The 122,573-nt window shown below is 51.4% G+C and overlaps 3 protein-coding genes across 5 annotated transcripts; 1 reads left to right on the plus strand and 2 right to left on the minus strand.

The window, feature by feature from the left end:
- Window positions 1–18,793: 18,793 nt before the first annotated feature.
- DNAH1 (dynein axonemal heavy chain 1) lies at window positions 18,794–91,111 on the plus strand. The gene is made up of 78 exons (XM_059823373.1): window positions 18,794–19,039; window positions 19,628–19,700; window positions 22,155–22,329; window positions 22,832–22,988; window positions 23,524–23,656; window positions 25,177–25,338; window positions 25,873–26,125; window positions 27,378–27,535; window positions 28,331–28,542; window positions 29,764–30,062; window positions 31,082–31,232; window positions 31,818–32,011; window positions 33,320–33,545; window positions 34,187–34,306; window positions 35,106–35,188; window positions 36,602–36,743; window positions 37,799–37,954; window positions 38,933–39,131; window positions 40,975–41,228; window positions 42,127–42,339; window positions 44,104–44,268; window positions 44,977–45,098; window positions 45,655–45,760; window positions 46,866–47,045; window positions 47,740–47,880; window positions 48,545–48,708; window positions 49,209–49,322; window positions 49,931–50,119; window positions 51,188–51,293; window positions 52,362–52,475; window positions 52,799–52,948; window positions 53,461–53,547; window positions 53,651–53,837; window positions 53,953–54,049; window positions 54,526–54,678; window positions 56,369–56,546; window positions 56,809–57,003; window positions 57,688–57,807; window positions 58,435–58,593; window positions 59,345–59,449; window positions 60,654–60,794; window positions 61,327–61,487; window positions 62,175–62,332; window positions 62,475–62,648; window positions 63,022–63,060; window positions 64,161–64,339; window positions 65,566–65,796; window positions 67,144–67,340; window positions 68,069–68,204; window positions 69,349–69,557; window positions 70,310–70,481; window positions 70,844–71,035; window positions 71,569–71,679; window positions 72,749–72,934; window positions 77,850–78,041; window positions 78,507–78,674; window positions 79,301–79,492; window positions 79,914–80,045; window positions 80,312–80,437; window positions 80,954–81,073; window positions 81,893–82,042; window positions 82,461–82,621; window positions 82,730–82,955; window positions 83,040–83,235; window positions 83,918–84,069; window positions 84,564–84,764; window positions 85,178–85,318; window positions 85,765–85,923; window positions 86,287–86,418; window positions 86,611–86,781; window positions 87,216–87,395; window positions 87,483–87,659; window positions 88,428–88,598; window positions 88,783–88,913; window positions 89,302–89,446; window positions 89,718–89,924; window positions 90,358–90,592; window positions 90,990–91,111. The coding sequence occupies exons 1-78, from the start codon at window positions 18,827–18,829 to the stop codon at window positions 91,109–91,111; spliced, it is 12,678 nt and encodes a 4,225-aa protein (XP_059679356.1). The 5' UTR covers window positions 18,794–18,826.
- Window positions 91,112–91,508: 397 nt separating this feature from the next.
- Window positions 91,509–106,526, minus strand: BAP1 (BRCA1 associated protein 1). 3 transcript variants are annotated; one of them, XM_059823081.1, is made up of 17 exons: window positions 106,462–106,526; window positions 102,180–102,209; window positions 102,025–102,079; window positions 101,183–101,315; window positions 100,668–100,787; window positions 100,096–100,157; window positions 99,872–100,014; window positions 98,931–99,009; window positions 98,077–98,146; window positions 97,629–97,746; window positions 97,043–97,230; window positions 96,606–96,730; window positions 95,219–95,691; window positions 94,932–95,092; window positions 94,091–94,183; window positions 93,456–93,528; window positions 91,509–93,140 (listed from the first exon to the last, which is right to left on the minus strand). In XM_059823081.1, the coding sequence occupies exons 1-17, from the start codon at window positions 106,496–106,498 to the stop codon at window positions 93,007–93,009; spliced, it is 2,094 nt and encodes a 697-aa protein (XP_059679064.1). In that variant the 5' UTR covers window positions 106,499–106,526; the 3' UTR covers window positions 91,509–93,006. The 3 variants fall into 3 exon arrangements, with proteins under 3 accessions (XP_059679064.1, XP_059679063.1, XP_059679062.1); XM_059823080.1 differs by having other exon boundaries at window positions 94,986–95,092; window positions 98,077–98,200; XM_059823079.1 differs by having other exon boundaries at window positions 98,077–98,200.
- A 2,871-nt stretch (window positions 106,527–109,397) lies between these two features.
- Window positions 109,398–121,283, minus strand: SEMA3G (semaphorin 3G). Its single transcript, XM_059823370.1, has 16 exons — window positions 121,190–121,283; window positions 116,883–117,043; window positions 115,768–115,830; window positions 114,021–114,140; window positions 113,234–113,324; window positions 113,008–113,124; window positions 112,614–112,756; window positions 112,420–112,534; window positions 112,245–112,314; window positions 111,891–112,035; window positions 111,376–111,607; window positions 111,165–111,256; window positions 110,854–110,895; window positions 110,444–110,669; window positions 109,994–110,133; window positions 109,398–109,894 (listed from the first exon to the last, which is right to left on the minus strand). The coding sequence occupies exons 1-16, from the start codon at window positions 121,281–121,283 to the stop codon at window positions 109,427–109,429; spliced, it is 2,319 nt and encodes a 772-aa protein (XP_059679353.1). The 3' UTR covers window positions 109,398–109,426.
- Between the last annotated feature and the right edge of the window lie 1,290 nt (window positions 121,284–122,573).

Genomic DNA, 122,573 nt, shown 5'->3' on the forward strand with positions numbered 1-122,573 from the left:
TGCAGCTTGTGTTCAGAAGAGGGAAGGACTGGGAGACGGAGGGAGGGAGGGAGGGAGGGAGGGAGGGAAGGAAGGGTCCGCTCTCATCCGCAGACGGTGAAATTCAGGCCTGCCTTTGGTCTGCTCCTTCCAAACTCTTTTCTGTCCACCTTCCTTCCTTCCCTCACCCCCCCGCTTGACACTGTGGATCAGCATTTTGGGGACTAGGATCTTTTCAGTTCCTGCAACAGATTTAATTCCTGAAACGTGTGTCATGTTCCCCCGCTCCCATGCTGAATCAAGAAAGCATTCACCCAAACAAAAGCCAAATCCCCCTCCTAGGGGCAATCAGGAAAAGGGGTCCCTGCAGTGGTCTCTGGTCTGATGACAAAAGGTGCCTTGGACTATAGACAAGCAGGTTAGTGCCGCCATGGATTATAGAAACAGCTGGGGACAGCACGGATTAGCCACCACCAGTGTGATGAAGGCTGCGTGGCTCCAGTCCCGGGGACAGGAGGACACATGTCAGATGCTTTGTGCTACCTGTCTGCCCAAGCTTGACCCTCGAGGTGTTTTCTTTATTTTCAACTCACCCTCCCAAATGCAAAGTGCCTAGGCTAGGATGAGCCAGACTTGCCTATACCCAGGTTTGGACAATCTCAGTCTTTTTTCATTTGAAATGACCGATACCCTCTGGTTCCAGGCCGTAGGGAATTATTTGGCACCAGTGGGCACGCTAAGGTGGTGCAGTGCCTGGGTACGGTGCTAGCACAGACGCCTCCGCTGCCACCTGGGCACAGAGCTGCTCTTCGTGCAGCAGCTTGCTTAATCAACTCCTTCCACGCTGCTGTGCGCTTCATTTTCCAGGTGTCTGCTGTGGGGCAGCTGGCTTTCAGAGAGACTCCTGTCCTGAAGGGAAGCCGCTACACCTTTCTAAGTGCTCTGTAATGTCCCACCTGAGGTGTGTCCGTGCAGCCACAGCGCAGACCCATCCTCTGGCAAGGTAGTTGCAAAGCTAAAGTCGTTAACAGTTTTGAAACATTCAGCTATTTTAGCGAACTCAATTGGAAAGCTTTTTAGGAGACTAATAATCTTACCTCCCTAGCAGAGTTTGAATAATGCGCAGTAAATCCTGCCTAAGGCTTCATGAACTGAACAACAGAGTGGAAACAAAGTATTACGAGACTTTTTGCTAACCGTGCAATGTTTGTCCTGTGCACGGGATGAACCGGAGTCCTCCGGAAAATAGCTCAACTGTGTAATTAACATTAAAACTAAAAAATCTGTGCAATAAAAAAAATTAAGGTCTGTGCAAATGACTTCGACCTAGCATTTCTCATGCTGCAACCAGATTGGTCTTTGGGCAATTTGCATGTATATATGCATGCATGTTTTGTTCTGTAATAGTCACCTACACAGTCCTTCTTGCCAAAGAGTTTTTGATTTTGACCAAATTTGGGTATATTTCACAGGTATGGCAAGAGCTGGGAAGAACAAGAACTTCTGTTTAAACATTAAACAAAAAACTTTACCATAAGGGTGATCGAACACTGGAACTGGCTGCCCAGAGAGGTTGTGGGGTCTCCATCCTTGGAGATACTTAAAACCTGGTGAGATGCGGTCCCGATCAACCTGCTCGAGCTGATTCTGCTTTGAGCCAGGCGATTGGACTACATGGTCTCCAGAGGTTCCTGCCAATCTCAACTATTCTATGATTAAGTAGCCTGTAGAAGGTGACAGAGTAAATATAAACATATACTTCCCCCAAATTTAAGAAGTAGATGCTCTATAGAGAAAACTCAGTGAAAACAATTAAGTTGGGCAAAATTCAAGCAGCTGAAAAATTGGTCTTATAGTGGGAAATGTTGAGCAGCCCTTACTGATACTTCTGAACCTGCTGACAATGGGGTTGTCTCTCCTGTTTTAATTATCCTCTGCAAACTCTAAGGCTACTTCAGGTGTTTGGAGCCGCTATCTGCTATAATAAGATAAGCACAGCAACAGAAGCTTGAATTTTGACAGGGGATGTGAAGAAACTAGTTTTTCCAATCCTTTTTCAGACTATCTTAATTGGGTTTATTCATCATATCAGGTCAGACTGAAGACTCACCTCCCCTAGCACTGTTCCTCCTGGCAGCCACGGATGAGTGCTTGGAAGAGAGATGGTGTGTGACCCTTCCCTCAGGCTCCAGACAACCAACAGTTTAGGATGTCAGTGGGTTGGGAGATGATGGTTTAGCCTCTAACCTTCAGGACATGAGGTTTGCCACGGGAACTGACCATCCAGATGCAACGGCACTGAGCCTGCGATCCCTTGTGAGCTGGGGGCACGGTGACACCCTGCTACCCACAGAACATGAAAAGCCTCTTCTTTTTGCTTCTTCCATTCAGTCAAGAGAAAAAGACAGTGGTGCTGGCCTGAATTATGGCACTTGTGGCTTTTTCCTGTTGCTGACAATAACGAGGGGCATCATTAGTTTCCAGGCAACTGATTTTGTGGCTTTCCAAGGGCCTCTGGCAGTGGGGTTTCTCACTGAGGACCCTGTTTTCTTCCCTTCCCTTTGTAAGCATTACGCTTGCACCCAAATCACACAGACTCCACTCTCCTGGTTGCAGGTTTTTTGCTGTCCCATGGCTTTGATTTTCAGATCCTCACAGTTCTTTTTTGAAATATCAGCCAGCATGGGTTCTCCTCACGAAAACCCCCAAGGGGGTTAGATCTGCAGGGGCAGCAACACGAAGTGAGGATGGCAGAGATTAAAGAACTGGACTGGTGAGGTTGGCAGAAGATGACAGTGGTAAGGTATAGCCCCACATAAGGGCATGTAAGCTCGGTGTTTCTCATAGTCTGGAGTGATTAGACTAAAGGAGAAAGACAATGAACTGAAGTCAGCACACAGCTTTGAGAGGCCTTCATACCTACAAACCCTACAAAACCACTCAAAAGAGATTTGGCTGAACTCAACCACGTCCTCATCTCGGGTCGTGGTGCTACTGCAGCAGGACCTAAGGAAAGAGACACCCATGATGCTGCTAAACGCCACAGCATATTCCCTGCTAAAATCAGGGCTATCTCACTGCTGAGCCTGCGGCTTCTGAAGAGGAATAAAGCTAAAATACCAGTCTTTACCAGATAAAGCTGAATAAAGCTGGGTATTTCCAGGAACAAGGGAAATAATTAAGTTCTCCAGACTGCATTGTAGAAGTGGTCCCCAATGTTCTCTGGCCCAAAAACACGTAGAAATACAGATATGCTTATTTTAGCCATAGAGACTTGACTTTTTAGAACCAGAATGATGGGCATTTTTTTTCCTGGACCTGTACTTTTTCTCTTTAAAACGTGAAATTCCAGAAGAGAAGGAGAGATTGTGGGTTTCTAGGAACAGCAAGGATCAACTGTTTCCTAATGGAAGGCAAGCCAGGAGCCAAAGGTGACCGCAGTACAGGCATTGCCCTCACCAGTCAGGGCACAGTCCCACAGCATCTGAACCTGGCAGGCAGAGCCCAGTGCTGGTAACAAGGGCCACAGACAGTCCCAGACAAGGTAAAATGATGAACCAGCTCCAGGGCCCATCCACAGAGTCTTGTTAGGAGCGCAAGGGCCAGAGACAGAACTGGAGACAACACTGCAACATGGGTCTAAAGTCCATCCAGAAGGCAGGGACAGAGATGGGACTGGGGATGGATACACCTACACCGTAGCTCAGGCAAGAACTGGGGGTCCAGGTCTGAGCTTAAATGGTGCTCCTGGAGCAGAGTGGGGAGGGGTACACCGTAGGTGATGCTGGTCAGGGCCACTAAAGCCTATTAGTGCCCTCAGGGCCCTGACCAGCCTTGCTGGAAGCAATAGAAGTACCTTAAACCCCTACAAAACCCAAGAGGTAGATCCTACACATGCCTCTGCTAATAACCACTTGAATTTTTCCTGGTGCCCTCTCGTGTATCACTTGCATCTGGGAAAGGAAGGGAACTGGAGTCGGGAATCAAATTGCTCAGATCAACCCCAGGGACACAGCAAACATACCAGACATGCCCAACATGAAATGGGATCTAGCAGGGAAGAAGAGAGGGAGGGTGGAGGGGGATCCATTATTCATGAAGGCAACAGTAGCACAACACAGCCTCCACAGACCCATGCAGTGTCGGATAAGGTTACTGCAGAGACAAGGGTTGGTAATGGCATGCCAAAGCTCTGCTTCCTGGGTGCAGAAAACAGGGAGGCATTGAGCCCAGCCCTTCCCTTCCCTTCCCTTCCCTTCCCTTCCCTTCCCTTCCCTTCCCTTCCCTTCCCTCCCCTCCCCTCCCCTTCCCATAACACTCTCTGGGGGTATACGACAACAGAAATAAGCTTCCTTGGAAAGCTCTACTTGTGGCCCTTTGAGGAAGATTTGGGAAGTTAGAAGCCCACACAGCACAGGAAGAGGGAGAAGCAGTTCCCCACAGAGGCGGCAGACAAGTGAGATCCGGATAGCAGAGAAGCAGAGGAAGCCTGAACGTGAATCAGATGGCCACAGGCTTCTGGTCGGCCAGCCTCAGAGGATGGGGTCCAAGAGCTTTGGTACAGGCTCCTGGATGGATGTATCAGAGCTTCCCATCTCCCTGTGCGTGTTACCTGTCCCCCTTCTCCGCCTCTCACCAAGGCTGACCCTGATTTCCTCGGGAAACCTATCAGGGCTTGGCACTTGCTCAAATTACAGCATGTGTTTGCTGTGGCTCTACCGTCTCACACAAAACCATGATTTCTATTACGTCTCCTAGACCTCCTTCTTTTTTTGCTGTTGGCTGCTTTTTCTCTTTCTTCCCCTTGCAGCCAGAGACGCTGGCTCCCGCTCGGCAGGCCGGCTGCATCCTCTTGCATCCGGGTGGGTGAGCAGGTAGCTGTGTAATGCTGACTGTTACAACACGGAGGATACATCCCAGCAGCTGTCCCAGGGAATTAAACATCCCTGGCTGCTTGGGCAGCAGACGGGGCTCTGCCTTTGCACCACTTGGCTTGGGAGCGTCCTCAGCATATGCCAGCGTATTTGTTACAAAGCGGGGGAGCCACCGGCTCATGGGAAAATGGAGGTTAAAAGAGCTAGATTGATTTGCAGAGAAAGGGCTGTAGCCTTTATAGCTCGTTTCCCCTGGAGTGGTGTCACCTGCGATGGTTTCTTTACCAGGCTACTTAAATTGTGCACGATAAACTAGATCTAGCCCCTCTTTCAGGTTGAAAATGGTGGTTATTATCTGTATCACTGTAACTGGTAGAACTTGATCGGGTCTGTGGTCAAGGAGAGGGATTGCTTCCTGGGCACTTGGTGGTATGTGTGTCTGTATATATAACACAGATGTTGGGTAGGACAAATATTGAGGCGTTTTGCTCAAACTGGTATGTTCCTGCTCACCTTTTGGGTCTGTTTGGTGTGTAGGGGAGAGGATTATCTATTAAAAATACAATCAGATGTTGAATGTGAATATGGACTATCATCCAGGAGAAAAAATCCACCACTCACAGAATGCTTTTGTTTTGCCTTGAACAGAATCAGACTGAAATCCTGGAGGTGGTAGAAAAAGAAGTATTTCCTACCCTGGGCAGCTCATGCAAGGCAGAAATGTGTGCGGGCATGCAAAGTGACGATGACATCTCAATTTAACAGGTGAGGGGGCAGCAGCAGATGTAAGCTCATGCTAGCAGTGTGGTGGCCCTGGGACTGCAACATATTTTTGGGGGCCACTTTGATGGACTAGGGTGCAGGCTGAATCAGGCCCTTGTGCAAAAAGAGCTCTTACTGAGCTGAGAAAGGCTTTGCAGGATCAGACCCTGTTGATGCTGCAGGAGGTGCTAATACCAAATCAGTGCACGTCATTGTCAGGCTGTGCCTGGAGGGATGTATGGCTTGAGCACGCTGGCTTGCATCATGTCTCAGGTATAGCACTGAGGCTGCCAGGCACTGCAGACAGGAACACTTAGCACTCACCTGGAATGCGTTGCACGATATATTTAGAAACCCTTTTTTTCTTTCATTATTTTTAATTACATTCAGCTTTTCTGATATTCCTGCCGGTGGTCGGCCACATGGTTTTGGAAAAAAAAAAAAGCCACCACCTAGCAGTGTGTGGGCCCCGTGTCTGCCTGTGAGCCAGGTCCCATCTGGCTGTAATTACTAGCTTCACATCAGCAGAAGAGTGTAATATTTAAACACAAATGTTTGATGTTTGCATAGCAAACCTCGGGATGGAAAGCTCTTGATAATCAGCCTGCAGGAGAGGAAGTGGGCCTGCTGCAGGTGAGCACTGAGGTGTATGGGTTGTAGCAAGACTTTGTGGGTTTTCATGGGAATAGAGGGAAGAGCAACACTGAGTCCAGGAGCCCTGGGTGCTTTCATGCCTTGCTCCAGGCAGAAGCTCCACATAGCCTTGCAATCCTCATTTCTTGCTTAGATGAAGAGGAGCTGCAGGCAGAGGAGCTCCAGCCGCAGGCTACAAGCCGTGCAGAGCGGTACAGCATGAGGCAGCTGACCCTGGCAGGGGTCTCCCATCTCCTCCTACTCAATACTTGTGAGATGGTCATCAAGGCTTGCAAGATAGTAGAAGAGCTACTGAAATCAGCAAAGGCTCCTTGCCCAAAGCAGTAGCCATCAGGATGGATAACAATGCCTGGTGGATCTCAGCAGCTCAGTGACCAGCTATCCCCAGAGAGGAGCACAGGCTCTGGCATGTTCCTTGAGTGCCCAAGCTCACAGAAACACAGACAGTATATTGCATTGGCCCTTAAAAAGTAAGACTGAGAGCGCAGCAGGTGTTAGCTACTACAGGGGGGACCTCACCTCCCCCAGAGAAGGTGTCTGCTGGTGAGCCCCAGCCCTTCCAAGGGGCTTTCCCCTACCCAGAGGGGACCCAGTCCGATCTCTCTTGTGTACGAGACTTTGCCTCCCCACCCTTCCCTGATGATCCTTTGGGGAAAGAAAACAACGAGCTAGTAATTCTGCCTGCTCCAAGGGGGACAAGAAGTAAGAAAACAGCTTTATCAATTCCCAGGCACCCCTGGAAGGTGACAGAGACAAGTGTGCTGTCTGTAGCATCCTCCTTTTAGCATGAAGGTCAGAGGACAACCTGGCACACCCAGCCAAATGACAGTCCTGGAGCTGCTGGTCTGCGTGCCACCTCCTGTAGGGTAAATGGCACCCTCGGTTTGCTTTCCTGATGGAGAAGAAAAGGCATGCCTTGAGATGGCTTTCATTCATGATGCCATCATGCAGCTAGTGGCTTGTCCAGCCCGGGCTCAACCTATCGCAACTTGTTATTTTATATCAGCAGGAGGCTAGAGCAGATGTAGGATAACAAAAGCCTCCTCACTGTCTCAGGGGGTTTTGGGGCCTCTTCTCTGCAGCTTGTGCACCCAAGGCGAGCCAGCCTTACTGTCGTCATTGCCTCTGAGAAGCATTGCTCATCTCAGCAAACTTTAAAGCCGCATCCTGACAGACCAAAATAAATCAATCAATAAATAAATCGTCCGTCTCGTCTACTGGATTCTGCAGTTTATTTCCTCAGTGCTGATGAAAAATAGTTGGATGCTTAGTAGCTTCATGAGACTAATTATGATAAACGGCCCCATCGCTGCTAATATCCGGCCATTAATTCCCAGATGGAGCTGCAGAAAATGTCAGGAATGGAAATGTCAGCTCTCTAAAAGGACCTGGCAGGTATTGAAGTGGGGACTGGAGCGTCAGCAGAGGAGGGAGCAGGGGGAGAGCTGGGAATTAGCAGGATGATGATACACATTTGGAAGCTGTAATTCTTCTGACTTGATTGCCCAGTTTCTCCCAGCTACGTCTCTCTCAAGCAATGCCATGACCATGGCTTCCTTTGGATTTTGCCTACTCTGAGCTCTGCTCCCGGCACTGAAGCAAAAGATTTGGCACTCACTAGTGGGTGATACTTCCTTGGGGCAGAAGCAGCTCAACCTTCAGCTTCAGGAATTCCCTCCCCATTGAGATACCCTAAAAAGCTGCCCTGCTCTGCAGGATGGACACACCAGTAATTCCCTTTACACCAAGTGTGGGGCAGGCAGGATGATTTGCAATAAAAAGTCACGCCCAAGCTCAGCTTCCATTCTCCTCTGGGTTTCATATTTATATTCACATTCATATTCACATTGCTACAATAATCAGTTGCATACACAAATCGGACAGAAAACAGCAAAAAACACTTGGGTTTTTTTGCTTTCCACCAGTAGTTTTTAATAGTCTCTCTGTGTTAGAGAGAGCTCTTTGTGGGAATATTCACTGCTAAGTGAGAACGTACTTCAAGAGTAGATGGACCAGCCAGATAAATGATATGAATGCCCAGATATTGACAGCGCTGTGTTACTGATGGCAAGAAGTCAGGCTGGCACCTGGTGCAATAAATCAGCTGATGAACAAGTGTCAAGAAGGTATGTTTTGAAGCCATTCTAAATCCAAAAATGTTGGGTTGTCCTCTCGTGTAGACAGATGCCACTCTGACACATTCGCATGCCTGAACCTCTGCTTCTGATGACGTTACACTTCTTCTAAGGCCTGGTGCAAAGAAATGCATAAATTTTGTTGCTCTGTTCAGCCCACTGGCTCAGGTGCTGCTCTGTACCATGTCTGAAATGGTGTTGTTCAGGTGAGGATCTATCCCAGCTTTTGGCACATGCTTTCAAGTGGAAAAAATCTGAACACGTTGGGGATTCCTCGATCAAATGCCAGTTGGTTGAAAGAAAGGCTTTTTGCAGGAATCCTTTACTGTTTGCCAGCAAAGGATGGAATTTTTGCTCAAAACCAGATGATTTCAATGCTTACCTGCTGAGAGGAGATACAACATTGAGCCTGATGGGTCTGGTCCAGACCACAGATTTGAACCAGAGCTCCCCACACCACCTCCAGCAAGTGCCCTTACGGTAGGGAGCCAAGATGTCTCCGTCTCTCTCATGAAAAGCTTGATGTTCCTCTGGAAGCTTCAGGGAAAATTTCCAGCCTTTTTAAAAGCAAGCAAGTCATTTCTCCTGCTCCTAAAAAAAAAAAAAAAAAGTTGTCGCCCTGAACTCTATTGAGCATTCAAAATTATTTGGCTGAGGACCTCAGTCCCTGTATGTTGTCTGGGAACGCCTGAGTTGTAAGACTGCTAGTAGCTCTTCAGAAATGGCTTGCAGTTCTTTTAGGATTGTTTTCACCGGGGGCGGGTGATAAATTTCCTAGAAGAGAGCAGGCTCTATCTATAGCCTCCCAAGTGCTGTGTTTTGCATGCTTGAAGAGTGTTTATATGAGAATCTCTGAAACTTCTGAAGAGTGCCAGGAAATGTCACCTCTCAGGCTACATCCTCCCCAGTACAGACTGGGCATATTGGCTTCCTCCTGAGGCAGACCCTGGTATTCTTACCTGGGATGACTCGTGTCCCAGCTGTCAACAGCCCTTTCTCGGCAAGAGCAAGGCTACAGCCACCTACCTTTAAGCTTCTGGGTGCCAGTGGTTAGACTGACGGCTCCATTTTGATGCTTTTTCCTAGGAAGATGGGGAAGTGCCTGCACCATATTTGCTGGGGAAGCTGCATAGCTCCAAGCCCCCTGTGCATGTCCTGATAAATGACCTGCCTGCATGTTATCTCAGGCTGCATGAAATCTGGCCGTTTATCTAAGAAATTTAAGGGTCTAACCTCAAGGCATTTGGAAGCCAGAGGGTGGGATCTTCAGGAGCATCTCTGCCACTAACCCTCTCTGAAATCAAGGTCCTTATAAAGTATACATAGGCTCTTCTTGGAAAAATCTCCCATCTCACTGGTGGCTGACAGGTTCTTTCTACCTGCAGCCCTGTGGAGAAGATGGCAGTGTTGCATTAGAGACAGTTCTGGCCGATTCAGCTGAGCCTGAACCAGTTGTGTAAAAAATACCTACTGCAAGCTGCTCTGCCCACCGCTGCTGAGATTTCATCATTGAGGCTTGCTTAGCTTCATCACCACGACTCCCTGCCTGCTCAGGCTTGGCCTTGGCAATCTTCATTGCCATCTTCCTACTTCTGGCCAGGCTCACACTTTCTGTGCACCTTCACCAGAGAAGCAACCTCTGCCTGCAAATTCCTTTGGGAAGCCTTCTGGTTGGGTTGATGGTGTGATCCTGAATGTGAAAGAACGCACCTTGGGGAGATGATTTGCTGTGGCACGGTGGTGGAGATGCGGGAGAAAGCTAACCAACAAAAATGTCACTCTATTGAGGTCAAAGTCTCATTCATTTTTTGAGGCTGCAGTGAAAACTGTGGTTGGAAAGCACAGAATTGGCAGCTGGCTGCTATGAACTGCTCCTCCAGTCCCAGCCTGCCTGAATTCAAGGTAACAGCCTTGCACTGAGAGAGCTGTTGAAAGTAGCAGGAATATAAGGTGAATCTGGCTTGATATCGCTTTCCCAGAATCAAACTGCCTTTTCAGGAGAAGGGCGCAGGCAACATGAAGCCAGACCTTGTCCTGACTCTCCCTGCTTTATGACTTTCTCGTGGGTTTGCGTTTTGGGGTTCGATCTAAGGAGTTTATGTCAAATGTACTGTTAGCATTGTCAACATGTGATGTTTTACTCTAGATTAATGCTGTATCTTGTGTGTGGGAACATACGTAGGTGTGGAGACAGAGAAATCTAGGCCTTATTCTCCAGTGGCCTTTTGCTTTGAGGATCATTTACACTTTCAGCAAAATGTGGGGGGGTGGGTATGGAAACACTGCTAAATCTGAAGGGGCCAGCCACCCACGTCGGGTAGGTGCAAGTGATGAAACAAAACAACCAGCGTATCATCTCTGAAGTCCACAGAAGTTGGGCTTTTGGATAGCTTATTATTCCTCCCATAACTAGAGGAAGGCCGTTCTCTGTAGAAGCAAGCTTTGGTGTGATATGCTGTCCTGGCAATAGTGTCTTCTGAGCTATCCATTTCGGATAGATGCATGAGAGCCAAAGGGGTGAGAGCGGAGGGGAGGAAAGGTGGCTCCAACAGCTCGTGGACAATGCAAGAGAGAAGCTGGGCCCTTCAGACAAAAAAGAGCCTCAGAGACAGAATAAACTATTAGCACTTTTCACGTATTTCCCCTTCCCAGTCCTAGCTCACATCCTAACACCTGTTGAAACTGGTTTCACGCTCATGTCTGGTAACTGGGTGAGATGAGACCTCTCTCCTTCACTGTGGGTACAGACTCTGCTAACCCCTGTTCATGCTTTCACCACGCCAGTGGTCTGGCTGGTTGGATGGGGAAAACAGTGTTTTCCTCCTCCCAAAATAGCCTTGCACTAGGGAAAATCCTGGGTAAGTCACTGATCAGCCTGTTTCAGCAGGGACTCAGGAACCTCTTCTTGAAGAACAGTTTTCTTGGGAACTCAGCATCACCTGTAAGTACAGGTGGATCTGTGGCCTTCAAAGAGCCCACGGCAGAAAAGGAGCAGATAAAAGAACTGTTGGAAGACAGACAGCACTAAACCGTTTGTGCCGAGCCAGCTGGTGACAGCATCTCAGCCCAGACCGATATGAGGAGAAAGCACAGAGACGCTCAGCTGCGCCAACTGCCACCACCGCCACTTTGAACCTGCCTTTTGCAAGTGATCAGGTCTCACGGTCCCCTGTGTGGCCATCCTGGGCTAACAGAGCACCCATGGAAGCAGGACATGGTGTCTGTGCACCCTGCTGCAACCCCTGGGAGCAAGTCTCTGGGGAACCAGAAGGCCCTTCTGAAGGCAGGTCAGGAAATGAATCAGTCATGGCAGCACGTGGATGGAGAGCAGGGTGGCTCACACACCTGTCTGCTTTCTGTTCTGGCCTGGTGGGTTTGTGAAGGCCCAGCCAGTCGAAACAGCTTGGCTTTCATCTCCTGACTCACTGAAGCATTTTGTGTCGAACTTTGAAAGCCTGGTCAAAAATGAAGCACAGCTAACCGCAGAGACAGCAAGACCTGCTGTGAATCCCAACCCACTGCAGGGGAGGCAAAGCTGGTGTGAAACAGACGGGTATTTTTCCCATGCAAAGAGTGAAGGGGCTCCACCATCACTTCTTCCTGGCCAGAGGAACTATCTGGAATGCGACTCCAGGGAACTCCAGCAAGAGCTGTAATTATATCAAATCTAACTGAGGCAAGCCAGCACACAGTCCTTTCCTAAGTGAAGCGATGAGGCCAGCGGTATGACAGAGAACCTCCACCTGGGAGTTTCTCCAGCAGCCGCTGCTTTGAGCAGGGCCAGGGGCAGTCCAGCGTGGGGTGCGAATTCACACAGAGACCTCCCTGCTGTGCAGGGCTGGTCCGAAGAACACCTTGGCAGGAGATGAGCATTGCTGGGAGGGAGCTTTCTTATCAGAAGTTTGTGTTTCTTCCCTGAGGCTCTGCCTGCCACAGCCTCCCCCTCCCTCTGCCCAAACCTCACATCCCCTTGCTTGCAAATTTTTGGATGGCGCAAGTGTCTCTTCCACTCTTGACTCCCAGGCCCTTTGCACCCAGTGCCAACCTGGCTGCTGGAGCCGGTGCTAGGGCAGGTGCCCAGGCAGGGAGAGGAGCCGGTGTTCATCGCCTGGGCTCTGCTGCCTCCCCGTGGCATGCCCCCCCCATCCTGGTGCCACCCTGCCTGACCCTCTGCCCCCATGCAAGGCCACGCAGGTGTCCCTCCAGCCTGCCGGCCGGGTGTTTTGTCCTCAGGAAGCCCTGCAGAGCTCTGCGCCTCCGGTCTTGCTTTCTAGGACTTGTACCTCTCCCGGATGCAGAGCTGTGCAGCAGCAGGACTCGCTCTCAGCTCCCTGCCCGCCTGGACGGGGCCGGCAGGTGTGAGGGAGCGAAGGGGCTACGGAGCAGCCCCTGCCCATCCACCTGCCCACGGCTCCCCTCCTGCAGGAGCCTCCACTCTGCTCTCCTGCTTCATCCTTTCCTCCTCCTCCTCTGCCCTTTGCCCTCCCTCACACTAGATCTACTTTTATGGCTTTTTTTCCTCTTTAAATCCTTTCCTCTCTGCTTCTTCCACCTCCTCCCTCTCACCCAAAATAATCCAAACCTGTTCTTCCTCACTCCCCCGCGAGGCTGGCACTGCTTGTCCCTTCCCCACCATCCCCTCCCTGAGGGACCGTCTTGATAAGGCCCTCTCAGCAGGACCCAGCGCCACCTCTCCCTCTGTAGGGCATGACACGTTCTCCAGGGTCGTAGCACATGGTGGTAGTCACCCGTCCCCACCTGACGTGACCCCCTAGAAGTGACCGCTCAAGACTTCCATGGGTACACAAGCTTGGGCGTAGACAGCCATTGTGCAGCTCTACACGCCGCAACCCACCCGCCTACAACAGTTTTGGGGCTGGGATGAATGAAGGAGGGATCTGCTGGACCTTTCCGGACAGCTGCTGGTGGGGTTGGTGGCCAGCTGGCGTGGAAGGTGGCACCGGAGCAGCAGGCACCCGGCCCTGCACCTCCCCGGTGCGGGGACTGGGGGCTGTCCCCAGCGGCACCCGTCGGTGACGGCCGGCTCCTTGGTGGGATGGCCGAGCACCTGCACCCTGGGGTGGGCCGCCCTGGAAGGCAAGGGCTGGTGGTGGCTCTGTGGTGGTGGTGGCTTGGCGGCAGTGGCTCCGCAGCAGCGGCAGTGGCCTCTGGTGGTGTTTCTGTGGTGGCTCTATGGCAGCGGTGCCTCTGCGGTGGCCGTGGGGTGATGGTGGCGGCTCTGAGGCGGCAGTGGGGGCTCTGTGGTGGTGGCTCTGGGGGCTTTGTGGTGTCCCGGTGGTGGCAGCTCTGAGACGGCAGTGGAAGCGCTGTGGTGGCGTCTGTGAGGCAGTGGGGACGCGGCGGCGGCACCGGCCACCGCCACCCCTCCGGCCGAGGGGACGGACCGCTCCCCCCGACCCGGGACGCGCCGCTGCCCCGCCCGCGCCGCCCGGCACCTCCCCCGGACCGGCCCAACCGCCCGCGGGGCGGGGGGAGCCGCCCCCTCCAGCGGATGGTTGCGCCCGCCCCCTCCTCCCGTAGCAACGAGGCCGGCGTCGGGCGCCTGTAGCCGCGGGCCGGCCGGTGCGTACCGCCCGCCGGGAAGGGCCGGGCCGGGGTCCTGCCGCCAGCCCGCCGCCCCCCCCGGCCCGGGCAGGGCCGCCGCGCCCTCGGCCGGGAGTGGGCCCGGGGCTTCGGGGTCTAAGGAGGGGCTTCAGGGGGAAACGGGGCCCCGCCGGGCCGGGCCTAGTGGGGGTGGAGGGAAGGAGGCCCGGGCGGGCAGGGCAATGGCGGCGGGTGGAGGGCCGGGGAGGTGGATGGGCGGGTGCACAGACGGATGGACGGACAGGTGTGGGTGATGAGGGAGTCCCCCTCGTGTTTTTCAAGGCGCTGGAAACGTTGGGCAGGGTTTGGATTCCTCGGACCATTAGAAGTGGGGTGTCCCCCTGCCCCCTGTGCTGGTGCAAAGCGGGGGGCGGGGGGAGCGGCTCCCCCTTCCCTCGTGGGGCCTCGCTCCGTCCCATCTCCACAATTAATTAGTTACTGCCCTTGGGCTCCTTCTCCTGCCCCCCGCTAGCAACGGAGGCTGTTGTGCTTCACAAATGAAACAAGCATTGTTGGAGTCACGGTCTAAATACTGTGTGTGGTGTCTGGTAACACCCGCCACGGCTCTAACCTCAAATCGGGTGGTGTAACCTTGTCGTTAAGGCACTCTGCGTAATGAGCAACGCCGCTCGCTCTCAGTCTTGCTGTTCCCCCCTGTGTCCTCAGGTTCTAGCGGTGGTTGCGCGGTGCTTTCCCATGGAGAAAGGAATGGATTTAAAAACCTGGAGGAAAATCAATTTTAAAACTACGCAAATTGTTGGAGGGAATGGGCTGCTATAAAAGTCGAAATTACTTTAAACTCCCTTGTTAAAGTAGAAGATGCTGAGAAGTAGATGATGTTTAAAACAGTTTGTTGAGAGCGCATCACCTTGTCTGAGCTTATATTACATGGCTTAAATTATAGGAAGAAGGAATTTCCACATGTTAGTGTCTGGATGCTGTAGTAGTTGGGGTTTTGGCTATCCACAGATAAAATGATTTCAGATAAATGACTACTAGATTTAAATCTGTGGTTTTGCTTAGGGGTTAAGTTATTTTAAAAGTACTTTTCTCTATTTCTGTTGCAATTTTTAGCTGTTTTGAACCTTATTTGAAAGAGAAGAGGTCGTTTTGTCAAAGCTTTGGATCAAAGAATTGAAGTAGAGGCAACAGATCAAAAAGCTCATACCAGACATTGAGCAAGACGCGTAGGAGTTTGACTTCTTGGATATGTAAAGCCTGGATTTACCAAGACATTGTAATTATAGTTTTGCCACGATGACACACAGACGCTGTAGCTAATGTTGTGTCAGCAATGCCATTAGAATATGCTCTCATTTTGAATAGTTCAATTTAGCATAGTACAACGTACCTGGTATATCTAGGAAACATGCTTTTCAGGTGTGAGAGCATGACTGAACTGCTGGAAAGACAGGCATTTCGGCAGTCGTGGAAAGAATTTTCAAAGCTTATTATAGGTAAAACTGGGATGGCTTGGAGCCAGGCAGATTCTGCCACTGAAGAGCAGGGAGATGCTCCCAGATGCGCAGGGGCAGCGGGGAGTGAAGGGTTGTTGAGGTGGGCAAATGATCTGCTTTCAGGAAGACATCTCATCTGCTTGCCATGAGCTGAACTTCTTTCCCCCCCGACTTTGAACCTCTCCTTGTCGAAGGGGAGCTCCAGCCCTGAGAATAGTGCTCTGAGTAGGAAGGGATTGAAGGCTGCGAACATGGCATGCAGCCGGCCTCCTGCCCGCAGCCGCAGCAGCCACAGTGTGACACTAACAGGGCTCTGGGCAGTTTCACTGCTTTTCTTCAGGATTCCTCAGGCAACCAAGAAATCCTTGAGTGTGAGCTATTCACACCGTTGGCAGTGGCTCTAGCAGAGCTGCCTGAAAGCTCGGGCTGCTGTTGCGTGCTCACTACAAGATGGAAGGTGTTCCCTTCCCCAAGCAGCGACAGCCTTGGCAATCCACGCCAAGCTCTGCTGCTCAGGGGTGAGGGTCCAGGGTCACCCTTGGGTGGAGGGTGGGGAGGACAGCCCTGGAGTCTGCATGCTGCTTGTCGTTTTGGGGGGAGTGGGAGGGTGGAAGGTGCCTTTGGCAGAGTTGAAAGCTGGGGAAGAGCAAACTGCTCTGCAATAAACCCCTTGGCTCAGTAGCTAAGCTGAATAAAAGAGAGAGGAGCTCTCTTCTCATCTTTTAAACCAACCTGGAGACCATTCCTGAGAGCTGGATGGGAGCACCAAACACCTGCTAGCTGGAGGCTGGCACCGGAGCGAGCTCCCCACCATGCTCTGGGAAATCTCCTTGCTGGAAACCCTGGCCACATCCCAGCTGCTGGGATGTCAGGAGAGTAGGATTCCCTTTGTGCTTAGCAGTTCTCCCATCTCTGTATCAGCTTTAGCATGCTCAGACAAGCTGTTTTACTCATCTGCCTGGGGAATTGCTGGGAAAACTTTGGAGGCCTGGTTTTGTTCTTTATCTTGGGTGGTGTGTGTCAGGTTTTTTTGCAGTTACAAACACCAGACCCTCCCTCTGTGCAGCTGCATCATGACAGATGGTTGTTTTTGAGCTGGACACTGAGTAGGGGTTTGTTTTATTTTGAGATAAGTGCTCAGGAAGGACTTTACAGAGGTGTGAGTGAGTACACAGGGAGCAAAGCAGTGAAGAATTAGGCCTGCTGTGGGCAGGCTTGGTACACACTTTCCCCCATCATGGGAACTCGGCCATTATTGGCAGCAGCCACGTTATTTTGGTTCTAGGCAGAGATTGCCAGTCCTGCTAAATTGGGAGTGGGCTCAATCGCTCACCCTACTAAAGGTTCAGATGAACCCTGCATCCTGGAGTTAGCTTTTTTGAATCGGACGGATTTAGGATTTTGATCTTAAGAGGTAAAAGTACACAGAAAGTCATGTCGCCACCTCCACCCCTGCGCCCAGGCAGAGGATGCTCAGGTGACATATCAGGAGAGCCACCACAGGGTTGTTCCGCCTCACTGCTGTTTTCTGTGCCAGTGCAGCAGGGACGAAAGAGTCCAGCTGTGATTCATCAGAAACCCTTGGATCTTGGCAGATACCAATCAATCCTGCTGGGCTGCTAAAATAGATATGGCCAGAGCATAAAATAGCTAATAAAACCAAAATCCTCCATGGAAAATGCATTCTTCAGGGTATGAGGTTCCAGTTGCCATGCCAAAGAGGAGCTGAGAGGAGAAAGATTTGAGATTTTTCTAGCTTGAAGGAGGGGAGGGGGTATTATTGATCTCATCTCCCAGGTCTATCCAGTCTGTTCGTTTACTCTGTTTCACGTAAAGGATTCGCATCATGGTAACCTTGATTTATTATCTGATTTCTTTTTTGATTCAACCTCTCAAAATTGTGCACTGGCTTGAACCTGCAGTAATAAACCAGCACAGTTACTCCCTCTTATCTCCTGCACGCATGTAATGCTTTCTCTGCTGTGTGTACCTGATTCATTCTAGCAGACAGACAGCAAGGTGAAATTTAGAAAAAATTGCCCTGTCTGATCAAGAGTATAGGTCGAGCAGAGTTTCCACTCCATTCAAGAGCAAAGCAGAGAGGGCATGGCAGGAAGGGACGCTGTGTTGTCATCTCCACATCAGAATGAGACTCCAGACAGGTACCGCTGTGGCCTGCAAGACCAAGCGAGGTCTTTCTAACACTTAGCTGTGGCAAGCTGGAAGACTCCCATGTAGCAGCCTGTTGCAGAGGCTTGGCCTCCAGAAGTAAGCAAGGCAGACGTGTGCGTCCTGGCAAGGGTGCAGGACACAAATCATTAGTCAGGTAGGGCTGGATGAGGAGTCTGGGTCTAGCCCTGAGCAGAAATTGATGAATAAGCCATATTGCACTCGTAGTAGCCTTGAGAGACACCACGGAGAGCTTTGACTCATAATTTATAGGAATAAGCTATGTGGGTATGTGTACATCATTACATCGGTGCATGTGTGTGCAGGCTGGAAGGGCTTGTGTCAGTTTAGCTGTACTAATTAGTTACAGTAGTCATCTCTGTGTTTAGACAAGCCTAAATTCAAGGGTTGCATTATCATCGTGCCAGAAGTCCGAGGGCTGGTCTTAATTAGTATCTCTCAGTATGCGAAGGTTTTTGTAAAATAAAGCCATACTGCTGTGATATTTGCCTGGACTTGCATCTCCCAAGGTGGAAAAGTAGAAATTATTTGTGAGCTGAGATCACCAGCAAAAGTATCCCCTGCAGGAGGAGAGAGAGGGGAGCTTCTGGCTATATTTTAATATTCATTAGGCGATGCTTAAACATCTCTCCTGAATTATTTAAATGAAAAGAGTCAGACTTTACACCTGGGAGTAGCTGTGTTGGTATCTAGGCTGTAGCCTACTCCCACTGGAGTCAAGTATGACAAGGTTTTTAAGGGATTTGGGTACAGCAAAAGTAGCACTTCTGTTGTAGTCCCAGTTTACTCAAATTCTCCTGACAGCCTTTTGAATGCTGCCACAGATCCGGGAAGCCCCTGCTGCTTCAGGAAAGCAGCTTTTCATGGTATACTGCTGGTTTTCCCCCTCCAAAACCCATTTGGAATAATAAAACACTCTCTTTCCCCCGGGTTAGTGAGCCATTGAGTCAGCCACGTGAGCCCAATGGCCCCCAGGTCATGAAGGCAGCGCTTGGTACCGAAGCAGGGGGTTGGACCTACCTTGATACCCACTCATCTTCTTAGCAAGCCAACAATATCCAGCATGGTGGGAGGCTGTGGAGGAGCGCCAAAGATAGAGTGTATAACAGGTTCAATGTCTTTCCACTCTAGCAAGCCCAAGGTTGCATCACAGCATTGGTCTCCTAAGAAGATGGATAAAGCAAAGAAGGATTTGACAAATTGTCTGGGTAGGAGCCCCAGCCCTCCCAACACCAGCAATGAGGCTTCATGCTGGGACTGCAGTCCAGGAACGAGTTTGTTGCTTCCTGATAGCTCCAACCAGAGGCCAAAAGAATACTCGGCCTTCAGACAAAAGATGTTTTATGCTGATGTCCTCACTCCAGGAGCCTCCAACATCTCAGTGGTAAGTGCAAAGAGCAGTTCTTTTTCTACCACTGTCCTTCTAAAATAGAAAGACCTATAGTACACCTGGTATGGAGAAATACAGCTTTCACCCCAGGTCCTAGCCTTTCATTTTGGTCAGAGGCCTTTGTGCAAGACCTTGACCCTTACAAAGTGAAGCCATAAGGCTCTTCCTGATTGTAGTTGTGCTGCCTTCCTCAATGGCCGGTGCTATCACTGTCATCATGTTGCCTGGGTTTAGGATGCCAGCGTGGCAGGGCAGGCATATGGTTGTGACTGCAGATGGTATTTGGAAGTAAAACCCTAACGACTGCCTGCCTAATCAGCCCCCAATCCACATTTTGAGCTGACATCAGGCTGTACTCGGCTGACAAATCCCCTGCCTCTTTGCATTGGGCTCAAGTTTCCAGGTATTTGTGCCTCTCTGAGCCTTTTCTGACCATTACTCACAGTCTCAATTGTCCCTAAAGCTCTGGTAAAGTCAGTCTTATAGCCTCACTTTCTCTCTGGACCTCTATAACCTACCCTCCCACTGTGCTACAACTGTGCTTTGTTATCTCTGACACTTCCCTCACATGCTGCATTTCAGGATGTTTGTGCTGGCCCCCGTACGTACCACGCTTTGCTAAGACAGGCGGACCTCGAGCAGCACACCCCTAAAGGTAAATATGCTGAGAGGAAACGTGACGTGGTAGGAAATGGGGCCATAACTCTTACAGTTGCTTATAGTGAGCGTGCAGGGAACTAGGCTGATGACTCTAGGTTAGTGCTGTGCTTTCATTCTCCTCTCAGTGTCAGGAATGGTGCTAGGCTGCTTGAACGTCCTGTGAAAAGTGAATTTCATTTAGAGGTGGAGCAAAGTGATCTGACTGGATGGTAAAACCATGCTTGCTTTTCTCCTGGATATATCTCCCTAGGGTTCAGGGTAGACTGCATTGCTGCCTATGGGAATTTGGTCCCACAGGCCATATGCCAGGAGAGCACTGAATTTACATGTGTTATCTTTGCATATAGAGCCAGCAATACCCCTTTCCTGTGAAAATGGGACCTGCCTGTGAGAGCTGTATTCAGGATCTAGGTACCCATAGCCAAAATCATGGTCCTCTCTCATTTATTCATTCTGCATCCAGCTGTGCCCCAGAGTGGCTTGCTCTCCCTAGATGCAAGGGGTCTTTGTCTATACAAACCTGCTGGTCCCACCTGCTTACAAGAGCTTTTTGTATCATGGATGCTCAAATATAGGAACAGAGCATGGTTGAAAAGGTTTGCCAGCACTCTCCTGGCCCCTAGAGCACTCCTGGGGATATGGGTCGTAGGCTGGCAGCGGGTGGGGAAAAAGTGCATGTGAGAGGATTTTAGTCTCGGGGAAAGATGGTAACTATATATACACCACCTTCCTGTGCTTAGAAGTGACATTTATTTTCATGAGTGAGGACAAATGACTGCATCCTCAAGTGAATCTTGACAAGCTAGACTCATCCCTAACAAGTGGAGACAGATCTCTATTTATGATCTGCTGCTTCTTCAAGGGGGAAGAAGCTATCAAGCTGGAAATGTAAATGCAAATGAAACACTAAGTATTGACATAAATAGTTGATAGTGCACAAAGTGTCATAATGGATGGTGCCATGGATTTTGCAACAATGAAGTGACAAAATTGGAGCAGCTGTGCTCCCTGACAACAAATATAAGTCAGGGCCATTCTGTAAAGACCCCAAGCAAGAGATATGCATCAGGCTAAAGGAGCTGTAGTAAACCCTCTGCATTTTAGGGATTCCTTGAAATTATTGTAAGCATGCATGTTGGTATGGACAATGGCAATGTTTAGGATCATATTTATTCCAGGATAGGAGTCCTTCCTAAGAGAGGGGAGTAGAGAGAGAGAAGCCAGTTCAGTGGCTATTTCCTTTAGTCCCTAAGCAGACAATGTATAGCTATGGGGGTTGTGTCAGGGACCATTTAAAAAGGGCAAGGGAATGACCTCTTAGAGGACCCTTTCTGTACCTGATCATCCTGAAACGTGTCTGGCTTCAGCATTATTGGCTGCTCTGCACAATTGCTTTGAAATAAAGGGGTCACATCCATGACGCAAGCAGAAGCACATGGAGCAGGGTGAAGGATTGGGTCCAAAGCTTGACTCCAAAATACCCACTTACAAGCCAGAACCTTTAAGTTTCTCCTTAATAAAGTGTGAAAGTTCATCAAATGAAAAGCTCTCACTCCACTAAAATCTATTTTTAGCTCAATGCTTAGCTCTGTCTAGGGAATAGTGCTTTTTAAAGCTTGCATGCAATTACTTAATTTAGGTTAAGCTTCAAATTCCCAGTTTGCTGCTGTTCTATTATTTGCAGCTTGTTTAGCAATATAAACAGTTTAGTTTATTTATGGGGTAAATGGCATGGTTTAATTTCAACCAATTCTTGGAAGTGTATACGTTTTGCTTAGTCCAAATTTCCATTGAAAACATTTGGCCAAATCGTGAGATTATTAGCTGTTTCACTGAATTTTTTCTCACACCACTGCTGATGTGAGTGGGAGGTTCGCTTGAGCAAAATCTGAGGAGAGGTTTGTCCCAAGTAAGGTTTGAATAGGGACTTCAGCACATAAAGATGACCTGAGCAGCCTGTTCTCTCCTGCAGTATTCATAAGCCCTTTATCACCATCTTGACCGAATTCCTCCCAGCTACGACTGACTGGTGGTCTCAGGGCACCCCACAAAGGCAGGTGAATCCCACCCCTTTCTGAGAGTGAGGGAAGCCAAGCACTAGAGACAGTAACTTGCCCACGATCATGTAGAGTCTGTAGCAAAGCTGGGAACAGAACAGAGCTCCTTAGAGCCAGGTCAGTGCCCTACCTCCTAATAAGGTGCATGACAGTAATTCTCAGTGGAGGCTTCTTCTATGCCATCATTTTGATACTGGAAAACCACAATGACATACTGCAGCAGGAAAAAAGGTCTTCCTCTCTGTTTCCCATTTGATGTCTGCTTGATTTCTCTCACAAATCTAGTGAAGTGACTTCTGCAGACAACCCAGGAGACAGCACAGTCCTGCACATATGAATGTAAAGCAGAGTGATGTCAGGTGGCTTCAGACGTGTGTTTCTTTGTTTCCTAGTCACAACCTTCAAGATGCCTAAGGACTTTGGAAGTGTCCTGGATAAGCAAGTGATTGGACCAACCACTGAGAACCTCATCAAGTCAGATTTCCCAGCACAATCATTTAAGCCCAAAGTGCAGATTGCCTTCCAAGGGCTTCCAGGGCAATGCCCTCGGAAGATTGAGGTAGAGAGGTAAGTAACCAGAAAGTGGCTAGACACATCATTACGGAATGGACACAGCAGATTAGGGTTTTGATTTTTGCTTTCAAGACATGACATGTCAAAAATCTTTACGAAAATACTATCCTGTAAGGCAGTGGTCTCCAAAGTGGGGTGTGTGCATCGCAGGGAGCACATAAGACAATTCACTGCAATGCGGGAAGAAAATATTTTTTTAAATAGTATTTATTTCATCTTTTTCTCATCCTTTTATTATTTCTATTTTTGTGTGTGCTCTATAATGTACATAATATATTAGTACAGTAGTATATGTATGTAATTTATAAATTGGACTAGATGATCATTGTAGGTCCCTTCCAACTGAACTATTCTATAGATGAAGAAATATACATGTATGCAGTGTGTGCTCAAAACCTTTTTTACTGATGGGGTGCACAATCAAAAAGTGGAGTTACAGGCATGGGAGCCCTTTTAGGTGCATTAAGTGGTTATTTCCCCATCTGATTCAAAACAGGAGAAGACGGCTATATCTAACCTTCGATATTGCTCAGCTCTTAGCCAGCAAGGGGATAGACTCCAATCAGCTCATTCCACGGCACCACAATCCTGACAATATGGCAACTATTGAGGAGAAGAAAGATCCTGTCTTTCCCATCTACCTCCCATTAAAGGTAAGAGAGAGTGTTTGGCACTTGTTATCTATCTCATTGCTTATACCACAGGATGTTTCTGAGAATTGCAGGACACTTAGCCATTATTGATACAACAAGCAATAAAACAAGGAAATGCTTTAGAGCAGGTTTGGGCCCTGAAGGATCTCTGCAAGATACTGAGCATCTTCTGCAGGGTGCCCACAACTTCCATCAGAACTAATCATCCTTGAGGGTGCTCCTCACTGTCATTTGTGTGTCCAAAGAAAAGTTGTTGTCTCATGTTTCCTTCCAGATGCAGTAGTCAGTAGTATTACTGCATAAGACCTCTCCAGGTGGTGTCTCTGCTCCCTAGGAAAGGGCTAGAGGTACAGATATTGTTGTTTAGGAGAAGATTGTTGATCAAAGTTCAGCACAGCTTTTGCACCTGGATTGTTTTCTCTTTTTGTAGCCCATTTAGGAACTGCATGTTAATTTTCCTCCCATGAAATTTTGTATCAGGTGTTTTCTTCTCTCTGAAGTAAGACTTCATTTCACTCATGTCCCGGCTTTTTAGATATTTGACAATGATGAATATGACTGTCGAACTCCAGAAGAGTGGATCTCGCTGGGACTGGAGCCAGGATCTCACGATAGAAAGCCAGTGCCTGGAAAAGCACTTCTACCTACAGATGACATACTGGGACACGGTAAAGCTTGAATGTGTTACTGCTCAAGCGAGGCAACACTAACAATTACAGGCCCATTCAACGGAAGGGAGCATGTATATTCTGACAAATGCAGCTCTGAATAGCAGAAAAGCAATAACTCATTCTGACCAGGGTCAGGCAGACAGAGCAAGAGACCAGGAATCTTGATGACTGTCAGTCCTGCTCTGGACTGACTGTTTCCACTTTTTTAGAAGTAGCCTCTGCCTTTTGCCCTCCTTTCTGTGCTTGGAAGTCAGTACAGTCAAAATCTCACTTTATTGATGTGTAGGTGTCATCATGAAGTAGTTAGTTAGCTTGAACACAGTATGTTCTGCCTGGATTTCACTGTGAGTGCAGGATCAGAAGTCAAGTTCAGACTGCAGTGAAAGTCCAAGTAGTAAATCTGGGACAAATTAAGTGACGTGGACATCTGTTGTTTTCCTGTCACTCAGAGCCTTCCAAGTGAGAAGGCATCACTAGGTACAGCTGTACTGGCATCCAGTTGTGGCTGCAGCTCATATCAACACATTTGCACTAGCTTTAAAGCGTAGGAGCTGGCATGCAGCTCTGGGGCAACCTCCAGAGGCTTGGCTGTCTGCAAAACCTAAGCATAAAATGTAAGCTGTGTGGATCTTCGGGCAGCCAGCACATGATGGCTGAGTTCTGCTCGCAGCTGGCTTGGGGAACAATACACCTGATCACTCCCCAGGTTGAATGGACTGTGCTGCGCACAAGAAGTCGGACCCTCTGGGCCCTGGGGAACGTGAGACCACTGACATTCTTATAGTGCTAGCACTGTTGCAAATTCCTGTAGCTCAGACCCATGGTTAACAGCATCCGTTCTCAACTTCAGTATAATAATGCTGTCCTGACCTGTATCTATATTGATACAGATATGTATCTGTCTGATTAGCACATCCCAGCATTTAACAGGATCCAAACATTTAAGAGTTAGATGCCCTGGGAATGACCCAGAGAAATAATAGACTGGGGGAGAAGATACAGGGTTTTATGCCCACCCCCAATTAGAAGAATGAGGACTCATTTGGAGGGTGACACAGGGCTAAAGCCACATGTGGGAAAGGAGAATGGGATCCCCGTAGAGCCCCTGTGGGTAATGAGTGGTCCTGGATCAAGGGGTGAAGGAATCGGAGGCAGAAAGGTCCCCAGCTGTGGGCTGAAAGAGAGGATGTAGGGTCATACGGGACCCAAATATGAGACTATGGCTGCAAAGAGTGAGTGGGAGTGCCTGAAGCAGGCAGTGGGAGGATGGTCCACAGGGAACCCACAGAGGTAAGAGGAGGAAAATGGAGGGCTCTGGTGTGTGCAAACAGTTGGAAATGCTAAGCTGTAAGACATGAGTTTGTTATTTAGTTGATCACAGCAGAAATTATGTGAGATTGACAGAGATTCAAACTAGTAAATGGATTTGACTGTAGCGTCACCACTCTGATCAGGAAAGTCCATTTGCTGTAGCCTCTGGGAGAATGGACTAACCCTTTAATCCTTGATTCTCTCAGAGGACCCCAAAAGCCAGAAGTTAACCTACAAGTGGATTGATGTTGGTGTTCTGGATTATGACAAGGAGACAGAGCTCTACTTGGTCCATAAAACAGATAAGAGTGGGCTGGTGCGGGATGAAGAAGGGAGACCCATCCTCAATGGAGGAATAACTCCACAAGGTGTGTTTCAAGTAAGACCTTCTGGGACCTGGCATATTCTCTGAGAGCCAGTCCATTACCCACACTGGTCCTAGGTAGAGATGGGAAGGACATCAAGAAGTAATTTAATTCCTCTCCCTGTTATCACTCTTGACATATGACTGTTTCGCCTGTCCTGAAAAACCTCCAGGGGAGAGAACTCCACACGTTCATTTGACAGCTATTTGAGGCCTTCCCTTTGGAGATACCTTTTTTTTTTTTCCTCTGTCTCCCATCTTTCCTGCCTTCAAGAAAAGTTAAAGCATGGTCTTTCTGGGCCAGTGCCGTTTTGAGGGGGAATGTGAACAGATTAAGATGAAATACCCCCCTTTTGAAAGAGATGCTGCTAATTCCATGCTCCTTGTCCCTTGCTGTCCTCAGCTTTGGTCCCTCATTTTGATGTCCAGTAAGCCAATCCAATTATATTGTGCATCAAAAAGCTGTTGTCAGCATTGCAAGCCGTTCTGAGTTTTGTTTTCCCTATAGACTTTTATAAGCTTTACTCTCATTTCCCAGGAAGAGCCCCATTGTTGTCATGTCAGTACTGGGTGCCACGAGTTTGCCTACTGTTTCTGGCTGAAGATCCCCAGGTATTTGCACAGCGGGTAGTTTCTGCCAACAGCTTGCGTAAGAAGACACAGGCACTGCTACTATATCATCTGTATGTGGACTGCATGCCCACAGATGGACTAAACAGCATCAGTGAGAAGAGCCTGCAGAGAATGAAGCTGTTGGCTATGCATACTCCTAAACTAAAGAAAGAGAAGAGGTAAAGCATCAAGTACATGTCTGGGGTCTCAGCCTTCAGTACATTAACGTTGTAGGACTTCTTAGGGCTACAAAACAAGTGACAATGGAGGCAGATCTTGAGCACCCAATTCATAGACCGTGGATTTCATCTGCCTTCCAGCCTGTGCACATGCACACCACCGTCTTGCCCAGAGTGTCATCACAAGCAGGCAGGTCAAGAGCCCCAGGGACACATGTGCAGGATGAGTGATCTGTCAGTGTTCCCAGATGCAGTAGACGTACTTCATATGCAGATCCACTGAGCCATGCTTACACCTGCAGTTAAGTGGCCTTCAACAGCAGGGAAGTTGGACAGAAATGGCATGCTTGACCTTGCTGTCTCCCTGTGCTTTCAGGGAACAGATCAGTCATTGCTGAATTAATCTGCAGACCACCAGCTGTCTCCAGAGAGTTGGCTGTTGCCTGCTGGTGACTCTTCTACTTATTAACAGCTGCTAAAATCAAAAGAAGATCTGCACAGCGTGAGGCAAACAGAACAGGAGATCTCCACCTGGATATAATTGAGTGTCTCTTTGAGATGCAGTTCATATCAGAAAGGCATTTTAAGAGTCCCTGGGCTGATGAATCATGAGCCATTGGTGGTGTCGCTGGGAGTCAGCCATGACTGATTGCCCTACTCGGAGACAGGAACGTGTGAAGTGTTGCATGGTCTGCCAGCCTCAACTAGAGAGGTGGAAAGTAATTAGTCTGTTTGTGAGCAGAAATACAGGTATAAAGAAAAGTACTCTGCCTGCTTGAGGTGAAAGGTGATGATTTCCTAGGGCAAACAGAGCAGGGTTTCAGCACTTATACACATGTTTTGGCTGAGGAGACTGATTTCAAGAGGTGTTTCAGCAGGAGGCAGTTGGGAGGACAGCTTGGATAGCCCAACTTTTCCAGAACAGCCAGCTAGCTTCCTCAATTCTTGTTTTTTCCCCTCCCCTCTGTAATGCTTCTCTCCCTGCACACCCCCAGTGGAGATTTTGCTTTGATCTGAAAAGACGCTTGAGAAGGCTGCAGTCCTAGTCCCAGGTCCCCATTTGCCTCTGTCATTAAATATCTGGTTGATAGCTTTGCTGGCTGCTTCATTGTCTGCACAGCTCTCCTAATGTGTTCAGTAGTAGGTGAGCTTCTGGGTTAGCAAATCCAGGTGGGAGTGAGTGAAGGGTGGGTTTTGCAGTGAAGCTACAGACATACTTCTGCTCAAACACCGTTTCCGTGTCTTGTAACAGGGTGTTAGACCATATGTGCTGCCTGGAGAAAGAAGTGAAATTAGACTATGAACGCACCATGAACAGGATCAGCTTTGACAGAGTCGTCACTTCCAAGCCCCGGGTGTTTTCATATGTCACCCTGCCAGACAAAGAGGAGAAGAAAGTACCAGAGAGAGGTATATGACACAGTGAAGCAGTTTGAACTCAGCATGGTTATAGAACCTCTTGTCTTTGATAGGATTCATGCTTTGTTTTAGAAACTCTCAGGTTCATGTTAATGTTTAGGGCTCATAAGGGGCAGCAGCAGGAGATTATATGAGACTTTTGAGTATGTCTGCTCTTTTCTAGGGTATATTTTCATGTTCATGTTACTATCCATCAGCTAAGCTGCAGTAGCTCTGCACGTGTACCCTTAATGGCACCAAATGTATGGCAGTGTAATTAACTGCCTTCTGTTCTGCACTGTGCTGGGGCTGGCCGCCTTCCATTTGCTGTGCTTAGCTGTGGCATCCTGCAGGTGTGAAAGGGAGCTCAGGCTCTTTTAGAGTCCTGAACTGGAGGAAAATGACCACAGTAAAAGATGGGGGGCGTATTTGGTGCACTTCTATCTTCCAAAGGTTGGAACACCTTGCGGTGGTTCACAGGTGGCCTCTCACAGATGAGATGTGTGCCTTGAAACCTCAGTGGAAAGATTCTTGAAGTCCAATGTTGTCATGAGCCAAAGCCTCAGGACAGTCAGGCACCAAGACAGTCCCTCAGCCCCTAATGGGAGACTGCAGAAAGTCTCTGCTGCAGAGCAGAGACTCTTTCTTTCATCCAGCCATCTTCTGAAACTGCTACATGATAAGGCCTGTGCATCAGAGGAGAGTCCTTTTCACAAACGCTGTCCCAAAGGGAGCTGTACCCTTCCTCTAAAACAGAAGCTGGGATGGCCATTGCAGGCAGTAACGTGTTCTTTTTCTTGGTGCCAGGGCTCATCTGGATCCCAGACTATCCTTTTGATGAACGACAAGCAGATTTCAACTTTGCCTCACTCCTGTCCAGGCCCGAAGTCATCCTTCTCCTTACACAAGTGCAAGATGAGTGCAACAAGGCAGCCACCATGTCTCTGTTTAACTCAACCTTAGCCAAGCATGTCTGCTTGGAGGAGTTTGAACAGATCCAGACCCAGACCTTCACTCAGGTGAGCGGAGAAAGAGTAGGGGGTGAACACATGGAGCAGCCAGCAGGACTGTCAGTGTGTGTTAGACAGATGCAGCAGCTGCAGGTCGATTCCCTGGAAACAGATGAACCTTTGAAGGAGACACTGTGGGTGGGGCAGGGAGGAATTTGCATGTGCATGTCAAATTTATTTGGATGTGAGGAGAATGGGCTGAAAGAGCCATAGTGCCCTAGTTAGTATCAGCCAATGCTGACCATCCTCTGAGTCATGTGTTGAACAAGTGGCCACATAGAGCTACAGCCCCTCTTTCCTCCTCCTGGCCTCCATGCAGATAGCAGTCCTGGTTTGCACTCAAAAGTTTCCAGTTGTTTTGGTTTTATTTCCCCATCCCTCCAGCTGCAAGGCACAAGAGCTTTGATTCCTCCTGAAGCACTCATGGGGGTAATGCTTTTCTACTCTATTATTTATGTACTTAATTAGATTACTCTGCTTGTAATGCCAGTAGACAGACTAGGACAAAAATTTGCAACTCTGTGGTAACTCTCACCAGAAGATCTTCTAAATGAGGGCAGTATATTGCATGCTGGATGTGGCCACATGGAGTAGCTTGCACAGGGTTACACAGTAAATCAGTGGCAGAGGGCATGTGCTGGTCCTTCCCAGTCCCACGCTGTTTCAGCTAGGCAGTGCTGTCATCCACTCAGTGACTGAGGTTGTTTATTACACACAAACAGCAGCTGCCTGTGGAGGAAAAGTGACACTTGGTGGTATTTTAGTAAATTAAAACACTGCAGACTGCTGCTGCCCTTGGCTTCTTCCCCTCTTTCTCCTCACTTGTCAAGAGAAGACAACATTCTGTCCTTTACTTGCTCATCATACTGTCTACAGAACTTTTTATGAGGGACCCTGACACAGGCAGCTCCAGGGATACTGCTCTATAGAAAACAGAACAAAAAGGAAACACTGTGTATAAAAGGAAAGAATAGAGCACTCCTGCTTTTTAATACCAGGCTTTCTTTTTGTAGGTCTTTTGTCAGTGAAGGAGATGTATGGCCAGGTTCAGATGCCACGTGCATGCGCATGAATTTGAGAGCTACTGTTTAGGTGCCACAGCTCTGAGAGAACAGTTACCTTTCACAGCAGAGAAAGGTCCAGCAGTCCCAGCTAGCAGCTAACCTTGCCATACTGCTTTCCCATCAGCCCTTGGAGGATTACACAGCTTGCTTGGTTTCTTTGCCCTAGGTTCAGGTGTTTCTCAAGGATACTTGGATCAGTACTCTAAAGACTGCAGTAAAGAGCAACCTGAGAGATGCAGGCAAAGACTGGTACAACCTGGAACAGAGCCACTGGGATGTCTACCAGATGTCCAAACTCCATAAGCTCATGAAGCGCATCAAATTCATCCTTCAGGACTCTGTGCGCTATCTGGTCCAGAACTCGCTGATCAGCTTCACCCAGCTTTTGCTGGATGCTTGCCATGGTATCCTGAATTGCTCAGAGGACATGGAATGGGGAGATGACCTCATCAATAGTCCCTACAGGTAAGGAAGAGAGAGGGGAAAAAAAAGGATGGAAAGAGCAGGAAAGTGTAGTGCCATTGTCTTTCTAACTACTTTTTGCAAGCAAGCTTTGCACTGTATGGGGGCTTTAGGCTGGGCTGTTCCCCCCAGTCCTCCACCTGACACATTTGCTTGAGTCTGGAAGAATGACACAGAGCTGGCTGCTCTGTTACTACAGATTTCAAGTTGTTGTTAGTGATATGAAGCAGCCCATCAGAACCAAGGTCTGCTACTTTGACATACTGTTCTAAGGATTAGCCACTTCCAGCATTCTTGGGGGAGTAAATAATTACTACTAGCTTTTTTCTGGAGGCCAGGAAGAAGAACACAAGGAGGCATGGCTGCTTAATTCCATTCTTGGATTAAACCTCAAGAGTAGGATCTGGCCTGGGATCTCTAAAGAATACCACATTCCAGTTGTCACAGTGCCTAGAATTTTCTTCTGTTAGGTATTGTCCTTCATGGTATTAAAAAAGGAAGGTTTAGAATTTGAAAACAGGAAGAAAAGAAAAAAAAAAACCTGCCATTCACATGAGGCCTTTTACCTTGAAGTCAGTGGAAGTCTTGACACTGACTTCAGCTGATCCTAATCCATGCTGGCAACATACAAGATTGGGAGATCTTGTATTGGGAGATTGGAATATAACTTCCGGAAGGTACATTTTAAGGGTGTATTGGAGATGCTGAATGCCTGGTTTGAAGAGCATCTGCAATTTTTCTGTAAAGCAGCTCCAATTCTCAACATAAGGCTATGACTTTTGGGGATCCTGGTATGTCATGATTGACATTTCCTTCACCTTTGACAGACAAGAGGTCTCAAAGTCTTTACTGGTAAATTCAGAATGCAGTGTTTCATACCTTCATCTGCATGGGACAGTCCTCCTCTCCTCTGCTTTCCTTTCCTGTACAGTAGGCATTTTAGTAGCAGCACCAGAGCAATATAGTTGTGTGCCATTGTCTCAGAAAGCATCCCTGTTCTTCCTTATCTCTTCCCACTGCAGGCCTCAAAGGAATCCACTCTTTGTAACAGACCTTGTGCTAGACAGCAGTGGTGTTCACTTCAGCCCCCCTGTGGAGAGCTTTGAGAAGTCCCTCATTTCTCTGTTTGACAAGGGAATCCTGGTGACTCACACTGTCCCACAGCTGGAGAAGGTGAACGCTTCTGCATCAACAGTGATATAGCTGAGCAAGTCTTCTCAGTGCATTGCAGCTTGGCATTGGCACCCCTGAGCTTGTACTGAGGGAGAGATTTGCAGAAGTAGGTAGCTGGGAATCTGATGTAATTAATTTGAGCACAGCACTGTGCTAATGCGATCTATTCTGACAGGATTTCTTCAAGCTCCCCAAACCTGTAGCTATTTTATGTGGCTGCTATCTCTGCTTTGGGGCTGCAGGTTCTGTGGAGACATGTCCTAAGTAGCCTGGTTGCCTTAAGTGCATGGCAGCTGGTAAAAGTAGACTCATAAAGGAAATAGCACCTTTTCCAGTGCTGTCAGTCTGGTGCAGATCTCTTCTGCATGTGCATCCTTCTGCCTGTTACTGTGAAAGACCTGTCTCCCTAGATCCTCCTTCTTTTGGGGGCGGCAGTGTAAAACTGATAAAACAATTCCTGGCACAATGTAGAAGGATGGACTGTATGACTTCCCAAAGGTGCCACTAGTGATCATCTCACCCCTCTCCTGGGGAGGCATGGCTAGTTCTGCTAGTCCTGAAAGACCTCTCTCCTTCCTCTTCCAGTATGTTTTGGAGAATATACTTATCACAGACACACCCTTGCTGGACTCGGTGGGCTTGCATGAACCAGAAGTGGAAGAACTACGTGAGGCTATGCAGTCAGCCATTCAAAAGGCACTGATCCCTCTCCAAGCCTACGCCAAGAGATATGAGAAGTTCTTAGAGCTAAATAACAATGACATCCAGTATTTCCTAAGGTAAGTGGCTTCTGACAGAGGCACCTCTAACCCAAATGGCAAACTTTTTCAGAAGCTGTTGTGTGGATGTGTGTGAGAATGCGGGACCTGTTCTGAGGCCATGAATGTGTGTGACGTGCCTCAGATGTGAGATCAGGCATCCATCAGAGGCAGCCTTCAGCCATGGGCAATGGTCCATGCTTTTAGAGGACATTGGTGGTGGCAGTGAGAATTTCTTCCTGCCTCTGACAGCAGTCACATTCCTGTCATGTTTGTAAGTGAAATTGGAGATATTAATGGTCCTAAAAGTGACTCATCCTGTTTGAAAATCCAGTTAGCATACTTGACTCTGACCTCCTTCAAATAGCATCTGTTCAGGCTGATAACACTCTGTAGAAAGTAATGGGGTTTTTTTGTTTCAGCCTGATTGTTTTCACTGCCAAAACTCTTTGCACCTATGCTGTCCTTTAGCCTCTGTTACTTTAATGGTCTTCATTTTAGGCCTCATGGTTTCTGCAAACAGCTTAATCAGTTTACAAATCCCATCTGACAAATTCCTGTCTCTTCCCAGAACACACTGAAGTGCCTGCCCACCCCCAGGGTGCCGCCTGATCTTGCCCTATTTACACCAGTGCTTTCATTTTGTCTCTCCTCTTGCCTTATTACCTCTTTCATCTCTTTCTTTCAGGTCTTTTCTGCAGCTAAAATATTTTGTGTTCTTACTGCACTCCACAGCTATTGTGCTCTAAGACCTGTTGTAGATTTGGGTCTGTCCCTTCCCTTGCTCCCCAATAATATTCCTCAGCTACGTACCAGTTCCGTGTCTTCTCATATACATCTTCTGAAACTGGGGACCTGTCTACACCACTACGTGGGTATAGCTGCAGTGCAGGTAGGCATAGGCAGCATGGCTTCATCTGCTTGGCGTTGGTAATCATAGCAGTGAAGACACTGAAGCAGAGCCTTCAGTGGAGGCTGATCACCCAAATAGATGGACTTCACATGGGATGTCTTTGCTACTATAACTTCCCATGCTCAGTTAAAGCTTGCACTCATGTACTTGACTTATACAAACACTCCTCACTTCCTATGTAGGCATATCTTTGGTTGTAAGGTGTAGAAGGCATTGGTACCCTCTCAGTCTGTGCTTGCAGGAAGTTCTGTACATTCGAATAGATGCATGTTTTAATAACAGTAAACATACTCATTATTAATTTAATGTCTTGATCCTTTGGGCAGACACACCTGGACATCCTACCAACAGCCTGGATGCTGAAATAATCTTAAGGTCTATGTTACCTTTTTTTTTGGTGGTGTTTTTATTTACAGAGACTATGAAGAGCAATGTCCATCTGCTCAGGAGGTGATGAATATAGTAAATATGCAGTTGTCTGAAAAAGAGAACCTGGACAACACTCTACCTAGTTCTATTGTCATTGGTCCCTTCCACGTCAGCGTAGAAGGTGTTAAGCAAAATCTGTCTGAAAAATACAAAGCACTTGCCACTTCCATGTTGGACATACTGGCTAAAAACCTCCATTTGCAGGTGGAGAATGTAAGTTACCTGGTTCAATAGATTATCTGTCAGTGTCTTATCTTGTTCTTCTGCTTTTGAAGTTGCTGTGTTTGTGAAATGACCAAAAGACAGCAACTGAGGCCACATTAATGAGAACGTTCTAAAGACTGCATCGGAGTGATTATTTAAAAAAATTACTAGAGGGGAGGTATGCAGACTCAACCAAATCAAGTATTAAATATACTTAATAAATTTTGTGCCTGAAAGCTGTATCTTTTGAGACTAAATTCTTCAAGACTCTGCCATCTTGTAAAAATGTGTTGGTAGATTGAGATGATCTGCCTAGTAGACAACTGGAAGGTCCTTCTGCTTGCTCTGAGGATAACTGGAATATAGACAATTGTATCTGCCAGAGGGTTGTCTATATCTGTTATTGTCATCATTTCAACTACATACCTGCGCTTCCGCTTCCTCTTTTTTTGGCAGTCTCATTCCATTTGAGCTCAATTGAGATGGATGGAGAAAGACTGTGGAAAGACAAAGACAGAACAGGACTGTATACTCATTACTTTAGACCACCTTCAGAATGGGAAGTGGGTGGATCATGGCAGGTTTTCCAGTTTGCCCATTAGCAATTAATGACTTTTTGATGGTCTTTTCTCTGCTGTGTTCTCCCGCAGATCTGTGATGCATATAAAGCCGTCAGCTGCAAAATGCATGAAAAACCAAACAGTATCGAGGAGCTGGCTGAGCTGCGGGAGTGGATGAAGGGAGTACCCGAGCAGCTGGCTGTGCAGGAGGTAGGGCATGGTCTTCTTATGGACAGGGGACACCAAGGGAAGGGAGGAGGAAATTTGTCAATGCAATGTGTGGTGTCTCAGAAGCAGAACTCCAATTTTTCACTTGGATGTCTTTGTATGCAATGCCATAAGATTCCTGGCTTTGTATTTTTGTAATTCCTAAGATCTGTATTTTTAAATATACATATCATGAATTTAAATATCTATGCAAAACAAAATAGCAGTTAAAAATCTTGCCTAAAAGACTTTTGTATGCTTTTTGCTACCTTCATGATCCATTCTGCATTTGTGTATTGAATAGCTGTCTTCTAAAAATGAATGTTGTTTTCAAGAAAATACTTCTGCTACCAAATGCTCATATTGCTGTTAACGTATTTCTTCTAATAGGACATTCTAGTGCTGAGTTATTTGAAAGTTATTTGAAGTGTAGGTCTTCTCCCAGCTGAATAAATGGGGAACAAAGGCATCAAGCTGTAAGCTGACTTGTCCATGCCAAGGAAAGAACCTGAAGGATAACCCAAAACACTCCATTTCTGTCCAGCACTTTATCCACTAGGTCATCCTTCTTTTCATTCATGTAGACCAGAGCGTGATGATGGAATGATCATTCTCAGAACAAGGGGTTGTAAATCCATTCCCACTGTTCACACAGCAGAGAAGTAGCCTACATCTCATTAAGCTTGTGTTACTAACACCCTTCAAAGGCACCTCATGAAAATGAGGTATACGCCAAAGAGTTGGAATCAGTATGGTCTAAAGGTGTCTTTTTTTTTTTGTCTCTTTCTCTCACCCTGTGCAGGAACTGATTCGTGAAGTCATGGAAGATTACAAGGTCATGGAGGAATTCCTTTACAATCTTACCAAGGAAGATTTCAATGACAAGTGAGCACAAGGCATTTCTCCCACTGTCAAAGTGGGACATTTTGCAGCAATTACCATTCTCAGTGCTTCAGGGGCTATGTGTCTATCAAGGGCTCCAGCAGAACTTTTAAGTGCCTCTCTGGCTATATAAGCACTGAATTCTTGAAATGAAGTTTATAGAGAAGATGCGTGGGTTCATGCTGCCTTCTGGCCTGGGGCAAGGCAAACTGGTAGCTATTAACCTGTTTAACGTATTAAAGCTCTTTTCTCTTTTTTTTTTGGAGACATTTGCAAGGTCTGAAAGTGCACAGTTTAGTCTGTGTCTGAAACTGAATGCACACTTCAAGGCAGAAACACTCCCAGGGTTTTCTTAGGACTAGGAACATGAACCCTGTATTATTATTGCATTTCTTTCCCATGCAGTCTCCTCTTAGTTTTATCCTTGGCTATGTTATTCAGATTGGGGCCTGACTATGCCCCAGTAGCAGAGTCAGCTCATAAACACAGCTACACAGCTTCTAAAGTTAGCTCAGCTCTGGAAGCACCTCTCATATCACATGGACTTGGTCCAGTGTGTCTGCAACCTGAGTGAGCCTCTGCAGAGTGTTCCTGAAACTAGAAATATGGGACACATAGTGCAAATACCCCCCGGAAGCTGCAGGAAAGCAGCTCAGCTCTAGGACAGCTTAGCACAGATGTAGCTGAATGCTCACTCACCAGACCTGGCACATGCAGAACTAGGAGAATGCTGCATCCCCAGGCGCTGGGAGGGGCGTGACCTCGAGCATAATGCTGCAAAGCTCGTATCTGGCATTGCACACAGCCTAACAAGTTCAAATGGAGTAATGGGTGGGCTACAGCTGAGCAAGAACCAAGAAACCTGCCTTGGCATGAGCAGCCACTTTGTGCAGCCTTTCCTGTGTCTGCATTGCACCCCCCAGGGCGCTCTGCAGAAGCCTTGCTATCCAGGGCTTCGCTGTATCTGGGTTACCCTGGCCCCTCACTGCCCTGCTTAACAGGAGACTGGCGTTTTCAGTAGCCCTGAAAAGCCACAAGCCAAGACTCTGACCCCATTTTTTTCAGTTCCTTGTGAATACATTCAAAGACAGACATTCCCTCTGGATGCCAACTGTTATTTTGCCGTCTCCTAGCTTTTCAGCAACATACTGGATTTGTTCCTTTTAAAAAGGCCCTCCACTTCTCCCCAGCCCTCTCCATTTGAATAGCCTAGTCACAAGGACTGCGTATCAACAAGACAAGCTGGAAAAAAAATGTTTTGTTGAAACCACATGTGTTTCTGTTGTAAAGCTTCCTTGTTTGGTGGGAGTTGGCTTTCTCATTCTGTTATTTTCAGCATTTCAAACACATGCTCAAAAAGCTTCTCTCTCCCCCCCTTTTTTTTTTTGTTTGGTTTGTTATATCATGTGAGTGCAGGTGGGCAGCAAGTTACTGGCCGCTGAAAATAACTATGCAAGCTGAGTCAATTCGGCTCCAGCACCTGGAGGATGAAGACAAATTTCGCAAAATCCAGGTCATAGATCAGAATGGCTTTCAAGACAAACTGGAAGAGATGCAGGTATTAAGCCTCTGACAATAAACTGTCCAGAAAAGGGGACCTTGAAACTCTTGTGGTCAGCCAGGTGGGAAACTTTCAGATGAGATTTTAGTCAGATGAGTTTTTAGTTCAATGTATTGTTGGACCAAAAATTATCACACACACACCCTGTTGTTTTATTTTGATTGAGAATTCCATTTTTTTGTGAAAGACAATACTCTTTGCAGAAATACTGATTTTTCACTGGGAAGGTGTGTTCAACGTGATACAATATTCTGATTCTTGGTGCTTAGGCAACACATGCACCTCCTTTTTCTTTCTTGTGTACTCTGTTCCCTGTAGAGCTGACATTGAGGGGGAAAAAATACAGCATTCAGTCATGGAACTTATCTCATGTGAAAGACCCTAAAACAATAGCAGAGTTTTGGAGCTGAGATACCTCTGGTTTCTGCTGAAACAGTTTTAATTTTATTTTTCACCAAAAAGTCTTAAATACAGAAAAAATTTGCCGTACTGGAAAGGCTGTAATCAGTGACCTAGGTTACGTTGGAAATAGCCTTCCAAAATGATAATACCCAGCATGGGTTTTTAAAAAAAAAAAAAAAAAGCCATGCCAAATAAACAAGCAAAACCAAACCACCAAACCAAAACAGAAAAGTTATTAGAGAAGTTCTGGACATGTGTTGTTAAAAAATTCTTGGAAACAAACTGCGTGACCTAGTAGAACTATAATTTTCACTTCACTGATTCCATAACTAATGACAGTATAAATTCAGTAGCAAGAAATTTGGGTGCAGACTGATAGCTCCTACTCCTCAGGGGTTAACTATTGTCACAAAGATGAAAAGCAGCTGGTCATCACATTTGCACTTTCAACCACCTGAGCAGTGGTAATTGCTTCTCCTCACCACTTTCATTGTGGTCTAAACAGAAGTGGAATTGGATTGGGGGAGGTGAAATTGTGAGCATAAAAATCTTGCCTTTGAATATAACAAAGAGAACACCAGGAAGCTGAGATCTCCAGAGGCACCACTCAGCTTCAGAGCCACACCTCATGCCTGCCTTTTCTCTTCCAGCTGACTGTAGGTGGATTTTCCATCCAGAAGGACGTTAACCAAGCTCATGAGTTGGCTAACAAAGCAAGGGAGGTCAGGAAGCAGCTGGAGGAGCTTCAGAATTTGGCAATTCTCTACAACAACAGGGAAAGAATCTTCGGGATGAAAGTTACTAATGTAAGTATCAGGTCCTGTACCTACAGGACCCTAATCTTTGTTGGGCCTTCTAGGTGGTAGGTAGAGCAAATAATGAGACACAGTTCCTCAGGAAGGAATCCTTCATGCTCTTTCAGTTTATGTGATGAACTGCTCTGCGGTCCTGTAGAGTGACCACACTGCTCCGTCACTCCACTGCTGCAGAAGAGCTGATCCCAGGCGAATGTGGAAGGCTGTTTATGGGCCTGATATTGCCACTTCTGTGAGAGACTTTGGGTGCCCCGTCTGAGTGATGTTAATGAGGAGGAAGGGGATGGGGAAGGTCTTGAAGTTAAGATTCATCAATTTCTGTAAGGCTGTTACTGCAGTTATACAGGTGTGAATGAGAGTGGTTGCATTGTGGTGCGCAGGCAGCTGGCTGGGCTCAGAGTGTAGCATGTTCTCCTAAGGCAAGGGTTTATATAGTTGCAAACACTAATTTTGCCTGTAGCTGTTCAGCTGCCAATGAATCATTGTCATCCACGTCCAGCCTAGTCTGGCTGCAGAGTAGAAGCGGAGCTCACGTGATCCTTTCCTGCCTCTCGGTCTATGGTTACTTCTTCACTGTAAGAAGCTAAGTTTCTATATAATGTGCCCTGTGTTCTTTCACTGATTGTGTGTGAACTGCCCATCAAAATCTCCTCATTCTGCAGCAAAGCATTTGTAGAGGCAAGTGGAGGGAGTGCTTTCCGTGCCAGACATGTGGTGCAGGCACAGCTCCACTGGATGCATTTTGGCCTGAATGTGTAAAGCCCAGCTCTGCTAGTTGCTCTCCCTTGGAATCTATATAGTGGTCCTGGGAGAAGGCAGTCCGATACGTCTTCTAGAAGTACATGTTTTCTCATTGCTTGCTTGAGATTCAAAAAAGAATTCTGCCTTTTTTGGCCTTTTGATATGCAAGCTGTCATCCAGAGGAGAATACACTTGTTGCTTATGCTTGCTTTTTCTCTCTTTCCAAAGTACAGTAAGCTATCCAGGATGGTTAAGGACTTCCAGCCATACTATGATCTCTGGACTACAGTGTCAGATTGGATACAGTGGTATGAGAGCTGGATGAATGATCCTCTTGTGGAAATTGAGGCTGAGCAGCTAGAAAAGAATGTCAGTGACTCTTTTAAGACAATGCAGAGATGCGTGAAGCAGTTCAAGGATTCACCAGGTAGATATACAGTCTGGGGAAAGGAAGTTGGTGCATATCAACATTTTGATGTGAGGCATGTCACAGAGTGCTCTGAACAGGGATTGTCAGGATGTCATATGGATGTGTTGTGTTTATTAGAGCCAGCTGAGAAAATGCTAGCAAAGTTATTTTCCACTTTTTTTCTGGAACTATGATGATTCATGTCTAGATACTAGTTTGCTGCTTGAAGTACCAGTTTGGCATGAAAACAACCAGGTTGCAAATCCCTTTTATACCTAATTCCCAAGACAGTACTGAGATAAAAGCCACCCTCTTATGTTGCAGTTAATATTTATTTGTTTATATAAAGTAAAATAATCCAGACTAGTCATAGAGAATTACTATATAGTCCAGTGGCTAGACATGTGGATTTAAGCCCTTATGCAAGTCAGGCAGCAAAGGAAGTTGAATCTGGGTCTTCCAGGTGCTGTTTTCTTGGCCAATCTTATTTTCTCTGTTGGCCAATGAATTTAATGGAAAGCCAGAAGAGATTTTGATTTTGTTACGAATAAAATGAAATTGCAAAATCTGGAAATGATCTGTGGAATGTAATAGCCGTTTTCCTTCCTGCCTGAATGTGTGTAAAGTTTAGATGATCGCATCCAGCCCTTGGAATTCACGTGAGGGTCTTTTAATCGTGGTTCCTAGTAAAGCTGGAATTGACACTTCAGTTGTAGCTTAACTTCCCATTCCATGATTTTCAGAGCTGTGTTGGTCATTCTTTAGAGCTAATTCTAAAATCTCCTGCCAGATGGCTTAGATTGAAATATATTTTGCAGTGGGAGATTTTTGATTCATCCTTTTTAACTTGAACTCGCTTTTAAACAATGCCATGAATCAGCCCCAATGGAGGAGGTGATGAGTGGATGCGTGAGTAACTATGAATCATTATGGTAAACAGAAATACTAAGAATACCTGCTCATATTCATTGCAATATTCCCTGGCACCTGGTAAAATACATGCTTCGTCCTTGAGTCTACCTTGTCTTTGCATATGACCCAGCAGGGAGCGTGAGGTGCAGTGCAACCACACAGGGTGCAATAAAAGGAGGCACACGCTGTAGCCAGATTTTGGAAAGGAAGCAAGTCCCATTTTTTTTGCCTGTCCATTGCTTTACTCGCAATAGCACAAGCTGAAAAAGGGCAGGATGTGAACAGTGTAGAGACGTGGGCTTCCAGCTTGCCCCTAGAGAGCAAAGCCCTTTCCTTGACTTTGTCCTTCCTATGAGGCAGAAGTACCTTTGGCTCTAGTGTGGCCACAGGCTGGCAGGGCCTCTCCTGCATGTTTTCCATTTCCATAGCTGGCTGTGATCCTAGCCTACTTCTAGCTCCTATGTATAGTGCCCATCTTCTGTTTAGGATGACCTGAGCTGGTATGTGAGATAACTTACAGCCTGATCTTGTTAAGAAAGTGAAGATCTTGGAACGATGACTGGATCTTCTAAAATACCTGTTGGCAGATGGGGCTTCATCGTGCTTGGGCCCATATTAAGGAATTAAATTTGTTTGCTTCTTGTCTTCCAGTGAGCTCTAGATTAAGGCACGCTTCTGCTTAGCATGGACTTGCCTGTAACAGACTTTAGGCTAATAGGCAGGTCTGTTTCGGGGAGTGGGCTTGAATCCTTGCTTAGTAGCTGTGTAGAGAGCACCTTTGTGTCCTCATTACTTCATCCTGCATTTTCCAGTGCTCTCTCCTGCTGTTTACCTACCCCATACCATGTGTCTACAAACAAAAGGCTTTAGATAACTTCTAGGAAGTTCCTTAAGTCAACTTCTTCACACACTGTTGTTGCTGATGTTCTTCTGTTTCTTTCCCTGAAAGCCTGCCAGGGTGTGGCAATGGAGTTTCGAGACAAGATTGAAGAATTCAGACTATACATCCCCTTAATTCAAGGGCTGCGCAATCCTGGTATGAGAAACCGGCACTGGGAGATGCTGTCAGAAGATATTAACATCGATATCAAGCTAGAACCCAATCTGACAGTCGGTCGCTGCTTGGACATGAACCTGCTGGACCATATCGAGAGCATTACCAAAGTAGCTGAGATAGCTGGCAAGGAATACGCCATTGAGAATGTGAGGAGAGAGGGACTTGCTATGTCTTTGGTTGCTTCTCAAATATGTTTCTGCTGAGCAGGCAGTCACTGCCTTGGGTCATGTTCCTGTTGTCCCAGAGCATTAGACACATTCTGCAGCACAAGTAAAAAGGCTGCTGTCCTTAGAGAGGGGAGCAATGGCCATGCAAATGAGTTCACACACTAGAAGAAGTCATTTCGCCTTGCATAGAATTTACAGTTGTAACATAACAGCGCTGCCTGATGGTTATGCTGATCCACTGGTTGGGTCTCACACCTCAGTGTGGGATTAGTAACTGTTTAAGTTTAAAATAACTTGATTGTCTGCATTCTGCCATTCAAACGTTATGTCAGGGAGGTCAGCTGTGACTGGAAATGGAGGTGGCAAATCCTTTAACACAGTAAACCTGCAGGGAAGGCTTGCTGGCTTTTGGAGATTCATGGGTTAGATAGTCTTTCAGCTTTGGTTCACCAGTTCAGATGTGACCTAAGATGGTTTTGATTGAAAGTCATTACCTTCTGGCAGCTTTTGTTCTCTGAAATCTCAGGCGAGTTCCCAATGGATAGCTATGCCTTTCACAAAGCCATTGTTAACCATAATCATTAATAGGTACTTTGCTGGCAGCCTCTGTGCATCTAGTAGCATAAATGGGCCTGGAGATGAAATTGCCCTTTTTTCCCCTCAAGGTTTTCCTTTCAGGACACTGTTGAGGCAATGCAGAGGAAACATGCTGTTGCCGAGTGTGTCATGCATTGAATACACACCTGCAGTTTTCAGTGGAATCCAAGAGCAAAAATCTGTCACTTGCTAGAGGGAGGCATTAAGAGAGTTGTGGAAGCTGGGATAACCATTGCACAGGTTGTATCTGAAAATTAAATTGCTTGTCTTTCTGTTCCAGGCACTTAACAAGATGGCGAGTGAATGGAACTCCGTTTTATTTACTGTGATGCTTTACAAAGACACAGATACCTTTATTCTGAAAAACACCGAAGAAGCTTCTCAGCTCCTAGATGATCACATTGTCATGATTCAGAGCATGTCCTTCTCACCGTTCAAGAAACCTTTTGAGGAAAGGATGAACACATGGGAAAATAAGCTGAAGATGACACAGGTATTGGTTTCTTACCTGCACTCGTGTGGTAAAGGCAGGCAGCTGGGCTGTGCTGCCATGCTTGAACATGGACACTGTGCAGTTGCTGCTAAGGAACTGGGAGGACAACTATCAAGAGAATGTCAGTCTTTATTTACGTCCTTTAGGGAGGAAGAGGGCCTGTCAAAACCCTCTGACTCTAGTAGAAGAGGGGATAAACTCAGAGCCTTTTTCTGCAAACAGCAGTGATGAAATCCCAGCTCTTTTGTTGTCTATTGCAACACCTTTTGGTGGGGCCAGGACTCTCCCGCTTCTGTGAATAGTCCTACTGGCATCTCTAATCATATTATACTAAGTGGACCTTACAGATTCTTACAGGTCCTGTGAAATCCATGCTAATCATTCACATCTCAGTGTAGGAAAGCACGTGGAAGCCTGCTGTTTAGAGCAAGATCTGGCAGACTGTGCGAGCACTTCTTCATCAGACCAGAGCCTGAATGCTCAGCACCCAGCAGGACTCAGCCAGCAGAATAGCGTTTTGCTGCAGGAGGAAAAATTCCAATACAAGTATCTGTCTGGAGAACTCTGTGTAAATGCTGGTGTTTGATGCACAGCACCATTGTTATCTGTTATTCATAACTACCTTACTCTGTTTATTGGTTCTTATCATCTGAGTGTGCTTAGGCCACAGGCTGCCAGAGTGCTAGTCTTGTCTCATGAGGATACAGAACTGCTACTCTGAGCCCTAAGGCATTAGGTGACATGGGGAAATTCAGTTATTTACTGTGTGTTTTTGGCTGTGATGTTGTTCATGTTTTCACCCTGCCTTTCCTACCCCTTCTTTTGATTGCATTCATTCCTGTCACTAAAGGCCCATGAATCCGCTTCTGGGAAGTGGCTTAACAGGGTTAGCTGATGGAGTATGGCAAACACCATTGTCTGTATTACTGAAAAACCCCACCTCTTTGCTAGGTCAAGTGCCCTGTGCTCAGGGAATGGTATATAGTGCCGTGTGTCTAAGGCAGTCTGAGAGGGAGTCATACACTTAAGCTGCTTTGCAGTGTTGGGCAGGTTCCCCATACCTTCCAATCTCCATGCCTGAAAATGGAGGAGGAGGATGTTCTTCCAACCTAATTTCTCTTGCTCCTTTGAATGCCTGACAAACAGCGTTTCCCATCTGGTGTCTAACTTTAATGTTTAGCTTTTCATTCATTCTCTTAATTCAGAGTGTTGTTTGAAGATCTTTTCATGGATTATTTTGTAGGCAAGGCTGGGGCTGAGGTACATCAGGCAGGAGGGAGGATGACAGAATTGCAGAGTCTGGCATATTTTATTTGTCATTCTTCTCCAAAAAAGCTCTTTTCACAAAATAAAATCCCCATCTTACTGTGTGCTGACTATTGTGCTATCTTCTGTAAAATACAGAAACACAAACCACAGAAATTTGACCTAGCACCACAAAGTCCCTTTGAGCTTTAGTATTGGCTTACACATATTTCTAAACTACCCCCATTAAACTGGTGGGTGTTGATTCTGATGCCTGCTGACAACAGTTAGCAAAGGGGATTGTTAGGAAATTGTTAATTATTTGGGAAGGAAATTCCAGCTCCTGAAGCTGCAGGTAGATTTTAGAATTGTGGAAGATCTAAGTGCAGCTTCACCTCTTTTTTTTTTTTTTTTTTTTTCTCTTATTTTTTTAAACCCATTCTGGAGCACAGCTTGAATGGTTTTGTCAAACAGGTTCATAGCATGGTGTCCTGATATGCTCTTCTTGCTTCCCACTAGGATGTCCTAGAGGAATGGCTGAACTGCCAGCGTTCTTGGCTCTACTTGGAGCCCATCTTTAGGTCAGAGGACATCAAAAGACAGCTCCCATTGGAAAGCCAGCGCTACCAGGCCGTGGATAGGGACTGGAGGAACATCATGAAGAATGCTAATGAAAACCCTGAGGTGTGTGCCTTGATGAAAGCCAGCGCAGGTATCCCAAACTCCTTGGAGCTGTGCATACACAAGGACGGCCTTTGAGTCGTTGTTTTTGTAACGGTGTGGGCATGAGCAGCGCTGTATAAACCATGCAGCCTTGCCCAGGGCAGTGTGCTAGGTGTCTTCTTTTGGAACTTGGCCTTTCGCTCTGGTGTCCAAATGGACAGAGCCATTCCTTGTGATGCCTTGCACCAAGCTGTCCACCCCACCAGATACCTTCTCCTCAGCACACAGACTCCCTACCTCCTATGGCTCTTGTAACCAGCCCTGCTATAATCCTAATCCATAAGATAACTCCTTCAATTCCTCCTCAAGACTGACTCTTTAAATTGTTTAGAGCCATTGTTTTCACCTGTTTGTGTGTCCTGGTAGCAGTGTTCTGCACTATTTTGTTCTCCAGTCTCCACTTCCCAGGGCTCCATTGCCACTTGTATTCCATATTACAAATGTTGGTATTTAGGGGAACCCAGAAATGTGCTTGTCACATCCGTAAGCACTGTTTCCCCTCCTTGCCCACAAAGCTCACACCTCTCCAGATCCCTGTGAAAGTAATCCTGTGAATGAGTCATTTAAATCCTATCAGTAACATCACTGGGCAACCCAATTATCTCCACTGCCTTATCTCCCACATGCTCAGAATACTGATGCTTCCTCTCTTCTCCATTCTGTTTATAGGTGATTTCTTTGTGCCCTGATCCTACGCTACTAGAGAACCTGCAAAAATGTAACAAACTACTCGAACTTGTGCAGAAAGAGCTGAGTGAATATCTGGAAGCAAAGAGAGGTGCTTTTCCCAGGTAACCCCAAATTTCAGTGGGCTGGATCACATGCCCTGGTTCAGAAAATATGAAAGGAGAGGCTCACTCCAGTTCACTCTGCCAAGAAAGAGCAAAACAATCTAAGCTTAGGATATTGTCATGAGACTGCAAACATAAGCAAGGCTGTGCCTTTCAATGCTGCCATCTGACGGGGAGAAAACAGGCAAACTCAAATGTTGTGAGTTAAGGGCAGTCTGGTAGCATCATTGCATGTCTGCGCCTCATGATTTGTCTAGAAAGGATGAGGGAAAATGAAAACCATTCCTTATTCCTGAAGGAATACGTCTATTCTTTGATACTCATTTAAACCCACTTTGCATGGGAATAACCGCCTTCTGCAGATGGAGAAGTCTGTCTCTGCAGAAAGGTAGATGGCTAGACCGTGGCTGCTACACTCCTCCACAAATACAAAGAGATCAGTGAGCAGTCAGAAACAGTGTCTCTAGCAAAAGGCTTGTTCCTCATCTTGCCAGGAGTTAGCCCCTGATGCTGCGGTAAAGAGAGCCTCCCCTCATGCCTCACTCTGTGTTTCTAGATTCTACTTCCTTTCAGACGATGAGCTGCTGGAAATACTGTCTCAGACAAAAGACCCCACTGCTGTACAACCTCACCTCCACAAATGCTTTGAGAACATCGCACAGGTAGGCAAAGCAAGCACCCTAGTGGTTTGGCCCACCTTTGGGAAGCTGGTGTCATGGGAACTCGGAGGCATGCTGAGATCTGGAGGAGTGTTCGCATTCTGCTGTGTGGAAATGTATCTCCTGGGAACCTGTAATTGTACATAGGCACGGCAAGATGCTGCCTGCCCTGGAGTGGGATTCAAGCAACCTCACTTTAGACATTTCAAAGCCAGACATCTGCCTATGAACTGGGCACCCTCAATTGCTTTTTAGACAATGAGGGAAAAATAGGCATCTGCAAAGGGCAACTTACAGAAATTCACTTAGATACCCATCTTAGGAGGAGAAGACACTCTCTCCGGAGATGTCTGTCCATCCTATCATGGAGGCCAAGGGAAAGAGCTCAGACTTAGCTGTCTACTCACAGGCACCTGGTTAGGATGGAATCCCACTCTTGCTGACAGCCTCAGGAGGGACAAGGAGTGAACAAGCCTGAACTGAATCAAGTTTCTGCCTTCATCCCTACTTAGGAGCTGGGGTTAACCCAGCTATTTTTCCTCTTTATTATTCCTAATAGACTTCAGGCTCCATGGCTAGTCACAGCTCACACCATCACAATACTCAGACACTAAAACCAATCTCCTAGTCATTAGCTTGGGAAAATAGAAAGGAAATTGAACTTGAAACCTGGTGCAAAGCCATTGGAATAAATAAGAGAACTTTCAGTGATATGCTGGGGCACTGGAGAAGCTGTTAAAATTTTACTCTTAGAACCAGGCACTCTGACCTCAAGGGAAATTATTTGAATCTACAGAATTGAACAGGAATTAAGGGTTTGAATCCTATACAGGCAATGAGAAACGTTCATCCTACCTATAATTTGATTTGCTTTGCTCAAGTTAAACCAGCGATGTGAATCTCTTGTTTTCACACAATCATACTCCATTTTTTGGAGACGTCGTTTTACACATCTGTCGCACACTTAATATCACTACTGACAACCAGGTTTGGCACCAGATTTATAATGAGCATACACCACTGCAGCCTGGCTCTCCCCAAGTGGCAGGAAGGCAGTGATAGAAAGGAAATCCTCCATTCACATCTCCTGTTGCGCTTCTTCCATTAGCTAATGTTCCAGGAGGACCTACAGATCACACACATGTACTCTGCTGAAGGAGAAGAGGTGAAGCTGTTTGTTCCCATCTATCCCACTAACAATGTGGAGGACTGGCTGCTGGAAGTTGAGAAATCCATGAAGGCCAGTGTACGAGACAACATAGAAAGATCAATTGGTGTTTATCCAGAGGTAAGAGTTTTATCACAGACTGGCAGGTCTCTGATGTCTTGGTTCCAGGCTTGCCATAGAGGTCACCAGTGATGGGGCTGATGAATTTGTGATATTCTACTGGTTTTAAAATACAAATTTTAATCCACCTCTGTGTGGGTCCAGTGCAGAATGTGCAGTTGAGCAAGTAGCTAATGGTCCAGAAGAATGCAAACCCTGCACACTCACTTAACAGCCACAGAACACTTCCCAATATCATAGAACAACCCTGTGTGAATCCATTTCTATTCCTCTCCAGGCAACTTCCTCTTTATAAGGATCTACCCTCTTTTGTCGTCTTCAGCTCTCATGTCCCACACAGTACGCTGGTAAAGGCAACCAAGGCACTGTGAACTGTTGGTTTCAGTCAATGCATCAGGGGATGCATCTTGGCTCTGGTTTCTGTGTAAAAACTATGCTGGTAGAAAACCTAAATTTTTATTTGTTTGGGTCTAGGGTGGGAGACAGGCTGAAAAAAGAAAAGGCCTCAGATATTTCTGTTATTGTTTTCTACCCAGTCTGAAAATTTGAAACTAGGAAAGTTAGAACAGGCCAGAGGAGGGGAAACATTCTTTTGGGTCTCACAGATTCATCTCAGAGCAGGGAGACATAGAAATAAAATTGAAAAAATAATTGTCTTACCACCTTCTTTTTTTTTTTTTTCTTCTTTTTTAAGACTTCACGTACTACATGGGTCTTGCAGTGGCCTGGCCAAGTGGTCATTGCTGGCTGCCAGGTTTTCTGGACAAAGGAAGTGTCTGAAGCTCTGGAAGCTGGAGATTTGTCCAGCAGGCTTTTCCCACAGCTGAGTACTCAGGTATGAGAATTAATGTAGGGGTCAGATTTTGCCAGATGGAGACATTTCGATCATCAGACCTTAGATAACTTATAAATATAGACAGGACAATACTGTAGGAGAAACAGAGGCACAGTCCTGCATAGCACAGCTCAAAAACAGGTGAAAAAAACAGGTTCTTATCATCTTAATCATTAGGATATCTGTCATCGTAAACCTCAAATAATGTACAGGACTGAAAATATGATCATTACCTGCAGACAGAAAGAAGGTGAAAGATAACTTCTCCAGGGTCACCTGAGAAGTCAAAGGTGGGGGAGAACTGAAGTGATGGACAGTAGGAATCGAAGTGAAACTGCATCCTTCATATCTTTTCTGTCTTCCTAATTACACCCAATACCTGGGAGATACGGTGTCCTCAGCTCTGGGCCTCATGGTGGCTCTAACTCTTTCTTTTCACCTGAACATGGTAATGGTGTAGGCAAAAGTCAGCTCTGAGCCAGCCCTGAGCAGTATTTGATTTCTGATCAGTCATCTGTACCTCTGACAAGAGAAGAGGCAGAAGTTGCCTGGACACAGCCTATGATCTGAAATTAGCATGCCATAAGTTTGACTGCATTGTGTTAGTACAGCCTGGGTCTTTGGGATATGGATTGCTTCAGAGTACTTTCTTTTCCTCACCCAGCTGGGCAACTTGGTTGCCCTGGTCCGTGGAAAATTGTCTAAGATGCAGCGAGCAGTGTTGTCAGCTCTTATTGTGATTGAGGTCCATGCCAAGGATGTTGCAGCAAAGCTGATTGAGGAGAATGTGACAAGCATGAATGATTTCGAGTGGATCTCCCAGCTCAGGTAGAGACCACAGCTGTTGAACCTCACCTGGCCTCCCTGGCCAGTCTTCATTCTCCTTACCCATCAGCCATGTCCATGATAAATGGAAACAAGCATTTGCATATTCTGTAAGCAGTATTCCTGAGTGGCCTCTAAGATCCCTGTGAGGAGTGGCATTGAAGCCTGCTAAGGATGCCAGTTCTAAGGCATCTGATACAGACTTAGTTTTGATGGCATCCACTTTGGCAGTATAGACTAAGCCATACCATGGTGTTTCACAGCCTCACCGTGAAAGGGCATGCCTCCTGACCAAGAAGGAGTGTGATGCTTGATATAACACCTAATTTCAGGTCCTGTGAGAACTCCTGTCCACCCTGTTTTGTTACCTTATCCTTTCTTCTATCAAGAGGGAAATCCCATGACATGCAGGTCTCCAAACCTGCAGGCTGTAGTCTTATGAGCTGCTGTACTGTCTGCCAGTCAGTGTTTATCTTTCTGATGTCATGTTCACTCATCATTAGATACTACTGGACGAGGGGGGACCTCTACATCAGAGCTGTCAATGCTGAATTTATCTATGGCTATGAATATCTGGGGAACAGTGGCCGTCTGGTTATCACGCCCCTCACTGACAGGTGAGGAGATTGTTTTCTGGGTAATAAGTGTTTGGTTTTTTTTCTGTATGAACAAGCCTTATTGGGGATTAAACCAAGGATCTGACCATGCTGGTCTTACTGCTTAATGTATGTAAATAGAAATCATTTGTACAGTAAAGGACTACCTGAGAAGAGGGCATAGGAACACCCTGGCATTGGTTCTACTGTATTCCTAGTGATCAGTGCTCAGACTGATTGCTTTCCCTCTCCTGATTCTTAATATAGTGTCCTGACTCGTATAAAATGCCCACCTGATAGCTAAGGAGCTCTTCTACAAACCAGTAGATAGAGGCATCTAGTGCTCTAGAATATGCAGCGGCAATAATAGGACAGTTATAAAAGGGTGTAACATTTTCTGGAGAGTGAATTTGAAGCCAGTGGCAGAAGGATTTGTCCATCCAGGCCCCCATGAATACTAATCAAAGCCACATAGTTAATTCCTTTGCAAAATGCTGTATATCTAAGCGGTTCCACAGAATAATAAAGAATGGATTCCTACTTGTCTCCAGCTGGATAGCTCATATGTCTCCCTTACCGAAATCGGTAGTAGAAATGCCTTTCATCATCTGGTCTCTTCTTTGTCGTAGGTGTTATCTGACGCTTACAGGAGCTCTGCACCTGAAATTTGGAGGAGCACCTGCAGGACCAGCAGGAACAGGCAAAACAGAAACAACAAAAGACCTGGGCAAAGCACTAGCAATCCAAACTGTAGTGTTCAACTGCTCCGACCAGCTTGACTTTATGGCGATGGGAAAGTTTTTCAAGGGACTAGCCAGGTACAATGAAGTGCTGCGTGTCATTATCGCGGAGTGGGCAGGATACAGGGATGCTGGCCACTGGAAATTGGTGGGTATTTTTCATAGCAGCTCAGAAGAACAAGCAAAGCCCTAGTAAGGGGGTTACTGTGTTCCAGAACGAGCAAAGTTACAAAATTCCTGCCAGAAGGGAGGGACAGTTGAGCCAATTTAAAAAAAAAATTGGATAAAAAGAGATCCTGTTCATTTAAGGCAAAATTAAAATGCTTTGCAGCAATCCACTATTTAGACACTGGTGCAAATGTTTGCAGCTCTGGCCTTTGTTTTAATATCATACACGCTGAACTGAGAGTCAGCCTACAAGCTGCTTAATCTTAAGAAGGAGAGAATCTGCTGAGTGTATCTGAAATTGAGCAGTCAAGAGAGACTGCTCTAAGCCCTGAGGGATGCTCTCAGAGAAGCTTCTCTCTTCTCTACATTTCAAACAGAGCTGGTCCAATTAGTCTGTTGCACAGTGGTGAATCTGAATTAGTTACTCCAACAAAAGCTGATACTCTTTTCTCAGATGTTTTCTTTGTAAGTAATTTAACTTCTTTCTTAAACCATGCCTTGTGGGAAGATCACCTTCCTCATATACATGCTTCCAACTTTATACATAGTCTTCTAAGCTCTGAAAAATGAACTGAAGAGGTGTTTAAATTGTATCTGATACACTTATAGCTCAGGTACAAAACAGGAATTCAACGTGACACCTCTTTCAAGCCCAAATCTGTAACATGCATAATTTGTGCCAGGCTGTAAGGTAAGACATTGCCGTGGTCTTGCAGGGACCACGCACCTTCTCACTCATCACATGGCCTGGGATGCAGAGTTGGGGTGAGGGGCTACAGCCCCTTCCATTGTACCAGTACAATGTGGCTGTGTCACTACCTGCTGTGGGATGTTAGGGGCCTCCTAGGTTCACTTGTTGTCTCTGTGCTGCCTCCCCAGTATGTGGCTTTATAATTTCTAGATCTAGCTGAACTTTTGACTGCAAGTTTGCCCCTGTGTGGTGTTCCTGACCGTCCTCATTTTTTCTTCCTTACCCAGCTCTGGCGCATGGGCTTGCTTTGACGAGTTCAACCGCATTGATATCGAGGTGCTGTCTGTGGTGGCCCAGCAGATAACAACCATTCAGAAAGCACAGCAGCAGAGGGTACGTAATGAACATGTGGATGCAAAGGCAGACAAAAAAATCTCCACTGGAGCTAGTCTAGCCTCGTCCTTGTCTTTGCATGCCTCTTCACAGAAGACCAGCTTCACTGCTCAGGGGCAACTCAGACAGACATACTTGAGCTCGGAGAGGCATGAGTAATACCCTAGCTGTGGCGCATCATATCAGGCCATTACATAGTCAGCATCCTGGGTGGGTTTTGTAACTTCACCCTAGCCTGTGCTGCCACAGTTGCCCACACTCTCACAGGCTGAAGTACTTCTCATCTTGAGCTGCAGTGCCAGCAGACTTTGGTGTGGGAGACGCTCTGATACAGATCCACTGAGCTGATACAAACTGGAGCTGTGATAAAGGCAGCCAGTGTTCTGCCATGAGTTGCTCAGCATCACGTTTATCTAAATGTGTTATCCAAGCTTTAGTGGATTCACAAAACCCAATATATGCAAAAATTGCATACTTATGCACACACACAGTTGCAACGTAAAGTGAATTGTTGGCTTTACGTGGAGACTCAGCTGTCAGCCAGTCTAGCAGCCAGCCTTTGCTTTGTTCTCTGGAGACTCAGAGGGGTTAAGACCTGAATCTCCTTGACTTTATCTTGGAATTAGAAGCTTGCTCCCTGTGAATTCTTCTGCATTACTTTATCCCCCATCTGAAATTGCTACCTACACAGCTTTAAAAAGGATTTAGGTTTCTCTTTGCCCTCTCTGCCACGAATTAATTCAGGTCCAAACTCTACTGCAGAATGAATGGAAAGATGTTTGTTTACAGGTGGAGGGATAGAAATCTGTTCAAGAGCCAAAAAAACCCCCAATCTGTATCCTATCAGTAACTCTTTCATGAGCCCAGTTTCTTAAACAGAGAGAAGTGTTGCTGGTAATACTGGATTCCTGCAGTGGAAGCAGATTGAGTCGCTACAGTTGTGGGCAGCTGTGTGTGTCCATGTTTGATAATTTAACTACTGAAAGCCATTGTTTTCCACTTGGAAGATTCTGCTACACTATTTAATTTGCAGGTTCTTTGAGGATGATCATATTTTTAATTTTCTAGGTGGATCACTTCATGTTTGAAGGCACAGAGATCCCACTGGTCCCATCCTGTGCAGTCTTCATCACAATGAACCCAGGATATGCTGGGCGTACTGAACTGCCCGATAACCTGAAGGTAAGGAGAGCAGACTGCATAGACAGAAAGAAGAGGGGCGATACAGGTGCTGGATGCTACCCAGACCACCAGTGTGTCCGTGACAAGGATTAGGTTGTGATGCTTTTGGAAAGTTTCTAGGATCATTTTGAGATTCGAATCACATCTGTAAGCAAATGGCGCTCCTCAGATTGCAGTCTGCCAGGATGCTACCCTGACAGGTGTAAGGCACACTAATGCTGTGTCCTCTAAACAGGCTGGGATAGATAGTCAGCCTTTTCAGTTTGCTGGAAAAAGCAAGAAACAACAGTGTTTTGATCTTGTGTTGGAACTGTATGTTTCAGGCTCTCTTTCGTCCTGTGGCTATGATGGTCCCAGATTACTCCATGATTGCTGAGATCTCACTCTACTCCTTTGGGTTTAATGAAGCCAAAGTTCTTGCAAAGAAGATCACCACAACATTCAAACTGTTGTCAGAGCAGCTCAGCACCCAGGTAGATACCTTAATGTCCATGAACGTTTTTTAAATGTGAGGCTTTCTTAGCGTAGGCACAAAGTACCTGGATGGTTCTCTTGGTGCCTTGTGATAGTGTATCACAAAAAGGTCACAATACCCATATTGTGACCCACAATACCTTATCTACCTCCCTCCTTTCTAATTCTCCTTTCTCCTCCTGTGACTGGACTTGCGTTCACCTTCAGTCCTAGTTAGGATTACAATGGCAGAAGACTTGAGCCAGGCAGCCCTGCCAACTTCTCCCTCCATATAGGATTTTTCATGATCCAGTTATTCTCGTCTTCCTCACCAGTAGTCCGTACAGCTGAGGACTAGATAGTTATTTTGAAGGATCCTGAGAGCAGACTTGGATGAAGGAGCAGTTGTTCTGAAGGCATAACTCTCTCATTTTTCTCTTCTTACCTGCTAACTGAGTGCATTCATAGCTTCCCTCTTTTTTAGGTGATGCTCCTGTATCTGATGACATTGTTTCTTCTGTGCCTTTTCCAGGACCACTATGACTTTGGCATGAGAGCTGTGAAGACTGTCATCTCAACAGCTGGCAACCTCAAAAGAGAGAATCCTACTATGAATGAGGTAAATGTGCTTATACTTCACACTGTTACAGACTTATGTGGCCTTTTCTGCAGCCACATAAGAGGCAGGATCTTTGAAGTTCTGAGTTCTTAAATCTTTGCAGGAGCTGATCTGCTTGCGGGCTATCAGGGATGCCAACGTACCCAAATTCCTGCAGGATGACCTCAAGCTCTTCAATGGTATTGTCTCCGATTTATTTCCCAAGATCGCAGAAAAGCCTGTTGATTATGGCATCCTGGAAGAAGCCATTCGCAAATCCTGCATCAAAGAGAATCTGAAGGATGTTGATGGTGAGGGGAAAGGCTCTCCACAAGCTCCTTCTGGGCCTGGGCTTTTAGTCCAGTGCTCTGCCCTAGGAAAGAGACAGGTGGTCCCAGACCCACTCCGCATCATCTTCCTCTACAGGTTTTGTGACTAAGTGCATCCAGCTCTATGAAACCACTGTGGTTCGTCATGGCCTTATGCTAGTGGGGCCAACAGGCTCTGGGAAGACAAAGGTATGGTTGAGACACTGTGCTGGCCCCAGCAAACCATCGCCTACCTAGTGATGCAGAGGGTTAAGCTTCACAGAAGACTCGCGCTCCGGCATTTCCAACTTCTCTCAGATAGAAGTCAGGGGACCAAGACGCTGCCTTTTAGTATTGATTTATAGCCACAGGGAAGTATATTAGTAGTTCACTCTTTCAAGTTGGGAGGTTAGACTGAAGTTTATTAGCTCTGCTGCAAATTTCTAAGGCTGAGACATACTTTGACGTCTCGAGATGCTTCAGGCCTCTTGCACAGGAGATGTAACTTCCTCCCCCTGCATCTGGAATGCTTTATTTCTGTGAATACAGCCAGGCATCTCCTTACTATGATACTATCCTTCACTATGGCTCCTTTCTCACTGTCTTTTGAATGCAGTTGCTGTGAGAGCAAGTGGCTTTGTCGTTATGGAGCCATAGCAGTTAACTCTCTTGCTCTCCTGCTTTTGCAGAGTTATGAAGTCCTGGCAGCTGCAATGACATCACTGAAAGGTCAGCCTGCAGCCAGTGGTGGGAATTACGAAGCAGTTAGCTGCTTTGTACTGAATCCCAAATCCATCACAATGGGCCAGCTTTATGGAGAGTTCAACTTGCTAACGCATGAGTGGTAAAGTACAAAACCTGCTTTCCTGCCTTCCAGACGGGAAATGTTTTTCTTCTGGTCTTGAGCGTCTTCTCTTCAAGGCTGAGAACTATTTAGGGTAGTGGCATAAAACCAGAAGCAATCAAGTCCTTATCCTCACCAAGCTACAATAGCCAGTCACGGCGATTTAAGCTGACATCTTTTATTGTGTGCTTGGCCCGGCTGCCAGCACATGCCCAGACAGTTACTGCAGCTCAGCTGGCAGCATTAACTGCATAACAAGGAATAATTCAATTGCTTTGGAGCACATGCCCCTGCTCTAAGATACGGCAGCTTAAAAACACTTGCTTTGCTTCTGAAGAAAAGTGACCTCTGTGCTGCGCACTTGAATTGTTCTGTATAAATACACTTGTGGCCTTGAATGATGAGGGATGAATTTCAGGCATAAAGGGGCATTTCATTCCCGTTACCAGGGCTCCTGCTTGCTTACATGGTTTGGAAGCAAGAACCAATAACCCTTTTGCCCTCTTGACAGCCAGGTCCTACAGCTTATGTTTCCATATGTGACCTGAGGTTGACTTTGCAGCTCACTTTATGCAGAAGCTAAGGTGTGAGAAGCAGTGTGAATCTCCCTTTGGCCCTGTTACCCACCACTTGCTTAGGGGCAAAGCTAAAGACTGTGTTCTGTAAAACCAGGGAAACTAAATAAATATGAAACTAACTGCCTCTAGGAAAAGTGCAAGCAAGTAAACATTACCGATGCTGAGACCCAGAGCTTCCCAACCTGGACTCTGGTGCATCTTTACTGAAGGACGTTTTATAGGATATTCCAGTTAAGCTTGACAGTTTATTTATGATATGACTCTACCCAAGGGCAGCACACAGGCACGTCAACATGACAAAAAGAAAAATACAGCAGCCATGTAAAATGTATTTACAGACAAATCCATCTGTTTTAATCAGCTGAGGTTTAGAACAGACTGTTTTCCCTTGATCTCAGTAGCAATACCCTGGAATTCACTAGCACTACAAAAATAACAAATAATTATTAAATAATGGGAGTAGAGGCCAGGGCCGGAATGGAAATTGCACTTGAGGTTTCCATGTACAGATTAAGTTCTTGCTGTCCACAGCCAGCATTCCTTGTGTGTCTGCTCTCCTGTTCACCAGCTCCAGCACCACCTGGGTTCACAGGCAGCTGAGGATGGGGAACTTCAGTTATAAAGAGGGTAGAGTCATGCTTTTTAGCCTGGATTCATCCTCCTAACCTGTAATTACCCAACTGAAGCATGTGAATTAGCAGAGTAGCTGTCCTGAGTCGCCCTTTACACTTGGTGGTGAAAAAGAGGCACCTCCAGAGACCAGATAACCCGCCTATGACCTGAACTGGATGCTAGCAAGGCCTCTTTGCTTTTCCCTGAGGACAGAGATGTTGAAGGGAAGCTTGGCATTTTATAGTTGGATGGCATGAAGGCCAGATCCTGATGCCCAAAGAAATTGTTTCATGGTGCCACTCAGGCTGAGATATATGTCTCAGTAAAAGAAAGAATGAGGTGGATCTTTATGCAGCTCATCAACAAGTGAAGGCACAGGTATCCTTGGGCACATGAACCAGGGTAAGATTCTGGCTCTGTTGCCTTATATGGTGGAAGCTTTGCCATTGATTTCAGCAAAACCAGACTGGGCCAAGCCCTGCCTTCCTCCCACCTTTCAGGACAGATGGGATCCTTTCCTCACTCATCCGGTGGGGAGCTGCGGCCACTGACACCAGCAAGAAGTGGTATATGTTTGATGGGCCAGTTGATGCTTTGTGGATTGAGAACATGAACACGGTGCTAGATGACAATAAAAAGCTGTGTCTCAGCTCAGGGGAAATCATCAAGCTGACAGAGGTAACTCATCCCTTCCGCTTTTGCTGCCTGTTGTCTGCTGTCCTTCCTGCCTCTTGGAACAGACTTGCCTTTTACTTTTCACTTGATGTCTGTGATGGACTTGTGTGGAAATTGGTGTCTCAGTAGCAGCCCTGTGTTGGCCAAGCCTCTGCTGTGCTGCACAAACGGAACAAAAAGAGGGCTCATGCAACAAAGGGAAAGATTTCAGCTTCACCAAACTATGCTGAAAGATCCTTGCTTTCTCTCCTTTTGCAATTTCCAGAGCATGACCATGATGTTTGAAGTCCAAGATCTGGCTGTTGCTTCCCCTGCCACAGTCTCCCGCTGTGGCATGGTTTACCTGGAACCCAGCATCTTGGGGCTGGAGCCCTTCATTGAGTGCTGGCTGAAAAAAATCCCAGGCATCATGCAGCCCTTCTCACAGCAGCTAGCATCTCTCTTCAGGAGATTCCTCAAGGTGAGTTACCGTGCCGTCCCAGCCCTTCCATGGCTTGGAGCTTGTCAGCTCAGATATCAACTAGCCCAGACTTACCAAGGCCTGGATTTAAATGCCATTGTGGGAGCACTTCAGACTACCAGTATGCAAACTGCTCTGTGAATTTCCTGGGTTTAATAGAGGTTATTCACAGATCCCTACAAAAGTCACTTAGTCTTATTGGTCATTAAAGTTTGTTTTATTTCATTTTAAAATTATTTTCTAGGTAAAATGATCCCTGGTGCAGCTCCACTGTAAACAATGGAGCTGCACCAGGGAGAAAGTTGTAGGAACAAGTCTTGTCATTTCTAGTCTGCTCCTAAGCCACTATTTTAATGAAAAACCCAGAGCTGCAAAGGAAAGCTCTGAAGGGAGTAAACCCTTATCAGCAGTGACGGCACAAGATGCATGTCACTGTTGCACAGAACCAAAAGGCAGGCCCAGAGGTTTCTTGTGGTTAAGACTGAACCAAGGGGTTTTACTTGCTTCTCTCCAGTCAAAACGGTTGTACTTGGGACGCAGTGGGAAATGGCAGCATTCTCAGTCGTATTCCCCCTGCTAAACGTAGCCTGCAGGGTGGCAAGGAGAAACCAGAACTCTAGAAGTTAAAAGCAAAATCAAATGTGTTGGATGGTGACACTGAGCTGTTCCTGCCTCTCCTTACAGGAGGCCATTGGCTTTGTCCGGAGGTTTGTGAAGGAGATAATTGCCTCAACGGACAGTAACCTCACAAGGAGCCTCCTCATGCTCTTGGAATGTTTGTTTCAGCCTTTCATTCCCATTGAGGTAGGATTTTGCTACCTCTATCACTATCACTTGTGTGTGCCTGTAACTCTTAAGAGCACTAAGTCATGCAGAGGATTAGTCACCAGAGAAGATGATGTTGGTGCAGAAAGGTCATGCTGTAGCTCATCTACGTGGCAGAAGGTAATACAACATCCTGCAAAGCACAAGTAAACCTGGAAGGATTATGCTTTGCCCACTGAAAGAGCAAAAGATAAGCTCCATGCCTACCAGGCTGGAGAGAAGAGGTTCACTTTTATTTATAGCAGAGGGAATTGGAGAATGAGTGGAAAGCAGAGATCAGAGCTAAGCAGCAATGCACTTCAGATTGCAGGTCCTTTGAGAATTAGTATTGAAGAACGCTGGACAACTTTCAAATTAAAAACCAAAGACTAAATTCTTCTCCCAGCTCCTGTTGAGTGACATTGGTTCAGTGAGGGGAGTCTCTCAAGTACACCAATAAAACAGCAAGTTTTAATCTACAGAATACATTAACAAGGCCTGTGAAAAACCGGCTAGAAAAAGCTACATAGAAGCTGAATAGAATTACAAGCGCATTAAGAAGAGTCTGGTTTTTGTGTACCTTAACCATGCCTGAGAATTTTGCATCTGCTCTTCTCTGGTTTTCAGGGAATTAGGATGATTCCACAGGAGAAGGCAGCTCGTATCAGTGAGCTGATTGAACCCTGGTTTATATTTGCCTTGATCTGGAGTGTGGGTGCTACTGGAGATTCCCAAGGCCGCATGGCCTTCAGCTTGTGGCTGAGGGAGAAGATGGCAAAGGAAAAGGTGAGTAGAATCATAGAAACATAAAATCGTTTAGGTTGGAAAAGACCTTTAAGATCATCAAGTCCAACCGTTAACCTAACACTGCTAAGTCCACCACTAAATCATGTCCCTAAGCGCCTCATCCACACATCTTTTAAATACCTCCAGGGATGGTGACTCAACCACTCAATGCCTGACGACCCTTTCAGTGAAGAAATTTTTCCTAATATCCAATCAAACCTCCCCTGACACAACTTGAGGCCATTCTCTCTTGTCCTATCACTTGTCACTTGGGAGAAGAGACCAACACCCACCTCTCTACAACCTTTCAGGTAGCTGTAGAGAGCGATAAGGTCTCCCCTCAGCCTCTTCTTCTCCAGACTGAACAACCCCAGTTGCCTCAGCCGTTCCTCCTAAGACTTGTGCTCTAGACCCTTCACCAGCTTCGTTGCCCTTCTCTGGACACGCTCCAGCACCTCAATGTCTCAATGAGTAAGGGCAAAGCAGATCCTCTCTCATTATAGAGGAACTGGTAATGAGGAATGGGGGTCAGAGCTTCTTGAATGCCTGGAGGCTTTGGATGGGCTTCTTTTTGGGATCTGATACACCAGATCTACTTCAAGGGATCCCTGGAGCTGGAAGATCTGGGAGAGAGACCTGGCCTCCCTGGTCTGGGCAGCATCCTGTTACTAAAGTCTTCCTTGCAGTAGTGCAGGTCCTCATGTGAATTCAGCTGAGTGCAGCCAGGTTTACCACAGCTTTATTCCCACAGATCCAGTTACTTTTCCCAGAAGAAGGACTGGTTTATGACTATAAACTGTATGATGCTGGGCTTAGCAGTGCTGAAGATGATCTGGATGAGGAGGTCATTAGAGAGGTAAAAAAATTCCAATTCCAAACTGGGGAATCTCGGGGGTGGGACCAGGAAGGAACACAGTCCTGCAGGACTTGGTAGGATCTTCTCATCAAGGTCAAATAAGAAAGGAACCAAGTTAGAATGTTTAAAGTGAAACCAAGCTTTTCATTAAAGGAAGAAGGCAGTTTCTTGCCCTCAGGGCTGTGAAGCAGATCTTTCAAATTTGAGCCAAGGGCTGGTCAGTTCAGACCTGGGTGCCTCTGCCAGTGCTCAGGAAAGTGAGAGGGCTCTGCAGGTGTGGCTGCTGCAGGAGGACAGGGAGAAGCTCAAATAGAAAGGTCTGTCAGTGTTAGAAAGCAGTGCACAAGAGCAGAAGAGCTGTGTGCAGCAGAGTCTGGAGGAGAAGCAAGGCAGACAAATATGCCATCTTTTTCACAGGAGACGGCAGAGTAGTAGGGCATGCAAGGCCCATCTGACTGACAGTCACCAGCCTCTGGGCTGAAAGAAAAAAAAAAAGGAAAAGAATAGAGGAAAAAATGCTTCCCCTTCTTACAGAGCAAAGTAAGGAGCCCTACATGAGCATCAGATGTTTAGCAGAAGCTGCCACCATTATCTCTGTGGGAAGGCCACATGGGATGGTCAGGAATGCACATTTTCTCAGTGTTCTCCAGCACATCCCTGACAAAACGTCTATCTCACTTGTGTCGTAGCCTCTGGGAGGTTAGCCTGTGACTTGATTCTAGCACAAGTCATCCATGTCTTGTACAAGTACAAAACCTCCATGTGCCTCTGAGTGCAATGGTGATGGCACCAAACATGAAGATAGGATCCCAGCTAAGCCTTCTTTTGGCCTTCTGCCATGGGAGCACTTACAGGGTAGGTCAGCTTAGGACAGAATTCCTTTTCTTGCAGATATCACAAGTGCTCCATCACCCTTTGATCCCAGTTTTCAGAACAGATGGCAAGTATGTTGCTGTTGGGGCAATGATCTCTAATTCTTGGGATACCTCCCTCCTGAAGGAAATGAGTCAGGCACTCACAGCATTGCCATACAGAAAGGTATACGTGACAAGACGAGATTGAGGGGCTGGAAGCGTGAATCCCTTGTCAGAATTTGAGCTACTATACAAGGAGCTGTGATGGGTAAAATACAGCAGAAATACTTTTCCTATTCCCATAGGGGACAGATGCAACCACCCCCTCTAAACACACCCATACCTTTTAGGTGTGCTGGGAGAAGTGGCTAGACTCTACAGCAAAGTTCACCATGGTTCCTGATACCAACTTCTGTGACATTATCGTGCCCACGATGAACACAGTCCAAATGGCTCATCTGCTGGAGCTGTTGCTCACCAACCGTAAGCCAGTACGTGCCCAGCCTTGTCTTTTAATTTTTTTGGTTCAACTGTGTTCTCTTCAGTAGGGGCACCTTTTCCTCTCTCAGTGCAGTCAGAACCTAAGAGCTACCTGATACCTTTAGATTATTTCCCACTCTCATGGATTTATACTTCTCTGCTCAAAAGCTGTGCCTAAGCAACAGGAGTTCTCCATTCTGTCCCCAGGGACTATGCCAGTGCCCGAAAGGAGTATCAACTCTTGGTTTTTCAGTCAAAATGCAGCAATTGCTAGATCCCCTCTGCACCACGATGATAGCCCATCACCATCCCTCTCTGTTTCCTGTGGTTCCGTTTCATACTTCTTTGGTTGGATTCCTTCCATGTAAAGAGATCTGTTACCTTGAACAGCTGTCCTTACTGCAGAAGCAAGCCTTCTGTCCTCTCCCAGCCTTTGAATGCCTAAGTGAGCAGTAACCTGTATTTCCTCTAGCAAACGTTAGAGAGCTGGGAAACACAGACTGTCTGCCTATGGTTATGCTGCATTGCTGATTGTACTTCTAGGTTCTCTGCATCGGTCCCACTGGCACAGGGAAGACTCTCACAATTACAGACAAGCTTTTGAAGAACTTGCCTCTCAGATACATCACCCACTTCCTGACGTTTTCAGCACGCACCTCTGCTAACCAAACCCAGGATCTCATTGACAGCAAACTGGATAAGAGGCAAGTTTCCTCTCTGTTTGCAAAGACAGTATCCCTGAGCTCAGTGTTTCTATCAGCTTGGCCATTTAGTTTCATCCCAAGACCTGAAGGGGCCCCAGCATGTACAGCTGTGGATAACAGATAGGACACACAGCAAATCTGAGCTGGGCTTATGAGAGCCAGTAATAACTTGATACAATGGCAAGAAAGTGAGAAGGATTAGTGAGGGTCTGTAAAAAGTTGCTCCAATTCTAGTTATTCCAGAAATACTACGGTTCACAGCACAGGTGTTTGCAAACCCTAGTGGGGGATTTTTGTAGAAACTGATGAGGGGAGAAAATGTGACCGCTGACCCCCAGTCCAACTCCCCACGGTTAACAGCTACCCTGGTCAGCCACTGGTTTGAAGTTTCCAACAGATTCATGGGCTCAAGCTTTGCTTTTATTTGCACCCATTTATTCATTCACATTGTGCATAAGTAGACAAAATTTCACTCATACGTTTGGAAAGAAGCCAGCGCCTCAAACATTGCTCTGCATATTTTCCATGCAAAGGCCCATCTGAAGGGCTACATGGAGTGTAAGCGTAAGGATAGCTGAAACTGCTGACCTAGGAAGCCTCTGGAGAAAATACTGCTTTTGGATCAAGTTAGGAGTACCTTTGCAATAGGAGTTGTCCTGTGTCCTTACATGGCTTCTGTCCTTACAGACGGAAGGGTGTGTTCGGGCCTCCGGTTGGGCGGTACTTCATATTTTTTATTGATGACTTGAACATGCCCATGCTGGAGAAATACGGTGCTCAGCCACCCATCGAGCTGCTGCGGCAGTGGATGGACCACCAGGGCTGGTACGACAGGCAACAGATTGGTATGACCCAGATCCTTTGCCCAGTACTTCTGGCAAAAGTTGGCCTGCACATCTATCAAGATGTGCATACCTGCTGTGGAGATTTGTGGTGAGGGTTTTTAGCTACAACTTAGCATTCATTCCTGATTTTGCACTCTTCAAGGTACTTTTAAGAAGCTGGTAGATATAAACTTTGTCTGTGCCATGGGACCTCCTGGAGGGGGAAGGAATGCTGTCACTCCACGCCTCACCCGCCATTTCAACTACCTCTCCTTCACAGAGATGGAGGAGAGCAGCAAGAAGACTATCTTCTCCACCATCCTTGGCAGCTGGATGGGTAAGTTCTGCAGACAGCTGCTACCTTCTCCTCATGTTGCAAGTCAGCCTGATGATAATGGAGGTTGGAAGGGGAGAAATCAATATTGATGATCTGATCAAAGTGTTGGAAGCTGGAACTTACATTAATTTCTTGAAGATGCTTTTGGGAAAGTGTTGTTTGAATCTTAGCAAACAGAGAGCTCATACACCATTTAGTTTCAGGGCCAAACTCTGCTGGTGCAAATCAGCAAAATTCAACTTTGGCTCTCACAGTTTCATAAGGTATCACATAGCCTAGGCCTTTCAGAGAGGATTTTGTTTGTGATGGATGATGCAGATATCCTTCACTTCAGCGAGTAAAGTGATAACTCAGGTTTTTTGTCTTTTTCTAGCTGGACTCCTAGGAGAAAGAAGTTACCGAGATCCAGTGCGTAAGTAAGAGCAAAAAGATGAGAGGGAGAGACAGAGACTTTAAACAGAACAAGCTGATGGGCACAGCATGGCATAGCTTACCTGTGCTTTCAGCAGCTAGACACTTGCCCAGACAACAGCCTTCTGTGGAAGCAGAGCCTTCTGTTACTCTCCATCTGCTGCAGCCTGTGGACAGCTGAGCAGGGAGGATCTAAGCACGGTGCTACAACCACCCAGAAAAAAGGGTTCATTTGGAGTGAAATAAGTCCTCTTACATTTGACAGGGTGGGAATTTAGGATCATCTTTGTGAATGTGCCCTCATCTGCAAACCTGCCAGTAGGAAGGAGTGAGAATAGTGGCCTATGAGAGAAGCGAAGCAGAGCTTTCTGAGTGCTTGCAGTATTCACAAGCGTCAGTACCTGACTGAGCTCAGGGGCACACTGAAGCATCTAGCTGTGATTTTAAAAGAAATTAAAGAATTTTGGAAATCATGCAAAAAAGTGCAAAATGCTAGGGTGTCACAGGGCTCTACTTCCCCAGCAGTGTTTGTAATGAACTTGATTGATTGGGAGTTAAAGTATTTTATGCTCTAAAACTGGCAGCTATGTTTAAATCTTGCCAGACTATTGCATAAGAAATTATTCCTCAGTGGCTTTGCATTTGCTGAGCTCAATGAATTGCAAGGCAGTTTAGCTAAGAGGGCACTCACACCTTCTAGCTTAAAAGTAGCTGAGACTCCACTAAGGGAGTACATGGAAGGAAAAGGAAAATCTATCTGCGAGTATTTCAGGTAAGCACCAATTACCTGTCTGGCAGCATCTCCTCTCTCCCTGGAGTGCGTGGAGTCTTAACACCGCAGAATTGTTGTGATGCATTCTTCCCTCCCCAGATCTGATTCCCTTTGGTTAGGAAACTCATTGGCAAACTGTCCACTGCAGTGAGCAGGTGCTTGGTCAGGTCCCCACACAGTCTCTGCATAAGAAATCAGAAGACAAGTGTGTTCCTGGCCAAGTCCTAGCAACACCTCTGCCACTCAGTACCACCTGTCTGCACTGCTATGACCTTCTCATCCCAGCATCACCACCTTGGCATCCTCTCCACCTTCTTCTGTCTCTGCAGCAGAAGCACTTGCAGTCAAAGACTTGAATGAGCCCTTGGTTGATGCCACTATCTGCATGTATTTGACCATCACGTCCCAGCTGCTGCCCACACCAGCAAAGTCACATTACACCTTCAACTTGAGAGACCTCTCCAAGGTGTTCCAGGGCATGCTCATGGCTGAGCCCAGCAAGATCGAGGTGAGTCCTCCCATTAGTACAGCCATGCCACCCAGGGAAAGACCACAAAATCATTAAGGTTGGAAAACACCATTAAGATCATCAAGTCCAACCATCAACCCAACACCACCATGCCCACTAAACCATGTCCCGCAGTGCCACGTCTACACGTTTTTTGAACACCTCCAGTGACGGTGACTCCACTACCTCCCTGGGCAGCCTGTTCCAATGCTGACCACTCTCTCTCAGTAAAGAAATTTTTCCTAATACCCATCCTAAACCTCCCCTGGTGCAACTTGAGGCCATTTCCTCTTGTCCTATCACTTGTCACTTGGGAGAAGAGACCAACACCCACCTCTCTGCAACCCCCTTTCAGGTAATTGTAGAGAGTGATAAGGTCTCCCCTCAACCTCCTCTTCTCCAGACTGAACAACCCCAGTTCCCTCAGCCGCTCCTCAAAGACTTGTGTTCCAGAAATGTTCCAGCTAAGGCTTCCTTGACAAGCCTGCAAACAGGCCTCAATTTCTTGTTGAAGCTGCATTTTGGTACTGTTCAATGAATGTGGTGACCTTCCCTTTGGTTATATTGCCTACTACCAGTAGTAAACAGATCCCCCCTGCTACCCCAGCCCTCCCTTGGCGTGGAAGCAGGTGAGCGGCCAGAGGGAGTCAGTACAGCACAGTCCGGCCATTCGGGGCTGGATGGAGCCACAGGGGACCTCACAGGGGCAGAGGTGTTGTCCTGTTACCAACTTGTAGCAATGGAGGCTTCTGCCCCTTCAGCTCTCCTGAGGACCTTGCTCTGGCTCCAGCCTGGCCAGCAGAGATTGACTTATCGCAGCAGGTACCTGTGACCCTCATTCTGTGCTACACCCAGATAAAGGGATCTTTCCAAGAAGTGTAAGAACTTCTGAAAACAGTAAAAATTAAATCAAAATAGGGGGAAAGATAAAGACAAACAACATGAAATTTAAATCTCTTAAAAGAAAGCCTGACATATGGACAAATAAAGGGGGGATTAGCTGAAGCTGTAATAAGCTCTCTGCAAAGCAGCTGTTTCGACAAGAGTTGGTTTTGAGAGGAGAAAGGAATGCAGCTTCCTTTGCCCAGTTCTTTCTCCACTCCAGCTGTTTTCTAGCAGGAGTGGAGCTGGCCACATGCCGAGCAGGAGCCAGCTTTCCTGACAGCGAGGCTCTTAATACTTCTCTGCTTCTCTCACGGGGGTGTTTTGCTGGGATTTCCTACCAGAACAAACTGCACCTGCTGAGACTGTGGTACCATGAGAGCTGCCGTGTCTTCTGTGATCGCCTGGTCAGCAAGGAGGACCGGAGCTGGTTTGACAACCTGATGAAGAGTATGATGGAGGAGTTAGGCACCACTTTTGAGGAGGTTGTCCCCTCCCAGCCAGTTCTGTTTGGGGACTTCATGGAGCCAAGTGCCAATATCAAACTGTACAAAGCAATTGACAGCCAGGAAAAGGTAAGGACCCTGGGAATCATGATGATGTGAGCTATGTTCACATCTTCTGTGAACAAAAGAAAACAGTTAATAGTAACCATTGGGGCTGCTTGAATCACAAACCCTCCCAGGGCTCTCCTGTGAAATCCTACCCCAGATATGGATAGTGGCTGCATTTGGTGTGATGAGAAGTTGAGGTGGAACAAGCTGTCTCTGCATTGCCATCCTGGGGGCAGCCTGCTATGCCAAATCTCCCAAATGAGCTGCACTTGGGACTGAATAGTGAAATTTGCTGGAAAGAAATGGCACATTACCCCCAAACAATACTCCTTTTGCCATTAAAGACTTCACAATTGACCTTTACAAGTAATTAATGTTACTGCCAGATTCCCTGTTGGAGAAGATACTGCAAGTACTTTGGTAGTGGTAATTAGGCAAAGGCAATGAGCAATGTGTTTTGCACTCATTATCAGAAACAGATGATTATCCTGTTGTTTCTCCTCTTGTGATAGCTGTGTGACAAGGACTGGTAATTAACTGAGCTTTCCAATCTCTTTCAAAGTAGGTAGGCCTGTCCCCCACTGAGGTGAGCACAGCTGAGACAGTCAGACTTACCAAGCTGCTGCACAGTCTGCTGATGTGCACAGGACTTTGGCACCTAGGCAGGGATCTCAGCACTGTATAAATTCCAGCTGATGTCGCTTGCCTAGGTTCACAGGGAGATTGCCGAGATGGTAGGACCAAATCGCACATGTCTTCATGCTTCATCTCCTGCTCTGGCCTGAGGGTGCTGTTGAAGAGAGCCCTGGAAAGGGCAGGAGAGACTGCTCCTGCAGCTATTCTGTGCAATGGCTGGACCAGGAGAGGAGTGTGCTTCTCTACTCACCTACAGCCAGCGGGGTTTTCTTCCAGCACCTGCCCTTTCCAGCCAGGATCCTGACCACAGGATGCAGCAGCAGGCAGTGGTCAGCTATAGAGTGAGGAAGCTCTCCCAGAGGGAGGCCCTGGAACAGCATAGGTCAGGCAGCCATAAGCTATTTTATTTTGAACTATGCCTTGCAGTTTCTCCAGGCAAACAGCACCGTTGGGAACAGCAGACCTTGGTCACTTGCTTGCCTGAGTTAGTTTAAGGTCACCATTCAGCAGCTGCTGCCACCACCACTAGCTAAATTCAGCCCAGTCCAATAGTAGTTCCTATAGGAACATGGAACAAAGAGAGACATCACCACCCCACAAGCAGCTCCTAGGGAAGCAACTGAGAGAAGCAGCTGCTCCCAGACCCTGCCAAGCATCTGGCTGTGCTTACACACAACCACCCACCACAATTGCTTTTATCTGGTAGCCACAATTGACTGTTTCTGCCCACAGCTGAAGGTTGTGATTGAGGATTACCTGGAGGAGTACAATCAAATCAACACCCCAGAGCTGAAGCTTGTGCTTTTCATGGATGCAATACAGCACATCTGCCGAATCAGCCGGATCCTGCGGCAGGCTCCAGGGAATGCTCTTCTCCTGGGTGTTGGGGGAAGTGGGAGACAGTCTCTCACCAGACTGGCATCTCACATGTAAGTAAGGCGTTCCTATGCACCTAATGTGGAGCAGCTCCATTGGGGCTGCTTCCAGAGAATCTCTTTTCCTGCCCTTCCTGCTACTGGTTACACATTTTTATGGTTGCTGACTCTTCAGATTTAACACTCAAGAGCTAGGGCTCAGTTAACATGCACATCTACACTAGAAAAATCCTTCCTGGGAGCTGGGCAGCAGGAAAACAAAGGCGAGTTACCAGTGACAAGTGATCAAGTGACACCGACAGCATGGCAAGTAGGACTTGTGAGTCTTGGGAGCCAAGGAGCCTCAAGGGGGAAACATGAAGAGCCAGGGAACTAGGCTGGGGAAGCAAATTCTTCCAGCTCTGAATACGGGATGTGTTCCTAGAGAAAGACAGTCACATTTCCAAGGAGAACTAGCCTCCGAGGACATCATCACAAAAAAATCCACATTGAGTTGCTTCCTCTGCACTCCAAGGCACTGGGCCCAAGCATCAGTGTGACTCTGTTAGCTCATGGAGTTGTACTTCTCCTGGTTTCTAGCTAGCTCAGGTACCTCTGCTTTGAGTAAAATGTGCTTTTGGGTCAGTGGCTGAACATGCACAAGGACAGGCGTGTGCTCAGGACTCATTGCAGGAAAACAACTTGCTTGAGTCCTCTCCCTCTGAGTCCATGACACATACTCAGGATTGACAAAAGAGGAGATTTTAATTGGATGTAACTCCACAGGCTTCTCTTTCCTCTAGGGCAGATTATGAGTGTTTCCAGATTGAACTGTCCAAAAATTATGGTGTGACTGAATGGCGAGATGATGTGAGGAAGATCATGATGAAGGCAGGCCTTCAAAGTCTACCCAAGACATTCCTGTTCGTAGACACACAGGTACAAGAATATTAGCATGGTGGACTCCATTTCAAAAGGAGTCAGAAACAAATCTCTAAGCTTAATAAATCCCCCTAAAGAGGACTCAGGAGGACCAGGCACAACTTGTATTTCTTAAGTAGCCCATCTTCATCATCTTATAAGAAAGCCCCAGGGATACTAAAGGTGGTGCATTTGTTGCTAGAGGGACTGTAGAGCTGTGTGTGAGTAGGCTGATTCTTCTGTTGCTCAAGGAAGCCTCTTTCAGCTCCATCCAAGGGTTTGGTGGGATCAAAGAATTTAGACCCAGCTGCCTGAAGCTAAACACTACGCTGGCCACTGATACTAGAAGTCTTAAGGAACATAATTCTCTTTCTTTTCAAAAATATCAGTAGATTTAGGGCCTTATGTCTGATGGTTCCACAGGATAATGTTGTCTTGTTACTGTAAATTGTAGCTTGCTAGATAGGCCAACTTCTGGAATTCATGGTTATGTTCCCCATAGGCTTTTTTACTGCATTCATTATCATAGGAACCAAGTCCCTTCTGGCAGTGCCCTAAGATGAGATGAGCATCTGTCAAATGCTGGTTGTTCCTGCATCCTTTTCCCTGCAGTGAGAAGCATGTGTGGGAGAAAGGGGGCATGGGAGGGTGCCTTTAGTCAAGTAGATGGATGCTGATTTAGCAAAGGTGGAGACGTGAGTGTAGATCTGGAGGGAGATCGTCCCACAGACTGTGACACATCCCTACAATTACTCTGTCTCCCACATTGATGAGCTTTATCCTAATAGTGAAGTGTTCTGTGCTGGAGGAATAAAGACCCAGAGCAACCTGGTGTCTGGGGTGTGGCTGCAGAGTCACTGCAAGGCAGGGAGCAAGGCCCTGAGCGCAATTTGTCTGTAAGGACACAGTGAATGGGCAGAAGGAGGCTTGCTCTCAGACACACCCCCCACACCCCTGAAATGGCTGAACATGGCTGTTCAATTGGAAATGCTGGACAAGGGTCAGAGTATGCTTTACTGGAGCCCAGTGACCATAGAAGTGATTTCTTATAACAGACGCTGAGAGCTATAGTTTTCTGGAAGTGATCTACATGGCATGTGGAGACATGACTGTCTTATGACTTAGGAAACTGCTTTTTTTTTTTCCTCCATCATCTACTTAGATTAAAAATGAATCCTTCCTTGAGGATATCAACAACCTGCTTAACTCAGGTGATGTTCCCAACATTTACAACCCTGATGATGAACAACAGATCATGACAGCTATGAAGCCCATTGTTCGCGATCTAGGGCAGCAGCCCACCAAGGCCAATTTGATGGCTGCATACACAGGACGGGTTCGCAGCAATATCCACATGGTCCTGTGCATGAGGTACAGTTCAGGGGTAGGACTCCATGTTGTCAACGTTAATTATTCCCTCCTTGTCCTTTGCCTTGCATCACTTTGGCATGGAACCTTTGTTTTGTTTCCAAGCCCCAACTTTGGAGGAGGAATAAGGTTTGTATACCACCTTCCTATAGGACTGGATAGCTTTTTTTTTTTTAATACTTTGCTGGTTTCAAGATTAAGTTTGAAAAGTTTAAGAATATGATTATATGTGATCCAGGTTAAATACAGGCTTCCTCCTCCATGCACCATGGAGCTGTTTGTTACAAAAATATCTTACTTGAATTTGGGGCTCAGTTGCACCATGTTTACTCGTGAATATAGTGCATAGTCCCTGAGCGGCTTGCTTGCTTGCAGGAGGGCTGCCAGAAGATACAGGGCATTCTCAGTGCAAGTACAAGTGGAAGAATCAGGGCCATGATTTTGGTCTGGTGATGTGATCTCTGCACTCACCTGCTTGAAATAGACTTCAGATCACATTTATTTCTTACCCCTTAAGTGTTGCCCCTAGAGAGGGACCCAGAAAACATCACCCCACTACCATCTTAATAATTCCAGAATATACCTAGGACTTCCAAGGAGTGAGCTGTGACATGCACCTTAGGACATGCAGTTCACTGCCTGAACTGTCATTGCCTGTTTCCCTCCCTCCTTCATTCTAGGGAAGTAGGAAATTTTTTTAATCCTTGTATCTATAGCTAGTTGTAACATCTCTTTTCTGCATGTCCTTCCCTCAGCCCTATTGGAGAAGTCTTCCGCACACGCTTGAGACAGTTTCCCTCTCTTGTGAACTGCTGTACCATCAACTGGTTTGATGAGTGGCCTGCTGAAGCCCTGCAGTGCGTTGCCTCCTCCTTCTTGCATGAGATACCACATCTTGGTGCCAGTACTGAAGATGTCAATGGGATGGTAGGTGCCACACTCAGCACACAAAACAGAGCTCCTGTATGCTCAATGATGTGCCATGTCTCTAGAGACACATAGACAATGGATGCAGGACACACCTGCAGAAAGGTCCTACCCTGCAGCAGAAATATTTCATAGCAGGGTCATTCAAATACAGAACTAGTTAGCTTTTGGATGCCTTGAAATAGGCATGTCCATTTGTCACCCTCTCTGTAGCATTGAAGCCCACATGCATATATAAGCTCTGCTGTGGCTGTATGCTTAGGCTCTTTGTAAGCCCCTTGTGTTGTCTGTGGGCATCACATAGACTTGCCTACCACGTGTTCAGTGCTGAATAAGATTGTTTTTTTCCTTTCTCCTTGTAGATTCAAGTATGTGTAGAAATCCATCAGAGCGTGGCAAAGAAGTGCCAAGTGTACCTGGCAGAGCTGGCCAGACACAATTATGTCACTCCCAAGAGCTACCTTGAGTTCCTCAGCATCTTCGGTTCCCTGATTGGAAAGAAGAAACAGGAACTGAAGGCAGCCAAGAACAGGATGAAGAGTGGCCTGGACAAGGTTCGTCCCTCCCACTCAGCTTTGGGCCCCCTTTACCTGCTCTGAGTAGTGTATTTATAGCTGCAGAGATGCAGTGAGATGCCCTACACATCTCCTGTGTAACAGGAGAAAACTTATGCTAAAGTGAATGAGAACTATGCCTTCTGCCAGGGCCAGTCTTTCTGAAGGTCTGAGTCTGTAACAGCTCTAAAAGAATGATGGTCCCCAGTCTTTGGGGTCCACAAACTTCTCCATAGCTCATCATCTCTCAGGATGTTCCTTGCTAACCTTTTAGTTGAAAGCCCTGTAACAGCAACATTGTTCTGCTGACTGATTGCCATGAGCTTATGAAATAATACTCATCATGTGCAGGCACTGTTAGGCACTACTGTTTATAAGCACACCACAGTGCCAAACTGTTGCTTAAGCAGGGACCAGGGCAAGACCTGCTTTGTACAGCCTGACGCTGGGCAGGGAGCACCCACCAGGGCAGCACAGCCCTTTCCTGGGGCTTTCCATGGCTGCTGCCTGTGCTCTCACTCTGCTTCCCACAGCTCCTGCAAACAGCAGAGGATGTAGCAAGGATGCAGGAGGAGCTGGAGTCCGCCCGCCCTCTCCTGGCACAGGCAGCCAAGGACACACTGGCAACCATGGAGCAACTGCAGGTACCGCTGTTGGACAACCCTGCACTTTCCAAGTCTGACTGCTCAGACTGGACACAGCACTTAGGGAGGCCTTGCAGGAATTGTATGAAATCCTGCTTGATCTGACAGTAAAAAGGTCTCAGATTAGCACAGCGGGTATTTATGCAGTGCAACACTGCTAGCAAGAATGGCCTTCTGTTCAGGTCCCTGCTCTGGTGTTGGTGGGGGCCAGTCAGAACCTGCCAGCCAGTTGCTAGTAGAAGTGATGTCTCACGTGTCTGAAACCACAACCCAGGGGTCAGTCAGCCAAGCTCCCAGCTCCCTTTCCACACTGGTCCTTGTAAGCACAGACTAGCAGCACTACTAACACAATCCTCAGGTGGCCTGAGTAGCTATAAGCACAGCCTGTTGTTGCTGAAAGGGATTGTTCCCCCATATCCCTGCCCCTGCTAGCCCAAACCTCAGGGATCATCACACACAAGCACTCATGCCACTGCAGAAGAGTAAACTGTCCTGTGTTAGCTGTCACTACCTTCCCTCCTCCTTCTATTCCTCCCTGCCTGTCTCCTGCTGTGGGCCAGACTGAGACAGGGAGCAGAGACACTAACATCCTGTTGCTCTGCATGCAAAGGGGGAAGTCTGTAATCTCCCATGTTCCCACATAGGACATAAGTATTTTGCTATATTCCACATTCCCTTTACACCTCCTGGTAGTGTTTTAAGCCTGGGGGTAGGCAGAAGTGACAATTTTAGAAACAAAACCCTCGGCATATCTTATTCCTCCATCTCCCTACGCATTTGCATCCCTATTCATCTTCTCCCTGTGCCAATAGGAAAAATGGGTAGAGCAGCTAATTCCTGCAGGACTAAACACCATTCCAGGCACAGCCAGAGTTAGAGCTTGTGGGTGATCTCTACAGACTGACAAAAACCTCCTGCCAGTACGATGTGGGAAGGGGATGCCCTCCAGCAGCTAGGGCCCAGTATGTCTCTGCTGGAAGAAAACACATGACCTGCCAGGACAGCTGTGATACTTACCTAGCAGTGCTCTGGTTCCAGCATGCTTCTGAGGCTGTCTCTGGTGTTGCAGGTGGACACAGCTGTGGCTGAAGAGACAAGAAGTGCTGTGCAGGCTGAGGAAAGGAAGGCCAAAGTGAAAGCTCAGACAGCCCAAGCCATTGCAGATGATGCTCAGAAGGACTTGGCTGAAGCCCTCCCAGCCCTGGATGCTGCTCTTGCCAGCCTGAGGAACCTCAACAAAAGTGATGTTACAGAGGTAACTGGGTTGAGGGGGAGGGTGACAGAGCTGAGTCTGGTCCTGGATGGCCTCTCACTTTGCAATAGTTCCCCTTCTATAGGCTTGCAGCATCCCCAGCCTTTTCCAGCATCTCCATTCATCCCCCTGCAGCTGCCTACACAGCTTCTCAGCTTCACTCCTTCAGAACCAAAGCATTTTGAAGGGCAGAGAGGCAGTACCTGGCTCCTGCGTGTTCCTACCTGTTGTTTCCAACTTGTCCCAGAGAGGATGTTGAAGAGGGCTCACCCCATGGTGCCTGTCCACAAGGGTAGGCAGCAGGCAGTGCCACAATGCAACCCCAAGTATTGACTGCACAGCAGGGACAGATCTAGCAGCACACTGGGACAGATCTAGCAGCACACTGTCTGAACCAGCAGGCTCTTTTGAAAGGGGATCCACCACGGGTAGAGAAGAGGAAGAAGCAATGGCTGGTGGGCTGACTTCAAGGAATACTGGCTTGAAATAGGGTAGTCAGAGAAAGGAGGGCAATTCTGAGCCTGGCAAGTGTCACAGCCCATAGCCAAGAGAGCAAACTCAGCAAGTACAAGATTTCACTGCACAGGGTGTAACAGCTGTAGAGGGGAGGGACAGGCTTATTGCTCTGCAATTGTGAATACAGACCTTTTTATTCCTCACAAAACATACAAAACTCCTTTCCCCGGAAGGTGGGGAAAGACACAGACAGTGTCAGTCCACTTGCCCCCAGCACCCATCCTCTTGTAGAGTTGGTATGAAAAGTCTCCTGTCTATACAAGGCTTCCAATGCCAACTTACGAGATTTATCAGTTTCTTACACATCATCTAGGCCACCCACCAGCTTCAGGAAACTCTTCATTTAAGGAATAAGCTCCCTGCTTTTAAGCCTGGCTGCTGGGCCATGACCCAAGTAACCTGTCACTGGAGCCAGAGCTGCCAGAGTTCTCTCCCAGTCCAGGATTAATGACCCAGCCCAACCAAAAGAAGACACCACTTCTATGGCAGGGAGCGAGCATCCCTTTGACCTACTCCTTTGCATAGAGCAGCTCCTTCACTGATCCCTTGGAGGAAGCTGACACCTGCTTCTCCAACTCCTCCACCACTTCTCTCAGTCGATCCTCGTTGCAGTAAAAATACACATAAAGGTTGCGCTCTGTCTGCAGGATAGGGCTCTCCAGAGATCTGCGCTTGACCTTCAAGTCACTCAGGAGGTCTGTCAGCATTTGATAGAGCTTGTCCTGCATGGTGATCAGTTGTTGCATCAGCTCAGTGATCTCCTGAGGGGCAGAGCCCAAATGTATGTGAATGTGCAGAAAGAGGGGGATTTCCTCCCACCTGTGGAACAGCTCAGCCCACCAGAAACAAACTACCCACCTGGCTCTGGCCTCCAAACACATCCAGTCTGAGGAACAGAGGTAACTTACTGGGCCACCTTGGCCAAGGTACCCCCATCTCTATACTTAACAGCACATGTGAAACACAGCAAGAATCACCTTTGTCCCTCAGCCAGCCACTGCCTCACTGGATAGCTTTTGGGACAAGGCAAGGATCAGGCCAACCTCCTCTCCCTCTGTGAGCTGAGAGGCAGTAAGTTCTCCTCCCTGCACCCAGGGAGGATGGCACAGAGGACTCTGACTCACAGCCCTGTGCCACCCAGCAAGGCCTGGTGGAGTAGGACCGCTTGCTTACCGGAGAGGAGAGCTGCAGCTGGTTGGAGTTGTTGTACAGCAGCCGGTAGAGCACCTCTGTGGAGGACTCCAGGGCAGGGAGCTGGGACATAGGAGCTGTCAGTTGTGCTTCCAGCATCCTCTGGTCCTGAACCAACTGGGAACACTGGGCTGCTATGGCCTTATAGCTGCGGAAGAGCTGCTCCTCCCGATCTTGCCCCATTAGCATGTCCCAGAGCCTGCAAGAGGGGACAACCAGCCAGAGGCATGAGCAGTGGGCCAGCGCTGAGGAAGAACAGGGCTCAGGGGACATTGTGCGCTGTGGAACTGGGATGCAAGCAGCTGTGGGGCAACAATGAGAGGACAGCCACTCCTGGTGAGCAGCTTGTATCCTGGAGGTCTGGGAAGGGCACCATAAAGGACCAGGCTGGCTCAAGAGCCAGTCAGGGACTCCTTGCTGGCAGACACCAGCACCAGCTACTCCAGAGCTGTTCAGGGAGGACTGAAAAGCCCCTGTCAATGCAGGACACCCAACCAGAGAAAGCTCTCGCACCAAGCAGCCTGTGCTTCCTTCTGGCCTAGCTCTCCTCCATGGCTGAAGACTTGCCTCTACATTCTCCCCCTTCACAGCCTAGGAAAACCTCTGTTCTCCCTACTCATTCCCTTCTCCAAGCCCATGCTTTGCTGCATCAGCCCTAGCCAGCCAGGAAGAAGCAGATGCCATCTTCTGGGGAATTTCACACCACCATGGAGTCAGGGTGGCTCTGCACTGGCAGAAGAGCACTGCTAGAGTGCAGGGTAGCTTGGGTCTGCCACATGCCTCTCCCATTCCCATGCCACCTCCTCCACACCTAGCTTGTTCCTCATGCACACACACACACAGGCCCTTACCGTACAGCAGAGAGGTCTTTGGGGTCTATCCATGTGCGTGGACAACTCTTCTGGGAGGCGCTGACATCTTTGAAGTAGTCCTGCTGCTCCTGCAGCCTGGTCTGGGATTCCCTCATGGTGGTTTCCATCTCCCACAGCTGAGCAGCCTTCTGGTCCAGCTCCTTTCTCTCCCGTCTCAGCTGGAGCTCCAGCAGATCCAGGCGGCTGTGCTGGCTTGCCAGCCACGCAGCCGCTTCCTCCTGCCTCCCAGCAATGTACTGTAGATGTGCAGCTTCCAGGCTGAGCTGCCTCTGCAGGACGGGCAGGCGAGAAAGGCAGGCCTCTGCCTTCAGCAGGGGTGGCAGCTGGTGGGTCAGGGTCTGCGTGATGTCACAACGCAGGGTGTGAAGCTGCTTCTGAAGCATGTCAGCCTGACTCTGGAGCTCTGTCTCGACTGCATGCTGTGCAGGGGGAAACACAAGACAGGCTGGTGTCATGGTGCACGGGTAGCACTGCCTGGCTTTGTCACCCACTCCTGACACATCAGCTGTGCTCCAGTATTCAACAGGAGGGACTGCCTGCAGCACAGGCAGACCCTGCCACAAAGGATAGTGGAGGAAAGGGAGCACTGACCCTACCTGGTTCTCCTCGAGAGCTTCCAGAGTCCTCTGGGCCCACTCCAGCGCAGCACAGTTGCCTTCCACTTTTGCTGACATGACTATAACCTCCCTCTGGGCACAGATATGTGCTTTCTCCATTCGGCTCAGCTCCTTCCAGTAGCTGTCTTGGTCCCCCAGTAGCTCATCTCCATCAGTGCCCAGGCTTTTTGGCATTGTTGTTTGCTTGGCATCCATTCTCTCTGTGACCTCCTGGCTGCCATCTCTCTCCTCCTCACCCCCCATGCTCAACACCTCTCTCCCATTCCTCCCCTCCACTAGCAGCTGTGCCCTCGAGCCTTGGACCAGTATTCCCTGACTTTCTGGTGCCACCCCCCATGGTGTCTTTGCACACTCTTGATAAGGAGCTCCTCTTCTTCTTTCCAGCATTTGCCAGTCTGAGTCCATCTGTGTCCCAGCCTCCAGCCTTTCCTTCAGGCTGCTCTCTCCCTGTGCACTTGCTCCCTGAGCATCTGAAGCCTGGACACTCCCTGGTAGGACCTGCTGGATAAACCTCTCAAACACATCGGTGGCCTGTTGTTCTAGCTCCATGTAAGGGCTGAGATCCATCTCGCACAGCAGTGCTGGTGAACAGCCTTTCCCCATGTCCCCATACCACTCTGCCAACTGCTTTGCAGCCTTGCTGATCTGGCTCAGGATAGCACTGGTTTGGAAGATCTCCACTTCCAGGTCCATCTGAGCCTTCTTCAAGTCTTGCTTCACTGCTTTCTCCTCCTCTTCCAAATACCTCAGCTCCCGCTGCAGGTTGGCTGCCCAAACCTGCAGCTTGCTGTGCCGCCAGAGCTGACGGTCACGATAGTCCTTCAGCTCCTGAAGCTCCTGCTGCAGGGCCTCCAGAGAGGGACCCTCATCATCTGGTATCATGCTTGGGAGCTGCGGGACCTGGCAGCACATCTGCAACGCCTGCTCGAGGGCATCGCCTTCCAGGATGGGCTTGCCTGCAGCCAGCAAGGCATCGTAGGCCTCCACCTCAGCTGGGCTCAGCACGTTCTCCTCACTCACCGTGCTGCAGAACCACTCAAGGAACTGCTTTGTCTGAGGGCAGTCAAAGAGCCAGTCAAAGTCCTTCTCACAGAGGGTGTCTGCATGGGGGTAGACAAGTCTCAGCGTTGCCACAAACTCTGCCCCTCTGTTGACTGTGTCCAGTGGGAAAGGCTGGGATTGTCTCTGGCTGAACATGGCAACGATGATCAGCACTAAAAGGGAAAAAGCAGGAGTCATCCTTAAGGGTCCTGACACCCCCAGCCAGCTCAAGGGTGCTGCAGCAGCATGCCTAGCTGCCCGCTTGAGGAGAGACTGAAGCAGTCCCTCCACAAGTGCTGCAGACCAGCTCATGGGGTGCAGCATTGCTACAGTGGGGTACAAGACAAATGAGAGCCCACAGAGCAAGGGAGAAAGCCTGCCCATGCCCCATTTCCATACAGCCTCCTTACCAGGGCCATACAGATCTAGCTCCTTTGTTAAGACACCTTCAGCCTGTAAGATACACCTATCAGGGCAGGCTTTTTCAGCCTACCTGTAGTTTGCTCCATGCCCTTTCTGACAGCCAGCTTTCCCTTCAAATACCTCTCTCCTTCCTGCCCATGCACTGCATCCTGTAAATGTCCTGTCCCTGGTCCCGGTCTCCCCTGGGCGAGCTGAGGAATGAGCACCCTGTCTCACTGAGGACCAGGCCAATCCACTGTCTCCATTTGGGTTTTGAAGGTACGAGCAATGCAGCGGCCTCCCCTCGGTGTGAAGATGGTGATTGAAGCTGTCTGCATTATGAAAGGAATCAAGCCCAAAAGGGTGGCAGGAGAAAAGCTGGGCTCCAAGGTGGATGACTACTGGGAACCAGGCAGGGGCCTTCTCCAGGACCCAGGGAAGTTCCTGGACAGCTTGTTTAAGTACGATAAGGTAAGCAGTGGCAGAGGGGGGCTGTGACCAGGGATCAGGTATTGCCTCACAGAGATCCTTCTCACAGTAATGAAGCTTAAAGCTCTTTGTGGGCAACACCCTTCAGCAACACAGAGGATGAGGATGTATTTGGTCTGTAAGTCCTCCTCGTGTCATCTGGCTGCACTTTATTGCCTTGGGCGGTGGGACCCAGATGCACAGGTCCTCCTTTTCTGTCCCTCTGCTCTTTCTATGTATAGGAGCTGGATTGAAGTGTTATGGGAAGGGATTTACCCAAGCCCATAGCCATGCCTCCCAGGCCTCAACATGCAGCAATTTGATTCCTCTTGCTCCAGTGCGATGCCTTAACCACCCTGCCAGGTCCTGGGGCAGGCTGCAGCCACTGGGGGAAGCCCTCTGAGGCCCTCAGTCAGATCTCTGTCACCTTCATCACTGATTTTCTTTCTCTCCCACTATTCCTTGCAGGACAATATTGCAGACACTGTGATCAGGGCCATCCAGCCCTACATTGACAGTGAGGAGTTTCAGCCAGCTGCCATTGCCAAGGTCTCCAAAGCTTGCACCTCCATCTGCCAGTGGGTACGTGCCATGCACAAGTACCACTTCGTGGCCAAGGTCGTGGAGCCCAAGCGGGTAAGAGACAGCATGAACCGGTTGCTCTAGGTGTTAGGGAACACAAGACTAGCAGGCCTCTTCTGCAGGAGATACTGAGAATCACCATGGTCAGGACTTAATGTTCAGACCAAGCCTTGGCAGAGCCAAAGCCCTAAAACCTGTTGACGTAATTAAGTAGAAGAAATCAGCCTAGAATGTGCTGGGACAGAAGTGATACCTTGTTCTTAGTGCTGAGTTCCTGGCTCAGCAGAAACTATACTTAAAGAAGCATTCCCACATCTCACTGATGTTTCAGCCTTTATCCTCTCCAAGCCTAGCTATTTCTTTATTATTGTTTTGGGACAAGCAGAGGAACCTTTCCTCCTGTTCACCAGTGGGCCACATCCTGAGCTTGTGTAAGCTGGCACAGGCTCTTGGCTTTTTAGAGCTATACAGAAATGCCCTTCTCACCCCTACTTCTATTCCTGGGCTTACAGGACATCCCCCTGGAGTTAGGCAGGTCAACCTGTCTTATACAGGGAAGGTCTCAGTATCAGCTAGTGCTTTTGTGGAAAATCAACTCTTGCTCCAAGGTCTCTGGCTTTTTGGGGAAGAGCCTGGCCACATGCCCAACATATCCACTGTTTCCTTATGCATCTCCCCAGCAAGCCTGGCGGGAGGCAGAAGAGGACCTGCATGCCACTCAACAGGTCCTTGAGGAAGCTAAGGAACACCTGAGGGAGGTTGAAAGTGGCATTGCCATGCTGCAAGCCAAGTACAAGACCTGCGTAGCCAAGAAGGAAGAGTTGGAGATGAAGTGCGAGCAGTGTCAGCAGAGACTGGGCCGTGCCGATATGGTAAGGGACAGAGCTGGGTTCTGCCTGCTTACATGAGACAACCTGATTTCAGGTCAAGGAGCACAATGGTGAAAAACTGTGTGCCTGCAACTCACAACAATCCTAGGTTGAAGCTGCCTGGCCAGATCTCAGCAGCACAACAGGACTGGGGAAGCCAAGCTAGCCAGGCACTGGTGTGAAAAGCTGCAGTCCTCCTGTGCACAGCTTCTTCAGCCAGCAAAGGGCCTCCAGGACAGTTGAGAGCAGCCCAGTAATCCCAGGATTAAGTGCTCAAAGCTGGGGACAGAATTCAGGATATCGCAGGGGCCACCCTGCAACCTCTGGTCACCAAGACCATCTGCAGCATTACCCAGAGAGCAACAGGTCCAGGACACAGGGTTAGACCACACAGCAGCTCTCACACGTGCAACTTATCCCACAGCTCATAAACTGCCTGGCTGATGAGAAGGTGCGCTGGCAGGACACTGTAGAGAACCTGGATTGCAAGATCAACAACATCACTGGGGACATGCTGGTTGCAGCTGGCTTCGTGGCCTACCTAGGCCCTTTTACAGTAAGTGTGCAATGCTCCCTGCGAGGGGCTCGGTTAGCTGCTTAGGGCTCCGTTAGCTGCTTGGGGCTCCTGGCCTCTTACTGTTGCTGGCCAGATCACCTGGGAGAAAGGAATAGGGCAAAAGGGTGCAAGATCCCTCCTGGTTTTCTCTCCGTTTGTGCCAGAGGCTGCACAGGGTTCCATATGAACGGAAACAGGAGGGTTTAGGTGCTCACAGCAGACTAGCTGCAACTAAAAGAAAACTATGATGGTGCTTCTCGTGGCAGGGACACTACCGCGTAGCATTGTGTAAGGAGTGGCTGAGACAGCTGTCAGAAAACAACATTCCTCACACCAAGGAGCCAAACCTGATCAGCACCCTTGGAGACCCCATGGAAATCCGCTCCTGGCAGGCAAGTTGCAGCAAAACCCAACACTTCAGGCTGAAGGTGCCTCAGGCAAAGGGTAAAACACTCAGCTCACCACTCACTAGGATTACCTGTACCAAAGGACAGACCCCAACCAAACAGCTCAATAACAACCAAGCACCTCCACACTGCAGTGCCAGAACTGCTGCCAGGGCTTCTTGCACAATGGGCAAGAGAGGACCTGGCAGCATCCAGGGCAGCAGCAGCAACTCTGAGGGTATCAGCCTTAACTTGTAAGGCTTCTTCTTTACAAACCACAGGCTTAGAGCAAAGCCCTGGCAGTAGCCTGCGCAAACCCAACTCTGCCAGCACAGCTCTGTCCCATGGCTCAGCCACTACAGACAGAGCTGCAGCTCTGGGCTCAGCTGCTGTTAGAGGTACCCTCACCACCACCCCGTCTACCACACTGGGACCACACAGGGGCCAGGGCAGGAAGGGCTTCTTTCTAGTCAGCTGTGTCATGCTATCACGTGTTCCCAACAGCTTTTTCTGCCCCATTAGATTGCTGGTTTACCCAATGACACCCTGTCTGTGGAGAATGGGGTAATAACACAATTCTCCCAGCGCTGGACTCACTACATAGATCCCCAAGGACAAGCAAACAAGTGGATCAAGAACCTGGTAAGAGGTGTGGGGGGGGAAAGCCAGGGATAGGGAAACAGCTTTCTGTTAGGAGTTGCACAGAGCTACCCCAGGCTTTGGGCTCCAGAGCTGCAAGACCCCCCACCATCCCAGCCCAGCCTCCCCAGCACCAGACAGGCTCCACATCCATATTCATTCCAGGTGGACTTCTCTGCTTGGAGAAATCAGCACAGGGCAGGAGGGGGGCATCAAGTGAGGCATCAGATTCCCATTATGGCTCCCCACTAGCATTCTGGGGGCCTTACATCCTTCACCACACCCTAAAACACACAGAACAACACTAGCATCTCCCATAACATCCTTTAGGGTTCCTAGGACAGAAGGGATCAGGGTAGCATTACCTGGCTAGTGAGCACAATCCCTGCTGCCAGAGTACTGGGGACACAAACCCCCACCTCTTCTCTCCCAAAAGAGAGCCACCCGCTGCCCTTTTGAAGGGTCAGGCAGGAGGCTCAGGCAGCTGCTCCTGTTTTGCTCCCTGAAGGCTTTTCCCACCCACCTGCTCTTACTTTGCAGGCAAACAAGCTCTGAGTTACCAGTGTGGGGCTCTGTAGGGGCATGGCTCCTTGAAGGAGGTTCTCCCCGTTCTCCCTCTTCCTGCTGCCTTGTTGGGCTGTCTCTAGTGCCTGATGACATGGGCTAAGCTTGCCAAAATAGCCAAAAACTAGCTGAGCAAGAAAAGACTTTATTTCTACTGGTCTGGGGAGCTAAATCAGCCCAGTGAGAGGTGTACCATGCACCAGAGCTGGAGGTGGGCAGGACACCACAGGGACCCTGCCCTCCCCTGCTGCCTTTCAGGAGAAGGTGAACAGCCTGGAGGTGGCCAAACTGAGCGACCGGGACTTCCTCTCCAGTCTGGAAAATGCCATTACCTTCGGGAAGCCCTTCCTGCTGGAGAATGTTGGCGAGGAGCTGGATCCAGCCCTTGAGCCTGTCCTGCTGAAACAGGTTCTGTGTCTCACCGTGGCAAGGAGGGCAGTGGGTCCCTGGCTGGGCTGGAAGAGGGTGTCTGGCTGGGGTGCAGTGGGACTTGGTGGGTTTGCAGGTCTCTCTGGGCAGGCAGCACTCACGTGGATGCTGCCTGTTCTGTGCTCGCATGTCTTGACCAGGGCTCCAACGTGTCAGCGGCCTCCCGCACACCCCGGTCTCCTGCCAGCAGGCATTTTGTCTTGGCCTGGCAGGCAGGGCCATGGAATACAGCTGCTGCATTCAGGTTGAGCCCTTCGGTCTGCTGGGCAGCTTTGAGGTCCTCTGTCCAGAGAGTCCAGACTCTCTCCTCACTGCAGAGTGCAGGGACCCATGGGATGCCTTCCCTCACAAGAGGTAGCCATCCCAGCCTTCCTGCATTTATCCCTCTCCGGTACAGACCTACAAACAGCAAGGTAACACAGTGCTGAAGCTGGGGGATACGGTCATCCCCTACCATGAGGGTTTCAAGATGTACCTCACCACCAACCTGCCCAACCCTCACTACAGCCCTGAGGTTTCCACAAAGCTCACCCTCATCAACTTCACCCTCTCGCCGAGGTACTTGCTTACCCCATTAGCTGCCCGCGCTGCTCAGCCTTCTTCCTCACAGTACTCAAACTTCCGGGCCTGTTGCTCCCAACCTCACCTCCATGTCTTTTGTTGTAGTGGCTTGGAAGACCAACTGCTGGGACAAGTGGTGGCTGCGGAGCGGCCTGACTTAGAAGAAGCTAGAAACCAGCTAATTGTTAGCAATGCTGAGATGCGTCACGAGCTGAAGAAGATAGAAGACCAGATCCTGTATCAGCTCAGCACTTCTGAAGGAAATCCTGTAGATGACTTGGAGCTCATCAAAGTGCTGGAGGCATCCAAGCTCAAGGCAGGGGAGATCCAGGTCAGAGGTGGAGGTGCTCTCCCCCTGCAGCTGTGCATCCCCTGCCAGCACTGCACTAACCATGATGTCTCTTCTGTCCCCCAGGCCAAGGTAATGGTGGCAGAGCAGACAGAGAAGGACATCAACATCACCCGCCTGCAGTATGTGCCCGTTGCCGTCCGCTCACAGATCCTCTACTTCTGTGTCTCAGACCTGTCCAACGTGGACACCATGTACCAGTACTCACTTGAGTGGTTCCTCAACATCTTCCTAATGGGGCTCAGTAACTCCAAGAAAGCAGGTGCCTGCCTGGAACAGTCCCCTCCCATCCCCTTCCTCACCCCGCGTTCCTGACTTAGTGGCAGCAGAAGCTAGGACACCTGCAGTCAAGGCAAAGACGCCTGCTTGCATTGGCTCTCGGCATGCTCCAGAGCTCCCCTAGTTGTGCCCCAGTTGTTCCCTGTGCAAGGGAAGGGAAGATGTGGTTGCAGCCTACCCTCTGGTCTCTTCCCCACTACTCTGCTGCCCTGTCTGACCAGGTGGGAGGGATGTTAGTGCTAGGGCACAGGCAAGGCACGTGCCATCCTGGTGATGGTGTGGCTCTGCTTGTCACAGAGCCACCTCCACGCACAGGTCCTGGCTGCTGCTGCCAGGCTGGGGGCAGCTTTCCCTGCCCAGCAGCACATGTTAGCCAGGATGGTGGTGGCTGGGCCCATGCAGGCTGCCGTGGTGCAGTGTGGACTCCCTCCCAGTGCTGGGGCACTGTTTTCTTCTGTGTGCTGAGTCTCACAGCCTTGTGCTTTCACAGGGGTTTCTGTGCCAAGTCTATATTTGAGAGCAACATCTGTTCTTACTGGGCAGGGTGCAGGTGTGCCCCTGTGACCAGGCACTAACAGCTGGAGGGTGCTCTCCCCATGTGGAGGGTGCTCTCCACATCACCCACAGCACCCATCACCCTTGTCTGGTTGTTGCTTTTTTTTCAGACACCCTGAAGGACCGGATCATGAACATCAACAACTACATCACCTTCAGTCTCTACAGTAATGTGTGCCGTAGCCTCTTTGAGAAGCACAAGCTCATGTTTGCCTTCCTGGTTTGCATCCGGATTCTGATGAATGACGGGCAGATTGATATGGTGAGCAAGTCACCTTGGTGATGGGATCCCATCAGGGCAACTCAAGCCCAGCCTGTTCAGTCCCTTTGAATAGGGTGCTGGGGTGGAAGAGGAGCCTTGTTCCCTGGGGCTGGGGGCAGGCTTGGCAGGCTGGTGGGCAAACCCGGGGCCTTTCTCTTCACTCAGATCTCAAACCTTTCCCTGTGTCTATATGCAGAGCTGCCTAGACTGAAGCACCTGCAGCTTTTGCCAGTTTGCTGCCAGCCTGCTGCAAAGGTTAGCAAGTTCAGAGGGAGCAGGCAGGGTTTAGAAGACAGAGAAAAGCTAGTGGCAGCTGAACAGTGATGTTGATCTCAGGAGACCTTCCAGTTCACTTACTCCTCGACACACACACTTGGCAGGAGAGGCAGCCAGAAAGTTACTACAGGATTTTAGTTGGATACAGCACAAACCCATGTGCTTCAGGCCCAGGCAGGTAGGCTATAATCTATGACCATGTCCTATCCTGTTCCCAGGACGAGTGGCGGTACCTGCTCTCAGGTGGGACCGTAAAGGAGATGCGGGAGAACCCAGCTCCGGTGTGGCTGTATGAGAGAGCATGGAGAGACATCCTGGCCTTGAGCAACCTGAAGAACTTCTCTGGCTTCGCCAATGATTTTGCAGCCAACCTTGCAGCATTCAAGGCCATTTTTGACAGCCCCAAGCCTCACAGGCAAGTGCCCCCTGCTTTGTCAGCTTAGCTGTACTGCACCCAGCAGGTAATGGCACCCCTGGGAGAGCACAAGGAGCAGATACAGCCACAATGCTGGCTCTGCTCACAGTCAATGCCATGCCACACAAGGCATCGCCTTGTCTCCTCGAGGGTGGCCCTTGCCTGTGCATGTTGCTTGCCTAAAGCAGAGCCAGGTGACGCCTTAACCCAGCAGTACTTGGCGCTTCCCCAGCGGAAGCAGCTCTGGCTTGCCTGCTAATGGTTTCAAAGCTGCAGACAACAACCTCAGCCAAGTGCTGGAAGGTCCTTGGCCCTTCTGAAACCCCAGTGGCTGCCCACAGGCAGCTTGGGTGCTTCTTGGGGATCTGCAGGGTCTGGCACATCCCCCCAGAATGCACCTAATTGCTTTACAGAGAGCCTCTGCCTGGGAAGTGGGAGACTGAGCTTGATGCATTCCAGAAGCTGCTGGTTCTGCGGTGTCTGCGGGGAGATAAGATCACCAACGCCATGCAGGACTTTGTGGCGCTGAAATTGGACCAGCACTTTATTGAGCCGCAGGTAATGAGCTAAAAGGAAGCACTGGTGGGGCCAGGAGTGGATCAGGAGGCCTTGAGCTTGCTGTAAATGGGCCGTCAACATTTTCCAATTGCAGTGAGGATGCTCGTGCCTCTCTGCAGCCGCAGTGTTCCTACAGCTGCAGAAACGCTTATGTCTTAGACGAGGAATATCCTACCTAATGTCCACCAGTTAAACCACACTGGCAGGGGGCAGGTAGTGCAGGCATATGAAATAAGAGTTTGAATGACAAATGGGAAAGTGGTCGCTGCCCTCATCCTAATGCTGCCACAGGAGAGCTGTATTAGGCCCTTATTGAACATGTTTCTGGCCTCGGCACCCAAGAGCACGCCAGTGCCCTAGAGAGGAGCTGGAGGCCAGGTGGGGTGAGGAGGTGCACTATGGGTGCACTGTGGCCCCTCTGCTCTGACCAACGTTCTGTGTTGCAGACCACTGACCTCTCAGTCGTCTTCAGGGAGTCCACTGCCACCACCCCCCTGGTGTTCGTGCTGTCCCCGGGCACTGACCCAGCTGCTGACCTCTACAAGTTCGCTGAAGAAATGAAGTTCTCCCAAAAGCTCTCTGCCATTTCTTTGGGCCAAGGCCAGGTAAGCTGCCACCTGGGGCAGCACTGTCCTGCTGGCACTCCCAGCGATTGCACCTAGCTCCGAGGAGGTCAGAACACCCTTGCAGCACAGTGAAAACACCTTCTTGCCTCAGGACTCTCCCCTGAATCCATCCCTAGTTCTTCTGTTCCCTCCACCATCCCACACTGTGACCCACAGCCTTGCAAAAGCTGCAGAAGGGCCCTTGCTGTGCCATCAGACAAGTGAAGATCCAGCTGAGCCATGGGGACAAAGCCAGGCTGTAGCTCTGGAACGTGGTCCTTCCACCTAGCAGCTGTCTCCCTATCCAGTTCAGCAGGGCAGAACCCACGATGGACCAGGGTCTCTTCTCATCTCCCTCCCCAGGGCCCCCGTGCTGAAGCCATGATGCACAGTGCCATGGAGCAGGGCAACTGGGTCTTCTTCCAGAACTGCCACCTGGCCCCCAGCTGGATGCCTTCACTTGAGAGACTCGTCGAGGGCATTGATCCCAGCAAGGTGAGCTGTTTTACTGAGCAGCCTGCCTGCTCAGAGGATGGCAGGCAGGAGGCTGGAGCCCTGGGAGGAGCCCAGGTCCTCCCAGTTCCATCCCACCCGTAGGTTCCCTGTAAAACCAGAGGGTCAGCGCAGTAGCAGCTGCAGTGGCTGTGCCTGCACCCTCTGAGCACTTGCTGCCTTCTGGATTTCCAGGTGCATCAGGACTTTCGCCTCTGGCTCACCAGTCTACCAAGCAACTGCTTCCCTGTGTCCATCCTCCAGAATGGCTCCAAGGTGACCATCGAGCCTCCCCGTGGGATCAAGGCCAACCTGCTCAAGTCCTACGCTAGTTTCAGTGATGAATTCTTGAATTCTTGCCCCAAGGTAAGACCCTGCTTTGGTTTGCTGTCCCTAGTCCGTGCCTGCTCCAATGTATGCTCTCCACCTGGACATTGCTCCTCTTCAGGCATAGATCTTCCTCTCCACTTGAGTTTTCCCGTGCTAGAAAAGGGCTGGTGGTATTTCTCAGAAGCCTACATTTACTCTGTGATGAGCCAATTAGAAGTTTCACTTTGAGAAACAGAAGTAACAGGATTGCAGAGGCCTGGTGTAACGCACTTGCAGCTCTCTTTAAGCAAGGGAACGGGTCACAGCCTTCCCCAGAGCAGCAGTCTGACTGAGGTTTCCACCTCTCCAGGCTCCAGTTGGCACTGCTGAATTGGTACATCTCCTCTGCCAGGTCCCAGCAGGAACTTACTTCATCCAAGGATGCCTTCTCCCAAGCTGAGCACCTCTTCTCCCTCCTCCCCTGCCCACAGGTCGCAGAGTTTAAATCCTTGTTGCTGTCACTTTGCTTCTTCCATGGGAACATGCTGGAAAGGAGAAAGTTTGGGCCTCTGGGGTTCAACATCCCCTATGAGTTCACAGATGGAGATCTTCGCATCTGCATCAGTCAGCTACAGATGTTCTTGAGGGAATACAGGGAAATCCCGTACAAGGTAAGCGTGTGAGCTGGCCCCTCCTGCGGAGGGAGCAGGCTCATGATGCATGTGTGGGTCGGAAAGCCACGGTGGGGTCCCTCGCAGGTTCTGAAGTACACAGCTGGGGAGATCAACTACGGCGGCCGTGTGACCGATGACTGGGACAGGCGCTGCATTATGAATATTTTGGAAGATTTCTACAAGCCTGAGATTCTGATTCCTGAGTTTGCTTATTCCAAATCGGAGATCTACAAGCAGATCAGTACCTCTTCTGACCTCGATGTAAGTACCCAAGTAACAAATTGCAGCTCATAGATCAAGGGGGTTCATCATAGTGCAAAGGGGATCTACTCCTCCCTGAAACCCACTGCATTTCCAGTTCCCCTGGGGAATATGAGTTTGTAAGAACTTGGGGCTCTTCAGCTGCTTTCAGGAAGCTGCACCTGTTTCAAGCAACAGGAGGAAAATCTTGTCTCTGTGCACAGGAGGTGGTAGCAACTATCACCGGAGTTCCCCAGCTGAAAGCTTTTGTACTTTGAATCATTTTGATATCACATATCTAAAGTACCCGAGGAGCTCTGCAGGAGATGCAGCAGGAAGCTCACCGCCAAGCTGCCCATTCTCATAGCATGTGTTTGCTTCCACAAAAGTGCAGTTTAACTCCCCAGCCAGACCACAAGCCATGTCCATGGCCTCTGCTCAGCCACTAAACCTGGCCCAGAGGAGCTGCCACCCCCTCAGCCTCCCCAGCAGCCCAAGTCCTGTGTCAGCCAGCATTGCTCAGGGCACACAGAAGCTGCCCCTAAGTCAAAGCTGCGAGTTAGGTTTCTTGGCTGGGACAGGAGACAAGGAGCTGTGTAAAAGTCAGGTGAATGAATCTCAAACACCAAGACAAGGAATGTTTCCCAACTGAATGTGCAGGTCTGTGATCTGTTGGGTTTAGCCATGGCTTAGTCACTTCTTTTGGGCCAGGCCCATAGCAGCCCGAAGGGGCACCACAGCTTTATGCCGGTGCTCTTGGCCTCACAGCCTGTGCGGATTCCTCTCCAGGGCTACCTCCAGTATATCAAGAGCCTGCCGCTCAACGATAGCCCGGAGCTCTTTGGCTTACACGACAACGCCAACATCACCTTTGCTCAGAATGAGACCTTTGCTCTGCTGGGGACCATTATGCAGCTGCAGCCCAAGACCTTCACAGTGGGAGGCCGCAGCAGGGAAGAGGTGGGTGCCCCAATGCCATCAGTGCTCTGGCAGCCAGTGCCTGAGAAGACAAACACCAGCTCTCAGCAGGTGCCATCCTGCCGGCTGGGTGCCAGCAATGGCACTGCCATCCAGGCGTTGGTTGTCCCCCTTCTCAGTAGCCGTGGCCAGGAGGATGCTCACCCACTTGCTGCCTTTCTTCCAGCTCGTGGAGGAGACCTCCAAGGACATCCTGGCAAAGCTGCCTGCCCCCATGAACCTGCAGGAGGTCATCCATCAATACCCGCTGCTCTACGAAGAGTCCATGAACACAGTGCTGGTACAGGAGGTGATCAGGTAAAACCCCTGTGGGATCACATCCTCGTCCAGCAACCAGCTGGTCCCTTGGGGAACAGCAGAGATGTGCAGGCCCCGGCTCCCACCCACCTTTGAGGAACCTCATTGCTGAGCATGTCAGCAGGGTTGGCAGCCACAGTAGCAGCTGTGTTGTCCCAGCCAGAGCCTTCAGCTGATCCCTGTCCTGTGGGAACGGGTCAGTGTCTCCATCCACTACCCTCAGCAATCCAGGGCTGGGGGGGCAGCTATGAGATCCTGTTAAAGAGAAATGGGGCTGGGTGTTAGGTAGAGGACTTGTAACAACTCACTCGTACAGAGATCCAGCCCCTCTCTGGGCAGACGTGGGTGACAAACCACTGCACCAAGTCCCTCTGCTCCTTCTCTGTAGGTACAACAAGCTCCTGGAGGTGATTGCTCAGACACTGAAGGATTTGCTGAAAGCTCTCAAGGGCCTGGTCGTGATGTCCTCTCAGCTGGAGATGATGGCCGGCAGCTTGTACAACAACACTGTTCCCGAGATGTGGAATGCCAAGGTACGTGCCCCAGCCAGCCCAGCTGCCTGCAGAAGCTCACACGAACCAGGGGAACATGTCATCAATCACCACGGCTGGACTGGGCTGTCTCACATGGAGCTGGCTCTTGTTCCCCTGGCATGGAGATGTCTCCTGCCTAGCGCAGCTCGCAGTTGTTCCCGGCCCCAGGCTGGATGAATCCCTGGGCCCTGAGCAGCTGTCAGGAACTGGGGCACAAAGTCTAGGGTGTCCCTGCATGCCTTCAACACCTTCCTCTGTGGGTGCCCTGCAGGCCTACCCGTCGCTGAAGCCCTTGGCATCCTGGGTGAATGACTTGGTGCAGCGGATTGAATTCCTGCAGAAATGGATCAGCCACGGGATCCCTTCTGTGTTCTGGATCAGCGGGTTCTTCTTCCCCCAGGCCTTCCTCACCGGGACACTGCAGAACTTCGCCAGGAAGTCTGTCATCTCCATCGACACCATCTCATTTAGCTTCAAGGTCAGTAAGTCAGCCAGAGGCTCTTGATTTTTCTGGATTTTTCTGGAACCTGCTGCTAGAAGGCCACAAAGGCAGCAGTTCTAACCCTGTCCTGCCCAAGAGGTGAAGCCACTAGCTGCCCAGCTGCCCATGGACCCCGTCATCCCCTTTGTGCTCAGATACACGCACCCCACTGCCAGACACCGCCACAAGGCAAGCAGAGGCTTCTTTGCCTTTGCAGACCTGCTCTCATCCCTCCCCACAGGCTTTGCCACAGGCTGCCCCACAGTGTCATGATGTGAGATGCCAGAAAACCCAGCCCAGCCCATCTGAGAGCTGGGGCAGGCTCCCCTTTGGCAGCGCTGACTTAGCTAAGAGCAGCTTAAGGGGGTCCTTGGGGCTGAGCCTCCAGGGACATGCCTGATCAGGGCCCTGGGCCTGCTTCACGCTGCAGGTAATGAAGGAGTCAGTGAGCGAGCTCACTCGCCATCCCAATGAAGGCTGCTACATCCACGGCTTGTTTCTCGAAGGTGCACGGTGGGACCCCGCTGCATTTCAGCTAGCGGAGTCGCACCCCAAGGAGCTTTACACAGAGATGGCTGTCATCTGGCTGCTTCCTGTCCCCAACCGCAAACCTCCAGCCACTGGCACCTACCTGTGCCCAATCTATAAGACTCTCACTCGCGCAGGTAGGTGCCCTAAAGACAGATCTCCAGAAGCAAGGGAGATTGTAGAAGCAGCTAGGAAGGGCAGTCAAGGAGAGGCTGCAGGAGTTCCTCCTGCCACGCACTGGCATGGACTGAGGCACTGTTGGCTGACACCATCCAGGGAAAAAAAGATTTCTCCTGCTGTGGTTGCGGAGATGGAGCAGCCAGGCACCCTGGCTATGCAGCAGTGCCTCCGGCTAGGCTCGCCTCACACCCGAAAATACACAAGCCTGTTTCCCCCAGCCTTGCTCAGCCTGTCACCTAGCACAGGGATGGGACAGGGGATCTTGCATGGGGTCACTTGTACAGGACTCCCCTATCAGTGTGCAGCAGCCAGGGCTCCAGTACCACCCTCTTGGCCTTGCTTCCCCCGTTACAGGCACGCTGTCAACAACAGGCCACTCCACCAACTACGTGATTGCTGTGGAGCTCCCTACAGACAAGCCGCAGAAGCACTGGATCAAACGGGGCACAGCCTTGATCTGCGCCCTGGACTTCTAGCCAGAAAACCCAACCAGCCCAGGAAACCAGCCCAGGAAACCATCCCAGCTGAGGGCCTGAGCCGGGCCATCCACCGTCCTCTACAGAGGTAGGCAGCATGGGCAGGCTGCAGGAGCCAAGCGCTGACTGCCAGCAGCTGCTCCCCCTCTCTTCCTGCCCTCTGAGCTGTATCAATAAATAGGATTGACCCCACCAGCATGACAATCGCCTGGTGTTGCAATCCCCACAATTACCTCAAGTTTTTAGCACCACAGAAGAGCAGCCAGCAGGGACAGCGTGGCCCAGAGCAAGCACTCGGTGCTCCCAGCCACACACATGCCCCTCTCCCTTCCTTCACACACCTCTCCCTTGGCTGGCTGTTACAGGATAGCTTTATTCCTTCAGACAGATCCATTATTTACAGCACTTGATAGTAAACACAGCAAGAGACAGAAGGGGTTTCTTCCCTTCAACAAATACCAAAAGAACAGTTTCATTCCATAGTTAAGATCTGTACACATTTGCACATTTGCAAAATTCAGTCCTCTCCTGTGGCAGCTCCCCTTGGCCCAGCTGTTCCTTGGCCCAGCTATGCCTCAGGACACCTCTGGAGAGAGGTGCTGACCTCTGGCTTCTGGGATTTCTCCTGGGGATAGGAAGGAGAAGACCATGTGCAGGAGCGCCGGCAGGGCTGGTAGGAAGCAGCAGGCGAGAGGCAGGCCAGGCCCCTGTGCTGCAGTAGGAAACAGGCTGCTGCCCACGCCAGCAAGCTCTGGGTTAGCAGCCAGCAAGCAGCTTGGGCAGAGGGAGCAGCTTTGGGCTCCCTCCCCTGCTTCTGCCTGCCACTGCAGTCCCCATCCCACCTTGAGCATCACAGGAACCACTGTCACCTCTCCCCACATTGAAGGGCTTTGCCTAGGGCACCAAGTGACTACACGTCCAGCATCCACCCTGGCGCTGTGCCCAGCAGCACCGAGGCCATCCTATGAACATGGCCTGTTCATAATTCACAGGGTTCCTCTGGGGACTGGGCCTGGAGCAACCCCGCGTGACCCACCGGCACTGCCAGGGCCACAGAGCTGGTCCCCAGGAGAGCAGCTGTGGCAGCAGAGCCATGTGCCACCCCTCAGCACCACCACGGAGGGCTGGGCACAAGGCCCAGCTCCAGGGACGAGCCCACCCGTCCTCACCCAGCAATAGAGCTGCCAAGGCCCATGGGGGAGCCTGGTTGCGCTGGCAGGGCGTGCTGCCAGCCCCAGAGCCGTGAGGGCAGGGTAAGACAGGACTGCCTAGCTACACAGCGGCCAGCTCTGGGAGCTGGGCAGTGCAGTGGCGGGTGGATACAGGAGAATGGGCTGCGTCCAGGAGCTGCCTCGCTCAGCAACGGCCAAAGCGTGGGTCAGAACCAAAAATAAGTTTGGGAAGGGAGGGAGAGGGATAGAAAACACAGACACGAAGGTCCTGGGGAAGCGCAGAGCTGAAGGCCTGGACACAGGAGGACACAAGCCACAGCCAGCTGCGGCCAGCACAGCCTCACGTTGGCATCACTGGCATTCCCACAACGCCAGACCCGCCACCAGCCGGGTGGGCTCTTCCCCTCCTGCCACAGTCCTCAGCCACAGCGCTGAGACATGGGCCCACAGCATCCGGGCACTGCCGCAGCATGGTCAGGCAGCTGGGCACTCCGGCTTGCCTTCTGCTGCAGCTGCAGGGACTCCCCTCAAGACAAGGTGTTCCCGCCTTTCACAGCTTGGGCTCAGAGGAAAACACAGTTTCTCTTTGTCCCCAGACTCCACCTCGGCTGAGGGCTTGTCACTGTGGTCCCTCCTCCTTGGGCAAAGGGTAACATAGATCCAAGTGCCACTGCCCAAAGCCACAAAGCCCAGCTGCTGCTTCTCACAGTCTTGACTCCCAGGCTACTGCCGCTTGGCTTTATACGGGCGGGAGCGTTTCCGGCGGTCCGGCTTCCTCTGCTTGTGCAGACGGCCGATGCTGACTCCCTGCCGCCTGCGGACGGAGATGTTCTGCTCCACAAGGCTTGCCAGCATGCCTGCAGGGGGAGAGGCAGACAGACATGCCCCGCGCTGGAGTGCTGGTGTTGCCCATGCTAGAGTGCAGCCCTCCCTCTCTCACCCAAAACCCATCAGTGCGCTCCTCCTGGGACTATAAAATCAGAAGGACACAGAATGGAGACGTGTGGCTCCCCAGATGAGCGCTACCTTGTGCCCCAGGTCTGGCAGAAGCAGACATCGGGACAGGGTGAGCTTCCCAGGCTCCCAGCTGCTGCTCTGCCACGCTCAGTGCAGCTCCCCCAGCTGAATCTGAATCCCACACTCCATCCCCTGGGCCAAACGGCACGGCTCACCTTCCTGGGCCAGCATGGAGATGAAGGTACAGATGAATTCATCATAGTTGTGGGTTCTCCTCTGGTCATCAATCTACAAAGAAATGACAAATCCACAAATAATCCACGAACGGGTAGCAGGGAGAAAGGAGAGCTCAAGGCTAACAGGGGGCAAAGAACCGGCATGCCTGGCCCAACCCAACCCACAGGCCAAAAGAGACCAGAGGAGAAAGGGACCCACCTCCCAGCCCAGCTCAGGCTGGTGCACAACTGGGACAGTCGCCATCCCAGTTCAGATGACAGCATTTTCCACAAAGAGCAGCTGGGAAGAGGTGAGGGTGGGCAAGGGAGGAATCCTGCCAGGCCCTGGGGCAAAGACTCCCCCCTTCCTCCTGTCAGTGCTAATGTGAAGCTGTGGCCTAGCTGCAGTGCTCCACCATCCTCCTCAAGCTAGTTTGTGCTGCCCAAGGGCTTCGGTCTGTCCTGGCGGGAGCTCTGCCCCGTAGGGCTGTTTGGTAATGGGAAAGGGACCCCAAATGCTCCCCATCGCCGTTCTCAGCTGAGCCACTCTCCCTCCACTTTGACATCAAGAAACCCCAGACAGAAGCCTTCAGGGAGCTAAACTGGCAACACAAACAAGCCTTCAACAGACACACCTTGAATTTCTTCCTCTTCTCCACCTCCTCCTTCAGGCAGGCCTCGTAGTTCGCAATCTCTGCCTCCACGCACTTCAGCAGTGCCAGCAGCTCCTGCCAGGATCAAGCAGAGCAAACGTGAGCAAATGAACCCCACCACAGCCCAGGAGCCAGTGGGGTGAGCTGGTGGGTGTTCCTCTCTGTGCTGGGAAAAGGAGGATTCATCAAAGCAAAAAACACTTGCCAGGGTAAAAAAGATCAGTTCATTGTAGGGAATTTCTGAGTCAGAAGGTGATCAATCAGCCAGCACTATGGCCAGCCCCAGGGGAGCCAGGTTCTGCCCAAGCCTGGCCCAGCCCCATGTAGGTAGTTCTCTGGGACAGGGGGAAGGGTTGTGTGCATGCCTGAGAAACACCCCAGGGCCTCGTTCTTCTCAATAACAAAATTCGAAGACTTCCCTTTTGAGTAACACAGTTTCTAGCCAGCTCTCCTCCAGGGAGCCCTTGATGCGCTTGTGCTGCCTGAGCCTGGTCCTGTCTCTGGCTGGATGGCAGAGACAGGCAATAAAGAGCAGGTTGGGATTTGGGGATGCAGGGTCCCACCAGCCTCTGGCCCAAAGGAGAGCACAGCACACCAAACGTCTCAGCTGCGGGAGACATCGGCTCTGCCCTCTGCCACGGCAAATGTCCCCGAGATGACGCAAGGCTCAAAACCTGCACTGCCCTGTGCCTCAAGGCACGGCTGCGGCGACATGCGAGCGGAAGAGCGTGCACATGCGGTTCGGTCACTGCCAGCGCTGCTGCGTCTCTGGGTGAGCGCAGGGAGCTCCATGTTCCCAGGGCTGTCGCAGCACAAAACTCACCTTGGGAGAATACTTTTCCCCCCCAGGGTGATCACTGGTCCTGCCAAGTCCCACCTTCTCTTTGCTGTCACTGGCCTCACTGCCCTCCTTCTCGTCCAGTTTGATTGCGACTGGGGCCTCTTCACCAGGTTTGATGGAAGGGGGGGAGCTTTTCCCCCCATCTGTGCACAAGGGAAGGAAGCGTTAGGAGCCATCGCAAAGGACCAGTATCCACTCCCGAAGTCAAAGGACACTGTCACATCACTGCAGGGGACGTGCCACCCCCCCAAAAGCTGGCAGGCACCTACCTGCAACAGCGAGCGGGCAGAACACGCCATCCTCCGTGAGGTGCAGCAGCCCAGTGCTGATAACCGGCCCCAGGTCCCTGACGGCCCGGTTGTAGCGCATGCAGTCAACACGCAGCAGGCCGTCCTCCTCGCCGAAGAGCACCTTGGAGATGTGGGAGGTTACGGGGCTGGAGGGGCGGGTGGGGTTGGCCGAGCGGATGGGAGACCGCAGCGGGGAGTTGAAGGCGCTGCCAATCTCAGAGGCAGTGTCCGTGCTCTCGTTGCTGGGGGTGGGAGAGGGCTGGGAGTGGGTGACCACCGCCACGGCGGCGCCCCCGCCGCTCGTCTTGATGGACAGGGGAATGGAAAGATCCTTTTGAGATTCCTTCAGTTTTTCAGCCAAGACGTTGATGGTGTTGGGCTGGAGGACGGAGAGCTGGCCATCCGCAGCCCCTGTCACGTGCTCTTGCTTTACCTGCCCTTTCCTTTTGTACCTGCCCAGGAACACAGCAGGGAAGGTGAGTAGCTGGTGGAAGGAGGTGGGGGCCCAGCGCAGGCACTGCCAGCTCCGCACTCAGCACTCCAGGCTGTCTGCTGGGATGAAGCAAAGCCTGAAACATTTCTAGGTTGCCCCCACTGCCACCAGCTTCTCTGACAGCACCCCACCCCATTGAAGTGATCAGCTACAGGTACTCCTACACAGCCGGGGGGCACAAGGGGCTTCCCAAAGGGTGCTGTGTACCCCTGTTCTTCTTCCAGAAGCCCCAGGAGCAGCCTCGCTGTGCCCCCACCTTCCTGACCTTCACAGCAGCCTAAGCACACCAACACTGTCACCAGGAGCTGATTTGGCAATCGCCACTGGGGAACTGAGGCTCATTTCAGAGAAATTAAGCCCCCCAGGCAGGGCATACCACATTTCCTTGACCACCAGGCACCCTTCAATGCAGTACAGCCAGCCTCCACCCTCCAACCACAAAATACAGCGATTTATCAGCTACCAGGCGACCTTCTGCAGGTCAGGCTCCACCACCCACACAGCCACCAGTGGCACTAGAAAAGTCCTAGCAGGAGGGAGCTTTGGAGGACCCCCCCCCCAGAGCTGGGCTATTCCATTTATTTGGGAACATCTGGAAAAGGAGGGAAAGCAGAGAAGCCCCAAAGCTTGCTGCCGATACACAGTTACTCAGGGCAGCCAGAATCCAGGGTTGATTGTGAAGAGCTACAGAAGGGTTTCACAAAATCCAGCAAGTGAACACTAAAATAGCAGGCCAAGAGAACTGCCCTAATTGCACACACAGGTGCAGGCTCTAACACAGCTAACAGCGTGCTCAGGAAAGATCTGGAAGTCACCACTGGTGGTTCTGCAAATGTCTGCTCCCTGCCCCTCACCCTCGGCTCAACCCATCACCTGTTGGAGTTACGAACTTCCTCCTCCTCATCATCATCGTAGTCATCCTCATCATCCGAGTACTGCTGGTGCTGTCGGACTGGGACCCGGCTGCGACCCACTCCTGCCGCAAGGTCTTCCTCCTCCTGCAAAACACCATTGCTGAGGGCCTGCCAGCAGCGGGGCAAGGAGGAAGAGCCCAGCAGACACATCCTTGGTCCAGCCAAGCACCAGGGCTTGCCCCTTCCAAGAGGCGACAGGGGACCCTTGTGACCTCTTGTGACAGGTCTGTCTTTACCCTCTCACCTTCCACCCTGGGTTAGTGCAAGGGTAGGCAGGCTGCAAGGCAGGGGAAGGGCTTAGACTAGCTGACAGCCATAGTGCCATGGAGGTGAGGGACTAGAATTGAAAAGCTCAGCTCAAGCCAGGCATGCTGCTGGCCTTGAGCTCCAGCCTACCTGCATGGGGGATTTGGCATAGTTGTGATTATCCAGAAAGGCTGGCAATCTCTGCACGATGGGGTTGGGGTTTGCTGGAGGCGCCCCGTTGATACTGCTCGCTGATGTCTTTGCCGCTAGTTTGGATTTGTTGGGTGGGCTCTGCATGGCCACAGGGTGGCCCTGGCTGGCGGGCTCCTCGGTGCCATCTGCCATACAAGCACAGCACAGCCTTTCACGACCAGCACCATCACATTTTACTCAATGTCCTCTGCCACCCCTCGCCCACCCCACATAGCAGAAGAGCTCTTAGGCTCCACCAGACCATCACACCCACTTCCCATTCCACCTCCAGCTGTCACAAGTGTCCCCAAGCTTAACCCTTCCCATTTTCAAGCTCCACATCCCTCCAACGCTTCTCCCAGGCACAGAGGCATCTACCACATCCCAGCACAGTGCGCGCAGAGCTGGGCTTGGAGGAAAAAAAGCAAAGCTGACCATAAAACTCCCTCAAGCTCCAGGTCAGCCAGCCATGATCACCATCCTGTGCTTGCTCCATGGCAGGCCAGGCTGGCTGGCTGGCAACACCACTGGTACGGGGGTCTACCTGGATGGATGCTCTCTGGAGTCACGGTCTTGCTGCTGGCTGGCTTTGCCTCTTCTGGAGGCTGAGACTCCTGAGACTTCTGGGTCTGGATCAGCTCAGGCTGAGTTACTCGGATAAGCTTGAAGGCAAATGATAGATAGAAACTGAGTGCTGGACTAGGGTGACCCAAACCATATCCCTCCTGTTCAAGCACTGCAGGAGAACTTGCAAGGGTGAGCCAACCACCGAGCGTCCATGCACACCGTCAACACCACAGATAACCAGCCTCGCTCCCTGGCCTTTTGCTGCTTACCTGGGAGGTTATCTCCTCTTCCCAGAAGACATTTCCCAAGGCCAGAAAAACCCATAAAATACAGGGCCAGGGTCTCTACAGCACAGGGTGATGACCTGACAGCAGAGCCTATTCCCACCCCTGGTTCGCACTCTCTCAGGGCTTAGGCTGTCCTACCTGCTGCAAGGCCTCCAGCACAGTCTGGCGGTTCATCTTCAGGATGTGCAGTTTGGACTCGTACTTCATCCTCCGATCAGGCACCACCGCCATCAGATTGAAGCGGATGTCGTGGTACGGCTCCCTGCAGGGACAGCAGACATCAGCTGCGAGGTGGTGGTGGAAAGCCTGTCTCCCAGCAAGGGGGGTCAGCAGGCTGCCAGCCATACCCTGCACGCCTCCTGCGGGCTCTTTCCAGGCAGCGCCTCCCCTGCCCTGGTGTTTAACACCAACACACAGGAGGCTTTTCCCCCAAAACCAAGTCAACTTCTGGCTGAAGAAGCAGAGCAAGGTTACTTCAACCACAATGCAAAGCATTCTTCACAGAGTGACCGGCTGGTTTAGGTGGGAAGGGACCTGTGGAGGTCGTCTGCTCCAACCCTCTGCTCCAGCAGGGTCACCCACGGCTGGTTGCCCAGGACCACATCCAAATGATTTTTGAGTATCTCCAAGGATGGAGACTCCACAACCTCTCTGGGCAACCTGTGCCAGCGCTCATGCCCAAGCATCCAAGAAGCCCAGAAGCGCCATTCCTTCTCCTATGGGCTCAGGCTAACAAGGACCTAATCCGGCCACTCTTACCTGCATGGCCATTTGCAGGGACTCTGCATCGCACAGAGAGTGCAGCTTCTCTGCGCGCTCTGAAGGCAGGCAAACTGCAGGCAGGAGAAGGCAAGGAGGCAGTGCACCTGCAACCTTCCCAAGCAACATTCTCCACCCCAACTTCCACCACTTGTTGCACAGAGACCACAGTAGAAATAATCCAGGGAAAAATGGCAAGGGGCCAGTGCCTGCACCACAACCTGGTACATTACCCTGCAGTGGCTAGGCCGATGCGCTCCATGATTACTCTCCTGGCTTTGTCCGTCCATTCCTCATCATCAGCCCATGGCCCTGTGATAAAGAGACAGAGCTGGACTCAGCAAAGCAGGCCAAGGCTCCTGCTTCAGACTCACAGAGCGGATCATGCCATCCCCACGAGAGGCAATATCATTGCTCCCTTACATACCAGGGAGTAAGAAAGGGCCCAGGAGGCAGAAGGACCACGCTGTCAGCCCATATGTGGAACCCCCTGCCTCTGCCTTCCAAATGGAAAACGTAAGCTATCTGCAGGGCAGAAAGGTGAGTTTTGAACCCTACAAACCACAAGCAATTCACAAGCTCCGGGCTCACAAAGTTCAAGGAAATCCCAGCTCCTGCTGGAATCCACCTGCCACTGGATCTGGTGCCATGCTTAAGAAACCCAAGCACATGAAGTGGGTACCTTACCAAAGAGCCTGACAGAAGCAAAGTCCTAGCAGGGAGAAATGAGTGTCTGAAAGACAGAACTAGCGGTCAAGTTGTAAGAGAAGGAAGTAACCTGAGCAGCCTGCTGGGATCTGTGTTGGGACCTTGTGCCTCAACACACAGCGGTTGTTTGGCACAAGGAGAGGGTAAGGAGTACACAAATACTGCTTGTGATACTGAGTTATTTCAGAGCTGCAGAAGGACCTTGTGACCCTGAGCAACTGGGGAGGAAAATGGCAAGGCTGAAAAAAGCAATGCAATGAATTTACAAATAACTGCCTTCTAGACACAGTCCCCAGCGCATAGGCTCCAAAATGAGCTATCAAACTCAGGACAAACCTGGGGGCCACTGGAATGATTCTTCACAAACATCAGCTAACGCTTAGTGGCAATGAAAATAATACATGCATTTGGACATACCGGGGGTCTATTCGACTGCATCAACGAGTAGGGACAGGCAGGCTCTTACCGTGGTCAATGGGATAGACCTTCAGTCCGTCAAGCTCAAACAGCCGTCCCTTGATGGGGACGTAACTGACAAAATGAAAAGCCTCCATGGTTCGCACAGCGCTGATACCATTCTGCTTTTCCGGCAAGTGCCGTGGCTCCGGCCTGCAAGGGCAAGAGAGGCAAGAGGTCAGTGGAGTCTGCCTCCTCCAGCAAAAGTGAGCTGTGAGACACCCCCTCACTCACCTGGCATGGCTGTTGTGGGCCTTGGCCAGCTCTGGGGCATTGCCGATGGCATAGCCTTTACTCTGCAGCAAAGAGCAGGAGAGGAAAGCAATTGAGAAGTGACATGAAACAAACAAGATGCTTCACCCACCAGCTCCACACTCCCTCCCTCCCTCAATACACAGGACTGGGAGAGCAACATTCAGGTACATCCTCTGCTCTGGTGAATTACAAGTGAAACCGAAGATGAAAAGAACACACAATTTCTGCTAAAGAAATTACAGTTAGATAGGAACATAGACTTCAAGATAGGTCTGAAGGTAGGAGAGAGGTCCTTTGATCACAGACTTAGAGAATACACCTGGGCTAGGGAATAACAGGACAGAAGACTCAGAGCTGTGCCCAGTGTAAGGGGACCAAGGCTCTGAGCAAAGCAAGGTAGGAAGATGAGAAACAAGAGGCACTACTGACGTAGCATGCAGCCACGAAGGGCTGGAAAGGAGCCAGCTCGTTAGAGCATCATCCTGAGAGGGGAGCAAGAGGCAGATTCACGTGTGCCACCCATGCACAGCCCTGCACACCCCCACCCCTACCTCAGGGCTGAATCCTTTGGTGAAATCCTTCATGCGGCTCAGTGTGGGGCCCAGGTCGACATTGTTGCAGTTCAGGAGGACGCTCAGCAGGGCATGGGTGGCACAGGAATTGGGGATCAGCTGGAGGGTGACACAAGGACCATCTTAACCAGCAGGAAAAATGTGACCCTTCAACAACCCCTCAGAGTCAACAATAATCAACTGAAAAGTACTGACGCAAGAACCACTTGTGGGAGCAGCGACTTGACCTCGGCTCTCAAAGAAAGGGAGGAGGTCAGTCTCGTTTAGCAAGCCACAGCATGCCCCCATGAGCATCTGCTCATAGCACAAGGCCACGGACAGGCTCGCAGCCCTCACTGGATTCCCTCCAACCTGGAGCTCAGGGCAGAGACTCCCAGGAAAGAGGAGCTGCCCTCAGGACCAGCAAGAGCAGTGCAGCCTCTCAGCACCACGTTGCTTCCCTGTGGTGTCACACAAGACACCGCCCCCCCTCTTTTCCCTCGCCTCCAGGCTACCTGGTGAGCAAAGAACATGTTATTAACGATGTCATCGTCGATCACCGACGTCTCATCCACCAGGGTAGAGACCTTCCGGCGTGATCTGCGCTCCTCAATCCACTTGAACAGGAAGATGAACCCATACACAGGGCTGCAGAGAGAAGGCAGCAGCTGCATCATTTTGGATGGACCATACCAGTGGCACTGCTCTGCCATGTACCAGAAACCTTCTATCTCAAACCACGGGCAGAGCAAAGACAGAAAGGAAAAGCAGAACCACCAGCCCCATCTTTCTGGAAGTGACCACCCCTGTTACCCAGGACACTCTCCTGTGCTGATGTTCCAGGCTCAGACAACAATCAAGCTTGAAAACTTTGGGGTTTGACAGGTCTTAAGATGCTCAAGACATAGAAACAGGAGGTGAAATCCACCTCTGGACACTGATTGACCTGCAGAATAGTGCCTTACCACCAAATGACCCCTCCTTTTAAATACAGGTTGTATTCATTTTCAAGAGGAGTTCAGACAACGGCTTTTAAGACAGCAACAGCCTCAAAGCCATTTCAAAGCACTGAGACAGGGAGAAAGCCCACACTGCAAGCACACTGATTGGCACTGCACCTCTCCGTGGGGAAAGGGAGATTAATCCCTTGAAATATGTCCCCCACCTGCCCCACAAGGTCTTTCTCAAGGCATGAGATCACCCATCTGCCCCAAACCCGATGAAGCACTCTTGGTTCATCATTTACAATGCTGAATGATGAGCTCACACAGGCCCTTCTGACCACCTGGCGATGAGTTCCCAGGCCCACAGACACAGTCTCCTTAATAAAACTGACACTTTCACGCCTGTGACTTACCCTTGGCATTTGCTCTGCAGATCATAAATCTCTTCAACCTGGACTCCCTTGACCCCTGCAAACAAAGGGCAGAAGCTGGTGTAAAGCCTACCAGAAAGGACCAGGGGTAAGGCAAAGCATGAAACCAACTTCCCAGGAAGGTTTCTTGCACTCACCAAAATCTTCGACCAGGAGTGTGAAGAGACCTGAAAAGGAACAAAACCAACAGGTTACTTCTGGCTGACGAGAGCAGAGAGGAAACCTGCTGCCACTGGCCCCCGAAGGTTCCACGTGGTCCCAGGCCAAGGCGCAGCCAGAAAAACCGCAGCAGAGTGGCACCAGGATCATGCTGACTCCCCAGGAGCAGAGCTGTTGAGCCCTGGCTTGCTACAGAGGTGCTCTGGCTCCCTTCATCCCTCCATCCCCATTCATCATCCTCTTCCTCAAGAGGACCTGAACCAACCCTCTCCTGTTGGAGCCAGATGAAGCTGGACCCACCTTCAGCATCTTGAACCCCTGCAGATGACCAGCCAAGAAGTAAATCCCCACTCTGAGCAGCAGCAGGGAACACCTAAACGACGCACACTCTTCTAACTGGAGGGAAATGTGGCTGAATAGATCACAGGATATTTTTTTAAAAGATCATTTATGTCCTTGTTAGCAAAAGACAGTCAGTGAAGGGAAAGTCAGCTCAGAGCAACAGGGCTGCAGCGGAGTCCGAGGGCCAAAAGGCTTGTCTTCATCTCCCTCTCTCCTGGGGGACCAAATCCAAAAGCCTGTCTCCAGTGACTATAAAATTCCCACTACAGAAGGACATAACCAGGATACAGAGATAACAGCAAAGAGTCCAAAGGATTATTAGACATCAGCGACTGAGCAGCAGCTTCTACTACGATGCTGCAGCAAAGGCAGTCGGCCCAATTTTCAGGCAGTCCCCCCCGCACACAGAGTTAGTGAGCTCGAGACTGGAATAATAAATCTGCTTCTTTCGCTCCCATATAAAGGCTGCTGAAAGCCTGGGAGGAAGTCCAGGGAATATCAAAAAGAAGGGTTCAATCCTGAGAAACATCCCTGTAAGCAAAGGATTTAAGGAACCTGGTATAAGCGGCTCAATCAAGACAGCAAGAGCCCAAGGGGCTTCCACACCAAAGTTAAAATGACAAAAACAGGGAGGAAACTTCTGGGAGCAAGAAGTCTTCACTAATCTAGCAGAAAATGTCCTATTTCTTACAAAATTGTCAGTGGGAAGAAACACACTATGGAAATAACATGCTTCAAACCAGTGACAGCCTCCTCGCTGTGCAACGTCGTTACACCAAACCCCAGCACCTTTCTGACAGAGATGTTTTTGCTCAAAATACTTGATGCCGTGAGGGGCTCTGTCGTACAGATGACATCTACAGACACTTCAGGCAGTGCCGCAGCCTCGCTGCCTTCTTTGCAGCAACCCTCTTAAGGCAAGTGGTCCTTGCAGACCATAAGGGTCTTCAGGTGCTCATTACAGCCACGATTCTTGTTCCCTCTTTAGATGGCATCTGTTACGGAAGCGGGAGTCACAGCTGTTTACAGGTAGAGTCTCTCAACTGTAGAAGCTTCCGCAAAAGTCAAAAGCCTCGCTCAGTCTCCAATTTCAACAGTTACAGTCTACTGATCATGGCAAAACACGTGCGACACGAGATGTGAACCTTATCACAAGCTCTGCCCTGCAGCTGGGGAAGATTTGCATCAGAGCGAGGCCTTGCAAGTACAAACAACCATAAATGCCAAAAGCAACGCTGCTCCCACAGGTACCACCAGAAAGAGAAGACCAAGCAGAACTGGCAGGCTCGCTGTAGCTCAGCCCGGAGCACTCCCGCATCTCCGCAGCAGCTCACCAGGACTGTGTGTCAGACCAGCAGGGCTGCATCGAAGGAGATGGGAAGTCAGCTGTCATGTGTTTTCCTCCTGTCTGATCAACATCGCTGGAGACTCAGAGAGAGGATGAAGCCAAACTTCTCCGAGCGCACCGTGAAAGGACAATAAGTGAGGGGAAGAAGCTGCAGCAAGAGAAATTCTGACTACGCATCCAGAAAAAAACAATTCTTTGCTACCAGCATGGTCAGCCCTGGGACAAGGACACAGAAATCTCTTTCTTGGGCATATTCAAACTCAGGCAGACACGGCCATGAATGACCTGAACTAGACTAAAGTTAGTTCTGCTTTGGGCCAAAGACTTCCAGGGGTCCCTTCCCAGCTGTGGTTCTTCTCCAAATCACTTCAATATTTCATATTACTTCAGCATCCATGAACAGCATAATCCTGCTGCTGTGATCACTCCTGGAACACTCGAAACCCCCACCCCAAATTATTTGGGTCAGCTGGAGGAAACATTCTGGTGTCCACAAGGACATGCAACGCCATGCCAGCAGCCTGGATATTCCAAAGGCTCCCCTCTCTACGCAAACAGCCGTAGCAGACAGCCCAAATCTGGATCTACCGACCCTTCCTGACCAGTAAGGCACCGAAAGCTTTCACTCCCAAGCCCTGTAGCGGGGGGGGTCACTCCTAACCACCATACCAGTGGACACAAGGGTGTTCACCAGGCCCAAACACCCACCTCCGCATCCAAACCTCCACACACCCAAAGGAGCGCAGCTGCAGCACGCCGAGCGCCCGCCTCTACAGCAGTATTAGGGCAGGAATTCATCCCAGACAAATTATCTTCCAAGGAAATAACCTTCCCTCACAGGTGTGAGAATCCAAACCATGTCCTGCCTTTAGCATCATCGTGATGAAGAAGAAGGGGGAGAATGGGAATGATTTTGGCAATTCCCGAGTACCAGTAAAAAGAGGACAAAGAGCAGCAAAACTTTGGCTGACTGGGAGACCGACAGCACACAGAATCCTTTGCTGAGTGCAGAAAGACAAGTATAATGCCAGGGGTCCCATTTTCTCACCCACAGCTTCAAAAATACACCACCACATCCTAAAGACCAGCTCTCAGTCTCCTGGAGGACGCCCCCAAATCACACCATGGCAACTCAGACACGTTAAAACAACGCTTAGCCAATACCCCAGCTGACAACGGCTTTGACCCTCAAATCCTAACCTGCAAAACAAACTCTGGGACTCCACCACAGCAAGCACTTTCTCCAGCACAGTGGGAACGGGACACCCGTGACCATCCTGCTCCCGGCTGCTCAGGTGCCATACCAGGCTCTTCAGCACCTTTCCTGGACTACCTGGGGGAGATGGTCTGATCTACCCGCTCAGCTGCAAAGTGATGACAGGATCTGACACGCGTGGGATGGAGATACCACCCTCACATGCTCTCAAGTGACACAGCTTTTCCTCAATCACCCGTGAAGCTCTGGGGCAATCGCCAGTCAGAGCTGTTTCTGTAGCAAAGGGCATCCCATAGGCACGCCTCTCCCTGTATTTCAGTGATATTTTGGGTTTTATTTACAAATGGCAGGAATGCTTCATGCTACACCCTCGTGGCATTTCAGGTGTTTTCCACAGAGACCCCTGGGTTTATCAGACCACACACACACACAGAGGTGTCCGGGGCACCTCAGGCCCCGTGTACAAGTGCTACCAGAGCCCAGGCCCCACTCTGAGCCCTCACAATGCTCTTGCAGCTCTATTCACCCATCCCTGCCCTCATCCCACACTTGCACCCCTACACACAGCCTCCTGACATACCCTTTTCTGTCTGCCCTACACCCCTCTAACCTCTCCCTAAGTTCTCCATAAACCCCCCGGGGCTATGTCCCATATACCGTGAACCCGCACAGCCCCCCTTCCCTCCAGGACCCACGTTGCCGCACACTCCCCTACACCCTCACCCGCCCTCCCAACCCTCTGCCCACACCCCCAGGCACCTCCTTTGCCCCCTTAACAAGCTTCCCTCCCCAGGCCCTCCTCTCCCCGCGCCCCCTCCCCTGCCCTTGTTGCCGCCCCCACGCACTCCCACAACCCCTGTCCCCCTGCACCCCCACCCTAGGCCTGCACCCCGTAACCCTGCCTATACACACCGCACCCCAAGTCCCCCCCCCCCCAACTTCACCTACAGCCCCGCACCCCCGGCCTGCCCCCCCCGCCGCCCCCACCACAGCCCTCACCGCCGGCCCGTCCCTCAGAGCCCCCCCGCCGTCCCCGGCCTGCCCCTCGGAGCCCCTCGGCCCAGGCCCCACCACCGACGTGTCCCTCAGAGCCCCCCCCGTCCCCGGCCTGCCCCTCGGAGCCCCTCGGCCCAGGCCCCACCACCGGCCCGTCCCTCAGGGCCCCCCCGCCGTCCCCGGCCTGCCCCTCGGCCCAGGCCCCACCACCGACGTGTCCCTCAGGGCCCCCCCCCCGTCCCCGGCCTGCCCCTCGGAGCCCCCCGGCCCAGGCCCCACCCCGGCCTGTCCCTCAGAGCCCCCCCCCGCCACCTCCCCCGTGCCCGCGCCCCGCCCCGATGCCGTCTCCGCCGCTCACCGGGGTCGCTCTCCAGCTCCAGCCAGCCCTTATTCATCTTCCCGCGGGCCGGGCCGCGCCGCCATGTCCGGCCCCGCCACCCGCCCCGACTCCGGGCCCCGCCGCTGCCGCCGTCGTCGCCCGCCCGTCTGCGTCATCGCTGCGCGACGCCGCGTGACGTCAGCGCGTGCCGCGCCACATCGGTCTGGACGGGGGTGGCGGTGGCAGCGCCACAAAGGTCCCGCGGTGGCGGGGGAGGCCTGGGAGGGCCCTGGGGGCCGGGGCCGCTCCCTGCCCCGCCCCGGAGCTTCGTCCCCTGGAAGCGGAGCGCCGCGGGTGCTCTAGACCCGGCCTGGGACTAGACCGTGCGGCCTCTGGTGAGGGGCCTGGGCCTGGGCCTGTCGTGAGGGGCTGGGCCGCCCCTTGTGGAGGTGTGAGAGCTCGCGGTGAGGCCGGGGCCAGTCGTACCGGCCCTGCCCCTGCCAGCAGCTCCACTTAGGCCGCCTCGGAGGCTGGAAGGCTCCCAGGGCAAGCAGGCGCCACTGCGCTGCACTTCCTTAGGAAGTGGGCTAAAAATAGGAGCCGGATCCACGGCTGCGCCCGTACCCCCCGCAGCTTTGTTCTGCGGCTGTTCCCACGAACGTCCCGTCCCCCAGAGCTCCCCTCACCCTGCTCCTGCCCTGGGGAGCTGGCAGCTGGGCTCGCCTGGCAGCAGCGAGACCCAGGTAGGGCTTGTTCCCCTCATGGAGAGTTGATGGGGGGGCAACAGCACTGTACCTGCCCACCAAAGTTGTCTCCTTCCACCCCCGCCGGGCTGGATGAGGACCTGTTCACGTTCATTCAGCCCCTGGAAATGTCTAGGGGCCCAGGTTGCCTCTGTTGGCTGGTTATCATGAGAGACAAGGCTGGAACGTGAGCCACGCAGAGCCCCTGACAAAAGCCCTTCTCCAGCCCTAGTGATGTAAACCTACCCAGGAGGGCCAGGCTCAGTCACCACGGAGATTTACGGACCTCTACCAGGAGGGGGAGGCCCTTTACGCGGACTTCTTTCTTCTGGTCTTTGTTCCTGCTCAGTTTGAAACATTGCTGGCCCCAGTGTCACCTCCAGCCTCTGCTGCAGGTCACCTCACGGCCAGGTCCTGCACAGAGCAGAGGGACCCCCCTCTCGCTGCCTCCCCCGGGAAGGGCAGCCCAGCCCCTGCTCTGCCGAGCACAGGGGGTCACTCAGAGGCAATGGGGCACAGGCGTTTCAGCAGGATGGCTCATTGCAAGCACTTCAGAGCCATTAAATCCAGGCCCTGAGGAATCAGACTTCTGTCTCTTATTTCTGGCTTTACATCCATGTCCCTCCTTGTCTCTACTTGTTGCTTATCGTTCTCCTGCGCCCCCCCAGGCCTGCGATTAACCAAATCCACGTGCTTCGCTCCAGCCTGGCCCATAAATCAGTGCTACTGGCTCTGCTCCACTCCCCGAAGGACGTGTTCTGGCCCGCCAGCCCCACCACAGCTCTCCCATCCCAGGAGACACCCCATGCAGGCACCCTGAGTTTGCAGGAGAGGTGGGACAGGGAGCTGGAGAAGAGGGTCAGGACTCACAGCCCACCTCCACGGGCGCACCGTGGGACAGGGCAGCACTGCTGGGGGACTTTGCTCCCATCAAAGGCACTGCCGCGGAGCCGTGGTGCTCCGCTGCTGCAGCACAAACACACGCACACAGGGAGGAGCAATGATATCATGACCTGGCTTTGTGCGAGCTATTTAGGGGTTTTAATTATTATTATTATTATTTTTCTTTCCCGTCCCTCTGCCTCCGAACAATGCCCGTCCCGGCAGGGCTGCGGTTCACACCATTGTGTAGGGCTGCCCTGCCTCAGGAAGGGGGAGATCCTTATCACCCCAGACTGACCAGGCAAGTGAGCTCATGTCAGGAGAGGAAAGCAAGCAAGCACCTTGCCGGCAGCCTGAGACGGTGCTGGCAGCCTGCGGGTGCTGTCCACGCACCTACCCCCCCCACCCCCGAACCCTGCATTTGGGAGAGGCCCTGGGGGCTGGTTTAGCTCCACCAGCCAGCATCAAGCCCCCCCCGCCACCCAACCCAGCCTTGTCCCACCAACCACCAGAAACACACCCAGGGTGGGGTGCAGCCCCCCCAAACTGTGCTGGGGCCACCTTCTTCTGCATGTCCCCACTCCTGCCAGGGCACAGTGACAGCGGTGGCATCAGTCCGTCTCCCATGTTTACCCAGGAACAGGTCTAACCTGCCTGCAGCCATTTGCTTTCCTCCCCAACCCTACCCAGCCCTAAAACAGTCTGTGGCTGGGGGGGGGGCGGAGGGAAAGGGGGGAGCTGCACCCAGACACTGGCTGGCACTGCTGAGCATGTCCTGGTGCCACAGGGAAGGTTGGAAGGAGCCCTGTCCCCCAGGGCACGCCCTAGGCAGCACAGCACAGCTACAGCTCCCCAGGTGCAGCGGACAACAGGGCTTAACCTGGATACGGAGGCTTTTTGGGGCAATGCTCAGTTTTCCCCCCTGTGAGAGCAGCCACCATCTTTCCCAGGCCCCATGCTGGCGTGGAAAGAGCCTGGAGTCATCAGCCACTCCCCGCGGCGCCGCACTCGGCCCCTTTATTTGCAGAGAAAGCAAGCCAGCAAGCTCCCTGGGGTGATGGCACAGCGGTGGCACTGTGCATGCCAAGCCCCAACCTGCCCTGGTGACCGTGACCCCCGACCTGCCACAGCACCCAGCAAGAGCAAGGCGAGACCACCGCATCCTACCACGCCACCCATTTCAGAGGTGGCCCTGCAGCCACCGAAGGTGATGGGGACCTGCCCAGGAGCTGGCCCTGGCATCCCATCCACCGCAGCCAGGGGAACCGGGCTGGCACCGCTGCAAGCCCCCTGCCAGGGCAGGAGGCCCCCAGGGCCGGCAGCAGCACGGGGAGCTGGTCCTCACCCACAGCCACCCCACATCCATTACGCTGCCCTCTCTAAGTGGCCGCCGCTTGCCGGGGCACGCGGTTCCTCTCGCCATGGGGTTTGGCCGTCCGTCCCTTCTTGCCCACATCCACGCCAGCCAGGGCATGCTTGGTCTGGGCCAGCTTGCTCTTGCGGTGGTGGGGGCGGCTGCTGCCGCACCAGAGGCGGGCACAGTACTCCTCCACCCGCCGCAGGTTTTGGGAGCTGATGAGGTGCATGATGTCCTTGAACCAGGTTTTGGGAGCCTGTGGTGCCAGCCGGGGCTCAGGACAAGGCAGGCGCTGGGGCGCATCCCCCCGCTCCTGGGGGAAGGTGTGTGCCAGCTGCTCGCTGGTGATCACCTCCAATGCCGTCTTGGCCACCGTCTGGGTGAAGCCGTGCTCCAGCGTCTTGCAGTAGTAGACGCCAGCATCATGGCGGTGCAGCTTGCGGAAGAGCAGCCCTTGCTCCGTCTGCAGGATCCGCTCATCCATCTTCACCTGTTGGCCACCGCGAGGTTGGGGTGGGGTCCGGGTCCGGCCCCATGTCCCTCCCGTGTCCTCGCAAGAGGAGCAAGGCAGGTGCAGGGGGAGGCTCACCTCGTCCCGCTGCTCGTCGGGGGGCCTCTGGACGAACCACTGCACGCTGGCCTGCGGGGACCGGGGCACACACTCCAGGAAGGTGCTGTTGTCCTCTGCCCCATAAAGCACCTTCTCCTCAACGCTCTCAAAATCGTCCACTGGGGTGAAGACAGACATGGGCTCACAGGGAGGACAGAGCCAGTTTTCCAGGTGCCCAGGTGTCAGCCCCCCTGGGCCACCATGGGGCTTCAGTCCCCTTCTCCCCCTCTCCCTGGGGAGAGACCCCAGCCCCAGCAGCACCCACCTTCTCTTGGGACACCCCTTGGTCTACGGGACAGGGAGACGAGGGTGACCCAGCCCACCTGGGATGGCCACAAGCCCCTCTGCGTGCCAATGGCTGTGGATGCTGGGACATCTCGGGGCACCTGGACGAGCCCCTCAGCCCTGTGGGGCCCCCCAGTCTCTCACCAGTCAGGTTCTGGTCCAGGCACTGGTGCACAGGGCTGCCATGGTGGACATCCTGGCGGCGATAGCGGCGCTTGCCAGAGGGCTGGTAGCTGGTGCAGGCGGTGCCGTCCCAGGTGCAGTAGGGATCCCTGGCCAGGCAGCATTCGGCACAAGCCGTGCCGTAGGTCTCACACCGGTGCAGCCGTACCTGGGCCACCCCCACGCTGGAGCCCACGTAGAGTGTTTGCTGGAGGAATGGCACGGAGATGGTGATGCTAGCAGCCCCTGCGGGCACAACACCCAGGGTCCCCAGCTGGGACCCCCCCAGGGCAAGCACCATGCAGGCTTTGAGAGGCTGGTGACAACAGCTCCGTTCCTCCTGGTCACCTGCCCTGTCCCCAGCCCCGTGGCTGAGCCATGTCCGTACTCACGCGCTTGACGGAGATCTCCATCTGGGTGATGGGCACAGGTGCCTGCAGGGGAGGAGAGCAGGTGTGAGGGTGGTGAAAACCTCACGACGGAGAGCCCGGCTTGTTCAGAGCCACCAAGGCTTTGGGGGGGGCACTGGGAACGTTTCTGGGGAGGGTGAAAACATCCCCAGCTGCCCTCTGCCCTTGCAGCCCTGAGACGTCCCACTGCCCAACAGTGCAGTGACAGCCCTGAGCCTCTGTCCCGACATGTGTCCCCAACCTGAGCCCACCCCGCTGCCCCCCTCCCTTGCAAGCAGGGCAGCAAACGGCACCTTAAAAACCTGCAGCTCCTCCAGGACAACTTCCTCAGTCATGGCCGAGCTTGTCTTCTGCAGGACCACCACCTTCAGCACCGAGCCGGCATCTGCGGGGAGGGGGAGGAGGATGGAGGTGTGAGCACCCTGCCATCATGCACCCCAGCAGCATGCTCACCAGTAGCCCCAGCACAGGGGCTCGTTCCTGCATGCCGCTCTTGCTGCTCACCCGTCCCAAGGAAGAGGACGTCGTGCTGCCCGTCCTCGGCCTCCACCCGATCCACCACAAGCTGGCGCAGGCGGTGGGGCAGGTCGGTCTTCACTAGGAGGGGCTGGCGGTGCCAGGGGTACACGGGCTTGTACATGAGGGGGTGAGCGCGGGCGAAGTGCAGCACCTCATCGGGGAAGTCCTTGGTGGTGCCGTACTGCCGCCGGGGCTGGTTGGTGGTCTTGCTGGGACACTGCGGGGTCGAGATGGGACCAGCTCAGCCTGGCCACACCAGCACCCATCCCTCCTTCCCCCTCCATCACCCCGCAGAGCTGGTTTGGGTCCCTCCCCACCTTCCAATTTGGGATCCATCTTCTCCACCCTTTTGCCAGACCTTGGTCCCCAGCTGTCCTGGGGTGGTTTCCATAGGGAGCCCATCCCAGCAGGTGAGAAGATGGGGGATTGGCCCCAACCACCCCCCTGCAAAGAGCAATCGGAGGAGCGGAGGGCACTCAGAACTCCAGGGAGCTGCTCACCACGCCCGGCCGCGGGTAGGGCACCCTGCCCTCGTAGATGCTCCACTGGTGGTGGGAGCTCTCCCGGTGGGCGAAGGGTCCGTTGAAGACCTCCCGGATGTCAGCCATGCGGTACACACAGACAGCGGAGCCCTGGAAGACATGGCTGAAAGGGGACGGTGAATGGGGTGAGCAGAGCCATGCTCGATGCTGGCAGCATCGGTGGGGCATGTGGGAACACTGACACCTCCGTACGGACCAGGGCAGAGCTGGCGGAGGTTGGGGAGCAGCCAGCAGCCCCGTGGTGACGGTGACAGGGCATGTCATGGGCGGCTGCAGCTGGATGTCCCCAGAGGCTGGAGCTGGACCACCCACCTGGTGGTGCTGAAGAGGGCGTAGATCTCCGGGCTCTTCCCATCCTTCATCCTCAGCAAGAAGACATCCTCTGGGGATGAAACCATGAGGTTTTTCCTGGAAGCCCAGGGGCTTCCTGAAGCCACTGACTAAGGGACCAGCCCTGGTGAGGTCCCCAGCTCTATGCACCCCTTACCCAGCTCATCGAAGTGGGTGTCAATGCCACCGGGGCCGGGGACGGAGCACACCAGCCGGGCTTTGTTGAAGGTACTCCACTTGTTAACCAGCACCCTCTGGCCACCAGCATCGTTCTGCAGGGACAGGGAGCATCAGGGCCACCGCTGTGACTTGGCGCATCCCTGTCCCCCGTGGTCCCCACCAGCATCTTACCACGCAGACCCGTGCCACCCGACTGACGATGGTGTGCTCCTTGCTGTCTGCCTCCACCACCTTCTCCGTAAAGAAGAAATAGGCTTTGTCGTTGTCCCTGTCATTGTTGTCCGGGATCAAGTGGGCTGCCACGAATTTGGGGTCTACGAGCAAGAGCCGGCCACGTCAGGTGGGGCAAGAGGGCACAGCCACCGCCTCTGGACCCGCACACCATGCTGGGGCTGGATGCCATCCAGGAGGACCCACAGACCCTGCTGCCCCTGTGCCTTTCCCTGTTTGTATCTGGCATGGAGGATGCCGCACCGTGGCCAGCAGACGCCCCAGCCACCGCAAGGCTCGTGGTCCCCGGCATTAGCCCAGCCAGGGGGATGGAGGGGCAGAGCGCAGCCGTTACCATTGAGTAAGCGCTGGTCCACTGTGGTGCGCAAGGCGGAGCGGGTCCCCGTGCTGCGGAAGATGCCAGGATCACGGCCCAAGAAATCTGCAGTGAGGCCGGCGTACAACTCTCCGCCTGGGAAAAACACCCCACCGTGGGGCTGAGAGCCAGCCCCGGCTGGCACAGGGACCGTCCCTGGTCCCAGCACCCCAAAGGCTCTCAGTTCCCAAGGAAGACAACCCACCAATGATGGTGCTGGCGAAAGCGCGGCTGGGCTCGTGCGGGCACCTGCCCCGGCCGGTCTCCACGCTGGCGGGGTCCAGGCTGAAGGCGTGCTGGGCAAGGGGGAGCAGGCAGGGAGCAGGCAGGTGAGCCCCCAGCTGTGCCCCGGGCTGCAGGGCTGTGCCTGGGTGGGCAGGAGCTGGCACTGGTCCCTGCCCAGCTCGCAGACGCCTCGCTGCAAGCATCCGCAGCCCCAGCACTCCCAAAGGGACTGTCTGGAAGCAGGATCTCTGCTTTTTGGGGTAAGTCTGATGCTATGAGGATGCGTAGCAACCAGAGGGACCTGCCAGCCCCAACACTTGCCCGTCAGCCTGGCTGAGGCATTGTGGTATGGACAGGGCTCCCATTGCCCACATGGCACTGGGCTGTGAGGAGGGAACGGGGGGCCCTGCCTTTCCACCCCGGCCAACCTGATTTCTGAGCAGCGAGCTGGGAGACGGGGAAATGCCACCCACCCACACCGCAGCCCCTGGCAGGACACCAGCCCCAGGGGACATGTCTGGAAAGGCGATGCCAGGCCAGAAAGGTGGGGGAGCTGGGGAGGGAGTAGCGCAAGGGCAAAGGGGCAACAGGGGAGCTGGTTCCTGACACACCCACCCCCCGTATTCAGCATGGGGCTAACATCTCATCCAGCATCCCCATGCAGTCCCAAAGCCCCCCAGGAAGGAGGCGGAAGATGGGGATCTACCTCCCAGGGGTGTCACGCTGGGGATGCTCAGGATGGGCTCCCCACCATCATGCTGCCCTACCTCGCCACGGTGCCCCACGTAGATGAAGGCACAGACGGGGTGGAAGGCGCCCGTCCCGCAGGCCAGCAAGTGCGTCCGGTTGTAGGGGTGCAGCACACGGATGTAGTTGGCACAGTCGGTCTGGGGGAACGGCAGCGGAGGGGAAGGGTCGCGGGGGGCTCAGTGCTTCGCTCACCCCCAGCTCTCTGCCCCTGCCTGGGGCCCCACAATGATGGTCGAGCCCCAGCATTGGCTCCCTGGGCTGCACCCAGGCTCTCTGCCTTCACCCAGTGCCCGGGGTGCGAGATGGCAGCTTGCACACACTGACAGGGCTTGCATGGACTTGATCTGGGTGGACCCCAGCCCGTTGCAAATGGATGGGGCTTTTTACTAGTCCTCCTGCCGCCAAGAGCATCCCCGGGCAAACCACGCATGATCCAGCCAGCACCTGGCCATCTCCTGCCCATGGGCACCCATGGGCCCATGGGCACATGGGGGACATGCTCACCCCGTCACACAGCCCACGCCGGCCAGGGGAGCAACATCACCCACCCAGCAAGCTCCCGGCGGCAGGTCCCGCACCCAGCCCCCAGCCCCTGGGGACCCTCCTCTTCCCAGCGCCCAGGACGTGACCAGATGCAGGGACATCCTTCCCCATTGTGTTCCTGCTCGCGTCAGGGATGAAACAAAAGGAGGAAACACGGGAGACGGAGACGGATACCCACAGGCATCCTCAGCTGCCTCCAGGACAGCCCCGATTGCTACTGTCTGGGATTGTCCCCTTCCACTGGGGACCAGTAGCAATGACACCCCTGGGGCCGCAGACCTGCCATCTCTGACCTTGTGCAGTCTCTCCTGGCAGTTCCCACTGGAAAAGGGCTCCCATCCTTCTGCTTGGGCATCACCACCGTTAGCTTGGCAGCTCCCCCCGCCAGCGCCAGCCCTGTCTGCCCCCCATCGACCCCCCCCCCGCGGGACACGAGGCCCCTCGTCTGCTGGGAACACCGCCACCGAGCTGCCCCAGGGGTTCCCAGCCTCCCCGCTGTTTATTTTCCCTTTGCAAAGAGCCTCTAAAATAGCAAGTTTAAAAAAAAAATATATGTTCAAGAAAAATAAAAAATCAAGCCTGCCCTGGCTTGGATCTGTCGGTGAGAGCTTGTAAAATAAACATGCAGAGCAGGATGGGGACTCCCGGGAGCAATTTGTCTGGGCTGGGGGAGCCTCGGGGAGTTTCTCCCCGCCATAGTCCTGTTTCATATTGGGGCAGGGGGGATGCAAAGAGGGGTAAGGTTTGGGGAGCGAGGTCACTGAACCTGAGCGAGTTACAGATTTCCCACCGTCGGGGCTGGCCAGGATGGGCCAGACCACGTCACTGGGGTCTGGAGCACAGCACGGGGCTTTTGGTCCCTCCAGGGTCGGGTCTCAGAGCCCAGCTATCCCTGCCCGCTCGGTGCAGCCGCCTTTGGGGCACGCCGGCCACCTCTCTGCAGCCGCGGGGCTGAGCAGAGCCCCAGAGACAAGACTTCCAGAGGCCAGGGCAAGCGTCTCACATAGCCAGGCTTGGTCACTGACTCCCTGCCTCAGTTTCCCTTGTGCACCAGGGTGGTCCCTTGCTCTGCCCCGGCATTAAGTGGCCTGTGAGCCCCACAGGGCCATCCCCAGCAGGATGACATGGCACAGCCCCGGCGCAAGGGGAGCCAGCTGGCACTGGGGCACAAGGGGACACCCCCCAAAGCTCAGGGCAGAGCACGCATGGGGCAAGACTCACCCCTGGGTCCTTCCCCTTCTGAAAACACTCCTCCGTCTGCCCAGGGAGAGGCGGCCAGTAGATCTGAAACACAAAGGACCTATTGGAGCAGGGAGAGGGGACAGCAGGGACCCAGCCTTGCACGTACATGTCCCCAGGCTGCTGGTGGCATGGGGATGGAGACTGGGACAGAGAGAAGGACCAACATCTCCGCAGAGCCCACCCAGCCCAGGGCTCCCACCCTGCGACCCAGGGCAGGACCCTTCCTCCTGGGGAGGTAGATGCACCCCGGTGGTCACAGCCCGCAGCTGGGCTGGATTTGGGTGGTCACACTGGGGATGGCCGGAGCTGGCCTGGAAGGGGGTGGATTTGTGGGTGGCGTGGGGAAAGGGTGCTGGGCAACAGCAGGGAGCAATGGTGCCCAAGTCCCCTGCAGCCTTCAGCGGCTCTCGGACCAAGGGCACCTTGGGTACACAAGCCCTTGACCCCGTCACGGTGACCCAGCACGCTGAGGGGCGCTGCATTTCCTTCTCCGCTTTCTTCGGCTAGAAACGGCTCAGAGCCACCTTTAAAAAACAAGAAGTCAAAGTGGAAAGGGTAAAGGAGGAGGGGAACCACTGCTCAGCATCATCGCTTTGGTCTGTCACCTCTCCCACCAAGGGGCCAGGAGGGGTCTGGGGGCTTTGCCAGCTGAGCCCTGGCACAGCTTGTTGCAATGATGGTTGCTTTTAGCTCCTTGTCTCTGCAGGCGTTCAGCTGTATATTTGGCCCATGAAGGGGATGCCCAGGTGGGGATGGGGAGTACTCGCTCTCCCCATGGCAGCTTTTTAGGAGAGCGGGGTCCGAGACCCCACTCAGCACCCAGGACTCAGAGGTGGGCTGTGCCACCAGCTGCCAACCACTACTAATTGCTGGCTAATTGCCCTGCAGCTGCCATGGTCAGCTCTCCCTTGCCAGGCAGCACAAGTTTTCAGATGCATTTCAGGGTGCTTGGGATGGGGACGTCCCCAGGCCAGGTCTTGCTTCAGGTGGCTTCGCCTGGGTCAGCCAGGCACCACCTGCTCGGAGGGGCGAGGGGTGCACAGGGGCCAGGGTGGGGATGGAGACCCCAGGGTGCTCAGCAGGACCTGGCCCACCTCCTTGGCATCTGCGTTGGCCCCGTCCAGGAGCAGGGAGTAGAGCGCATCCTTCCCCCCGATGAAGAGCCGGTCACGGTACTCATCCAGGTAGAGGGAGCGGAAACCCAGGAAGCCTCGGTGGCCGAAGAAGAGGACAGAGCGATTGGTGCTCAAAAGCTCTGCCGAGGAGGGAGGGAAGTGTCAGGAGGAGCCATCCCAGCCCCAAAGACCCGCAGGGTGTCGTAAGCACCACTCGCCCCAAATGTCTCCTCCCAGCCATGGGCACAAGGGCTCACCTCGAGCCTGGGAGATGTCCTGCTCCCCAGCAGCCCCCACCGCCTCCCTCCATTTGCTGCACACGCCAGGGTCCCCCAGACGCCAGCCCGCAGCTCACCCCACCGGGACGGCGCAGCCCTGCAGCCCTGAGCTGTCACCCATCACGAGGACAGGAGGGAAAAGCGACGGATAACATCCCACAGCTAAGTGCCCTCTCACAGCCCCGGGAGCCCCCCCCAACCTGGGGCCCAGCCGTCAGAGGATGCTGCAGCAAAGGGGCATTGCAGCAAGGAAAAACGGAGAGGGGTGCCGTGCGGGCTCCCAGCCTCCGAACGCCCTTCACACCTGCTTGGGAAATGCAAAAGGATGCTTGGACCCCACCCTGGTGGTGGCACCAAGGGGTCCTGGCTTTTTCAGGGGGTGACTGCAGGGCTGCGCTGGGTGCAGACGTAGGAGGGCCCCTCCGAGCTGCTGCTTCTGAGTATCCCCGAGCCGTCCCAGAGACAGCAGAAGAGCAGCTCCCAGCCACCGCGGGCAGCAGCATTCATCTCCATCCCTTCCCAGAGGCGTGGGCATCCTGGCCTCACCCTGCCTAGGGTACTACTTTCCCTCCCAGCCAAGGGCAAAGCTGTGGAGCAGAAGGTCCCGAGCAAGTTTGCCCCCAGCAAGCTTCAGTTGAACCACCCCGAGCTCCTACTGCAGCCATGCCGCAGCGAGTCGGGGTGCATAAGAGCCTGGCAAAGCCCGTGCCTGCTGTCAGCCCCAGGCTGGGCTCACGCAGAGCCTGGGAGGGTGGCGAGAGCAGACACGGGGTGGGCAGAAAGCAGGTCCTGCACCCCCCGGGTGCCACCCAGGGACACAATAGCAGGCACCCAGCCAGCGCCATGGGGAAACCGGCACACAAAGCCCACCGCCACTGCCATCAGACCTCGCTGTCGGGGAGGCTTCCTGCCCGCCATGGCAGGGGGACGGCACTTGGGGAACAACACCACCACAGGGATGCTGCATCCCTGGGATGGATGTCACCTCCTGGCACCCCCAAGAGCCCAAAACAACAGGGTCTGATGGTCAAGGCTCCCAAAGCAGGTCCAAGCCCAAATCCCACGGGATGCCAGGGGGACCATCATGGTGATGGCGACGTGGGGGCAGTGGCGTGACTGGCTCCCAGCGGGAAATGACTTTCAGGATCAGCAAGCCGAAAACCCCGTCACAGTGGCGCCCACCCAGCTGCCGCAGAGGGAGAGGGCAAGTGGGAGTGGCTCAGCTTCACCAGGCTCTGAAACCCCATCCCAGTGACCGCCCCGACCCCAGGCCAGGCCATTGCAACCTCCGGGTGGAGGAGGAGGAAGACAAAGTGCCATTGATAAGTGCAGCCATGTCCCCAGACACCCTCTGCCGAGGAAGGCTGCCAGCCACCACTGCTGACCCCAGGGAAACCCCCAGCCTGAGCATCCCCCACACACATCCCCATGGGAGAGGAGGTGGCCCTGGGACAAGCCCAGCTGCCAGCAGCCCAGGACACCCGTGTACCAAGCTCTGCTCTTTGCTGGGGGGACATGTGCCATCTCCAGCGAGGAGGTGGCCAGTGGCACTATGCCCCCATCCTGGTGGGAAATGCCTCTTCTGGGACCTGCAAGGGAGACAGGGTCCATCCCCAGGGGGGACGGCCACCTCCACCCCATCACACGCAGCTCCCATCCCCACCAAGTCTCTCAAGGGCAGTTCCAGTGCCCTAACTGGTGATGCTGGGGGCATGAAGGGATACAGCCCCAGCGGCTCTATCCTCACCAAGAAGATCCCTGTGCCTGCAAGCAGAGCTGGCACCAGGCACGAGGGGCCCCTCCAGCCCCTTCTCCCTGGGGGTACCCTCCTCCCCGTGCCCTCCCAGCATCTCAGGTCTTCCCATATCGCCGGGTCCAGCCCGGGAAAATGCTGTCGTCTCCTTCTATTCTTGCCCTGCAATAATATTTTCCCAGCTCAGAATAACATTGGCAAAGTCATTGGGCTCCTTTTATTGTTTCAGGCGAGGCTTCCCTCTCTCCCCCAGCCACAACAGATTCCTCCTACGCCTCGGGTTACACCGGTTCCGAGCGCCTTCCCCTTCTCTGGCTTCGTCTCCCCAGGGAGCAGCACCCTGCCATGCTCCATCCATCCCCAGCACCCCTTTACCCCCAGGGTGGGGGTCCCATAGAAGCCACACCCCAAGCACCACTGCAGCAGGACGGGGGACCCTTGGGGGAGACAGCAGAGAGCTCGGAGGGCACCAGGCTGTGCTGCGATGCTCCTGGTGCATGCAGCACCAAAATGCTCTTTCCCCTCTTACACGAACCACTGCTGGAAGTCAAAGCAGAAGGAATAGAGCAGCTTGAAGTAAGAGGGAGAGTTGGGGATGCGGCCACCCCTGCACCCACAGCACGATGCCTTCCCCTATGGCCCCCCCAATGTCGCCCCACAGCTAGAGCCACCAGCCACGCACAGCCCAAGCCAACGAGCTAAGCACGAGCAGCTTCAGTTCACCCCAGTTTTCATTTCAGAGGCTTCTAATGGTTTTAATTGAAATTTTCATTTTCTTTTTCCTCCCTCCAGGGAGAAGGCGGTGGCAGAATTTGTTTCATGGGAAATTTCAGCTTCTGTTTCCAGTTTGGAAGAGTAACAGAATAATCAGCTTAAGAAGAAAAAAAAAGCTTCAAAAGGTTGCTCTCTCCCCACGGGAGGCGGAGGAGCCTGCCCAGCCCCGGGGAGCCCCTCGCACCTGGGGAGTGGCATGGCACAGCCGGACTTTGGGCTGGAGTGGATCAGATGCCGAGCAAGACCTGAGCCCCACAACCACCTCTGCCAGGACCCCAAACCTCCTGCCCTGCTGCCAAGCTCAACCTGAGGACACCAATCCCACCGCGGGGCAGAGCCAGGAGCTATCCAGGGCGCCTGCTGCCTCCCAGGGTAAGCGGAGGCCACAGAGTGCCTCAGTTTCCCCCTTTCAACAGGGAGGGAGCCCCTGGGGCTGCCTGCTCTGCCCCAGGACAGAGCCAGTGACGCAGCCAGCCCACACCCCGGGGCCAGGGGACCCCCAGCCCAGGCAGCACAAGGGCAGACGGCAGCTTTCCCCCAGCACAGGGACATGCTCCGCAGCTCCCGGGGCTCTCTGAGAGCTGGGCTGCCCCAGGCCTTTCCCCTCTTTGGGAAGGGGGAAGTTATGCACTATGCAATTTATTTTAATTTTTTTTTAGAGCAGGTTCATTGCTTTTGGGCAAGAAGGAGGAGATTGGGGCGCTCCGGACTCCTCTGTCAAGTTTGGCTGGAAGCAGCCCATGGATGAAGCTGGCAGAGCGGGGGATGCAGCGAGCCAGAGCAGGATCACAGGGAGAATTTTAATTAAAACCAAGCACTCCCAGCGCAGCACCCCGAGGGCCCCCCTGGCACCCCAGCACCCGCACCCCGGTGCGGCGGGGCTCAGAGGGTGCCCGGGCTGAGCAGCACCCAGGGGACGTGCGGGCAGCTGTGGGACCGCCCGGCTCCCACCCAGCAGCAGGCGGGATGATGAGCACCCACGGGGATTGCGAACACCCACGGGGATGCCCACGCCAGAGAAGCACCCACGCACCGCAGCACCCATCCAACCCACATGCCAGAGCGTGCCGGTGCCCGAAGAGCGCCGTGCCTCAGTTTCGCCCCACTCCACGTGGGAGACGGTCCCTCGTGGGAAGCGGCGGGGCTGGCGCGGAGCCCGGCGGCGCATCCCCCGCCCCATCACCCGGCTCCCCCTCTTCCCTCTCCTCCTCCGGGGCCCGCCACGTCCCGCGTGGGGAACGGGAGAGTGCCGAGCAGCCACCCACCGAAACCCCAACCCAAACCGAGCCCCCAGCGCAAGGTCCCCCCCCCAAAAAAAAAGAAAACCCCATAAACCCGCACTTTGGGCGCAGCGCCCACAGCTGAGGCTCCCCAAGCCCCCACCCGGCCCCCGTGGGGGGGGAACTGGGGACACCCCTATGTGGGCAGGCACCCCCCCACGCCCCCCCCGCCCCGCAGCAGGTGCCCCCGGCCCGGCTCACCGCGGTAGGGCAGGCGGAGCCGGGGCAGGCTGCGCCCGGCCGCCAGCAGCGCAGCCCCCAGCCAGCACACCGACACCGACACCGCCGCCCGCATCCCGCCGCCGCTCCCGGGGCTGCCGGTGGCACCGAGCTTTTATGGGGCCGTCATCCGACCGCCCCCGGCACGCCCCGGCACGCCCCGGCCCGGCCCCGCCACCCCGTCCCCCGTCCCCCGGGGTGCGTGGGGGTGCCGGCTGAGGTGGCACGGCCCCATCCCCCGGTGGGGGGGCCCGAGAGCTCCGCACAGCCCCAAATCGTCGCCTGCCACCAGCGGCTGAGGCTTTGCTGTAACCCCCCCGCAAAGAAGCAACCCCAGCCCTCCCACAGCCCCTGGGCCCATCCAGCCCCTCTGGCTCATCCCTGGGGATGGGGAGCAAAGGAGGGGAAGCTGGGGTCCCCCATCCTTGCCCTCCTGGAGGGGTGGGAGAGGGCACGCAGGCCTGTCCCCTGAGAAGGACACTCAGCCTGGGGTGATCTCCAAGCACTAACAAGCACCCAGCTCTCGGGTCCCATCTCAGTGGCCAGGCAAGCTGGGGGTGCCAGGCCGGGTGGGGAAAGGGGCTGAGCAGGATCGAGGCGGGCAAGGGGTGCTGCGCCCAGCCTTGGTGCACCCTTGGTGCACAGGGCAGGGGATAGGGCAGCAAGGGTGCACCGCTGTCCGCCTTCAAAGGTGCCTGCTCACCTGCACCCTGAGCAGGAACCCCAGCCAGCAAGCAGGACCCCACGGCATCCGCACCATTCCCATGCCATCCTCCCCCAGGGCTGCAGGGTCAGGGGACATGGCCATATGAGACATCAGAGAATCCACACAGACTTCCCTGGGGAGCCTCGGCGCATGGGCAGGGGTTCCCTCCTCCCAAAAGCCTTGGATTTCGCCCCAGCGCTGGATGGAGGGGAAGGAGCTGAGGAGCTGGTGGCTTCTCCTGCAGTGCTCCATTGCCGCCAGCTTCATCCCTTCTCCCAGGCCGGCACAGGGGCAGCTTCATTAGCCCCAGCCCTCCCACAGCCCCCCGAGAGCTGCAGCAGCTTCAGCTGAAAAGGAGGGCAGGAGGATGGGTGGGTTTCAAGCTCACCCCCAACTTTTTGTAATGGAGCAGCTCCACGACCCCCTTGACTGGGACAAAAGCACCTCAATCCGGCTCAGTGAGCCCTGGGCTGGCCCGTGGCCCTGGTTTCCCCTGGGAAGACCGTAGGGGCAGGCGGCACAGCATGGCTCTGGGACAGATCCAGCACCCCTGGGTGCTGGAGAGCAGCGCGGAGCTGGGTAAGAGCGAGGAGAAGCAGCCCACAGGCAGCTGTGGCAGATAAGCGGAGGCTGCCTGCCCAGACCCGCACAAAGCCTGCC

The sequence above is a fragment of the Gavia stellata genome, chromosome 12 (assembly GCF_030936135.1).
Source record: "Gavia stellata isolate bGavSte3 chromosome 12, bGavSte3.hap2, whole genome shotgun sequence".
Taxonomy (NCBI): Eukaryota; Metazoa; Chordata; class Aves; order Gaviiformes; family Gaviidae; genus Gavia; species Gavia stellata.

Coding starts and splice junctions, on each gene's coding strand:
- BAP1 (XM_059823079.1), bottom strand. CDS start 106,498: ATGAATAAGGGCTGGCTGGAGCTGGAGAGCGACCCCG. Junction 100,158..100,667: donor CCAAAGGATTCAGCCCTGAG/GTAGGGGTGGGG, acceptor TCTTTGCTGCAG/AGTAAAGGCTATGCCATCGG. Junction 96,731..97,042: donor ATGCCAAATCCCCCATGCAG/GTAGGCTGGAGC, acceptor GGTGTTTTGCAG/GAGGAGGAAGACCTTGCGGC.
- SEMA3G (XM_059823370.1), bottom strand. CDS start 121,283: ATGCGGGCGGCGGTGTCGGTGTCGGTGTGCTGGCTGGGGGCTGCGCTG. Junction 113,125..113,233: donor TTTCGCCAGCACCATCATTG/GTGGGTTGTCTT, acceptor TGTTTTTCCCAG/GCGGAGAGTTGTACGCCGGC. Junction 111,608..111,890: donor CCTACCCGCGGCCGGGCGTG/GTGAGCAGCTCC, acceptor TCGACCCCGCAG/TGTCCCAGCAAGACCACCAA.
- DNAH1 (XM_059823373.1), top strand. CDS start 18,827: ATGGATAAAGCAAAGAAGGATTTGACAAATTGTCTGGGTAGGAGCCCC. Junction 22,989..23,523: donor CCATCTACCTCCCATTAAAG/GTAAGAGAGAGT, acceptor CCGGCTTTTTAG/ATATTTGACAATGATGAATA. Junction 68,205..69,348: donor TCCTGTTCGTAGACACACAG/GTACAAGAATAT, acceptor TCATCTACTTAG/ATTAAAAATGAATCCTTCCT.